Source organism: Vanellus vanellus (assembly GCF_965231255.1).
Source record: "Vanellus vanellus genome assembly, chromosome: 5".
NCBI classification, from domain to species: Eukaryota; Metazoa; Chordata; class Aves; order Charadriiformes; family Charadriidae; genus Vanellus; species Vanellus vanellus.
This window is the reverse complement of record NC_138910.1, coordinates 35,791,297-35,935,475: the sequence shown is the minus strand read 5'-3', so window position 1 is coordinate 35,935,475 and position 144,179 is coordinate 35,791,297. Positions and strand designations below refer to the sequence as shown.

Genomic DNA, 144,179 nt, shown 5'->3' with positions numbered 1-144,179 from the left:
ATAAGAGTGGAGTAGAGGGGCAGAATGACCTCCTGTGACCTGCTGGCCACACTTCTTTTGATGCAGCCCAGGATATGGTTGGCCTTCTGGGCTGCGATCGCACACTGCTGGCTCATGTTGAGCTTCTCATCAATCAGCACCCCCAGGTCCTTCTCCTCAGGGCTGCTCTCCAGCCATTCCCCATCGAGCCTGTATTTGTGCTTGGGATTACCCCGACCTAGATGTAAGACCTTATACTTAGCCTTGTTGAACTGCATGTGGTTGGCTTGGGCCCACCTCTCCAGCCTGTCCAGGTCCCTCTGGATGGCATCCCTCCCCTTCAGCATGTCTACTTTACCAAACAGCTTGGTATCATCGGCAAAGTTGCTGAGGGTGCACTCGACCCCACTGTCCATGTCTCTGACAAAGATGTTGAACAGTAGAGGTCCCAGTACCGACCCCTGAGGAACGCCACTCATCACTGCTCTCCACTTGGACATCGACCTGTTGACTGCAACTCTTTGAGTGTGACCATCCAGCCAGTTCTTTATCCACTGAGTGGTCCATTTGTCAAATCTATGTCTCTTCAATTTACAGACCAGGATATCATGTGGGACATGATAGGTTTATAGGTTTGCTTTATAGGTTTGCTTCATTTTATAGCATGCATAAACAAACTTGAACAGGACCACTTGGTTTAAAAATCTAAGCAGAGAGAGTCCTTAATAATAAATATTTCTTCTAGCCTTGGACTTTTGGACTTGGGAAATATATTAATGTGCTGGTAGTAAATATATAATGTGGTTTAGCTTTCTGCCAATGTTTTTAGTTTCCCAGCTGTTTCTAAATGTTTGGTTCAACATATAACTATGTGAACACATCAAACGTAAACTAGTCTTTTTAACGCAGTATATTATGTTGCCTTGTTTCTGAGTTGTATTTCAGCTTGAATAGTATAATTTCAATACTGAGAAAGCAGGATACCAAAATAGACAATACTGACCAATTATCCAGGTATTTAGAAAACTCTAGTTAATTTTGTAAAGACGAATTAATCCAAAAATCTTATCTTATCTTAATAAGAGATATAATTTATTACCTTGGAAAATCCATTCTTTCAGAAGGATTCAGAAGGATGAAAAACACTGCTGAAGTATATCAGATTATTCATGGCCCATAGGGGAACTGTGCACTACAGAAAAGCATGTGTCTCCTTTCACTAGGAAGGCTTTCCATTACAGGAACAGGATTGAGAGTAACACATGGATGCCTACAGGACCCTAAAAACCTCTGCTTCCTGCTACTCTGCATCCTTTTTCAATAAACTGTTGACAAGATGAGGCAAAATCATGTTTGCTCCCCCTTTTTGTACTCACATAGAAAAACTGCAATCTCTTTCAAGTGATTTTCTTTTGGAAGACTGCAGCTTTTTGGTGGTAACTTAAAAACTCCTGTTTCGTTTGGTTTTTACTGTCACTTCTTCATTAATGCACAGGTTGTAGTGATAAAACCATGCAAATTTCTTCTAAGTTAACCGTATTTAAATAATTTCTGTACCTATCCAGTCCATGAAGCCTGGGAGGTGCCATCCTGGTGGTGGCCTCATGGGGGTTTCTCAGGTCTCTCATGCAGGGGTCTCTCAGTTTCCCAACCCTGCACTGCCCAGAACAGAGGAGTTCCTTGGGTTGTGGCTCTCCCAAAGGAACCATGGTAGATAGTAAATGAAGAAAAGCTAAAAGCAGCAGATCGCTGTTGAGAGTCCATTGGAGCTCAGCATAAAACAAATTGTGGATGTCTTTATGGAAAGGCAAGAATTCCCAAACACTTGTATTAAGGTCCTGGGGGAAGGCAAAGAAGCTGGCAACAGTACAAAAAAATACATTGGGTTGTGTGACTCCTCTTTGTGTAGGTCATGGGGATGATGATGATGAAGATGAGTTATCTATCCATGTCCCATCAAGGAGTGATTCATATTTTCTAGATATTTTTCCCTATCTTCTGTATGTTACATTTGAGAGGAGTAATTCTTCCAGAATTAAAGTGCATTCTGTCCTAAAAACAAGTGTCCACCTGCAGAGGTCATTCTGGAATAGCCCTTTGGTAATGTTTTATTCTGAAGGAGCGTTTGCAATTTGTTGTCTCAACAAGTATCACTAAATCTCTGCTTTTAGTAAGCCACTTGCGACAATGTTCTTGAAGCGGTAGGGCTTTTTTTATCACTTGATAGTTTTTAGCTCTAGAGATGGAAATTGAATTTCCAATTGAATATAGGATAGTAATCACTTGGTGACAAACAGCTTCAGAAAAATGGACAGATTGTAAAATGTTTGGCGCTCCATGTTATGAGATTAGGTGTCGACAGCATTCCTTTGGGGTGATGTGAAGTCTCGCAGAAAACACCCTGGCAGGTTTTTATCTAAATCACAAAGGAGCACTTGGAGACAGTGAAAATCCCGGGGGAATATTTGCTGGTATGCTCAGAGTAAAGGTATTGCTTCAAAGTGAAGTACTGGGCTTGCCCCAGTCGTGACTTAGTTCAGGTTACTTGATTTGAAATTGGACTTCCACAGATGGGGTCCTCATTGCATGCCGATATATTGGCCCTACAGGATGGGTACGCTATTGTAAACTATATTGATGTGGAGGGAGGAGAAAAAAAAACAAATTAAAAAAAAAAAAAAAAAGGAAATTTTTTAGACAGGGTATTGCAGTTTCCTGCTGCTCTTGGAGCCAATTCACCTTCTGGAATAGTACTTCCAAAAGCAAACATTGTATTTCCATTATTGGTGTATCCTCACTGAAATGCTTAAGATATTCTAAGTTTCTCATTCAAGTCTATGGTCAGGAATTTCTTTTTTCTCAAAGGCATCCAGTGATGTAGGATCCTTCTGCTATAGCGGTGCGTACATTCAGTAGGGAACCTAAGTCAAGGAGTATAGAGCTAGTCAAAGCTAGTGAATCTTAAATGTGCTGTAAAGTGCACATTAAAAGTTGGAAAACTTATTTAATTTATATTTCTTTAGAATTTTCATCACTTTGTGGTATTATGAAGTTATATTGCATATCATGTGGTATTGCAGATGTGTTCCTAAGATATTTAAGTCACCGTGCTGTATTTTACAACTTCTTTGCTCTGGGATTTTCACATATGTGCACATAACTACTGTCATGCAGGCTTTAAGAGCTGTATGCCTTTCTTGATGTTTTTTTTTTTAATGCATTCTGGAAGGATGATTTTTTTTATTCTCTGTCCTCCAGTGTCTTGAAGATAAGAAAACTCACTCATATTCGAGTTTTGCTGACGCTGCTTAAATGTTCTCAAATCTGTTCACAGTAACTTTTCTCAATCTTCCTTTATGTTGCTTCTTCATCTTTCCATGTACCAATGGGAATGGGAATATTTTGGGATGTAGTTAATTAGGATAAAATCTTCTCTATACACAAATAATTTCTTTAGTTTTAGGAGTGGTTTCTGACTTGCGTGTTGCAGGGCAGAAGGAGAGACAGTTATCCTGGGAAACCTATTGAGTGTATCGCCAGAAACTGCAGGAAGATGAGAGGCTGTTTGTGTCCCCCCAGAGTGTCACAGTCACCCAAAAAAGTCAAGTCTGGAGCATGTATTAGCTATTAACCTACCTTTCACCGTCCTATGGTCATGATAGTTTCAAAGGTTATATGAGTTAATTGTGAAGGTAGACTTGTGAATAGTTTTGTTTTGAAAGTTAGCTGGGAATCAAAGTGTGAATTAGAGTAACACAAATGATGCTGCTTCTAATTTTTTAATGCTACTGACAGGGTTAAGAACCACTACCATAGCCAGAGGTACATTTCCAGACCTCAGCATGTGGTGCAGGGTGTTCTCATAAGAGGAATGGAAAATCTTCAATAAGACTATTTCAGTGACTGTGCTGTTGCTAGAGGATTGTCATAATTTCATTGTGAAATCTTCAGTTGGAAAGAGAAGCTCTTTTATGCTGCACTTTTTCATTAAGATTATTTTCATTAGTGCCATCTTGTGATGACGATACATATTTGTATCTACATGACACGTTTAGAAAGGATGGACTTTCTATATAAGTAATTTACAAATATTCTATATATGAATCAAAACCTAGGTATCTCATGGTTTTAGTTTTCAACAGGGAAGTTGTTAGATTAAATGCTGGTAAAGATAATAATACTGTTAAGCCATTTATGAAATATTTGAAATTGCATCTCTGTTTCTCTGTGCAGTACTTCATGTGGCTCTGCTGTCACTGGTACAAATCATGAAGTCTGCTTTTATCGTCTGGCAACAGTCCAGAGGTTTTTGAACAGTGGCACAGAAGATAATGGGTATCTCTTTGGTCAGAGTGCATGTGTAACCCTGTGGTAATGGGAGTTCCCGCTCACGATGATCTGAAAAATATATCCTTGAAATATGCAACTAGTTATGTTTATGATTAAGGAGTAATCGTCCTACTATATGATATACAGGTTGTGTGCCAGTGTAAGTTGTGAGTGACTAATACACATTATGAACATTTTCTTACAATACTTATTTCAACTCCAAGATGACTCTTTCTAAATTTTTTTATTTGCATAGCACCATTCGGGGTTAATAGGAATGCGATTTCATTGTTTGTCCATTCTTAGAGCAAGCCCTGCACTGATGAGTGAGGCTGTGTATTCGCTGAGAAAAATCTTCTGTAGTTCTCACGGTTTGCTCGGTCAACAATCTCAGAATAGGGTCACTTACTGCATTTAACAACACAAGAGTAAAACCCACAGAATTTTGCACTCTAAGAATAATTTAAAATAAATTATAGTCTGCTCTGTGTTGAACTCTTAAGCAGGAAAGAGACTATGAAATGATGCTGCAGTTGGAGTTTCATGCGAAAGCCACTTCCCCACCCAGAGGTTTATGTGCAATCAGACTTCCATTTGATCCCAAATATGTGAAATACAAAAAAAAATATTAAAAATATCCTACTAGAAATTGCAGCTTTGAACAGCCAAATTGCATGATTTTACTGACAGCAAGAACGAGTGAAATTTCATTTTTTTGGTAACAGGTGTACTTTAGTCAAATGAAAGCTGGGTAAGAACCGGTATACAAAAATCTCAAACCAGAAATCCTGGTTTCCGAATAGCCGGTCAAATAAATGTGTGTTTTCATCCAATTGCCTGTGTAGCTTTCTACAATTGCCTGTGTAGCTTTTCCAATTGCCTGTGTAGCTTTTTTGGTATTCCCAACTACATTGCTGGGATGAAATACATTTATTCTTAGAAATCTCTGTAGTGTGCTAAAGCAAGCCACCATAATGGCAATATTATCTTACATTCTTTCCACGTGTATAGAATAAAAATTACTTGAGTATTTTAGCACAACTGAAATCTGGAATTGAATACTTTAATCTCACTTATGAAATAGCGGTCATGAAATTCAGAGTCCAGTCTGTGATTTTGTCATTCAGTCCAAGGGGGTTTTATTCATTGTTTTATTGTTTGCCTAAATATGACCATCTGGACAGACAAAAGAAAGAATCTTTCTGTGACTTTTTTTTTTTTTTTTAAATAATAATGCCAATAACTCTTCCAGTTATTCATACTGGCCAAGCATTATTGGAAAAGGTCAAATATTATGAAAAATAAATATATTAAAAATCATTAAATAACATAATTAGACTGAAAAAAATTCACTGGAAGAGTTTCAAATTTTTTTTTTTGAAAAAAAAAAAAAAAATTTGCAAAACATTCTTTACTGTCTGAAGCCCATGCAACCCACAGAGTAGGGGGCTTTTTGGAAGTCTCATGACCTGGACCACCGATAAATGGTGAGAAAAGACTTAAAAATCAGCTGGAACAGAGGATGAAAATACTGTTCTTTGTTCTACCTGGTGAACGAGTCTATACCATTCCCTCCTTGCCCCACGTAATATATAATTACTTATTCCACATTAGGTAGTAGTGCTTTAGTAGAATTATCTCATAGCCTGAGAGTGCATTCATCCAGGAGAAAAGAAACACAGAATTTAGAAGGCTTCCCATATGTTTAAAAAAACCAAACCCACGCACACAAAACAAACAGCAGCAGCAGCAACAAAACCACAAAAAACCCAACCAAACCACAAAACCCAAAACCAACAGCAGCACAACACAGTTAGGTAAAAGGGAAGGAGGACCAAAAGAATTTTGTGTTATGTAGCTGTACCTTTGTAGGACAGATTTGGTGTTAGGGATAACAAGACTTAAGCAGTTGTGCATCCCAACACAGAAATGTAGATGCTTGTGAGTTAAACTTAACTACCTGAAATGTCTTTTTTGAATTTACTCTTTAAATGTTGTCAGGTTGCCAAGGTCTGGGTTGGAAAGGGGATTTTCAGGGATGTTGTTTGGAAAATATTAATCCACTGTATCCCTCTTCTGTAACTTACAGTAGAGAGAGAATATTAATGCCAGGAGACTTTTGAAGGTGCTGATCTATGAATGTGTCACCTTCTCAATTCTCAGAGGAAAAATTACCAAGTTACTTATTCTCCAAAAGATCATCCTGTTCGAAATAGTATCTGCTAGGTTTTAGAGGAACAATAATTTTCGGTGTAAGATGGAGATCGGTTATCTCATTAATTTATTATACTTTTTTCATGTGACCTTCTGGATATTATCTGCAGGATATTTGAAAACTTACATTTTTGTATAGAATGTCTTACTCTGTTGAATACAAGAAGTTTAAAGCCAGATGCCTCAGCACAGTAGGAGGACCAGTGGAACAGGGGCTTCTCAGATCCAGTAAACACACCTTTTTCTGGCAATTGAAGGTGTCTGACTCTTATTTCCATATTAATGCCACACAACCTTGATTTTTTGCCAGTTTCACAACCTTTCAGGAAAGCAAGTATTGGTGAAGCTGTGCTTTGCTTTGGTTTTTGGTGTGGGGTTTGTTTTGTTTTGTTTTGTTTTCTTTTGTTACAATAAGTATTCGGCTTTTCTAGAAGAAAATTGGCCTTGGCTATGGGTGTCTACATATCGTCAGTAACTCTGGAAACATTTATTGAAATTCTGTTAAGTGGAGTAGTGGATCTAATGTTAGTATGATTACACACCAAATGTGAAATAAAAGGTCTGATAGTGGTAAAGGTTGTAGAGACAATACAGTGAAGTGCAGGAGGTACTCTCACAAAATGACAACTGTCTGATTTGGCTTTCTGTTAGTGTCATGTCATACTTGCATGAATGGCTGCAAACTGCTCTAGACATGAAAACTTGATGGTTTGGCTAAAAAAAGGGTCATTCTTGAAATAATTCATGAGGATGGGGCCAAACTCTTTTCAGTGGTGCCCGGCGACACAACAAGGGGCAATAGGCACAAACCAGAATGCAGGAAATTCCATCTGAACATAACGAAAAACGTCTTTACTTTGAGGGTGACAGAGCACTGCCACAGGCTGCCCAGAGAGGTTGTGGAGTCTCCTCCTCTGGAGATATTCAAAACCCACCTGAATGCATTCCTGTGCAACCTGCTCTAGGTGAACCTGCTTTGGCAGGGGGCTTGGACTAGATGATCTCCAAAAGTCCCTTCCAACCCTTACCATTCTGGGATTCTGTGAATCCGCTTTGACCTTATCTGTTTCTATTTCAGTTTTCCAGCTTCATGCTTGTTTCAGTTTGTTTAGCACTCTTGAACAGGTGAAGCACATAGAAAACAATACTCTGAAAGAAAAGGCTTTAAATTATTTCACTGACTTGAAACATCAGTTCTGCCTCTTTGAGTTTGCAGAAAGGACCCAGAAATGTTGCAGCTGAGGGAACACCTGTCAAAATATCGAGTTAACTTTTTTATTACGTGGTTATGTTCTTTTCTGCTGTCCACACTGATAGTAGTAACTCTTATCTAATAGAAATATCCCTTTCTGCACACCAGGCGGGACCATTCCTGTGTTGTGCAGAGGTTGTCCTTGGGGATCAGTGAGTTCTCCTGGGCCCCTTCACCTTTCAGGGCAGCATTCCACCATGATCCCACCTGTTGACTGCTGAAACAAGCCATAAGCCCAGGGCTGCTGTCCTGTTATTTTGCCTGCCTCGTGTCCCTTGCCCTACCGTCTCATAGTCGCTACAACAGTTACCCTCAGTCACTGCATTCCTGCCCAGGTGTGAGTAGCAGAGTCAACGGAAAGCCTCTTTCATGCAGCCCATCCCACACCTGTCTCCAACATCCTCCAGAAATCTCTAGGATTAACAGTCCCTATGTTAACCTGTGACCATGAAGTTTCATCTAGCTCTTTAAAGGCGGCTTCCTCATTTCTTGATGAGATGTTCCATAACAGACACCCGCTATGATGTCTCCTTTGTTGGGAGACATCTCTTTGATCTCAATGGCTCTGCAAATACTTTGAGAATCCTAGTTCCTCCTGCGTGTTTCCCACTACATATGATGTTGTGTGTGGGCACTGGAGATGGACCTGATGGTTTTGCAGCTTGCTTGGGGGCAGTACTACCTCTCCGTCTATGTGTAGTTCCCCTATTCCTCCCCTCACTATGGGCTTGGACTCCACCCCCAAATAACCTGTTTAAAACTCTGCTCACTGGTTTGCAAACCTGTTGGCAAAGATGCTCTTGGCCACTTTGTCAGATAGATCCCTCCCCAGCAGTGTTGACCGTCAAAGAGGGTCCTGTCATCACAGAAACCAAAGCCCTGCCTGCAGCCAGCCATGCAGCCAGCTGCTGAGCCTCAGGAATAGCAAAGGAGGCATTTACAGCACTCTTGCTACTTCTCCCTGTCAGAAGAGAGCCACCTTCTACCTATATAAGCCTCATATGAACGCAATTGCCTTTAGCTGTTTAAATGAAACTTTAATCCTTTTTTTAATAAACCGTGTATAAGTTGGTGTCACTTGTAGAAACATGCAGAAACTATGTAGGTACAGTATGTTATGGGGAAGTCAGGTCCTTGTCTGCACGTGGTGGCACATTTGGGAGTGAAGCTGGCTTTTAAGACCTGGCTTCCTTGCTGCTAAAGTACTAACCACGTTGTCTTGCCTTTGGTATGTGCCTTACACAACAGGGATAGTTTTGTCTCTCTGTGGAAGAGCGGAAAGAACAAACTGTGATGCTTGTGATGTGTTAGATCAGCCCAAGCTGATTCAACCCCACCAGCTCTAGCAAGAGAAGCTCAAGTGCTCGGTCCTGGTCAGCCAACTTTTTGCTGCTGCATCTCAACTATTGCTCTCCCACCAAGTAGGTTATGCTTAGCTCAGATATGTCTATGTAGTCTGTAACTGCATTTCTACTTACAAGATGCTTTAACTTTTTATTGTGAAAATACAGTATCAGGTACCGTTAGAAGAGCTCAGTCTCAACTGACACAGCATCCTGCCCTTCCTGTCATCGTAATGGGCAGGATCTAATATGGATAACTTACAAATTGTGGTATAAGCAAGCTGTGGGTGTACTGGAGACGTTGGTGTTTGCTGTAAACTGGTGGAGAAGGTGTTGCTAAATCTCTGAGCGAGATCCATGGCAACGCTGCCAGGGAACAATTGGCTTCTGAACCAGAATTAGGGTCCGTGGGAGCGGATCTGGAAAAGCCTTGTGAAGGCTGCATGGCCAAAACCGAGTAATCGCATTTTGTTCTAACTAAGCTCCTTCTTAATCAGTCTCGAGAGAAATTTGTGGAACCAATTTTTGGTTCTTTTTCAACTAAAGATCTGAAGTTTAGCCATATCTAATCCAAACAACAGATACCGAGGACTGCATTATGCCTTCTGTAGGCATAATTTCTTTTGAGATCCACTCAAAAAAACAGAAAAAAAGAAAGAGGACTGTCATATATGATTATGTGATAGTAACAATTAGTACAGATCTAGTCAAATGAGATCTTATACAATTGAGGTGGGAGATTTAAAGAAGTGGGCAGTCATGGACAGCTACAGATCTCTGAAGCGTTTCATAAAGGCCAGTGGTCTTAACATGAGTACACAGATGAAATTAAGGTAACAGGAGTGTCACTGTCACCAGAAGAAAAAGGTGGTAAAAGGCACGGGTCTGTGTAGGATCTGTTACTAGACCAATACCTTGCTGCCTAAAATTGTGCTCCAGAATAAGAACCAGTAAAAAGCAATTCACTATTGCTCATTATGTATGGTGACAGAATATGTAAGTAAAAAGTCACTAGTAAATATCTTGTTCACCAATGGTTATGATAGAAAATGTCTTTTACTGAAAAATACCTCCCCCCCGCACCCTCTGCAATGGTCCTAAGACTGCTATTTTTAAACATAAATAAGTAAATGAATCCCTTCAGAAGTTTTTAAAATGGATAAAGCACTAAAAAGCTAGGGGCTTTTCTGAATACTTTTTTCCCTGGAATCTGAAAATTTCTATGGACTTTTTAAACTTTACTATGAATGTTTTCATGAACAAAGAAGGAACTTAAAAAACCCAAACAAACTACAAGGAAAAAGATAGTTTTCATAGCAGATAAATTTGTTTAGAAGAAACCTAAGATGATAGTAAGCCCAAAGGTGACTATAATTTTGTGGTAGTTAGAGCTTGAGTCTAGATCTGCATTGGTTGAAAAGGAAAGTTGAGACAGTTGTTTGGGAACAAGGACAAGATGCTCTTAGAAATCAGAAGAGAAATCTGTGAGGATGCTTTAATAATGTTTCCAGTTGTGATAAGATATCGGAAATCTGAAATAAAAAGACATCAGTACAAAAGAGTAGATTAATAGATGAGTAAGCCAGAAGTTATACATAAAAGCTAACAAAATAAAGGTGAGACAAGTAGAATGAGAATATTTCAGACACACTATGGTGACCTCAAAAGAGAGCATTTGGGGCAGCTGCATTTTCTGTCTCCCTAGGAAAATAGCATCACTAGAAAGGCAACGTTCTGTCTGAATGGGTGCCAGGTAACAACTTCCTCTGGAGAGGAAAAAAACAACACACCAAAAACAGATTAAAAAAACTTTGATTAGTTTGATTTATTGAGGTTTTTTGGCAACTGTTGATATATAGAGTTGTGAGGACTCAAACCCATGACATCTGACTGCATCTGAGTGTATAAAATTCTGGTGCTGTGGCTGTATGTTTTGATGTGACTTAAGAATAATGCTGCTGCACTAGGGGAAAGCCCAATTTTAATGTGTTCTCAGAATAATTCCTGTCTAGAAGGAAAATACTCAATTATGATAAAGTTATGCTGCTGTTATTGGAGTAACCCATGCTCTTTGGTACCTGTGGGTATACGGTGATTGTAACTGGAATCCTATGGGATTTTGTTATGGTTTGAGAAACGCATAACAATTTATTGTCGTTTAGACAATCATTCTATCACCCGATAACCCCTCCCCACCAGGAAAAGGAAATCAGGGAAAAAACAAGGAAACCCAGGAGTTGAAGTATAAACAGATTTAATAGAGTAAGATTAAATAATTAACATTAATAGCACTAAAGAACCAATATTGATCCTGGTACCCATACAGAATATGCAAAGATTATACTCAGCCAATTCTATCGGTAGGAAGCTGTGCACTCCCAGCAGTGGACAGCAAATGTCAGACACCGCGAGCGCTACGGCTTTGGGACAAAGGGAAGGGCTCAGGGGTCCAGCGCTGGGGCACGAAGTTCTCAGGATGGCAGCCATCAAGCGAGAGAGAACTTCGCAGAAAACATTCTAATTTATAGTGAATGTGACGTTGACGGTATGAAATGACCCTCTTGGCAGCTTGGGTCAAGCACTCGGGTCTTGCTCCTCCTCATCCCTGTACCTGGCAAGCTCGAAAACGCTGAGACCTTGAAACCTACATACCATAGCTGGCTATAAGGTAAATATTTTCACAAATTCAGACACCAGAGTCTTCTAAAAGTGCAGTCTTCCCATGTATTAGAGGAGAAATTAGTCCTGTGTTGCTCAAACCCGGACAGATTTGTTGTTCTACACGGTGACGGGTGAGAAATGCAACTGAACAGAAGCCTCGGGCCAACTGGTGATGTGAAGATTTGGCGTATTGTGGTAGGTGTCACCTATAGCAGCGAAGCAACAGGCTTTTTTGCCCCCGGACTAGCACCTAGGCCGTGCTATCCCACATGACAGCCTCATACAGTAGGCAGCTGAGCTCAGCCTGAAGGCATGTGTTTGACGTGCCTCCCGCTCCTCCGCTGCTGCGGCCACCTGGCGCCGCGCGCGCGGCGAAGCTGCAACCTGATGCTATAATGCGTGACAGCCAGGTGTTCAGTTTTGCTGTTTCATATGTCAGCCTTACCAAACTTGATGAATAACAACATGAAAAATGATGACAAAAATCCTCGCGAGAGAGCGGAGTGCTGTTTGACTGAAATCAGAATAAACCTCTCATTCAAAGGCGCAGATGCTGAAGCATAAAGAAAGTCTTTGCTCTGCAGGCTGTTGTGTATGATGCTTAAGAAAGAGCCTTGTTTCAGAGTGCTTTATGGCACGTGAATTTACAGTGCTGTCTCCCTAATGCTATTGCTTGGTTGGGAAGGTAATTGCTCCTCTCTTAGGTGAAAAACTAACGAGGAAAGGAAAAATTTTGACTGTGTTTCTGCAGAAAGAGTTCATGAATTGAATAATCTTAACTGCAAGCTATTAGCCAAGTCATCAGCAATTATATTTTGGATTGTTACATATTCAGATTATGATGCAACAGATAATGATTAAGTTAGATTTGCTTTAAAACATCTTTTAATCTTGGCAAAGAACAAACCTTTCCAGTTTAAGCATTCTTATGGTAGAGGAAGTCAAAGTTTAGCAAATGCCTCCAGTATCATCCTGGATTTGGGAAGATAAAATCTTTCTTGCTGTCTTGGTTACGTGCCATCAAATTATTTAACTCCTTTAAATTGCAATTCTTTCTATTTTGCTCAGTTCCTTGAAATACGTAGAAGCAGACTGTCCTTTGCACGCCACTAGTTTACAATAAGCATGTTACACTTTACAAACTGCCTTTTCCAAGTTTTGTGGAAGCTGTCTACCAAGTAATGCCTCCGTCATGCTTTACAGCATACTCTTCCCACACCATCATAATTTTTCAAGGCTTTTGTTAATTTTACTGGTGAAACAAGGAACATAAGGTGTATTTCCTCCCCAAAATGAGCCTTATTATGCTTTCCTGCCTAACCAGATCTCACCCAAAGGTCCTACAGCATTCGTCGGGAGTAACGGGAAAGACAATGCTGGGACAAGGCTTGTCCCTCTGCCTTTCCACAGGTAGGATTCATTCGAGCTGAATCCTTTGAGCTCTTGAAGATGGATTGGCTTTACTTTTACAGACTCAAGGTAGCATGATAAATATAATGGAAAAGCAACAGGTTTGAAATTAAAGTTGCTTATTGACTTGTAAGTGAAAGACGTTTCTATAGGGGGAAAAGGTAACAGCTTTTAGGGTCACTGGTTACTTTGGATACATAATTAGATTCAGAGCGCAAATAGCCTCTAAGTTAGGAACCAATGCTCCACAAGTTGACTTGTGGACACTAAGTAATTTTGTTTTCTCTGGAAACTACTATTTTGAAAGCATGCTTAGTGTGAATTATGTCCACTTCTGAAGAAAAGGAACAGCCTTTCCTGCAACCTCAGAAAGCTTTAACAGCTGAGGCCGATGAAAGTCAGCCAGATTTACACCCAAAATGCTGTAAAGCTCATTGCTGATCTTGTCACCTCATCTACAGAGGGGTTCAAAGCTTATTGTCATCTATACTGCTGGAGTACTGAAAAACAGACAGCAGAATATCCACTGTAATAGTTCTTCATACCTCATACTGTCCAGCTATCAATGAGCCTTATTCTGCTTTATTTATCAATACACCCAGTAATTAATTGCAGTAGTTTACTGTTGAATGAACTGTACGTTTGCAATTCTCCATTGCTTTTTTTTTTCCACAAGATTGTTTCAGCAGATGCTGGCACTATCACTTATTTTGTGATTATTTAGAAATAGCCAAGAGTGAACAGAGCTGTACTTCTTGCCTCTTCAAATTCAGAAGTTGGCCTGTAGCCCTAACTTCTTCCTTCCTTTGGATCACGTCAGGGTTTTTATAAACTAAACATAAGAGACAATCAGTGCCTTAGTGTTTCCAGAGCTTGTTAACATCTTATTTTTATGGATTCAAACATGCTACACATGCATTTCAAGGGAGAGATATGGTCTTAGTGCTTGCAGGGGAAGATTGCATAGAGAAGCAGATGCGGTTCCATTAGTAAATTACTGGGTGGTTCTTTGCCACGTGTCTTGGTATTAAATCAATGTATAGATAAATACTTGTGAACTTAAGAGACATGCTGTTGCTGTGGGTGATGTTGTTGGGATGAAGCTAAAGTGCAAGCACACAGCTAACTTGGATCATTTAAAGTGGGTAACTAAGGTTCTTCATGACATTTTTTCTGAATTACAGAGGTACAGTGTTATTTTGAAATAAACCTGTCCCTTAAGTTTAGTGCTGTCTGTAACGGATCTCTTAAATTTAGTCAATAATAATTAAAAAATTTATAAGTGGAGGTGAGATCATTTGGTTAAGTTTGTCCAGTACTTCACATTATAATACCCTGCTTTGTCTTGCTGTAACTTTAACAGAATGTAACTGCCTGGACCGAACTGTCCGAGCCTAGTCTCAGGCTGATTTCTTTTTTAAGACATGTAGCCAAAAGAGCTCATTCGCATCCAAGAATGAGTCAATTCAATAATCTCCCTGATTAAAAAAGAAACCACCCAAAAAAAACCTACAAAAAAATCCAAAACACTAATGAACAACCACAAAACCCAAACCTAGACTCTACAGAATTAAGGAGAAGCTACCTATAACTGTGAATGGATTTGGCCTTTAGTTGTTCCTTTGAAATCTGCTCATAACCAGCAACACAGTACATCTGTGAAAAATTGCCGTTCACATATGCTTAGTGGTGATGACGACTCCTGTGTCAGCTGTTAAATTCCCCAAAGGCCCCATTTGAGCATAATGCAAGATTCCCCCCCAAACCGCAGCTTTCAGCAGCAGCAGGGCGTGTTGGATCTGGTTAACGAGCAGGAGGGCAATACTGCTGGGGAAGGGGGGGCGTTCCTTCCCCCCACAAAAGGGGCGGTGGGGCAGAGCCTGGAGTGTGCTGTGAGCTGGGGATGGACATGGTTTGGGGTGGGGTGGCATGGGACGGAAGATGCTGTGAAAAATGGGAGGGGAAGCGCCACTTCGATGACAGTGTACTGGAACGTGGGGTGAGAGGTAGGGGTAGAACAGCGCTGGCAAAGAGACTGTCTGGTGTTGGGAGGGGGGGAACCGGGTGGTAGAGCCAAGAGGAAGTTCTGAAGCAAAATTGGGACGAGGGACTGTCCTGTTGAAGGTGTGCACGCACATCTCGGGGCACTTGAACGCTGCCTTGAAAGTTGGATTTTGCCTGTGTTGTTCCTATGGGGTTTCTAAGATGCCAGGGAAGGAAATGAGGCTGTTTCTGTCTCAGAAATTATCCGTCATTGCCTATTTTTTCTGGGTACACAACAGTGAGATCTGAGTGATACACAAAACACTCATGGATGCTGCTGAAGTCTCTAGGACCTGAGCCTTGGAAATATAAGGATGTAACAATAAGAGCAGAACGAATCATTGACATCTCAAGTTGATTGCCAATAAACACATTAATTATGAATCATTTGGCAGCTAAAATCAACAAGACCAAAGCCCAGTGCGTGTTCCTTGAGTAGCCACTTGTGTGTAAGGTCAATATTCAAAACTTGGGAGCCAGGACTACTCTACGATAATTTCAAGTTTGGCCAAATATGAAGGGCACATAGTACGTAAAATTTCCATGGAATAAAATTTATCTGAATGTCAAGATGGAATGCTGTTTGGAGTGGAAACTTTTGGGAAGTCATATTATTTCTTTTCCCATTTTTGGTTTATTTATGTTTTCACTGATAGCAGCAAAAAAAATTCCACCACTTGTGCACCACATTTGTGCAGGGTACGGTTATTACTAGGCAGCCAATTATGTCACTCATATGGGGGTAACTGATTTTGCATTAGCTTTAGTTTAGCTATCGGGGTAAAAGTAATCATGCAGGTGTTGTAACAGGACTTTGGTGCAGAGTGGGGATATATTTTGTTGGTTATCAACTCTGGAATCCATGCTGCTGCATCTCTGCGGCTGTTGCTGTATGAACTGCCCCGGTTAAAGCTAGTGAAGGTCTAACTACACGGTATACAATAGAAGTTCATTTGAAGTCTCTGAACGGTTTAAGAGGCTTTTGGTATGCCTCGTGCTGAGAGATGCTATTCATAGTTCATATGAGCAGGATGGGACTATCTGGTGCCTGAATGTCACGAGTTAAAAGTCAAAGGGCAAAAACGTCAAGCTCCCTTAAAGCCAGTGGAAGTTTTGCTGTTAACTTTAACAAAGCTAGTTTTTCTCCCTTAATTCTGTAAGCTTGATTTTTGGAGGGGAAGGAATTGAGTTGCTCTTTTACTTCCTGTGGCTTCACCAAGACTCCGCATTCTAAGCGGTTTTAAATTATCTTTTATTTTCTCTGATTGTGTTTTGTGGGAAACTAAATTGAAAGTGTATTTAAGGGCCCCAGAGACCTGCTCTGATGAACTCCATCAGGAGAAGCCGAACATCTGCTTGATGCTCGGACACAGCTTTAGCAGAACTCCTAATCGTTCAAAAGAAATTGTAGAAAATCTGTTTGCTGTTAAGTTTCAAACCTCATCACTCAAACTTTAAATTTTAATGTCCTTACATACAAATAAAAAGAAAGTAGAAAACACAATACAAAATAATTATCACTTGGGCAGAAAATATATAAAAGAAGAAGGGAAAGAAAATCAAGCAGTTTTTTGCAGTTTTAGGGTGGTTTTACACAAAGGAAAATTCAAAACTGAATTCTGGAATATAAGAAAATGTGTATCATACTAACATGAAGATGTTTTAACACTGATTGTGTTGTCTTAACAAACACCTGTTTTATCAGTTGTATTTCACATGTGAAATGAAATGGACTTTATCGTAAATAGATTTTTTTTTAATTTCAATGAACAATTTTTTACCATAAGGAAAATGCACAGAATTTGTGTGGGGATCCATGTATTATGTTTACTCAAATAAAGATAATACTTTGCCACAAACTTTTAAATATAATAAAATGCATTTAATAGCAATCTTTTGTGGTATCATCATTATTTATGGACATAACATTCAAAGTACAGAAACTAAGTTGTGGATCAAAATGATCATAAAAACAGTAACCCAAAGAACCTTATAAACATGTCAACACCCATCATTTATCACAGATGGCTCATACCAATGTAAAAAACATATAAAATGTAGTATAATTCTCAACATAAGGTTTACTTTGTTGCATTGTTCCTACATATTATTTGTGTTAAAATCCAGGAAATTATATTATGAAGAGAATATTGGTTTTGTTTATTAAACCAAAGTACAGGTTAAAGTCATTCTTTTCTTGCGCTGAACATATACCAACAGTGATTAAAAAATAAACATTTATTTACAAAATATTGATGCATACATATTACACAAGTCAGTTATATCAAAGTGGTTTTTTAAACAATATCTGTAGCAACCAACTATTTGCATTGGTTTATCATAGTGCAAATGGTAATGTTGCAAAGGCAGGTTATAATGTGGGATTATGATTTTAATGCTAGCTTTCTCTGCTGCCTTTTGTTTTACTACATCTAGAAAACTATTCCCTTTCATTTAAAAAACATCTATTTCTTGCGAATGTTGAATAGTGTACCTGAGGATAGGGCGAAATCGTTATTATTCTAAATTCTTTCACTTAGATAACTGTCTCTCGATTTACTCAGCCTGCTTACGTAGCACCATTGCCATTGATTACTAACATACTAATGAGGAAAAGGAATGGAAACACGCTAAATACACTATGCCATCCCTAATTTCAGGATTTGTCCATTTATGTGGAATTTCATCTGATACATTTCACAATTCTGCACTATATATTCAAGTGTTTAAGGATGATTCTGGTGCTTTGTGTAGTGATGTCTATGTTACCGGTATATATTTTCCTGTAAATACAATATTAAGTGAAGCTGTGAAGAAATGGACTTAAAAGCCCGCTCCTTCCCTTCTCAGATGAGAAGGAGCTTGCTTTTGATAACCAGCCTGTATTGAAACCTGCATATAAATTTGCGTCTGAATGACTGAATATTGATTCCCTCACAATGTAAGAACTTCATGTATTAAATCCGCTGATTTTGATTGTAGCTTTTCTTTTTCACTGGCTCAAAGCCAGCCGTTAGGTAACTAGATCGTCCTTTAGTTCACGTTCTGTAGCTGGTGCTGCACTAAATCTGTACAATAGCCTATCATACAGCGTATAGGATGTCGGCAATGCCTAGCGTACGTAACTTCACAGTTTCAAAGACTGGTAAGGGGGAATAACTTTTTTTTTCTTTCTCTCTCTCTCTGTAGCTTCCACGATTTATGAAGCGGTGAATCTCACGACGATCTCATGAGCATCCGCAGCGATCTACAACCATGGCCGGTATCTTGCCGTATATTATTTGTTCTTTCCCGTTGAAGTACAGCATGTTTATGGGAGACATCTTGGTGGGCGTGCAGCAAGGGCCTGCCGAACCTCGGGGGTTTGCTTGGTGTACGAGGTGAGTGTGTGGATATTTTTGTAAAAATACAAATTCGCATTCTCCGGAGCAGTAATTGGCTTTGTATCTTTTAGGTGCGATAATCCAGTCCCATCCGAAAGCTTCGAAATCCACTGTCAGCGGGTAGCGACAACATCGGGATTCTGTCGAGTGCTCGTCGCAGTCAAGGCCAAAATCTCTGCGGGACCGTTTCGGGGTGTCTGTGACTCTGACCTCTAAAAATGGGTTCTGTGAGGAGAGGAGAAGGAATCAGAAGCATTACTGAGGTAAACCTAAGTTTGGTAAAAACATGCAAACACTTAATATCTCAGACAGATTTATCAAATTAATATCCTCAAATAATTTTTGAAAACAATACTTTGTCCTCTTGCAGATTTCTGCTGCAGTTGATCTCTGTTCAAGGGGTATTCCTCTTTTTTATGCTGAGGACCAGCATTTCCCTGCTGTTTCTCTATAAAGAGCTTTAATTTCTCAGTGTCTCCTTCTGAAATCACCATCCTCTGCTAGCACCATTTCTGTTAACTGCTAAAAGGTTTCAGATATTTGGAGGATGCTGGATTTTTACTTTTGATGTGGGGTTTTGTTTGTTTGTTTTAAACCCCATAATACGAGCTACTTCTTTTTTTTTTTTCCTATTGAAAAACTTCCAAAAGGAAGCTAAGAACTCCAAAAATTTTTGAAAGGCAGGACCGACTGGTGTTGGTCTCCCTTTTGTGAGTCCTTCTGAAATTCCCTCGTATTCATTTCAGGCTTTCTGGATACCAAGGAAAGCTTCTTGTCTAAACCAAGGAGGAGAAAAATCACTCCATAATTGCTGTCATTCTTGAATGACTGCAATGGCAGTGGAAAGGAGTGTTTCACCTGCTGATACAGGTTACTTGTACTTCACAGCTTTCCCCTTTGCCAGAGGGCTGAATTTGCCGTACTGAATCTGGAGGAGCAGCTAATATTTTGACTCCTGAAAGAGCCCTGTGGCCAGGAATGTACTTTTGGCAGATCTCTAAGCCACATGCTTCCTAGCGAAGGTGAGTTTCCACAGTCACCAACTGAGAATAGAAAGAAATTACAACCTTCGCAATCACAAGTTTGAAAAAGTTCCCAAAGTTTCCTCCCTTCCACTCACTGGTTTCAGCCCCATGTGCCAGTTTGGCACTTAATGGGCTGTCCCATGAAGGAAGACCGTTCCTTGAGAGTAAATAGCAGCCCAGCTAACTTTGTTACACGGGTTTGTCCCTTCCAAGATACCCGCCTTTATGGCTGCAAGTTGTCCAGCTGCTGGAGATGCTCCTCCCAAAGGTAAATGTTACGGGGAGGGACTTGGTGAGAGGAGCATCCCTGTACTAGGAGCTGCCGGAGAAAGAGGAGCTGGAGAGAAATTTCCTCTCCCACTATCAGGCGTGCATCTAACCCTCCCCTGCTACTGAATGGGTTTGTTTTTACAGATGATGATAACCATGGGTTATCCACATGTGTGAAAATACAGTGTTGGGTATTTGAATGGACGAAGGTGGTGAGGACGTTCCTTATCATGATATCCAGCTGGCCTGTTTCAAGTACGGGAGCTCCACATCTATACTGGATCTGCAATTAAGATATCACAGCATTTTTCCTTTCAATTCTTTTAACGGCATTATACTGCTATGAAGTCAAACATGACATAGCTACATAAATATGGTTGGACTCGATGATCTTAAAGGTCTTTTCCAACACAGACAATTCTGTGATTCTATGATCTACAGATTGATCTACTGCATACAAGTAAAATTAAAATAATATTCTTCATGCTTTATTCAGAAGGAGGTATTTCTTGGTTGTGATTGTTTCAGCTGTGATAAGTTCAGGAATTTTTACAGATTGTAGAGGATTAGTGATTTGCAGAAACAAATAATGAGGAAAATGCTGTAGCTTAACTGGTAAACTTCAAATTTAATTTGTTCATCTATACTTACAGAAAGAAACCAGCTAATTATTTGGTGCTCTTTCCCATCATTATGACCCATTTATTGTATCAAGCAGAATTTCTCTATTCAAACATTTTGAGTAGGTGGAATGATGCATTCTATCACATTATCACTCTATCACATGCACTCTATCTACTGAAACATACACAACCTTATGAAGAAGATCTGTTCTCACATTTATAAACATAGAGAATTATTGCTGTTGTTAACAGAAAATATATGCATACAGAATAGGGAGAAACTCCCTCACAGTTTGAATGCAAAAAACTTTCTCAGCACTATTGGAGGCAGCTTTCCTATCAATGAAATAATCCAACGTCTATTCTTTTTAGCTTTACTGCTTATTAAACAGTATTTGCTCTCAAATTTGAAAACAAGGTTACTTTTGATAGTACCATCCATCAATAATTATGAAAACATTTTCCAGTTAATGCTTCTCAACATCTTACTGAAGTACTGCAATTTGTCTCAATTAGGGAAACGGAGGCACAGGAATGCTATTGATTTTGACATGATCAGGGAGCAAAGAACAAAAGATTTGCCTGTAAAGAACTTGTATCTTCCACTCCCTAAACAATGCTTCCATTTTATCCTTAAAACCCAACTTATATGCTTTCCAATAAAATGCAAGATATTTAAATGGGATTCTTCTACTTACCAATCCATCTTCACCTGGTCCTGGGAACGTTACAGCAAGATCCCGTCCATTCTCATCAAAAGCTTTTATTTCGATGCCTAAATTGGATTCAGGCTGTTTGAGCCAATTTTGCAACACTGTCTTCACATCAATACTCTGCCAAATACCAGTGCCCGGGTTCATGTCAAGTTTCAAAGATCGAATTCCAGTATATCTTGTACCGTCTTTCATGGGTTTAATAAGTCTCAGGATCTGCACAAACACTGTTGTAGGTTTTTGGACTTGCCTCAAGTATATCCACAATTGTGCCTTTACTACTTTGTTATATTGTATTTTAGAGCTAAACTTAAAGAAGCAACATTTTGGTTTTCCCTCCATTTGTACAAGAAAATCAGCTATAAATGAACGGAAAGAACAGATTACTGAACAGGGAACAAAAAGAAATACGCATATATAAACCCCATTATTTTTTTTCCAGACCATGTAGGAAGTGTTACAATATGTTATAACCAGTATCAGTAACAACGTAGATTTAACTTAGTTCATTTTCTGTGGTTTATGCTCTACAGCAAATTTAATGGATGTCTACAAAATCATTATGCTATCACCTAAAAGTAACATCGTGTGACAAAGAACAGATGATCGTTTTGTAAACAGGCTAAAATGAGGTTGGGCTAATCATTTTCTAAATAATTCTAGTTGGTGCTTTGTGTTCCATAGGCTAAGCAGAGCGGAGGTGGGCTCAGGCTGAAACTCGGAAATGATGGGCAACCACGAGAAGATGCACGCTGTGGAGGACCTTTGTGGTCCTCAGCGTGCTCTGGGCTCTGACCAGTGGTACCACTGCTGTGGGCTGACCTGTATAGCTGCAAAATAGCCTCTTTCCCAAACAAAAACTATCTGGGGTGAGGGCACAGCCTATTCCACTTCAGAGTGACTACTACCAACTCACTTCTGTTAGTCACCTGCTGAGGACCTTCATAAAGCGGGCAGAATAGCAACTTTGCATAAGCTGACTCAATATGTATGTGGTGATCCGACTATTTCTAATTTACTAAATAGCCTTAGTGTGCTACACATCGTACAAACAGAGGCAGCCATGGGCAGTCTACATGAACACTTTAATTTCTATTCTCGATGGAAAAACAAATACTTAAGAGTATTAATCTAAGGATCATTTTGTTTTCTTTTCATTTGAACAATATTATAGGAAAGTCACGTGCAGCACTGCGTTCCTCCTTCCTGTAGACTACGATGCAGCTGTCATACCTAGTCATGGCAATATCTTTCCATGCCAGGATAAAATGGGTAATACTAATCTTAAATGGTGCAGGGCTTTGACATTCATAAATCTCACCACTTAAGATACCTGTCTCTTTAGTGCATTTAAAATAGTTCAAGGGCTTTTTATAAAAAGCAGGAAATGAACTCAGATCAATGAAGTACAATGACTTTTCTTCAGTCATTGTAATTATATAACAGTTTAATTAAAAATAGTTATAAAGCCTTGGACATAATAGGCTGGAATAAAACTGCTGGCAGACCTCAATTTTGTGATAAGGCTGCAGTAATATATTGCTATCAAGTACACATCTTATTAATAAGTTAAAAAATTTTGCAGATAAAGTTACTTTTTCATCGATGCGTACATTTTTAGCTGGCTAGAGCAGCTGATATATTATTCTCACATGTGTATTGTAACGATATCTGTAACTGCTAACATGCCTTATATGTCCTGTCATCTTTTTCCTTTTTGACATCATATTCGTAAGTGTTATTTAAAAAAGCAGCTGCCATAGCCAAATACTTTAGCTGATGAAGAACATAAGATACTATAGTATTAGCCGTGCAAAAGATACTTGATAGGAGCCATAGCAGATGTTTAGCACTCAGAAGATAACTCAGAATCTGCTCATTCAGTAAATGCCTTCATTCTTCCTTGGCACGACTACTGGGGCTGACTGCTATAGCATGGACATTTTAACATTTAAATCTGTTACACACATATTTGCTTTAAATATATAGTTTTAACTCAGAGGTAGGTGGTGCTAGTTTATGGGATCAGCAAAGAAGCAAGAATTTAACTCTCTACTTGCACTGCAAGTGCATGTTGCAGTTAGGCAGGTCTAGTGCTCTAAGCTGTATTTCTGCTGATTTCTCTTGCTTCTAAAAATACTGGCCAGTGAAACCTCCCTCGGAAAAATATAGTTATCTCATTATCTGCACTTGTACTTTATATTTGTGATAGGAAATGCCCTGAGTACTGCAGATAACGAAGTCAACTAAACTGCAGATCTCCCTTTGCTTCCTAAGGCAATGGGCAATTCCCGAGCGCTACAGGGCATACGCGTTATAAGGAGCCAAAAACCGAACAGTAAAACAAAGGATCACACCACGGTCATCTGAACCTGGCTCGAATTCTTTAGAAATAACGCTCTCCTCCCTCCCTCTAGCAGACTTCAGCCAGCAGCCTGTTGGGAGAGCCCGAGGAGGAGTTGCGTGGCTCTACAGCAGGGAGACAACTCTCTCGGAGGGGCGGTGGGAGGTGAAAGCAGCGGGGTTACTTACACTCCGTAGGCATTGTGATAATCGTTTCGGTGGTGGCATGATAGTCATCGTCTTCCAAAGAGCCATCGCTACTGTCGTCTCTCTGGACGTCATACTGATCAATCAGTTCCTGTAGTGGAGGAGCTTTGGGTAAAAGTTGTTTAATAACATCCCTGCTAATGTTAGGAGCTTGTTCCAGGCGCAGTTTGCTGAGGATTTGAATTTTTATGGCTTCTATTCTGGAAGATTTTGTATTCTGTCTCCACGTACAAGCATTGCACAGTCCATCTTTTTCAGCGTTCTCTGTGGGCTGACTACTGTCATCAAGAGCCACCGGATCAACTGAAATCAGCATGAACAGGTAAATATAAACATAGATCGCTAGCTTTTGCATGATCTCACATTCACTGCAGCTTTTTTCCTTTTTTTTTTTTTTCTTTTTTTTTTTCCCCCCCCTCCCCTTTTCCCTTGTCCTTTTAGTACTAAACAGATCCGTGAAAGCAAATGCAATCTGAGAGACAGCTTGCCACACTGGTGTACCTTATATATTCCAAGGGGGCTTTTTATACTCCAACTTTGATTAGGCTCATGTCGTCAAACCCGACGATTGGTTGCTGTCCCAACAATGAATCTGGCTGTCAGAGGGTAAAGCCCTGTCGATCACAAGTCACTAGACAGCATTTAGTTACAGCCAAGGGTGAACTGATTTATCTGGGTGCTTCAGAGAGGATATGGCTTCGCATATTGAAAGGATATATTTCCAAGTATTGTGGGCAGCAGTACTGAAAGACAGCACTGGCATTCTTAAATGTATACCAACAATGTACTTGTACTATGAATCAAGACAGACGTCTCTCTAAACTTGCTTTAGGCTTTTGCCAGTTTTTTTGACTTGAAAGTTTATGCTATTTAAAAGAAAATCCCAGGGGATTACTGTAAGCAGGCAGGGAAAAAATACTTTAGAAATGCGTTGCAAACAGTGCTAACTTATGTTGTTCAACAGCTAAAATATATTAAGCAGTTCATATTTCAGAAAACCTTAATGGGTTTTCCTGCTAGGTTCTAGCTGAAGCAGTAATAAAGATTTTGTGCATATATGACTCTCTGTAAGTGCATATTTTATCTGTTTGTCCCTTTAGTAGATATCAAAATCAACAGAACAAATCCCTTACTGAATTAACAGTCAATTACGAAAAATGAGTCTGTCCCCTCTTCATACTGTCACTAGGTCAGCAGAATCCTGGCTGTAAATTAAATATTGAGAGATCCTTAGTAGCAAAGGTATTTTTAAGGAATATCGTTAGCTACTCAGTCTAATATTGTACAGAAACAATAAAGCTTGCTTTTTCCATTACTAGTGAAAGTATTAAAAGAGTTAAAACATTTAAATCTGTGCTGTGAGCATATCTTCTTTTTCCATGTCATCTTTTATTAGTTCAAAATGTCTCTGTATTATGCCAATTTAAGTGATACCTTTCTGAGCTTTCTTTTGCTTTCTACTCAAATATTTGTAAGTTCTCTGTACACATTACCGTTTTAATATGCTTTCTGCATAAGACAGATACATGGCTTATAAAAATGCATGGCTTACGGCTTATAAAAAATCTTACAGCAATGTAGTTCACATTCGATGTACCCTTAGCAAGAATTTTGGAATTCATGCTTAGTTGGGGAGGTGGAGGGGGCCTGGGGGGTTACTGTTCAGCATAGGCTGTATATTACAGCAAGAAGAAATCCTGGAATTTTTATATGTTGTGTATATTTGGAATCTGTGTATTATAGCAAACAAATCCTGGTATTTCTTTCAATATGCCAAAGTTTGCCTATCTAAGTTAGGACTGAATTGTCAGTTTCTCACTGAGTTTCTCTTCTTTTTCCATTCCAAGCACTTAAAAATGTGGCAAACGGGTTTTTTTTTTTTGCATGTGTTCATTTAGAAAAAATGCTGGTATATAGAAAGATGTGGGACAGAACTTTCAAAGAGCTTTTTTCTGCCTGGTCATTCATATTATTTTGTATCACCTCTCCAGGGTGCGCAAATTCACTGCATAGCAAAGAACTGAGCCTAATATTCGGCTCATGACCAGTGACGTAAATCATGAGCATTCAATTGAAATTGATTGTCCTACCCTGGTGTAAGGTTGATGCAAGCGATAGATGTATCATTCTCGCACTTTCCAGGCCTATGGCTTTAGGGTCAGACCCTGGTATTCTGATTTCAGCCAAAATTCATGTTTAAAGCAAGCAGTTGGAGAACTTAGCTCCTGAGAATTTGCTTTTTATGCAAGATACCAGTGCAGCTACTCTCAACATGTGGTTCACGGGAACTAGAAGTCAGGATAGATCTGAGTTTGCAGCCGAGACTGCCTGCCATGCCTATAACATATTTTAAACAGTTTCTTAGTGCATTTCAAGTGCTGGAAAAGTATTTTTATGGAAGATGCATAGGATGATTCACAGTAAGAATCTTTTTGAAAAGCACTGATGCTGTTGGTGGATTTTTGGGTTGGTTTTTTTTTTCATTTGTTTGTTTACTATTATGACAGTGATTTTCATAATAAAACTATTTTTTATTGTTTTGTTTTTATTTTAAACGAGAATGACTTAACCAGTTGGGTATAAAAGGGAATCTACACCCAAGTGGAAACCTTGACAGGTACCAGGTTTCACACCAGAAACAGTTTTAAAGAGAACAATAATCCATCGATAAACAGGTGGAAATAACGAAGCAGTCATTAATATTAGAGTAATTAAATGCTCTGGCAGACTGTGGCTATAAGCCACTCATGTTGGAGAGGGGACAAGAGAAATGCTCAGCAAAAGCGATGCCTCCAGCACCGTGACTCCTCTTTGAATGTGCTCTGCAGCAGCTTGCCCAGTGGCCACACTGGTACCTGGCCTTCTTATTCAAGGTCTTTCCACTCTGCCTGTGGCTCATCATGAGCATGCAGAACTTCACATTTGGGTTGTTTTTTTTTTTTCCCAGTAGTCTGCAATGATTCCATTGATCTGCAAAAAAGGGCCCCTTTAGCATTTGGTTATGACTGCAGGACCAAAGTCCTGTCTTGTATGCCTGAAAGCCCAGTGAGCTCTGAGCAAGAGCTTGCTCTCAGCCACCAAGGTGACACATGGTGGCAAACAGATCTTACTGAGCACCGTGCCTCTGCTCACTGTTCAGGAGAGGCAGGAGGCAGCAATAGCAGCTGGAGTGGTGGCATAGGGACTACCCACCAAGGATGAAAAAAGTGCTCCAGAATTCACCAGCAGCTGCATAACCAAGAGCAGTATTTTTCCAGGATTTCCCTCATAAAATGCACTTATCCACATACTCTGAATAACTCTAGGCTGTCGGTAGAATACCTTTCTCTTCATCTTTTGTTGTTGCTGGCTTTTTCTTTTTAATGAGACTGCAAGAATTTGGAAGAGAGCTTAAACAGTTGCACTTGATCAGGAGCTATTGAAGGATCTAATTTCTTTAATAATACTAACAATAATACAATATGCAATTTGGTTTTCATTCTGACTTTCATTGTAGTGTTTTTGGAAAGTGATGACTACAACAGTAGGTGACAGAGGTGAGAAAAGTAAATGATAAAGCGACCGGGTAAAAGTCGTTCCAAAAACTTATTTGGCAAAAAATAATTTAAACAACAACAAAAAACCAACACATTGCCACCAGCAAAACTAAAGAAGAGTTAAAAATGAAATGCATATCTTACTGAACTTTATGGCATTTTAATATTATCTTTGGGATTTGTGTCATTCTACCCGCCGTGCCTGCCAATAGTGAATAGTACTCCCAATCCTGGCTATTCAAAGATCATGGCTCAGGCCCCCAAGATCAAGCAAAGTAAGAATGTTCCTTTCTAAAGGAAAGGAACTGTCTACCTGTCAACTTCTCTTCTCCTTTCCCCCTTCCACCAGGAGCTTTTGTACTCATTGGAAAACCTAAAAGAAAAAAAAAAAAAGAAAAAAGGAAAAAAAAAACCAAACCCACCCCCAACAAATTTGACCCATATAGAGGTTTCAAAGACACTGTGTTACTGTGAGTTTTATGGAAAAACAGTGACTGTGTAGAGGAAAAGGAGATTACTAATGCCCTCCCTGAGGAGAAGGCAAACGGAGCCCAACCATTACCCATCCTTTTTGGCAGCCTCTAATTACCCAATCAGCTTGTGCTTCTTCGTCATTAGTCAGCATGCTGATAGCTCTGGACCATCTACAGCGTGGTCATCCCTTGCTGGGCCAGCAACCCAGAAAAAATAGATATGGAGCAGGATGGGGTTTGAGCTTGTTTTGGAGGTGGACCAAGTAGACATGGAAGGGAACCAGGATGTTTCTGAGAAAAGGGAGAGTTACGGGAGTATGGAGGAGCTGCTGTCATGGCAGGGAAGGAGAGGGACATGGGTTATAACCCTGCCAGAAATCAGACGACTTCATGCTGTTGTAGGCTAGATTGCCAAACACTTCCCTACAGCCTGCAGGAACAGAAATTCACTCTTCTTTTTTCTGTTGCTTAAATTAAATGGAATAGTTCCCATAATTGCTCACCTCTGATGGTAGAACTTAAAGAAAAAATCAGGTGTTGTGAAACGCCCTGTAAATCTGTGAATGCTGTTTACATTGATGTCAAGTCCCACCTCTGAACCAGCTGGCTTCTCCCCCTGGTTTGTCTTATAAGGAAGATATAATATTCCTCCTGATCCGCAGAGGAAGATACTCTTTGAGTCACCTTTTCTCTCACTTTTGTCATCACAAAGCCTGATTTCTAGAATAGCATATTGAAATGGATAGAAAATTCCATTTTAAATACTTTTGGACCAGATTCATCTCTCACTTAGCTGCAATAAGGTGGGAATAATGTTTGTGAAGTACTTTTGGTTGGAACAGTTAAATTTGAATACAAAAATTCACACATATAATTAAATGCAATCGCGTTAGGATGTTTTAAGTGCTTAACTATGAGCCTACCTGTCTTATCTTACCAGGTGCTTGCTCTTAGCCACCTGAATTGCAAGATAAATGCATTACTTTGAACCTCAAAGCAGATACAAGGTCATGTCTGTAAAACACAGAGAAAAATCTTGCAATAACAAAAAGCCTATGAAAACACCATCCCAATCACATTATGTAAACTAAAGCTGCAGCTACTATAAGGCAAAAGTAAACTTATTACCAGGAACTAAAACATGAAAGCCGTAATTAGTATGAACTCTTGCTCTGTAACAAATGCCCTGAAACAGTTTGTCCTCTGCTATACATTTGGTTTTTTCCTACAAAAGTAGTCACGTGTAACCTTCTAAACATTGTGCGAGATCAGCTACTGGAATTCAACTTTATTTCTTTATTTTGATGGTAGGGACATTTCATTCCTTCGACTTACCAAAAAAAAGAAATAAGTTCATCTTGTTTTCACCAGTTTTGAGTTCCAGGTACCGGAGAGCGTATTTGACGTAGGAGAAGAGCATGCACGGGGCAGGGTATGGATGCCCTGGTACCCGGGCATCTGGGTGTGGGTTATGCTGCATCTCCTCCTCAACCCCTGTTCTCAGGTTGTTTTCCCAGGAAAAGCACGATGTTCAGGGATTTGGGATTTTGAGTGGTCTCCCCCAAGGTGTACTTGGGTCTGTGTCTGCAGTTTGAGTACCAGGGCATAACATCACTCTGGTGGATGATTTCCGCGACTCAGGAGCTATGGGAGACAGTAGTGAGTCCTACCTGCTAAGGGGTTTCTTGCAAGCCACGGTATGTAAGCATGCAATGGCTAAAATGGGAGAAACAGGTAAAACTGGTGGCAAGTTTGCTTGGTGCTGTGGCAATTTCAGCCCTTGCTGCACCTCTTAGCTTACCCAAGAGATGCTGTTGAATGTAGGCTTCAGGGCAGTCATATGGGGTCCCCTTCAGCTTCTGATTTGTTCTTGCCCTTCTAGTCTTCTCTTTCCTGCCTACAGCTTTTGTGCTGCCATGCATAACTGTACCAAACTGGGCCAAACTGTACAACTGGGCCAAAAATGACCCATCACTTTTTTCTCTCCTACATATCCCAGTACTTGTTAATTCATGTTGTTCCAGAACCCACCAGATACACTAATGGAAATGAACTTTAGGAACAGACAGGGAAATATATTCCCATTAGGCTCATTATAAACATTTAAGGAAGGATGCAATTATAGTAAAAGCTGCTAGTTTTCTGAGTTCTTTTGCATTCAGTATTTTATTCTGCAGCCTTCACTATGGCCTCTAATTACCGATCTTATAATAAATCCTTATAGAAGAGCCCTGTTAAGTAGCTGTGTAATTCTAAAGGCTTTACCCTTGCTACAGGATGCTATCTTTTCATTAGTTGTTGCTTTTATGCTTTTACCCAGAATTTCTGAGATTCATCCTGACATTCATCTTCAATGTCTTTTCAAATAGCTGCACCAGCTGCTGCATCACTGATGGGAAACCTTGAATTCCTCTCAGGAGCTGCTCCTCTACTTGGAGAGGTTGCACGTCTGCGTTTGCACAATCAAAGTGCTTGAAATACCAAAATACTTCATCTTGGTATTACCAGCTACAAGAATTCTTGTATTTTCTCTAAGGCACGACTCTTTGCAGGGGATTTTCGGGCCCGGAGGTCTGTGATTTGGTGTGAGTGGCCTGTCCTCTGCTGGGTTGTTCGGGAACGGCATCCGCTGGGAAACGGGCCACAGTGCTTAAGAGTCTTTTCCTTTTTCCTCCTTTTTTTTTTTTTTTTTTTTTTTTTTTTAACTACGCAATGGGTTAAAAGCTAACAGATATTCTTGACAAAACTATAAAAAAAAGCAGTTTTGCAAAATGCAGTGAATTTGACTCTGCTTAATCTTGCCCAGTGCCATAATGGACTGAATTAATCAACTTTTTTGATCAGAAGATAGCTATATGTGGGATAGATTTGGCTGCCCATCTCAAACTCTCTCTTTGCTGCCCTCCCTGTGGCCTGCCTGCCTCCTTCGCTTTGGTCCCACTCCATGGTTTTGCTTCTACTGACTATAGATACGGGCTGAATGGGAACTATCTATAACACCTGGTACCCACTTACCGATTTTAGGAAGCATTTTTTCACTGAAAGGGTTATTAAACATTGGAATAAGCTGCCCAGAGAGGTGGTGGATTCACCATCCCTGGAGGTGTTTAAGAAAAGGGTAGATGAGGTGCTTAGGGACATGGTTTAGAAGTGGTGGTGTTTTTATCAGGGTAGGTTAATGGTTGGACTTGATGATCTTAAAGGTCCCTTCCAACCTCACTGATTCTATGATTCTATGATAAGCGATAAGTAAAATCACAGCAATGTAATGATATACAGGGGTAAGAATAGCTTTGTTTTTTTCTTCCTCTTCTGATTTTTATAAGCAGAGGACCTGGTTTTGAAATGAAGTCTTCTAAAACTCAGCATTTGGGGCAGTGAATTTGTAAATACATGGAATTCTGATGGTTAAAATAAAACCGGTTTGCTGGGATTGCAAGCCCGGCACATCGTTCCAGCTGTGTGCATCTGCAGTGGCAACGCATTTGCTGAACTCCTTTTTAGGTGGGACATAATCAGTCCCGCTGTAATGCGTCTGATAATAATATAGTGTAATTATTTCACAATGAAATAGATATTCAAAATGTACAGCAGTGTTCTCTCCTGGTTGCTGCCGTACCTACCAGGATCGGCCAGCCGTGCTCATACCGCGCATTGATTTCTGCATGTACTGCAAAGGTGTTAGTCTTAGGTTCTTATATATAGTGTTTAGATCCACATTTAAGCGTTATAAACACAAATATTTCAAAAGTCAAAAGAGCTCCAGGGGTTGTAAGACATTTCTTGTAAATACTCTAAATATTGTCTACTACGTATAAGCGTAAGAATTTTTAGTTGCGCTAAATTATTTAGATGTTTTTAGGAATCTACTTTAAACCTGAAACAAAAAGGAAGATTACATTTCAGACTGAGAGCGGCAGATTGTTTAAAATACATTCCGAGAGAAAGGGAGGCAACGAGAAATGTAACAGTATGATTTTGCCCATGAAACTTCTTTCAAAAATATTCAGTAATGAAAACCCCGTAAAGAGCAGTAATATCAACCTTTTCCTTTGCAAGCTGCTAGTTTATACCTCATAGTGACACAGAACTGGGGGGAGGGGGCTGTTAATGATTTTTCCTGCTTACAAAGCATATTTAGGAAGACATGGATCACAATTCTTGCCCAAAGGTGTGCACTTTAGTTGATCTCCTGTCGTTGCTCCAAACAAGCAGAAAGACTAAGATGAAATCATGGTACAGCTTCTCCTTTCCTTTCTGCCACGTGCTGATCTATGGTCAGGTTTAGACAGGCTAATTTGAGGCAAGAGCCTCTATGATGGAACAGAAAGCGGTGCTAACATTTTCAAAGGAATTAAAGAACGATATTCTGATCCGTAGTCATCCAAGAAGGCCTTTGAATCTGGCCCATTCATCACCAAAGTTGTTTAATTGACAGCTTAGAATTAGTTTACCTGATTTAACACTGCTGTTAAAAATGCTGGTAATGTAAATTCTCAAAAAATCCTGTGGAAAAAAACCACAAACAAGTAATTTTTGATGATAAAATCTAACATACTAAAGCTTTCAAAATCGTTTAATAACAAAAGTGTATAATGGCAAAAAGCAGGCACAAAAGGATGTAGCTTCTGATGAAGCTGCTTCTATTGAAGTAAGACCCCAAAGAATCAGGTGGTATCTGTAAATAACCCTGTACAAAATAATGCAGAGACACAGAATCGCATCAGCTGCTTTAGGGTTTTAGAAGACAAAGAGCAGATCAGAGACTGAGTAAAATTTCTTGATGATTTTGATTCTCCTTTGGAGGAGAAGAACATAAATGATAAGTTTTGTAATAAATGAGGTACCTTTGGAGGATTTTCACAGAGGTAGTGCAACTGTTCAAAGGTGTTGGGGCATCCAAGAGAAGAAGCAGCACAGATTTTACTCCCTTTCCTTTCTTGTGTCTTTCTTTATTTGTTGTTTGCTCCCTGTCGATGTAGTAAATATGTTTTGTATTTATGAGCTCCATTATGAAGCATCACAGAAGAGCATCAGCTGAAGGAAAGCAGCCTATACTGGCTGAAGCATTAGCTTTGCTGCCCTTTCCTCTTGGGGAATTGTCTCTGGCTCCTTTAGCAGACGCTTCCAATTCCTCACAATTTAAAGGCTGATGTTTTAAAAAATTTACAAGTTTGGTTTTGGTTTCGTTTTTTTTTCTTGGGACTAGCACGCTTTTCTCTCCCATCAGCCTGCTAATTGGCAGCATCAGCCAACTAGTTGATGAGAAACAAGGATAAACCACAAAGGAATCGACTGTTTGGGGTTTTTTTTTACCTTCAGCAACAGACTTTCAAACTCCCTCTATCATTCTGCAGATATATAAAACCACTTAGGAGTTAACTCTTCATAATCTTGTAGCAAAGAGCCTGACTATCACTGTATCAATGGATATATGCCCTAGACGCATGGAAATGACGTAAAGCTTTTATATTCTTTATTGATTATGCAAATAATTCAACAGATGCTTGCAAAACGTAATTCACGTAATAGCTCGGGAATATGACAGTGGACATTGCTTCAGAGTTTAGTTTTAAGGTGTACTGGCATAACATTAGCTGGAATAGGCATGCTCCTATTAATCAAATTAGTGAGTAGGTCTGGAAGAGGTAATAGAAAAAATATGCCTATGATGCCCGGATTAATAGATATAGATTTATTTGTATGCTACTGACTTTGTGATAACTGCACAAAGCATTTTTTTATGTCGGGTGAACTTTGTACCAGGATATTTTGAGTACACAAATCTGAGGGACTTCAAGTAACTCACAACTGTTCCCGAAGTTTTAACAAGGAAAAGATTCTCTTGCTGCATACAAAAGCCAAACTTATGATCAATTAAAACTGTAATAGTTTGACGAAACCTTTAAGGCTTTCTACAGCATATTGATTAAAATAGATGGATGATGCAATTAGGAATGCAATATGAAATGGAAATAAAATTGGCTATATGAAATTACTTTGTTATACTTTCTACAAATTATCAAAGTAGCTCAACATTAAGAAATTGCAGCATTTTGTCATTTTGTCCGAAGCCTCTGGAACAAAGGAAAATTAATTAATAACTACTGAATTTGCAGTTGGCTGCTTTGCTAATTCTAAAGTTTGATTGATGTAAACTAATGACTTATATCAATAACTCTGAAAAGCCGTGTGGTAAATTTTAGTATCCCAGTAATAACTTGTTAGATAGAAATTGCTGGACTAGATCCTAAACTGTGTTAAAATACTATGTATGTATGTAGTTGTAGGATTTGTGTGTACGTATATATATATGTGTATATATATAGGTTTTAATTGGACATTCAGCAAAAAGAGCAGGTTCTCTGCTCAAAAGTTTGCTCAGTTTTTCTTTCACTGGTTGGCTTAATAAAAGAGATTGTCTTTCTGTATATCTCTTCCCTCATGTCAGTCAATCAGGCATTAGCTAGGAGGACCATAATGTCACTAAATACTTTCCAGAATTGTGCTACATAATGAAGGGTATACATTTCTCCTAAGAAATAAGGTCTATCAAAATAACAAGAAGGAATTACTTATTTCAGCACGTATCTGGAATTGGATAAAATTTTTATCTGTCATTTATATAGGGAGAATGTTGTACTTCGAAATGCTAATTATTTAGTGACAGGCACATCTTCTTGCACTTTCAGGCTAAGATTTGGTGTCAGCTGATATTGATATAAATTAATCATAAATCAAATTTACAGCTCATTATCTGAGCGTTACTGTATAGGGTTAAATTTAGTTTTCTGTTTCAGCTGTTCAGCACTACTAAAGTGTAATAAAAAGAGGAGAACTGACAGCCAATTTTGTCGCCTCTACTGTGAGCGATATGGAAGGCACAAACAAGCACATTACAATGGAAAAGATGTTATTTGTGTTATGATGCTCCGTGTTTCAAGAAGCTCTTTGGGCTAACACAGCTTGAGGCCATTCAGAGCGAAACAGGACAATGCAGCAAGTGCAAACTCATAGGAACACTTTATAATACCAGCAACTACCGCTGAATTTAATTTAATTTAATTTAATTTTGGCACAGAATTTAATTTTTATTTTCTAGAGAGAATCTAATCAAAAAGTGTTTTTCAGTATAATGGTGTCATCCGCGGTTTGTAGACAGTGAGGGAGTCACCACCATCTGTAATTTCTCCGTGTGACTAGGTGTGATGTGTGTTCTTCTCAGATAGATTATATAGGATAAGAGTCCTATAATGCTCTGAATCTTTGCAATGTTTACAGAGAGGGCATCGCTTCCCGAAAAATAGCCATCTTTCTAAGCTGATGCGTTAGAGCCAGTTGTTGGGGTATAGCTGCTCTTTGAGAACCGGTATTAATATGCCGTTCCTGCAAGAAGTCCATCATGCTTTATGAGCCTCTTTCTTCTCGAAGGAGTGCTTTTGCCGTGCACAGTATATAACTCGCAGTAAACCTTTTCCATATACCCTCTCTGTTAGGAAGGTAACTTCAAGGCATTGGTCACCAGCACCAAAGCGTGACTGGATGGATGGTTGTGCTGGAAGGAAGGGCAACAGCACACTTACTAGAAACACACTGAAGGATCTCCTGCACAAGAAGGAACAACTGCTTTAGGGTCATAGTGGCCTGGCCAAACTTTTCCTCTTTCCATACAGAAAAAGAAAAATCAGCCGACGGTACGGGGGTGTTTCTTCACTTCAGCTTTCTCACAGCGTGGTCCCTGTGGAGTCATTCGTTCAATATAAAAGCAGACAACACGAGAACACCCAACGCAAGCAGTCCTAATCACAGGAATTTGTGGAGGGTGAGGAGAGACTGACAGGCAGCCTGCAGGTCCCTGCTCTCTGCAGTCATAGCTACTGAGCACGGGAACGGCGGCTCCTCCCAGCCACAGATTGTGGTGATGGTAAACACATACTTCTCAATCTTCCAGCAATGGACTGAGCTTGAAGTGTGTTATTTCAGTTTTAATTTGGGGGGAGGTCAGATTCCCTCTTGGGACAAGCTACCTATCCGAGTTTTGTTGCCTTGGGAGCAACTTTCCTCACCTTTTTTTCTTCCCCAGAAGTACAAGCGGGTACCAGAGGCAGGGGAAGGGTGAGGAACTGGAACCAGCTTGCCCAAATGCACCGGCGCTGCCTCGTTTCAGCTGGTGTTGAAGGTTGGTTTTGAAACATGGCTAAAGAACTGAATCGGTTTTATCTTATCTACACTGGTTCATTTGCCTCCCACAGCAAAATTGAAATATCTGTCGCAGTTAGCGTCCAGATACGCTGTTCCCAAATTTCCGTAGCGGCAGCAGCAGCCATTATAAAACAGAGTTGTTTTGAGGGTTTGGTTTGGGGTTTTTCTGCAAAACCTCTTTTGGCATTCTACAAATGATCAGAGGAAGCGCAGGTGTTTTAAGAGGACCGCAATAAAACACAAATCTCTTTAACAAGTGGTGATCAATAAGAAAGCTAATGAGGCTCGGGACAATTCTTGTGAATGTCAGAGGAGTCACACACTCCTCCAGAGCAGGTTTTGCATCCATATGACAAAATCAGTCAGGACCCAAGAATTCAGGTTGTTTTCATTGCGATTCAAACAAGCCTGGTAAGCTTTCTCTGCTTTTGTGAAGATATAATGCAAATGTCTCTTAAATATCTAATTTTTGACTCTCAGGGTTATATTCTTGGATCTAATTCAGCCATTCAGTGTCCTAAGCATTAACATTCAGTTAATTTATATTTCTGTGCTTACTAATAGCTAGTTCCTTAATAGCTATGGGCATCTTTTTCATCACATTCACATCACATTCACATGGTTATACCCACAGGCGTACAGGGAAACGTGGCTACATGGAATGCAAACTGCTGCTTGAATCCCTGTTCCCCCTCTTGTCTTTCTGTTTTCTCCTCTACTTTTCACTGGTTTCTTTTGTTTTCCGGTGAAACTCATTAAGCTGCGTGTTCTGTGAAACATGTGCTTTTCTGTTTTCTGCTGTTTAATTAATAATCGACCAATTTTGGTTGAGGCTGTGAAATCAGAGATAACATGCACGTATTTAACATATAACCAGGTCCTTCAAGTCTGCTGTAAAATTCATTTTCTTTACCAAAGTCATAGGCACTAGGAAATTGTATAATCCTCGGAAAATCTCAGTAAGCCCTCAAAATGATCTGCCACCTCACAGCTCTCCACCTTGAGCTCTGCTAAGGACTGGTTTCAGCGTCAAAGCATGAGATCAAAAATCCTTTCCAAACTTTAAGGTGTGTTTTACGGTAAGTCTAGGTGTTCTGGACCCATTATAGTGGTAGCATCTGCTGTGGGCTGATTATATTTTAAGTAAAGAGATTTCTCGTTTTATAACGGTGGAATTTCCTTTCCTTTCCATTATATGGTCTATTGTACTTTTTCTATGAGAAATAGAAAACAGCAATTTCTTATCTGCCTCCTCTGTTCCATGCATAACTGTAGATAATTTATCATGTTGTTTCTTTTCTATAGTAACTAGCTCTGCTTTTTCAATATATAACTTTTTTCCCCTTCTCTAGGGTTACTCCATGAGGAGTTTGTTTCTCTTCAGATGGAGTAATCAACAATATTCTGCAAATGTCAACACTGTGTCAGTCAAGGTAACACATTGATTATACCGCTGTAGATAAACTATAGTTGTCTTATATTTAGCCATTCTGCACAATGGTATTTGGAAGTTACAAAAAACCATGTCGAACAGAAGTTTTTAATTGAGCTATTCACAGTGGCATTCTCTTTAAATAATAACTTTTTTTTTAAAAGGATAATAAACATAAAGCCCTTTAAGCTTTGCAAATAATTCAGTTCTTCCTTCTCGCTGGCTGTGTATTCAGTAATCCCAACTGAACAGTTTGGTCTATACATCTGTTTGACTGGAAGGCAGAATGTGAAATTATTTTTCCCGAAGCATTTCCAGTTTAGCTATAGTCAAACCTTATGAGAAGTGCGGCTCTTAAAAGCAATGCCAAATTGTTCCACTTTGGGTGGTTCTGGTTACTTCCATGCCATGGATGTTTCTTGCATCTAAAAAGAAATTTGCACAGGTTAAATTTGCCTAAACAAGTTATTAAGGTTTTTAAAATCATGTAATTGTTTGCACTTGAGTTTACTGGGGTGATAATTGCAATACTAAATACTTTTATCAGTGACATCCCTTAAATGTAATTTAACAGTGAACAAGAACCCAAAATTTCTCACATAGATTTTGATTTTCTGTATGAGATCTTAAATCTACCTTTCCTTTCAAGGGAAAAGAAAAAGCTAACATTATTTTTACTAGTACCCAGTGGTGTAGTATAGAGCCAGTGTATACACCACCACCTATGATACTGGCTGCTGCGTAGCTGAGCATTCAAGAACTAAGCTAGAATAAACTTACTTTCATATACGTGAGTGTAGGAGCAGCAGAAGTATATTTACAGAAAAAGAGAAGGAAAAAAAAAAGGTTTCAGAGCTTAAACAAACAGACTTTTGTTCACTTTACTAACACACAGTGATGACTTTGAGAAGTGGCTGAGAATCTTCCAAAATGTCTTTCCATGACTGCCGTAGCACTGAGTCTCTGGGGTCTTGATTTTGGGGATGAGGGTAGGGTATGGCTACTATTGCAGTGCAATAATCATCCACATGCAAATATTTTTAACACCATGAAATCCACTGCGGGGGGAGAAAGCACAATATCTTCTAGTTTTGTTCTGGGGAGAACAAGGAAGCTGTATCAATATCCAAAGAGATGCAAATATTTTTTGACAAAATTCTTTATTCATGCCTATAATTCTGACAGGGACAAATGCAGAGATTTTATAGCATGAAGTGGCTTTCTTCTTTCCGAGGACAAAATAACAGTGCTAACTTTGAAACATAATAAAGATTCAAAAAAGTCACGGTGCTGGTTGAAGAGACCAAATCCTGTGTGCAATTCCATTCTCTAACAAGCACACACACAAAGCCATGAGTAAATGCTAATAAAACCTGGCAAAATATCACTAAAGACAAAAATATTCCAAATGCAGTGTTATCGAAATCCTTTGAAACGGAATTAAAAGATCACGTGGACTTCCAAAGGCTGTGTGGATCAAGCCCTAAGAGAAGTCAATGCTTGACTTTAAGTTCCAGTGGCCTTTGCCCTTTTGCATCAAGCAGGAGCTTCTTCCAAAAATAATTTCCTGAATGCAAATGACCTCTTATAGCACTTATTACTTGGGGTATAATGTTCGAAGCAGAAGTGAACCTTAAATTAGTTGAAGAACACACATGAAATTTGCAAGTTCTAATAATAGTGAAGCAAGTCTTCCATATGTTGTTATAAATTTCAGTCTGAGATGATTAACGTGGCTCACAGGCTACTCTTGTAAGATGATAGAAGAGATATTTTTGCTGCCTCTTCTGAGAGGGCTAATGTTTCAAAATTATTTCCAAACAAGCATCATCCAAGTGAGAGATGCTTCTCATTTTTTTCCTCACCTTAATAAAAAGGTGATGAACACTCTTCTTAACTCTGTCATTATATGAACATCAAACAAATATCATGACAGTATGATGTGATAACACTGTGTATGTGACAGCCATGAAATAATATGTCATATTTGCTGATACAAGTTATTAATTTATTGTTGTTGTCATTATGTTTGAAATAGAGTGTTCGTATTGTAAGTGTGCAGGGAATCTCAGAAATAAATCCAACAGATCCCTCTTCGTTCAAAGTTATTTGTACTTACAGTAGGATTCTATCTAGCATATTTTAAATCAATTCTGTCAAAAGGCTTTAGAAAAAAAATATCTTACAAGCTCCTTTAGTCATTAAAATCACGCCAATAGTAAATGGGGTAGCAAGTTGTTTACAGCCACAAACAAATTGTAGTGGCCTGAGATTTCTCTTTTGGCACAGAAAAACACGACTGGCAAAGCTCAAAGGATCAGTTTAGGCAATGAAGAAAGTTTATTTGGTTTTAAGATCTTAAAACTTGGGTCTTGGCTCCACTGAAATCATCGATAATTCTGTGACTCACTTCAGCAAATATGAATTCATCTCTTCATTATATGAAATCTTGCTCTAAGGAGTGACTATGACAAGCTGAAGGGGCGATTTTCTGGTTCTGTTTTTCACATTGTTTGGGTGACCTTGGACAAATCAATTTAGTATTTCCCATCCAATACCAAGAGCAGTAAAAGGACTAACTGTTAAATGGAGACCTTATTCTTTCTATGTGCAAGTCACAAAAAATATTGACAAACACAGCAATTTTTGTAGCAGCATTACAGCATCAACCTAATTTTACAGGTACGGGTGTCATAAACAAGTTTCCTTAGTTCTCATAACAATTCAGTTCGGGTAAACTTAATGGAACTTTATTGATAAGTAAAAATTTCCAAAATGCCAGGAGAAGCCAGTCTGTGCTTAGGGACATGGTTTAGTGGTGGTTTTGGCAGCATTAGGTTGATGGTTGGACTCGATGATCTTAAAGGTCCCTTCCAACCTAGGCGATTCTATGATTCTATGATGCCAGCAGCCACCTGCCTGCCCGGCTGCTGGGCATGCCTGCACCCCACAAAGCAATTCTGTGTTGCGACGCTGGAGCCAACTCCAAATGAGTTGACACATCCCTACTGTCAGTCCAACACAGGGCCATACAGCACAATATAATTAGGTGAGCCCAGTGCTATACTGCAGCTCGTTCAGAGCCAGCTCGGATCTCTCTGCACAGCCCTTCGCTGCACGCACGCATTAAGCCTACACGTTTTCCAAGCTTCCCTACCCATTCCCCCCTCATTGTCCCTCATTTCCCCACTGTTAAAAAGTATATATAATTTTCCACTTGGAGGCTATGTACGATGTCCCAAGGTGCTGCCCTGATGAGACGCCTGTAAGCGTACCGGCAGCGGGGAAGGAGATGGCGAGTGGTACAGGTTGCAGACATTAAGCAGTTATTTAATTACTGATAGTATGTGATGCTGTTCATAGATGAGACAGATAGACAAAAATACTAAATATTCTCGTTTGGCTGAGACTATTCACCCTGATTCAATCCTCTCTGATTCAGAAGAACTGAGGCTTGAAATGTGTTTCTGTCTGCGTGTACTATTGACGCTCGCGGAAAAGAATTTGTCAGACCGCCTGTGTTTGTGAGCTCGTGGCCGAGCCACTGAACGACTCCTTTAGTTCACTAAATGCAGGCTTGTTTTGGAGCTAAGTGACACAAGTTTTGCTGTGGAAATTGCATCCAGTTGTTGGCCTCTCATCACAGAGTCTGTATTTGACTAAATTTTTCCAGCTAGTAAGATGTCATGCCGCGTACAAGTAGGATCTTGAACTTTGAACAGTGCGAACTGAACAATGTTTAATTCAGACATCAAAAAGCAGGCTCGGGGGCGAGGGGAAGGAAGGAGAACCAGAAGGAGAGTGAAAAGTTACTTGAGTTAGTAGGAGTGAATTTCCAATATTAAGCTGTACGGTTGTTGGCAGACCACCTGGGATAGGGTGGCCTTGCTAGATTTTTGGTGGTACGTTTCTCTCTCTGAGATTATATTGCCATTCCTATATTAACTACTTCATCCAATCAGAAAACTTAACCATATAACGCTGTGCTGAAACTAAGTGCAAGACAGCTCTTAGATTTATGAGCTATTGGAGCATCATAGGTTTCTTGTGTACACAACCACATATATATATGTGTGTGCAAAACTATGTATCTGTGCTGGTTACCTTGTTGAAACGTGGGACTACATCTCAAACTGATATGATACAGGATGTCTGATGCTTCTTGAAAAATGTGCTTTACAAGAGCCAAAGGCTGAGCCAGGTAGGTTAAATTCTCATATACTACTTCATGACATTTTTCTCGTGTACTTTTCTGCTCAGAGATCAAAGGCAGCATCAGTTAATACCAAGTGAGATGTGCAGTTTTGTAAGCCAAAGCTTACTGGAAATTGGAGATTGGAACTACCCCATCAAACTTCCAGTGGCAAAATCTGTAGATTTGGGGTTTTTTTGGCAGGCCCCTATAGACTTGATTTTGCCTATTATTTTTTTTTCCAGTCTAAACCCTATTTGTAGGCCAGTGCTTGAGCATCACCTCTCAGTGCATTTTGGCAGTGTACTTGTGGACGTTATTTTTTGCCGTAGCATCTGACTTTCCCTTAGCTCAAGCCCCAGCTTAGCACAGCAGCCCCTGCCAGTCCCAAACCTACAAGTGTACCCACCGCCTGTCCAAGGTGAACCCAAGATCCCAATTAACACTGACCATTAAACCTCGGTCTTAATCCTGGCTGTATCCTGTCCCACAGCTTATTCCACAAACCCTTTCCTAGTTCAATCATATGCTAGTAGCATACCAGCTCAGTGTTTATTCTTTTTAGCAGTAACTGGTCGTAATGGATTAGTTAGAATTGTGCGTGTTATCAGATCAAGTATTTTGAGTCTTTTCAGTCATAAAAACTTTTCTACGTGCAATCAAAATTAGCTTTTATTCAAAGCTCCGCCTTAATGAAATAAATGTGTAGCAAGCTTCTGCTAATTCAGTCATTCAACTAAAATATTCTTCCTGCTGCTATATTTATGGTAGGAACAGATATCATAAAACTAACTCGAAACTGGAAAAACTGAGACTTGAAAGCAGATCTATAGATGGTCATAGATTTCACTGTGTACAAGAGCTCCGAGTTTAAGATTAGGCAGCTGAAAACCTCTTGATACAGTGGAAAAAGATATCAAATACTGGATAGCAGCTCAGATAAGATGAGATAATGACATCATTTGGGTATTAGATAATATCTTTAGGTATCAAAGTATTTATTTTGTGAGGTAATCATGATGACAGTTCTTTGTCAGTAAATTAGACTTCTGAAAATGAATTTCAAATTTATCTTCTCATTTCGGTGACAGTTGAAGTGATTTGTGACTTTATAAAGGAATGTATTTGATATTTGTGCTGCAAAAAGTGATGTTGGTATATGAGAGAAAGTACATAGGGTTTGACCTCGGCCAGCAAGGCGATTTAGGGAGATGAAACAGTCTTCAGCAGCAATAGCTCTGATTCAGTCACCCATAAATCTCCCTGAGGGATGCATATCCTCAGCATCCGTATCCTTCAGTCCCCTGTCTTTTCCCTAATGTAGCCTCTGAGGGCGTCTCCACCCCAGCGCCTTTTTAAGGCATCTTCTGGCTCTTTTCTTATTTGAAAATCCATTTGCTCTGTGCTCAAAAGGAGCCGTTTTTTCTGCCCATTTCATCAGACTGCACCGCAGGGTGAGTCTTTGGTGGTCTCCCCATGGGCTGCCCGTGCTGGGCAGGCAGCTGAACAACGAATGAAATAAAAGAGATCCCTTAAAGGGAGGGGGGACACATTCCTCCTCTCCAGGAAAACTGAGAGAAGTGGGCCAGGCTCTTAAAATAGCAAGAGACATTACAACGGCTCTCGTGGCAACAAGAGGTCCACCCTTTCACCAGCTTGTCTGTATGGCTTAATTTCTCAAGTTTGAGAAACCGATCTCCTAGGCAAAGGTGGGTTTGGGACTACAGGTTTGGTTTCCTAGTACTACAAGGACTCGGAAAAACTCTCCATTTCATACTCATAAAGCATCTTCAGCCTTGTCTGGAAAAACACATAAAGAGCACGTTTCAGGGAACATATTAGTTCGGGGTGGGGGCAGCTGATTTACCCTGAACAGAGCTGGGACGAACTAATGTGATGGGTTGACCCCGGTCAACAGCCAAACACCCACCAGGCTGCTCACGCCCTCCCCTCTCCTGCTGGGCCTGGAGAAAAGAGAAGGAAGGCAGGGAGGCTCCTGGATGGAGATAAAGCCAGTTTAGCAGGTGAAGCCAAAGCTAGGTGAGCAAGTGAAGCAGCGGAGGAGTTTATTCGCCTCTTCCCAGTGGCAGACAGATGTTCAGCTGCTTCCCGGGAAGGAGGACTTCAGCACGCACAGCCATTGGGTGCTTGGGAAGGCCAACGCCATAACATCCCCCCGTTTCCTCCTCCTTTTTCTGAACTTGTCTTGCTGAGCACAACATCCCAGGGTACGGGATATGCCTTTGGCCAGCTCAGGTCAGCTCTCCCGGTCGTGTCCCTCCAAACCTACTCGCTGTGGGGGCAGAGTGGGAAAGAGAGAGCGCCTTGATGCTGTACAACCACTGCTCAGCAATAGCCAAAATGCTGGTGAGTCATCAACACTGTCCTAGCCACCAAATCCAAACTGTGGCACCCTGCGGGCCGCTACGGAGAAAGTTAACTCCATCCCCACCAGACCCAGGACAAATACAAAGCCTGTTCCTCTTCTTTCATATTTGTTAACCCTTTTTAGTTGTTGCTCGTAATGATGGTGATCTCAGTGTGAAAATTTGAAGGTAGAGGTGCTGGTACACCATTCCTCTGAAACACATTACGTCATGTGAAGTACATTAATGTCCACAGATGTTACAAGACTGGGAGGAGCAGGGTCTGAGCGCGACACTGCTCTGCTGATCCATGGCTTAGTCTGCAGCGACGTGTGTCTTTATCTCCACTTAGAAGCAATTTCCTATTTAATATTTTATTTTAGTATCTTTTGGTTTGGGAAGCCTGGGAGTGATTTTCATTTTGGAAAAGGGAATGTTATGAGAAGATGAGCTCCTTAAATTCCTGTTATTTTCCTGCAATATTTCTCCTTGTGTGGCAATTTTTGTACAGCTACTGCTTTGCTCAGGGCTCTTTTTGGTGTGTCAGTGACCACATTCAATGTGATTTGCTTTTTTACCAGATAATATCTGACTATGGCAAAGCTATAATTTCCAGTTTAGAAAGAAGATGGCGTTGTTTGCAGCCTCATGTCGCAGGGAAGCCTGACGTGACGTCTTGCAGTGCACGTCCCAAAGTTTGAGTTTATTCTAGGAGAAATCTAAATGTAAAAGATTTACCCGCGTTCTGTCTGTCCGGCTTCTCAGCTGACTGTAATCCTGGTGGGTGGCTTTTCAGTCCGCAAATCTCTTCTGATCCTCTTTGCAATATTCTAATGCCTCAGGTTTGGTTAATCCCCTCGCTGTGCTGCTGCCTGGTGTTTTCAGGGCTGCGGTTTGCATGTCCTCCCGTGCTTTGTGTTTTACTATTGTTAGATATTGATAAAAAAAATAAAAAAAAAAAAAGAAAAGAGGACTTGCATATAAATTAGGAATATTTCTCTGGCTGCCATATTGCCTTATTAGCAAAAACGTAAATAATATTTGGTATTTACTGTTTTCCTGGTTTATGTTTTCTAGTACTGCGCCCGGGGTGGGGAGGGTGTCTGTTCACAAGGAGGTAAGTGTGTGAGTGCAGAGGCTGTGTGCGAACCCCACCTGAGCTGCTGCCGGGCAGTGGGATGGCTGAAGCCATGTGTCCACGTTGCCTCTCGTGGACAGCTTATGTTGCGACTCGCTGCTAACCTTCTGCCAAACACGACCTCCAGTTTCGTATCTAGACCGAGGCAAAAGGTATAGCTGCCTCTTTCCCAAAGCTCCTGGGAAGTTTTTATTGCTGCTGGTTTGGTTTTCCTTCAGGATGAATGTGCAAGTGCTGCTTTGGTGATTCAGTGCTTCTGTGGGTACACCACAGAAGAAGCTCACCAAGATGAGCCATAGACTTGAGGCCAGTGTTTACAATTCCCCGGGGAACACGGTTTACCCCTCTGTTAGCACATAGCCTGCGTCAGCCCTCACCACCAGCGGGTCTTCGTTAGCTGAAATGGTCAACCTCCTCCCACTGGAAGAAATTCCGCTATTCTGGAAAACTGTCATCTCGAGAGAGTGAGTTAATACTCAGAATTGTTTTTAAAGATTTCTTGGCTGCTTCTGAATTCCTCGGGTGTCTTTGCTGTGCCTTTACTCAGAGGCAGTGACTACACTGCCTTTGGGGAGCGGGGGTAATTCGGAGAGTCCCAGCGGGTCAGCACCACTCCCTGTTGTAGGGGGCACAACCTGAAAAGCCCCGAGAGCATGAGAAAAGCATTAGGCTTTTATAACACAACAATATTTGAGCTTTAGAGCAACCAGGGAGAATCCACCGAGGTGAAACTACTTCATGTCAGTCACCAAATACTTACATGAGTCCTGAATTTTTAGTAATTCGGGTTTTTTAGCTTAAAAACAATTTTTCTTTTAGTTACACTTCTAGACCATATGGCGCATATAAAATGAGGCTTTACGTTACAAAGGTATCTCAGTTTTTGGAAGGAAGGAAGGAAAGATACACTTGTGTCTGGTGTGACTAATAATCCAAATGTCAATTAAACCCATTCTTTCTCTTACAGAATTAATGTTCTGTATGGTGGCTTTCCTTCAGGCCTGAAGTCCTTTCCCTTTATGCCCTTAGGCCATGGTCCTGCTTCTACCTCACTACATATAGGCTACAATGAAAGCGTCTTTTTCTACTGTAACAGCACTACCAAAGATGGAACCTGTGTCCGAGAGCTATGTTTTTCAGTATTTAATATTTACTGTGTCTTAGCAGTGTTTCATGATAAATCTGCTAAACATAGGTGTAAGATGGGAGACGTACAAAACTGATGGGGAGTGGACAAGAGGAGATTTATTACAACACGCATCAGGTTGCTGACTAAAACGCAGAAATAAGGACAGCATTTTCAGGCCTTGCCTTGCAGAAAGCAGAGGACAAAAGCTTCCTCGGGCTCTTGCTGAGTTAATGTTTTCTTGTAAACCTTGTCTTCTCCGTTCTACAAAAAACACCAACATATTTTCTTAACTGAGTCCTTTTACCAGAATTTCAATGAGACGCTGTGTGATATAAGTTCTTGACAATATTACAGGTTTTATCAAACAACCAAGATGCATTTTGTGAATTAACTTTTGTTATAAGGATTCCTAAAATTGCCCAAATAGGCTTCCACTACCAACTTTCTATTAATTTCTAGATTAATGGCTACCACCCATTGAAAGAAAAGAATCCAACAAGTATTACACTCAATTGGCTAAAGAATTGTGCTGTACAGAAATGTGTAATTTATTTTATAACCCCTCTTCTGGTTTCTTCTTCTTTATCACTGATAAGTATAGTTGTTATATAGGAGAAAATAATTAATACCTACACATTACATCTCATTTTATTTGGGCAAAGTGCCTTTGTAGTGTAACGTATTGTCGTAATTAACTTTTTTTGCGCATTTGTAAGTATCTAGACAAGTTCTAATTAAATAATGTTGTTTCTTCACAGAAAAGTTGGCAAACGTGGTGGCTTAAATAGTTCCAAATGTTTTCGCACAGGTATTGGTGACTGGATGCAATGAATTACGGCAACTCAGCCCCTATCTCAAACACAGCAGTACACCCTGAAGTGTAAGTACCTGAGTAAAACTGAGCACACGTCCTTCAAGTTCTGCTGCTAAATGGGGTATCTCACCCATTTTTTGGAAAAAAAAAAAACCAAACAGGCCTTTCTCCAAATATCTCTTTGCGATCGTGATGAAGACTGATGATAATAGTGAGCTGTTCTCACATAGTGCTGGGGATTCATTAATGTGTCGGAAGTTCAGTGAATATACTGATGGTTCGTCTTGTTTTTCTCCTTTGAGCTATAGCAGTATATGCACATTCAAGTAACAAACAAAAAAAAAGAATAAAATTAATAGCAACGGGTTAAACATTGTATTTTAAATATTCAGGATATCTTCATACACGAAAGTGGATTTAGGGCCTGCATTTATATTCTCCACTTAAAAGCTATCAAACCCTTTTTTGAGAGCAGGAGGATGAGATGTTCCAAAAATAATCGTGATCTAGAAATCAATGTTGTGCCCTAAGGTTTGGAGCAAATGTGCAGTCGCCACTGTCATGTACTTTTTGTAGTAACAGAGTTGAAAACTAGGGCAGCCCTGAGTGATTTTTGTGGCCTGTGCTTGGGCGTACTCTAATCGTACTTGCCCTCGCTTTTAATCAACGTGGCTGCAGACATAAAGGAAATATTTTAAGAAAATATAAGCTCCAAGAAAAGGCTTTGGTAAATCTCAGTTGTGCGCAGAATGCAAGAGCAATGTATAATGAGACAAGAATTAGGTAAAAAAGAAAGGAAAAAAATTATAGCTGAGGAAAGGAACATCTTTCCCATCAACAAAGTTCTTTAAAATAGAGCATTTATTTAAAAGGCCTATAAAGCTGGTTATTGCAGTGAAGTAGACCTACTTTGCATGATGGTTTTGATTTTGAAAGTCTACCAAAGCACCTTATTGCAAGGCGGTCAGAGCACGTCGGGTAAAAAAACTTTAAGGCTTTTGGATTATTAGGAGATTTTAGTTGATGAAATAACTTTGGGGGTTTTTAGCTCTTCAGACTCTGTATTGATGCTTTTCAGGCTGCGTAACATTTTCCAACCCATACTGTTAGTGGATTACTGCACGTATAAATAGATTTTGTAAAGTACCACGTGACTGTGGGCATGCTGGGGGGGAGCTACCGGGGCAGAGAATACTTGTCCTTCTGGCTTCCCTTCTTTAACTCTTCAACTGAATTAGAAACATGTGCCTCAATAAAGCCCTCCCTAATACAGGTGTGTGCGTGTATAAGAAAGCTGGAGAGGGACTTTTTACAAGGGCATGTAGTGATAGGAGGAGGGGTAACTACTTCAAACTGGAGTAGGGTAGGTTTAGATGAGATATCAGGAAGAAATTTTTCACTCTGAGGGTGGTGAGGCGCTGGAACAGGTTGCCCAGAGAAGCTGTGGATGCCCCATCCCTGGAAGTGTTCAAGGCCAGGCTGGAGGGGGCTTTGAGCAACCTGGTCTAGTGGGAGGTGTCCCTGCCCATGCCAGGGGGGTTAGAATAGATGATCTTTAAGGTCCCTTCCAACCTAAACCATTCTATCATTCTGTGTATGTTAAAAAAAAAAAAAAATTAAGAAATGGAGCAAGTATGAAGTGGTTCAGCCAGTAACTGATGACTAGGGGCTGAGTTGGCAGTTGGATTTAGACAGATCCAATCCTCCTCCGTGGAGTTTCGTAGCCCGTTCTGAATGCCACCCTTGGAAAAAGTCATTAAAAGTTTTCTATGTGGTACAGAGGTTGGTAAGTGACAAATTTTACACCAAAAGTAGTAGGTTAGCAATTTCTTACCAAAGTTCCTCTGAAACTTCAGCATAGCTATCATCTAGTCTGGCAGCCGGTTACCGTTCCAGCAATGCCAATACCAACACCATTCTGTAACTTCCATGGCTCGGTTCGCACCATTTTCCTCCCGTTGCAAGTGTATTCATGCTGCATGCAGCTTATTATCGGAAAGTGCTTGTATCGCTCTGGGCACATCCAAGCGGTTGTCCCCTGCCGGGGTGAACACGTGCACGCAGAGCAGGGCAGGCCAAGCGTTTAGAGAATTCGGAGTATTTTATAGGAAGATCTAGCAAACTCTAATAAGTAAATAACTAATAAAAACAGATAATAATATAAATATCAGATCTTGTGACAACAAAAATGTCAAACTTTTGGTTCAAAATTATTTCTTCTGGGAGGAGAGTGCCTTCCTTACCCCTGTAGGAAAGTGCTTTCAGCCACTCAAATGGGAGAGGGGTGTAAGAGGCAGCACAATCCGGGAAAATGAGTCCCAGGAAAAGCTTTGGTGCTTGTGTGCTCCCAAACCAGTCCGTGCGCAGTGAGAGACAGGGTACCCTGGGGACCCACAGCCCCGCTCTCTGGGTGGCTGCTGCACCTCTGAGGCCTCCATTTGGGACTGGGGTACCTCAGATTTGGGCATTGGGGGTTTTCGACATCACAGTACCTGCGTGCGGCCCCAGCCTTCCATGCTGAAATGCTTTATGAGCTAAATATTTCATAGGCTGCCTGGTCTCTGCCTGGTGGTAGTCATTTCAAATGGATGCTCTGCGTTTAGAAAGACTGACTGCTTTGCTTGTGCCAGATGTAATAAGCTGTCTTGCATACTCCACAGCTAATAAAATATTAAATATATTTTGGCACCCAGAAATGAATACCAGCTTGAAATTCTCATCACATGTGTCTCCCTCTCCTCAACTCCCTGTCGTGTCCCCCCCCCCCCCCCACTTTATGCTGAAGTGCTGCTGCTCAGACTAAACGGGTCGTTGTCGGGCCGTCACACTGGGAGGTGAGGGGTGCACAAGTGCCATACAGTTATTAGCTGTTGGCACTTAACGAAGTGATCAAATCGGATGCTGCTGATGTACTCGCAGCCTGTGCTGCACAGAGGAAGGCAGCCTGTGAAACGTCTGCCCCACGTCTCAAAGTCACTCGATGGGAACGGCACTCGCTTAAGAGTGGAGCCTTGCGTTAGAAACCAGGCTAGAATTAAAAAAGAGCACAGTGCTCGTAAACCACTGTAGACGATTCATAATTTAGTTATGAAATTCTTATTTAAAAACTGTTTGTATATAGTTTAAAAAATCACTGTCGTAGTAATACCACTGTGTTAATGCAAGGCAACCATGCCTTTCCTGTACCCCGTCTTTGTTTTAATTCTCAGGGCCGTGATTTTATTTGATTTGCTCCTCCACCCACCCAGAGGAGAACTAAAACAGTCATAAAAACATCTGACCAAAATCTACCCAGGTCAGCGGGTCCCGAGTCATAGCTCCTTGAAATCAAAGGATATAGTGTCACTGGCTTTAATAGGCTTTGGGTCAAGCTCCTAAAACCCACTCCTGCAAACACTTGCATACATGTACTTAGCTCCCAAGGGGATTAACGCTGCCTGGGGGAGCTCATCGCTTAAAAATCACAGGTGTTGAGGAACTGGAGCCGATGCCGGTACCTGAGGTTGCCAGCCCTGGGAACCTCAAATGCCTGTGGTGGGGAGGGTCCAGCTTTGCCCCTCTTATGGTTTGAGAGAGCCATAACAATTTATCATCGTTTAGACAATCATTCTATCACCTGATAACCCCTCCCCACCAGGGAAAGGGAATCAGGAAAAACAAGGAAACCCAAGAGTTGAAGTATAAACAGATTTAATAGAGTAAGATTAGATAATTAACATTAATAGCACTAAAGAACGAATATTGATCCCGATACCCATACAGAATATGCAAAGATTATACTCAGCCAATTCTATTGGTAGGAAGCTGTGCACTCCCAGCAGTGGACAGCAAATGTGGGACACTGCGAGCGCTACGGCTTCGGGAGGAAGGGAAGGCCTCAGGGGTCCGGCATCAGGGCACGAAGTTCTCAGGATGGCAGCCATCAAGGGAGACGGAGAACTTCTCAGCAAACTCTCTAATTTATATTGAATGTGACATTGATGGTATGAAATAACCCTGTTGGCCAGCTTGGGTCAAGTGCCTGGGTCTCGCTCCTCCTCATCCCCGCACCCGGCGAGCTCGAAAACACTGAGATCTTGAAACCCACACACTATAGCTGGCTGTAAAGTAAGTATTTTCACAAATTCAGACACCAGAGTCTTCTAAAAGTGCAATCTTCCCAAGTATTAGGAGAGAAACTAGTCCTGTGTTGCTCAAACCAGGACAGCCCCCCACCCTTTGCACTCCAGCCCCAGAAACTCTTTCTTCGGTCTCTAAGGGCAGCGTGGTTCCTGTTAGCGCGTAGGTGAAATGATGCAGCAAACGCGCAGCACGTACAAACCCCGCGCACGCTTGTCAGCTAAGTGCTTCCTCCGGGCCCCAAAGGCAGTAATTAGTAAAATATGTTTGGGTTTTTTTTTTTCAATTCACGCTCACGATGGACTGTTTGCAAGTAACGAGTGTGATATTGCCCGCTGTTGTCGAATGGTCACAACAGCTGTAGGCGGCGATCCTTTCACACAAGCAGCTGGATGGTGCGCGGGGGCAGCTGCCCGCTGCCTGCCCCACAGCGCTCGGGGCTGGGGAGGAGGGCTCGGGGTTTGCCAGCCACGGAGGGACGCGGTGTGCGTGTTTCCATGCCTGCCTAGCCCCTGGCTCTCCTGCACAGCCCCTCTGGGACCAGATAACAGCAGCGCGATGGACTCGCTGTGACCCAGCAGCTACATTTATAACAGCATTTTTCTTGACTAATATTACCAGTGTAGTGTTTTCGTTGGCTTTGGTAACGTTGCAGTAAATTCCGTGGCTGGCGGATGCCTGATTGGAATCACAGAATGGTGTAGGTCAGAAGGGACCTTAAAGATCATCTATTCCAACCCCCCTGCCACAGGCAGCCCCATCCAGCCTGGCCTTGAACACCTCCAGGGATGGGGCATCCACAGCTTCCCTGGGCAACCTGTGCCAGTGCCTCACCACCCCCACAGTGAAAAATTTCTTCTCAATATTTAATCTAAATCTACCCTCTTCCAGTTTGAAGCTATTCCCCCTTGTCCTGTCACTACATGTCCTTGTAAAAAGTCCCTCTCCAGCCTTCTTGTAAGCCCACTTCAGATACTGGAAAGCTGCTCTAAGGTGTCCCTGGAGCCTTCTCTTCTCCAGGCTGAACGACCCCAACTCTCTCAGCCTGTCCTCATACAAAATACATTAGAAACCTACTTGACAATAAAACTGTTGCCTAAATACATAGGAAGACTCAGCCACAGGTCATTGAAGGTGAGTGCTGCCTCCGTCAAGGGGCTCGAGACCACTGCCTTTGAGCCTGCTGCTGCAGGAGAAACCAGGGCCCAGCGTGAGCCTCGTGTCTTGAAGCACAGAGCCGGTCACCGCTGCCACCGGGAGACCGCTGCCACATCCTGGGGTGCTGGTGGCCAGGCACAAGCTGCTCCCGGAGGCGCCCCATGCCCGAGGTGCACCCTCGTGTGCCTTGCAGTGGCTTTGATGTTACGGCGCCCCAAAGGCGGGAGGCATCCTTTATCCGAGATGTCTGTCCACAGCCTCTCTTGGGAAATATTTTTTCATTTTTAGCATCGCTTTTGTTTTAGTAGAATTAAAGGTGTTAGTTTAGTTTGCTCCACTAATTCATTCCGGAAGCTTTCCTTTAGGGTGGGGGGCATTTCTCAAAAAAGCTTTGGTACAATTACTAATTTTCTGTTGTTGCACATGATTTGATACTGCCCGACGGGCTACAAAATAGGTGGAAACATCCCCCAGGCCTCACCCCGGGCCTTTCCCACAGTTTTCCTCACGTCAGTATTCACCAGCACTGAATCATTCCCTGTTCCACGGCACGGCGCTGGTTTGTCCCAGGGCTTAAGCGAACATAAGCTTTTATACGGTAACCTCGTCCTTTAGAAACAAAACGCTTCCCCTCGTTTAAAAGAAGGAGAAGCCAATGACAGGCGATTTTCCTGGCTGGGTGATCTTTCCCCCCCACCTTTTTTGGTTTGTTTTTGTTGTTGTTGTTGTTGTTCCTTCCCCCTCCCTTTTTTCCTTTTCTTTTTCCCCTTTTTCTTTCCCCCCTCTTTCCTTTTTTTTTTGTTCCTCCCTGTTTTTATTTTCCCTTTTTTTCCCTTTTTCCTTCCCCCATTTTTTCCTTTTTTTCCTTCCCCCTCCCTTTTTTCTTTTTATTTTCCCTTTTTTCCTTACCATTTTTTTGTTCCTTCCCCCTCCCTTTATTTTTTCTTTTTTCCCTTCTTTGCCTTCCCTCTGTCTTTTTGTTCCTTCTCCTCCCTTTTTTCTTTTTATTTTTTTCCCCTTTTTTCCTCCCCCCCCATTTTTACCTTTTTTTTGTTCCTTTCCCCTCCCTTTTTCTTTTTATTTTCCCTTTTTCCCTTTTTTTCCTTCCCCCATTCTTACCTGTTTTTTGTTCCCTTCCCCTCCCTTTTTTCTTTCTATTTTTCCTTTTTTTTCTTTTTTTCTCCCCCCTTTTTCCTTTTTTCATTCCCTTTCCCCCTCTTTTTCCTTTTTTTCTTTTTTTTTTCTTTTATTTTCCTTTTTTTCTCCCTTTTTTCCTTTTGTTTTCCCTCCGCCCCCCCCCTTTTTTTTTTTTTCTTTTTAAATTGAAATCGCAGGCCCCATCCCGCCGCTGAGGCACGTTGGCCCCCGCTGCCACCGGCCCTGCCGGGAGCGGGGGAAGGCCCCGGGGGAGGATGTGTGTGTGTAAGGCCCGGGGGGAGGCGCGGTGCGGCAGGTGCCGCCGCTGCGGCGGGGCGCGGGGCGGGGCGGCAGGTTGGGGCGGCGGCGCCGCCGAAGGGCACGGCGGGGCGGCGGCACCTCCCTCCCTCCCTCCCTCCCTCCCTCCCACCCCGCCCCGCCGCCGCCTCCCCGCCCCGGCGGTGCCGCGGGGAGGGCGGAGAGCGCCCAGCGGAGCGGAGCGGCGCGGCGTGAGTGGCGGCGGTGGCGGGTTGGGGCCCCCCTCCCTTCCCCTGCCCTCCCCTCCCCTCCCCGGCCGGTACCTGTGCGAGCGCCGCCGGGCCGGGCCGGCTGCCCGCTGCCTCGGCGGGTGGGGGGTGGCCCGGGAGGTCCCCGCAGGGGCGGCGGGTGCTCGGTGGCGAAGGGGGTCGGCGGCGCCGTCGGTGCGGCCGCTGCGGGGCGGAGGCGGGGCGGTGTCTTGGCCGGGAGCGCCCGGCCCGGCCCGGCCCGGTGAGGAGGGGGCCCCGCCGTGGCGGCTGCGGCGGGGGGCGCTTGCGGGAGGTTTCCCCCGAGTGGTGCCAGCATGGACTTTGATGGTGGTTCTGCATCTCTGTCGTTCAGGAAGAGGAACCCGAAGGACGCGGCGTTGGTGGGACGAGGGCCTGATCCTGCGGGCGCCGGTGGAGGAAGGAGCAGCTCTCTTCAGGAGTTTCTCCTCCACGGACGGAGGAGCGCTGGCGGGGTCGCCACCACAACATGATCTTTGCACTTAAACCACCTCCACCGCTCTGGTATGTCAGGCGGGTTTCTTGCTGGCATCTTAACTTGCTTAGGACCTGCTTGGAGGACGGGGGTAGCCTGGTGCGGTGTTGGATGTGCTGTGTCCAACCACCCACACCATGATGGTATGTCAGGTGGGTTTCTTGGTGGCATCTTCTCTTGCTTAGGACCTACCAGGAGGACAGGGGTAGCCTGGCGCAGTGTTGCGGGAGGGGTGGGCTGTGTCCCCTTGTGACCCATGGGGTGAGCAGTGGCCGTGGGCATGGTCAACTTATGGGGCAGAGGAGAGGAGAGGAGAGGAAGAAGAGCTGGACTTTGAGGTGGGGTTCTTCAGGACAGGCGGCGGTGATGTCTTACTCCTCCCATCATCTCCCAGTGAGGTTGCTAGAAACGAAGTCCTCAAAACTGAGCAACACGGAGGCACTGCTCCAGTTGGGCACCCCTGGGATTGCCTGGGAAGAGGTAGTAAGGTGTCAAGCGACGTGAGCAGTGGAGAGTGGGAAGGTAAATGGTGTGGCTGCTTCTCTGTGAGCTGCGTTCCTGCTGTGCGGAAGACATGAGCGAGGGTTTCTCCTCTGCCCCTGCTCTGCCACGAGTACCTTTTCCATGTTTCAGCCCAAACCTGCGCAGGGGAGGTCGCCTTGACCGGTAAAGGTAAAAGGAGAGTTACCTTTCACATTGTGAAATACAGGTTTAGTAGCGTAAGATGAGCCATGGCAGAAATTGTAAAACATTTAGAAACATCTCATGCTTTCTCATAGTTCAGGGAGTAGGCGTCCAAATTAGGTTTCTAAATATAGTAATTAAAAAAAAAAATACAGGGATTTATACTATAGTCTTAACAAAGTGGCATTTTTAACCTGTAAGTGCATACAAATTAGCTTTCTTCTGAACATTATGTTCTGCTGAGAAAAATCTGTATGTAAAACTGCTTTGGTTCGTGCGTGTCCCACAAGGGCTTGGGCAGAGCCTGGCCACACTCGTGTCTCCGGGGACGAGGTGGTTCCGTGGGCAGTGTCCTGGAGGGGAGAGCCAGCGGTGGCGCTGCCAGGCAAGCGTGGGTCATGACCGCCTCGCCTGGCTGCCGGCAAACCCTGCGCGTGAAGGAAGCAGCTCCGTCAGAAGTAGAAGCTGGCAGGTTAGGAGCGGTGAAATTCACGGAAACAAATACTGGGGGAGAGCCGTGAGACAGAGTGATTTTTTTTTTTTGATTTTTTTTTTTTTTTTTAAGGCTGACACAGTTCTCTATTGCAATTCTGGGCAGCTTTCGTATAGCTGGAGAATCTGGTCATTAGTTCCTCATTTTGTTCTCTTACTCCTTGGCTGATTTCTGCCAACTGTTAGTAATGTGGTTGTGATTTTGGAATGTGGGGCTGTGTTTTCCTGCGTGTTCCTGTGTGAGACGTGGAAAAATGGGTCTTCTGTTGCTTTCCCAGTCCCCAGTTTTATAATTGGCTTCTGTATATGGAGATTAAAGAACAGAACAGGGTTGTGCACTGCTTTTCTTGTACTCTTCTCTGGTTGATCTTGGGCAGATCCTGGCCATCTCCTTCCTTCTGACTTCCCATTTGTGTTAATCCAGTGGGACCTTTGCCTTGGTGAGGGCATCACAAGGCAAACCGATGTACCTCGTTCGTACCTTATGATCTGCAGCTCCGTATGTTCGTAGTGGAATCTTGTGACGGATACTACAATAAAGGCACGACCCTGTCAGACTGAGATACTGATCCACTGTTTTACCTGCTGCTGCTCATCACTTCTCGCTGGCAGGATCCCCAGGCTGGGCAGCAGCCAGGGACAACAGAAGGAGGGGCTTTCTTGCTTGTAAAGATTTGTGCATCCCCGTTTGTCATCTGCAGCGATCTGTCTTTGGCTGGCACCTGTGGAGGACAGTAATATACTTTATAAAAAAGGCTGGGTCCTAAGTTTTAGCGTAAGTAGCTTGATGTTTTAATGTATTCCTGAAGATGGGCTGTTAATAGGTAGGCTGTGACTCCACGATTGACTTACTGGGATGGAAGTTCTGTGCTCTATATAGGAAAATACCAGTTTCTGCTCTAGTTCCTTCAAAACAGCATCACAGCACGGTGATAAACCAACAGGCTTCTTCATTTCAACCCAGTGCCGTGTAACCTTGGCGTGGGACTCAGCTGGTCTCTTTGACAATGGCAGTACCAGTGGTACGGTACACCTTGCATTTTGCCAGCTGTGGGGAAAGTGCTTGTAGGCATCTTCTCCAGGCTATAGATTTGCAGCTAATGCATACAGGGGATGGGCTGATAATCATTAACAACTGCAGGCTTTGCTGAAAGATGTGTTGAACCAGTATCTTTCCATGTTACGCAGGCCAAGGAAACGGCTACACGTTTGTGTTACAAACTTCATGTTCGTTTGTTATGTTTTATCTCTGTTCGCTCGCCAGTTCTGAGCATTATTTTATATTTGGATCTAGGTTCTTAGAGGGTTTCAGATTCCCTCCATGACCATTATCTTCTCCTTCCTCTGAACCAAGGCATTTCTCTACAATTTCTGTGGTTGAGTTCCTTCAGTTTTGGCTAAACTTCCTGTAGACAGACCTTCTAAGAAGCTCTGCGTCTTCTTCATGCCTTTCCTGCTACAACCTCGCTCTGAGGCCTCGCTTGCTAAGGAAACTCTGTTGGTCCACTCCTAGTCATCCAAAAAACAGGCTTTCCTAAACATTAGGCATCCTGCTCTTGTTTGTGTGAGGGCACGTTAAGTTAATGACTCTTCCCTTGTCCATGGTCTGGCAGAGTCTACTGAGAAACATCTGCTTGCCTGTATTCTGAGACATTGGGGGGAATAAACCACCAGGCATTAAAAAAGCGGAATTAATACATTGTATATATTTTCGCCAAAATAATAGTATGTACGATTGCTTGGACAAGCAGCTAAGTTAAACAAGAGCAGAACTGGTGAGAAGTTCTCCGCATCCTCCTCCTCCTCCCCTCTTGCCTTCAGGCTGCTCTCCCAGCTGCATGCAATTCTGGTAAATGAACCGCTGTACTGGAAGGAGGAGGGAGGATTTGGGGGCAGACTGACTGGGTACAGTTTTACTTTCATTAAATCGGACAGCCACCAAGCACGTGATGTTCTTTACTTTTAACAAGAATCGTTTCCTGGATGAAAACAAACCTTATGGCTGTACCTACTGGCATTACCAGTATTGGGATTTTCACCTGAAGTTTCCTTGCTGTACTTCACCTTTGCATGCTACATCAACTATCCTTTTATTGAAAAGCCTTTTAAAGTAATCTTGAGGTTGTGCCTGATTCTGAGAAGTGTGCGTGTTGTTTCCCAGTCAGTTACAAACTGGCATAGAAGCCTGCAAAAGTTTTATCAATTCGGGCCATAGCTGGGGGGGTGAAAGCCCAAGCCTTTGAAATTCCAGTGCGTACCCTGAGACAGATAACCAGGAGACTTTCATTTACATGCTAATCCTGCACAGCAGTTGTTTTCGGTTCCTGCATCCGGCCCTTTCCTGCATCTGTAGCTCTTATCTCTTGTCAGCAGTAAGCAAGGAGAGGGAGAGGACAAGAGGGGAGAGGGAGAGGATGGCCCTGCGAGGAATGAGGGCTTCATTTTTGCTCTTTGTTGCCTGAGTTGTTTTGGGGTATTTAGGTATTGTGGTGATTGTCTGAGGTAGCTGGATCTTGGGAATTTTGCTTGTCTTAACTCTAGCTTTTTAAAACTTCCTTTTCCTATGGTTAGAAGGAGACTTTATTATAAACGTTACTCCAGTGTAGCTGCTCTGTAACATCCAGCAGAAAACTGGATGTTAAGGAGAGGCAGAAATAGAAAACTGGTGGATTGGACCGCTTTGAGAGCCCCTGCCTGGGGCTGCTCTGTACAGGGAGCCTCTGCGTCCTGCAGCGACGGAGGCGATGCTGTGCACTAAGTGAATGATTCATCCCTCTACCATTTATGTGCCGTTGCTCTGTTCAAAACTGCAGAGTATACATAAGCATAATATCATGTATCCTCCTGAATAACATCCCACCTTGTTAGGGAGAGGCAAGGCAGACGTAGGATGTTCTGGGTTTCTGTTTCTCTCCATTATTAGATGGAGAACGTAAATATTTAACGCGATTAGGTGCAGTTCAGAGGTCTGGATGCCTAAATGCTGTTTGGTTTACCTCTGCTGGTACATCAGTTGGGTAATCTGCATTGAGTTTGAGTATCTTTGTTACAAAGAATAATGTTTATTGTTTCCATGACTGTGACAGCACTGTGATTATCTGACTATTCTCCCTATTCTCCCTGTGCGCTTGGATGATGAAGGTCCAGTTCTCAGCAGAAGCTGTGAGAGGGAGAAGGGAAAACGGAGGGAGAACTTAACCTTAGGCAAAAGATGGGGTGCTCCAGATGCTTGTGTATTACCTTTACCATATCCTTGCTGAAATTGTCCTTAACTGGACTTGCTGTGGAAGGAGGTCGGCATCCTGCATGTAGTACGGGAGTCACTTGCCCAAGCAGTGGCCCCTCTGCATGCCCGGGACTAGGTGCTGTATATAAATTGTTGCAGCCTGCCATTCAACCTAATTTCTTAAGTGCTGTATCATCCTTTTACCTTTGGCAAAGTCAAATACTGTGGGTGAACAGGCAAACAGACTTCTGCAAGGCCAGCACGACAGATTCATCTAACTTTGTGATAATATGTAACTTTGACATCTTCAGGAGTGCTAAGTTTTATTTATTGGTTCCCTTTGCAGAGCCCCAGTCGTGAAGCTGTCTGTGCTGTGCTGGGGACAAGAGGGACAACTTGCTAAAAGAGGACGCGTTTTTGGTAAGTAGCATACTGAGATGCTTTTGTCGATACAGAGGAAAAAACTAAAAGCCTCCCTCGCTGGAGGAGGGTTATAAGGAGTCATAATTGAATGTAAAAGTTTGGAAAGTGAGGAGCCTGGCTCTGGCATAGCAGATATTACTCACTGTGTTCAATTGGGCAAAGCTGCACTAAGCTATTTTGAAAAGTATGACTTACTGATTTTTAATTCGGTGACTGCTATAACAGAAAATATTATAGAAAGCGATCCCTTGTATTATAGCATTGAACTTCAAGGAGGTTTTTTTTCAAAGGTCTTATGGCTGGAAACCATTTAAATGGTAGCAGGAGCTTATTTGCCTGTGATAGCTAGAGGTGTTGCTTAACAGCAAAACTCTTGCTCTTATGCCTGTCTTCATCATATTCCAGAGAGGCAGGCGAAACTCTTATTTTTTGATAGCTTGCATTTATCCTTTTGTAATTATTTCTTATTGATGGTTTCAATACCCTAAAAAGTCTTGTTTATCTAAATAAAACTGCAGTTATGCTACTAATGCTTTCCCCCCCCCGTATTTTATATTGTATAATAGTGAATTGCAGGCATCTGTTTACCATTGTTTTGTTTCCTTCAGTGGTTAGAAATGAACTTATCTTGGCAGGAAACACTTAGCAAGACTGGCAAAGAGACTGCTTAGCCCTCTCATGCAAGGTGAGTTCAGCTATGTGGTATGACTCCCTCAATATTTTCTCTCTCCTTCTATTACCACAGGGCACAGGTGTAGTAAATAACATAATAGGTGAAATAACACCTGAAATCATCCTCGGGATCTTCCAGTGTCAGGGATATGGAATAGAATCAATTGTTTGCAGGACTCTTCTTAAAATAATACACAGTGTCTATAGTATTGAAGTTAAATGAGGTATTTAATAGCATATTGACTATATGTCCACTGAAATTGAGCACAACTATGAACCTGAATTTTTCAGATGAATTAAATCAACGTTTCACTTAACGGTAAAATGGGAATTTAAAAAGAGAAGATATGTTAAGGTTTGTGATGGGGCTGCTTTAACTCCTGGTTGACAGCGTAATGGAGCAGCCTGCAGCTCCCTAACCTCTGCCTGCAGCTAAGCACAGCAGCTTGTCACGTGGGGAACTGCATCTGCAGAGGCTTTGGCCTCAGCCTCGAACCGTCTATGCAGTGGTTTCTGAGGCGCAACTGGCAACAGATGAGAGCTTGGACACTGAAAGAAACAGACTCCTATCAGACAACTTTGCCTTGTGCAGTTACTGAATGGAACATCGTGCTGGGAGTAAAATGAGCTGCTTTTGTTTTTTCCCCTCTGAGGGTGTGCGCATTGTGAGGAAAGCTAGAGATGTTAAAATCCCTGTCAGAACTTAACACTCTGGAGATGAGTTAGGCGGAGAGGATCTAAACAATGCTTCACCATGCATGTGCAAGCAATGGTTGTCAGAAAAACAAGAAAGCAGTCAGAAGATTGAGGGCAGCTTCATTTGTGATCGTTTATGTGCCAACAATTATTAACTCAAGCAGAGCAGGCGAACTATAAAACTTACTGCAGCAACTTGGAAAGTACCGCACTCTGTAAATAAGGAAATGAGCAACAGTCAAGAATTTAAACTAGGGTCGATAACCTTGCTTTTAAGCTCAACTAGTAATCAATTTGGAACAATTTAGTTGTCTTGCATGCCTTGCTGTCTAGAAGTTTTATAGCCCACCCTTTCCTCTGTGTAGGAGAGGCAGAAAAATATTTGATTTAGCTCAAGTGACAAGGCAGAGGTAAGAAGGTGGGGACAGAGGTAAGTCCTGCAGAGGAAGATGCTGACCTATGCAATTTCTCCCTACCTGCCTTAGGAGGTGTTTGTCCTCCCTCTACTCACATTCCCTCCTTCTTTCTGCTAGACGCAAACTCATCTGCTGGCGTCCCCTAACAGAAGAGAGAAGGAAATCACCAGTTGTAGGGCGAAAACATGTTAAAACAATGATAAAAAACTGACTAAAGTTGGCTACCATTTAACAGGCCTCCTTTAAAAAGCACAAAAGAGGGATAAGGCATAAAAGAATATGGCTCCAATCTTAGATAAAAAATCCAAATCTGAATAGTCGTTAAATAAAGTGTCAGGGATGAAACTCTGACAAAACATGTTGTTATATCAGCTGTGGCATAGAGCATGTGTATGGTTGGGCAATCTGAGGTTTAAATCTACAATATTTACAGTTCTGACTAAGCCTAGGGAGGACACAATATCTAATCTAAAACTTCTGATTGTCACCAGTAGTGTAGTGAGAAGGGATTAGACGGTCTACCTGTGTACCTCCCAGCGCAGGTTGTGTATTACCTTGCCTGGATAAAGACTGCAGCTTTCAGGTATCAGCAATGCTGGGTTATAGATGCTAGTAGTGATTCTTTGCCATATTAGATACTTCGAGCTACGTATTTGTCCAGAAGAGCAAGTGGGCATTGTTTTTATTAATGTTTTATTAGTAGTAAATATTGAAATCAGACATGCACAAGATATTACTGTTAGAAAGTGTTGAATTATTCAGATGTCTGGATTGCTTTCAGACATCTGCTTGACCTCTGGTCTATAAGCATGTTCTGTAAGCGTTTTAAGTTTCATCAATGTATGCAGTTGATAGACATGGGTATAAAGCTCATGGGTTTTTTATAAAACTCCATAGGGATAAATGTAGTTTCTTGTGCAGTGAAGGGACTTCTTCCTTTTACTCATTTAATAACAAGTTATTACAATAAAAATCTCACTGATGGCTTAGCTAGCAGCAGGTTTTATGTTAACTGTACTGCCTACAGTGGCACATGCTGCAGCATGTCATTACGCACAGAAGAAACTTACCGAATTTTATAAAAGTGATTTACAAACATTTCTCTAAAACACTGAAATGTTCTGATACAAACCCGAAGGTATGAAAACGTGTACGTACTTCATGGCTTCAGAAGCCCTTCAGGTCTGACTTTCTGCCAGGAACGCCAACCGCTGCTTCTGTGTGCTGGCACTTCAGTCCTACAAACTGTTTTCTAAACAGGTCGTGATGTTTTTATGAAGGAGCAGAAAGAGGAGAGAAGCTTGTCACTGTGAACCTGGTTCTCCTGAGTCAGCTGCTGGACTGGGGAAGTCCCATCCTACCTGTGAAGCACTATTTGCTGCAAATGGGATTGATTTCCTCTGCAAATATTTGCCCCGTGATCAGGTTACTGGATTGGAGCCCCTATTTCCCCCCCGTATATAAAGCAAATAAATAAGGCTTACCATCTTTGCCATGATGATGTTTTCGAAGGCTATTTACAAAAAAATCTTTAACTTTGGCTGACCTTAGTACAACATCATCGGGTGAAGCTGTAGGGAACAGTTGGTTTCTGTGCAGCACAGTCTTTATTTTGGCTGGCAGTCTATTAACTCCGATAAGTGGGTAAGTTCATGCCAAGCAAAGTCAGGCATATCATGAGATTTTGCTTTGCCTGTGTAGAGGAAGTAGCCTGAGAAAAAGCTTTGCAGGCCAGTTAACAAAAGAAACATACACCAGAATTTGGGGCTGACCAATTCTGATTCTTGAGGAGTTTGACAAAAGGACCTTGTCAGGTGTTTTGTTCCTCGCTCTCCCTTCTCTAGATCTAGAGTTGTCCCGCTTTAGTAAGAATGATGCTCTAGCTCTGTTGGACCCGCCTTGAACACATCTGTCCGCTGCTGCTTTCCTTAACCTCTCAAGGGAAAAAACAAAAAGCAGCTCTTGCTTCTCATGAATACCTGCTTGTGGCTGCACGCTCAAGCCTCCTCGAGCAACAGCAGAATGACACTGAGAATTAGCGTCACTCCTGCCCAAAGGATGTACCACAGCCACGACACAAAGCTCTTGTTAGGCAGTGGTTGTGCGGTGCTTCTGTGGGGTGTTTGGGGGTTTTATTTTTATTTTCTTTATTGGCAGCAGCCACTGGAGTTAAACAGTATTTGTTTAGAGATTCAGGGAAATGGCACTGCATTGTCAGTTTGGGAGAAACAGTTTTGTTGTTTTATTTTTTTCCTAAGACCTTTACATTCCTAGATGGCTTACATCACATACTGGGGATTGCATTCAAAGGTAGCTTGAATTCAGGTCAAGCTTTGCCTGCTTGTAGTAGAGGGATGTTACTGATAAAAACATTTTACACACAACACGCAGAGATTTATTGAAGTTGCTTCTACAAGCGCCTATAGTGAATTTAGCTTTCCTTTGAGCTCACTGAGAATGGCAAACTATTTATTGCATTTATATGAAACACTGTTTTGACAGATTTCTTCAGAAGTAAAGAAGCAAAAAAGGAGACGCTCTGTTCTTTCAAAATAACTGGAACCACTGGCAAGAAGCGGCAACACTGTGCATCAAACAAGGAAACCATTTCCAGGTTATCAAAACATGCTGTTGAACTGAATTTTGCGGCTGTGTTTTCAAATGTACCATGGGATGCATCAAATCCAAGAATGCCTTTCCAGGTTCAAATGCTATCCAGGATGAACGGATCGGGGAAGGTAATGAAGGATGCACAGGGGAGAAGTCGTCACTGATAGCGGTGAAGGTGGATGAGAAGGGTCCATCAAGCACTATAGTGCTAGACTATGCACACCGTCTCTCCCGTGAGATTCTTGATCAGGCGGTGAAACAGTGGGCAGTGACTGAAAGCAAATATAGTGACATCCCTTATATTGAAAGCGATGTGCCCTGAGCCCTGACTGGCAAGGACTGTCTTCACAGCAGGTGTCCTGTCTGCTAAGCAGTTTGTATTCGGTACGCATGCAAATAAAGTTAAAATCAGCTGGGATTTGAGCATACTGCCACGACACAAGTGTGTTTGCAAGGAGAGGCTGACAAAATTTGCCTTTTGATCTATATTGCTAAGAAACCAATTGGATTACAGTAGAAACTATTAATCAAGTGTCATTTGTTATCAGCCGTATGTTGCGTATATTCTGTCTTTGTATGTGTTGAATGTGATCAGAAATCTGTTAAAAAAAGAGGATGAGAAGAATGTGGCTGCCCTGCAACTGGACAAGCTCTGCCATGGAGGCCCCAGAGATACTTAAGAACAAAGTGTGGATTATTTTTATGTACTGCATAAAAAATCACTGGCCTGTTTGTAGGTGAAAAGAGAAGAACTCTCTATGCTTTGTAAATTTGTCCATATTTTGCTGAAGTGAAACCAAGGTCTACATGTAGCAAAGGTAACTGCTGTCATAAATTTTACTTTGATTCTTTGACCTGACTAAATCTGTAAGCCACAAAATAATGAAGGCGATAAGCATTTTATAAAACCAGGGAACCATACGGATTATGATACTATTCAACGTCCATTCTTAAGTGAACCAGTGAGAAACATTAGTGTTGATAAGCAGTGCGTTATAATTAACAGATGCTCTGGATTCTGTAAACGCATGAAGGCTAGTCTCTAAAATCCTGCAGTAAGATAGTTTAATTACATCTGATCACGGTGTTCAGCCAAAGCTGTTCAGGTTTGGGGGTTTTGTTTTTTATTTCTTTGGTGGTCGGGTGCTGGCTTTTGGGGGTTTTGTTTTGTTTTTTTACTGTAACCCAGATAGGTGTGCAAAAACTACTGATGCTAACTAGTGACATGAACCTTCAAAGGTGTAACAGTGTTTTAGGACTATGTATTTCATGGGAACTATGGCTGCATTACACTAAAATTTCACTTTAAAGTTACACCCTCGGGACAGTACACTTTCCTTAGGCTCTGTAGGCTCATCGTGTACCTGTTGGTAAAACTGCATACGGCGATGCAGATATGAGCTACAGAAACCTAAAGCCTGACCACTGCACTGAATTAGCGAATAAGCCTTAGGCCCAAAGCTCAAGGGCTATGTTCTTTACCGATTTTACCAAGCTTGCATCCACACACTGCCCCCTGCTTCTCCAGGAATTGCAGCCTGACCAACTGTGCTCATAACTAGCATTTGAGAGATCAAGAAATGGATGAATTAATCATAGTCATCTTTAAGCTACAGTTTTGCTGACATGTTTATACAAAGTGAATGCCTTGTAGAAGCTTGGGGTTTTAGCACCTGTTTATTCCTTTTTCTATTATGGCCAGTTTAAAAGACACAGGTTATTTTCTTAAATCAAAGTGCTTTCCATTTTATGTTTTTGTTTTATAGAAAAATGCTTTCCATACTGGCAAAAACTGTTACTATTTTTAAAAGGTACACATAGTTCTAGTAACTGATCTGAAGCATGATTTTTTCCAGCCATGGTAAGGAAGCAGAAAGAGGACTGTGCAAATTGTTATTTTTAGCTTATTCTCAAACATAGACAGTCTATGAATTGAGCTGGTTTGCAAACTTTGTGTCACAAACTTAGTTATTTGTAATTCACCTGTATGGAGAAGTGGTTGCATGAAGAGTAAATGGTGAAAAATACTTTTTTGTAACACAGCACAAGACTGACGTTAATTCATACTGACCAGAGCCTGCTAGTAAGACTGTTCTCAGGCTTTTGCTGAAAAAGGGAAAAAATGGCTTCTTTGAAGCCATATGTAAAGCAGGACGAAGATATTATTGCCCATTTAAATTCTACAGCGAACAGTGATGTTCCTTGAAGCTCTAAAGCATGTAGAACATTAAATCATACCACACCTTCACTCTATCTAAAAAAACTCCATGCCATATACTAGGATGAATTAAAAAGCAAAACCAAAGCACTGATCAGATCAGTACCTATTAATTGGACATTGCTTAACCACAGTATTAAAAAATATTCCTATTCCTATTATAGCTAAAGTAAAGCTTTATTACAAAAAAGAACAGTCTTTCTGCAACATTAGTCTTGGCATAAGAATGTTAACACTCCTAAAGACAGTAATGAAAAAAAAAAAGGGGGGGGGGGAAGACCCCAAACTCTATAGACATTATTTGCCAGACAGGTGAATAGCAGATATAAAACTGCCCTCACTTCAGGGGTGAATTTAGGTATCTCTGTCTTGACCCTTGTACCTTGGTGGCTGCCATGGGGTGCTGCAGTGCACGCTGTTGCGTGCGTGTCTCAAATCCTTTCTTTGGATGTAGCCTTTGCATCTGCCATTCTTCTGGAGTCAGAGCATCAGATGCGCTTTTGAAAGCAGCTTCTCCTTCGGCAGGCTGCCACTGCATCACACTGAGCTTCCTTTTGGAGTACTTGCAGTGTGGGACAGCTGCACTGCTTGCTCGGAGAGCCACCCGTAACACGACAGCGACTGAATCGCCCGCTGCTTATGTCCAAACAGTCACTTACCTGCAACCACAAAGCCTGTCTTCCCTTATTAATGCTTGAAATTACAGCAGCTTCAATATGGCCTGAAGTGCAATTCCAGCTGGTTTATGACGCTTTCTATGACACTGGCACTTCAGGGAAAGCACGTGTCAAATGGGAAGTATGCAAACTTGCAAGCAAGCTTACAAACAACAGGGAGAGAGCTTTGCACCAGGAAAATAATCTCTTTGACAAGATGCTCTCCTTAATAAATAAAGCACTTACCCTTAATTAAAAAAAAAAAAAAGAAAGAAAAATCTGTTCAATACTACAATCTGGTGAGAGACTGAAGATCTCATTCCAGAGTTCTGATGTATTTTTAATAGGCACAATAGTAATACATAATAATGATAAAAAATAAAAAACTTCTTTACCTAAATAAAATTACATCTGTTTGTTTATCATTAGATTACTCTGTGCTATAGTCTTATAAAGCCACTTACAGTGGCTTTCCAGCTAAGTTACCACTGATTCTTTGACTTGATTTTGTGTGATTAAGGCACTCCACTGTGGAACTGGCATACTCCGCAAAACCATTTACTTCTATTTAGGAGTTAAAAATACATTTGCTTTATATTTTCTCCAGGAAACAAAAGTATAGTCTGAGTGGGTACTATGTGACTGACTTGGTATTCTAATAATGGTTCAAAACACATTGACTGCAGCACAACTTTGTAAAAGCGACATTTCTGTAGTAATACACATCAGTATTCCCAAATAAAACGCACTACAATATATTTTTACAATATTTTTGTGGAAAATACTTTCTTGTGGACCAAATAAAATTAAACTTACCATCTGCTTCTGACTCTTATTTGATAAAAACGCACATATTGGACAGGGTCCTGTTACCATGAGTTCGGGGTAATTCCCGTTCACATAAATTTTGGAAGCAATTGAACATGCAAGTCAAAGTTCATTGACTTAGAAGTATACTCTGGCTAAAATGTTCTAAGTCCTTTTCAGTCAGAGAAGGCATGATCCCTACTCCCTGGGATGACTGTGTTTTTCATTAAATATAGTCACTGAAGGAGCTGGCGAAGTGCTCACCAGGCCACTTTGCATCATTTATAAGCACTCCTGGATAACTGGGGAGGTCCCAGCTGACTGGAAGTTGGCAAATGTGACATCCATCCACAAGAAGGGCCAGAAGGAGGATTCAGGGAACTACAGGCCAGTCAGTCTGACATTGGTGCTTGGGAAGGTCATGGAACAGATCATCCTCAGTGCCATTACACGGCACATGCAGGAGAATAGGGTGATCAGGCCCATTCAGCATGGGTTTGTGAAAGGCAGGTCATGCCTGATAAACCTGATCTCCTGCTACGATAAGGTGACCCGCTTAGTGGATGAGGGAAAAGCTGTGGATGTTATCTACCTGGATTTTTGCAAAGGTTTTGACACTGTTTCCCACAGCATTCTCCTGGAGAAACTGGCTGCTCATGGCCTGGACAGGTGTACTCTTCGCTGGGTAAAAAACTGGCTGGATGGCCATGCCCAGAGAGTGGTGGTGAATGGAGTTAAATCCAGTTGGTGTCCAGTCACAAGTGGTGTCTCTGAGGGCTTGGTGCTAGGGCCCGTTCTCTTTAATATCTTTATTAATGATCCGGATGAGGGGATCAAATGCACCCTCAGTAAGTTTGCAGATGACACTAAACTAGGCGGGTGTGCTGATCTTGAGGGTAGGAAGGCTCTGCAGGGGGATCTGGACAGACTGGACCGATGGGCTGAGGCCAATGGTATGAGGTTCAACAAGGCCAAGTGCCAGGTCCTGCACTTGGGTCAAAACAACCCAATGCAGCACTACAGGATTGGGGTGGACTGGCTTGAAAGCTGCCCAGAGGAAAAGGACCTGGGGGTGTTGGTGGACAGCCGGCTGAATATGAGCCAGCAGTGTGCCCAGGTGGCCAAGAAGGCCAACACCATCCTGGCCTGTATCAGGAATAGTGTGGTGACCAGGACTAGGGAAGTGATCATCCCCCTGTACTCGGCACTGGTGAGGCCCTACCTCGAGTACTGCATTCAGTTTTGGGCCCCTCACTACAAGAAGGACATTGAGGTGTTGGAGCGTGTCCAGAGAAGGGCTACAAAGCTGGTGAGGGGTCTCGAGGACAAATCTTATGAGGAGCGACTGAGGGAACTGGGGTTGTTTAGCCTGGAGGAGGCTGAGGGGAGACCTTATCACCCTCTACAACTACCTGAAAGGAGGTTGTAGAGAGGCGGGGGTTGACCTCTTCTCCCTGGTGACAAGTGATAGGACGAGAGGAAATGGGTTTAAGTTATGTCAGGGGAGGTTTAGATTGAATATTAGGAAATGCTTTTTCACTGAAAGGGTTATTAAACATTGGAATAGGCTGCCCAGGGAGGTGGTGGATTCACCATCCCTGGAGGTGTTTAAAAAAAGGGTAGATGTGGTACTTAGGGACATGGTTTAGAAGTGGTTTTTGTCAGGGTAGGTTACTGGTTGGACTTGATGATCTTAAAGGTCCCTTCCAACCTCAGCAATTCTATGATTCTGTGATTCTATGCTCCTTTTGTACAAAAATAATGGAATGAACCAATTTAAAAAAATAACTAAAAAATAGCCATTGTTTAAGAATCTAAAATATAAAATTTTTTAAAAATGAGGGGGGGACACTTACATTTCTTACAGAACCAGTGTGAAGTAGAAATTCAAGTCATTTTCAGAAGTTACCCTAAAGATATTAAATGAAATATCTCAACTCTTTTGAAAATAAATTCAGGGACTGTCTCATAACAAATATGTACATGGTAACATTAACTGGCAGCTTAAATTTTAACAACTTTATCTTAAATATTCTAGTGACAAAGCAAGGTGCCATTTTTTCTTTATTTTGCTCTCCATTTTGCTCACCTCTAATTCTTTGAAAGTCACTCTAGTAGTTCACCTTGATGCCTGAATTTCCTGGACTTTGTTTCCAGGCAACAGCTTCTAGGAAGGAAGGAGCCTTAAGCCAGTGCAGAGCATTACTGTCGGTACGAAAAACTGCCCAATGTTGAAAATTCCATAATAGTTCTGCCGTAGCTCTGACTTTTTGATTCCCCAGTGCTGATTACTGACTACGTCACTCAAACAAAAGTTTTCTTCCTTTAGTCTAAGTGGTTCATCTTCAGAGAAGTCAAAATTTGTATTTGTGAACTGGCTATAACTGTAGAAACAAGTAAGAAGAGATCCTGATATATGATTATATTAACCATAAAAAAGCATGCATTCTTAATGTTGAAGAAAGATTAGCAGCTACGTGTTGCATACACAATAGAAAAATTAATTTTACCTCCCAAAAAGATTATACTTTTAGCAAGGGGCTCTGGTTATGTCGTATGACTTCAAATATTACTAGTATCAGAACCCAGCAACCTTTAATGGACATAGGATGAGGGTTTTTTGATGTATATTTAAATTTTGATCCCAACAAAAATATTTTTTAGGATATGTTGTGTTAAAAAACTACACAATCCATGCAGCAGCAGATATTTCATGTTTCCCCCTATTTGTTACCTTCAGTACGTATTCCTGTGTTCCCCCTACTTTTCACAAATTTTCCATCCAGCAGACAGGGCGTTCATGGGCACAAGCAAACGGAAGCCCAGACTAGCTGGCATAGATAAAAATCCGGCCACTTGCAGTATTAGGGCCAGGCTGACAGCTATCACTAAAATCATTAGACAATCACAAGCATCAACAGGAAATGTGCTGCTTAGTGCTCAGAGGAAGGTCTGAGACAGTTATTTCTTCACCCCTGTAAGACCAGGAAAAAATAGCAATTTTTGAAATAATGAAAAAACTAATGATGCAGTTCAGTCAAACTTAATGGCATTTTAAAAAATTGGGTTTACAAGCAAACAGAAGTGTGCTCTAGGCTCTGGCAATATTTTGACATTTGAAATAATGTCTACATCACATAGCGAGACTGAGTACTGACCAACTGTTAAATCAATAGAACAATTTCTTGCTCTCAGACTAATAATGTGTCAGTCTGACCTTTTATTTAAAAGGCTACTTAACACCATGGATTTTAGCATGTTTTGGACTTTCCTTTGTAGCTCTGACTGTTTTAAAGCTTTAAGTATATTTTATTTTCATTGTTTAAAGAAGAATCTGAGGCACAATCCCAATTTAACAGATCAGTGACAGAGCCAAGAACACAAAGGTCTCCTTGCTTATTAGATCACCTCGTAACTATGTTGTCTCCCCCAGAGGTTCCTCCTAAACTAAGAGTTGATGCAAAAAAATAAATGTTAATCATTGTGTAAAGCAGTAAAAATAACAATTTGCCTTGAAGCAATTTTTCTCCTTATTAACCAGAGATACGATTATTTTGTCATTAAGGCAGCGTAACAAAAGAGAATTTTCCTGATTGCAAAAAAAAAAAATAGACTTAAACTCTCAGGCTAACTAAAAGAGTCTTGTCAAACTTTATCATACTACTATTAATTTTTATATCATAAAATTAAGCAGATGTATAAGATGTCAATAGGCTTGATCTTTACAACTTGAGATCGTTGTTTCCCAATGGCTTAAAACAATCGTCCACAAATTCATCACTGACTTCTTCTAAAGCAGCTGGCTTCCATCTGGGGGATTGGTCTTTGTCAATCAGCACTGTCAGGTGGAGAATAAAAACACAAAAGTTACTTGTAAACTTTCTCTAAGATGACTTCAGGTTGCATCAAGACAGTCAAATACAGTTACTAAATGGGGGAGGAAAATCAATACGCTCTGGAGAAGACACAGTTGTTGTAACATAGATATTTCTACTGTAATAAAAATTCCTGAGTTGTCACCTGTCTAGAGACATATCTGGGAGCTGCCTGATGATACAAGGAACAGTGGATTACATCAGAAGTAGCCCAAGCTTTGAAGGAATAGACTTGAAACTAATTTCAAGTTAGACCTTTCTGCTTTCTGTTAGACCTACTACTCTTGTCCGTCTTCTGCTTTTTCATGTGAAACTGGGAACAGTATTCGTGATGATGCTTTTGGACAAGGGCTTTCATATTTCTGTGCAAAATCTGACTCTTTGTAGAGTATAGGAAATGACTCAAAGTAAGTGTTAAATGCCCAAAGCTAATTTAAGCACATCATATAAACTAATAATGAAATAACTAACAAAGAAAGAGTAAAGCAGAAGCAGAGTATCTTTGTGGGAAAATCAAGGACACTTATTTGTAAATACTGACAGATACTGCAGACCTATGTAGATTTAACTGTGAAGATTTGTACAATCTTTATGCTGTAGGTTGGGAAATACACATCACTGAAGATAAAATCATCAGTAAATAAATAGCATGTAAAAGTATAACAAGAAAATATCAATTCTCAAAAAGTATTCCTTGTATCACAGGAATGTTGAAAGCATATCAGCAAGAACAGCTGCACCAGCAAAGAATAATAAGACAAGAGAGAGCTTATTTGTGTGTAAAGATGAACAATATGAATGGAATTCCTGAGAGTCCTTCCGAGCACATTTCTCGCTCCAAGAAAACCCATAAAGGTGCTATTCAAACTGTGAATTTTTTATAATTTATAAAAAGAACTGCTATAGTAACTGAGGCTCTCCAGGATGCACTGACTAGCTAACATCCCTCCTCAACACACATTCCCTTCAGGTGTGTGATATCAGCACCTGATTTGGAGATGCACTTGTGTCCTCGGAGAACTCCTGACCAACACAGCCCTCAGCATATAAGGGAGGAGGCAGCATCTCTCAAGTTCCTCTGCTGAGACTAGAGTTTGTTTAATCCTTCCTTCCTTCCTTCCTTCCTTCCTTCCTTCTTTCTGACAAAGACTTCAGAGTAGGATGGTTCTAAAGGCATGTGGACAGAAGACACTCACAGAGACTAGATATTTTCAAGAATAACAACTGGGTTTTTTGGTAAGTTGTCATGTCTTTCTAAGCAGAGTTCATTCTTGGTGACTAAACTAGAACTATCCAGGATAAGAAATGTGCAAAGGAGTTGAATTTTAAGTTCAGTAGAAAGAATGCCCACCTAAAGATTGTGTCTTATCAAAAGAATCATAGAATCATAGGGTTGGAAGGGACCTCTGGAGATCATCTAGTCCAACCCCCCTGCCAGAGCAGGGACACCTCAGAGCAGGCTGCACAGGAATGCATCCAGGTGGGTTTTGAATGTCTCAAGAGATGGAGACTCCACCACCTCCCTGGGCAGTCTGTTCCAGTGCTCTACCACCCTCAAGGTAAAGAAGTTCCTCCTCACGTTTAGGTGGAACTTACTATACTCAAGTTTGTGCCTGTTACCTCTTGTCTTGTCACTGGGCACCACCGAAAAGAGCCTGGCCCCATCCTCCTGGCGCCCACCCTTTAAGTATTTATAAGCATGGATGAGGTCCCCCCTCAACCGTCTTTTTTCCAGACTAAAGAGACCCAATTCCCTCAGTCTTTCTTCATAAGAGAGGTGTTCCAGTCCCCTAATCATCTTGGTAGCCCTATGATGAAGCCGTGAAGACAGGCAGTATGGCAGTTTGTGGTAAAAAATGTGACTTGGAATCTTATTTTTAACTTTTCCCTCTATAACCAACACTTGGAAAATGCCTAGAAAATAAATACCATTCAAATGACAACTGCACTAATTAATATTTCTGTAGCTGAAGATATACAGGCATCACAACTCTTTATTTGCATCTCCAAAAAGAAAGGAGAATCAGAGCCCTGCATCCATTTACCTGTAAATACAGGGATAAGGACTCCTTGGATACAAATAAACATTAGTTTTTAAAATAAACCCATTATAGAGCTAGAAGCCGCAATTCCACAGAGAGTAGAATCCATGTCGGCAATTCTTCAGAAGAAATGTGCTGTAAAAGAGTGATTTTTACTAGGTTGTTCAACTGGGTAATGTATTGAAAAGTTATGATCCTACAAGGTAATTTTAAACATTGTGATGCAAAGCCATTGGTTGGTTTGGGTCAAAATACATAATTGTCCCAAATCAACTATATTTATTCCATCAGAGTAATACCTGTCTAATGATTTTCTTCAGCTTTAGTTGAAGTTCACAATCTGGCCAAAATTAACTGTTATCCACAAAGGACAATACTGACTAAATTTGGTTTGAACTGGGGGGGGGAAAGTCCATGTGTATACTACTACAACTTCAACTCTGCAATGCGGTAGTAATTGCTGGTAATTCTCCGCTCTATGGCACTACTGTGTAATAAAGTTAATATTTCTGTTTGGATCTGTCACCCATTTTACTCTGGTGGATAAACTGAATGATCATAATGGTCTCTCCAATGAAATCTTTAATCTTGTATGAGTTAAAATATTTGTCTTCTAATAGCATAGTGAGAATATTCATTTCTGCATTAACTTCTGTATATTTTGTGTTTCTCTAGCTTAAGATATCAATCACTACGAGAATGGAACAAAAATTCTGAAGACTTCTAAGGTAGGCTAAGGGAAGTTCACTAAGATAAAAGTAACTGAACATAGACATTGTGTTAAGGGTATGTTCTTGTGTTTTTTACCTTTTTAAAAATAATAAAAAAAAAATCCATCCCCCCTCTGTTCAGGAGCAGTGATTTTACCAGACTTCAGTTAGTGTTCTATTGCTTAGCTTCATTCAGTACAGTCAAAACTAGTATTTCTAAGCACCTGAAATTCTGTTATTGCAATGAAATCTCTCTACCTACTTGCTGACTGCAGGGGGTTTGTGTGCCCAGGGTAAGGCTCACAGCTGCCAGCACTGCGGGAGAGAGGGCAGAAGCCATACAGAAATAAGATCTTTGCAGGATCAGCAATACATGGAAGGCCTTTACAATTCCAGTTGAAGTGTATATTCCTGCACAAATAGTTAGGAGGCTAATTTAACAGATTTTTGTCCCCTCCGGCTGCTGAGATTGTAGTTTACCTGGATGTGTTTGAGCACAGACTCCAAAAATGACCGCTTTCCTTATGCAGTAAGAATTAAAACCCAAATGCTTGGAAATTACCCAAAGCTATGCATTTCTTAGTTTATGTATTATTCTATAAATCAAGGTGAAAATGGATACCTAAAGTGTTCAAAGACCACATTCACCATTATATGGGAAAATGTTGGTGAAATATGATGAAACGTGATCTGTGTGTTTTATGCTTTAAAGGTTTTGGCTTTTCTTTACTAGCTTCAGTCACAAGAACCATAAATGGGGAAGACTGTTGCCAGTAGATTTTCAGTCTGGCTAAAAGAAAAATGAAATTTTGACCTTAGGTCAAAGCAGGTTTAAAAAGCTTTTAAACAAACTACTTCCCTAGCATGCCTATTAAAATTATGGTTTGAAGCAGATAAAAGCTGTCATTAAAACCTGACCAATGGCCGTTACTGCTGAAAAACAATCTTCAAAAACTAAAATCTGATTACTATATCTTTACTTTGTGGTAGATCCTCTTGTGGTAGACAGGGTCAACAGCTGGCTCTTAAATGCTTGGAATGTAATGTTTTAATAAAGAAAAAGCTAGTACTTAAACTAACATTTTTATAATTTTCATTTGTATTCCCAATGGTTGATCCCATGAAGTACTTAATAGTCTTGCTTCGTATTAAAAAAGATGCTCAGCACATTGTTGGATAATGATTTTTATGAGATTAGACCCAATGCCAGGATGATTTTGAGTGAGATTCTGCACCACTCTTAAACAATAGAAACAATTTTAAGAAGACAAATGGGAGAACAAGAGCAAAAGTGCTTCAAGAACAAATTATTATTCTTAGCAATCCCCTCAGAGCAGCTGGATCTCTGGCATGGGGTTGTTTTTTTTTTTTTCTTCCCCTGATATTGTTAAGCCTTTGCTACATCATCCTATGTAAAATAGAAGCTTCCCAACTGCTATTCTTGCAGCTTCTTTCTTTACAAACAGTTTGTATAATTTACTGGCCATACTGACAAGTGATTTGCTTTTGTGCTCTGCCGCATCCCCAGATGGTTTAATGACCTTGTGCATTACAAGTGAGAATTTGGTTTGGTGTTCATCTGACTCTCAGACTTCGAGTTTGTCCCTTCTTGAATAACTACATTTCAGCAGTTTATAGAGTGATTTAGAATATATCCTAGGAATATTCTTTTAAAGATATCTTTGTCCCCTTTACACAATGAAAAACGTGTACTTCTCAACGTGTGTGGTAAACTCTTCAAAGGAGTGCTAAAGATTAATTAATTAAAATCAGAATCTTTTTCCATGCTGTACAAAAAAAACCTTTGCATCTCTCACCCTAGGCTATCTTTAATACAATATTACTAATAGTGAACACTCAAAGAAATATCCACTACTCAAGTGGATTTTAAACTACTTTATAAAGACAGATCTAAAAAATGAGGAGGAGGTGATAATACATACTCAAGTATGTAAATGTGTGAATTACAAGCCAGGTTCCCTCAACCCCGAAGTGTTATTCATCCAAATGTTTTGTACTGTAAGCTCCTTGGAAAAGGAAATGCCTCTGCTTTGTTTCATCTTGTGCTGAATAGTACATAAATAATTACTACAGTTTCTAACAGATGTGACATTGGGTTTGACAAACTGCATAGTGAATCAGCAGTAGAATCAAGGACAGAATCTAAGCCTGTCCCCTAGATGAACTTGCTGAGCTGTTTCTCTACTTTTACCTCTACGTATTTTGACCAATGCCTTAAAATGCTGAATTATTTAATATTAAGTTTACAAATATAGTTTTTTAATAGCAAGACACCTCTATACAGAGATATTTTAGGCATAGGTCAAAGCAGTCTCTGTTGCAACAATTTTCTATGCAAAAAAAAGTTCTTGACTTCGAGTCTTAAACCATCTTATATCTGACTGAACCAGCTATGTGGCAACACAAAGTCTGGACACACAAACGGTACACATAGCTACTCATTACTATCAGCATTAAATATATTTTTAACTTTCCCAATGAACTGGTGAAACCTTTTCATGGTGCTGTGTTACCAGGTGGATAAATAACACTAGGAAACTGAGATTACACAAAGGAAACAACATGGGTGTTACACTTTGGAACAAATAATACATTTTGGCATACAAGAGTCCAATAAGCAAAAACTGTAGCGAGCTGGAGAGTGTTCTCTGGGCTGTTGCTGCATGTACTTTTCTTAACCTCCAGAGAAGCAACACAACAGTGAGTTTGCATGTTATTAAGTTTGAGAAATACTTCTGGTGTTCATGCTTACCTGCACGAACCCCTTCATAGAAGTCATGGCCTCTCTGAAAGACAAAAAAACAAGTTGTAACATGACAGATTCTATTTATCCCATATTTCCCTATCCCACATCTGCTTGAAATGCAAGTTCTCAAGATTCAGTTAAATCCCACTTGCACTGTTCTTATCTAGTCCTACTTTTTCTTTACTTATTAAAGAGCTCTATATCCTCTTGCTTAAATGTAGCCACAACTCTTAAAATCAGTCTGTTGAACTGTAGTTGATGAGCCAACTTTTATGCACTGCAAGCCCTCTCACTGTGTTACATCTCATAGATTCTTTTTTTGCATGATGGGGGATAAGGTGTGTAGGATCTGAAATTCTTCAGAGAAAGGCCAGTCTTCGGGAATTGTGATGCATTCTGCATACTTGAAATACTTTGCAGTTAAATGGAATCCTGGAAACTTCCAGTTTGTTTGGTTGTTTTTTTTTTTTTTTTTTATAAAGGTAACCAAAACATTTAAATCCCTAAATATGCTTCACTAGCAATGGAGCAACAATACTAGTTTCAGAAAAGATACGGCAAGGATACCGTCAGGCACTACAACATATCAGAATTAGATACATTTTCACTCACTTTTTTTTAAAAGCATTTACTTTAACTATCACAAATCATTTAATCAGATACATAAAAATCATATTTTAAAATGTGACAAGACTAATGGTAAGGATGCCATGGGGAAGTTTTATGAGGAATTCGTTCAGATAATTCAGTTAGCAACTCTGTTCTACTGAAAGGATCACTTCCTCCTATGTTCTCCAAGTACTCAGCCCTTACTACAAATTGTACTAAAATCTCTTGTTTTCTTTAATAAATTCATCACAGCACTCCTGAAAGGCAGTGATATGCAACTACTCCTATCCAGCTGATGGGAACTGAGGCACTGAGAGTTAAGTAATTTAAACGGGTAATCTGTTCAAGAACGACAGTTTCAAAATAATGGTTCAAATACAAAACTTTCTATATTGTAACATTATCATGGTTTTCTTAACAAAAGCCCTGAATCATTCTCATCTGACCATCATGAATGTAGTCTCCTTAGAGTTGCATATAAATATGTAGAACTGGAAAAAAAAAAAGTGACAGCCTAACAAACACAAAGAAGATACTGAAAAAAAAAAAAACCCTATAAATTTTGAGCCCGTGATGTAATCTATATAAAACTTAAGTCTCTGACAGACTTGCTACCCCTCCATGGCTGGAAAGAGACAAAGGGCTCAGCTGCTTGCTTACCATGCACGCTTGGCTCAGTCTGTATTCCATTGTGAGTACGTCTTGTAAACTCATGGAAGCGCCTTCTCTGAGCTGTCTGAGAGTCATCTTTAAGGATGTAGGTGACATCTTACTAATAGTCTGGGGAAGACATTAACAACTGTTTTTATTCGCTTCAATTTAGACACCTTTGTAAGTCTGTCTTTTTTGCATTTTAAACTTTGCTAAGTAAATGATGGCACTCTTCTCCCTGAGCTCCCTTAAGTGATACCTATTCCTTCTGCTCCCTCCCACCATGCTGTCATACAAAGGAACTTACTTGCAAAAACTTTTATCAGCAAGATCTCCGGGAAGTATACCATCACTTGTGGAAAGCCTAGAACTCCTAAGGTCACATCATTTATTATCAAATTACTACTAGCTAGAGAATCTACTGCAGCTTGAAAGCCATTTCCAAACAGATTCTTTGGAGAAGTGAAGGCGAGCGTTACAAGCAATTATATTCCATTTTTTAATACAAATATGTAGTCTGAATTGCTCTTAGATGTTACTGATATTGTAGCTGATACTACTATTGTACCACATTTAGACTTTATTTAGTACAATGGTCAGAGTAGTAAAGTAATAATAGTGAGATTAGCCACAAACTTTAAGTAGTTGCTTTATGATCATCTGCAAAAACTAGACAATATACTAAGAAAAAAATTGTGGAAAAAAATATTAAAAGAAATCAAACATAAATGCTTTGTATTTGTCCAGGCTTCTTGTCTGGGATCAACAGATACTGCAGCAATTTAGCCCTACATTGCTCTGCTGATGGGAAGCCTGGAGGTCTTGCCTTCCTTCTTCTGACAGAGCTACAGGCTATAAATATTATGCAACAAACAGGATCTGTTTTAGGCACACAAACAAATGCTGTAAATCTGGCTCTCACGATTATCCTTCAATTAACAGCATGCCAGTAAACAGTAGGGGGAGGTGGGGAGAAAGACAAAAACCTAGTTAAGAAAACAGAACTGAGAGCTTTCAGGGTTGCGGGGGAAAGGAGCTAAATCATATTGTTGCTGATCTTTGTTTCCTTACTCTAAACAAGACTCTTCTTCCTCTGTAAACCCAACTAAAAGCTCTGTATTATTCACAGTACGATAGATGTTTCCTGTTAATTAGGACATTTTTACCACTACTGAAAAGCAGCAGATGGTAAGATTTGCCTCTTTACATTATTTTCATTGCAGACATTAGACTCCTTACCCACAGACTGAAATGGCAGGTTTCCAGTCATCAACATAAACGTTTTTTCTGGCTCCCAATTACTCTTCATCCCTCTCCAGACACCAGCTGATACAGCAGTGACCCATTTTGCCTAGTTAAGCTGGAAAACATGCAATTGCTATACAAGCAGGAGGCTGTGCAATTGTACCTTAAAAGCACTGATTCTGTCATTCTATTATTTGCACGTTGACCACTCACTTGAGAGAGAAGCTGGTTTAGAAAGAACTAATGCTGGCTCAAACTGTCAACATTTCCTAAGTTCTGGTAAAGCCCTCTAACTACGAGCTACCTTTCAGCAGATAAAGAAACCAGCTATACCTCTAATTATATCACTATGTAGGTCTCGGATGGATAGCAATTCTTAACCGGACCCCTTATTTCCCGCTTTCAAATACTTAAAGGGAGGATGCCAGAGGGATGGGAGGAGTCTTTTTTCAGTGGTGCCCATTGATAGGACGAGGGGTAATGGGCACAAGCTTGAACACAGGAAGTTCCATCTTAACATGAGGAGGAACTTCTTCACTTTGAGGGTAGTGGAGCACTGGAACAGGCTGCCCAGAGAGGTGGTGGAGTCTCCCACTCTGGAGACATTCAAAACCCGCCTGGACGCTGTCCTGTGCAACCTGTTGTAGGTGACCCTGCTCTCGCAGGGGGGTTGGACTAGATGATCTCCAGAGGTCCCTTCCAACCCTGACTATTCTGTGATTCTGTAATGTGCTCTTGCTGGTTTTACCTTTGAAACGGACCTTTTCTCCTTTGAGTTTCACATTCTGTCATCTAGATTAGAAAGTCTTTGCTCAGACCAGGTTAAATGGTATGCACAGTGCAACCAGATGGTTCCCTAGGTGAAATGGTAATGGCATGTTCTTTCTGGTCAAAGAAAGCACTGAAATGGGGAAGATCTGAAAACAGCACGTAACTAGTCTAGTGCATCCAGCAGCTGCCTTATCTTGGCATATCAATGAGGTTGAAGGTGGAGGAGGCACCGCTATAAATGAAGCTGAAGGAAGAGGAACAAGGAAAGAAAATGGGTAGGTGTAATAGCAGAAAAATGAGTCACCAGTGTATCTATAAATAAGTTTTCTGTACAAAAAGGAGGAGGGGATCAGTGCTAGGGAACAAGCCTGAAAAGGAGACAGGATAGGCTGAAGTGTGGAGTACTAAAATACAAAGAAGTCTTCATAGAAGTAGTTGACATATCTTTCAGTATCTTTGAGACCATCCTGATTTCAACGTAATGATTCTGAAAGCTACAAGCTGAATTTGAAATAGACCCGAATTCTAATAAGAAACTGTCAGAAGGTGACAGAATTAAGCGGCACTGACTCAGTGGAGTCCCTTACAAAAGTAACAGCTGGAACAGTGGCTGCCTCTGATTTGTTTCCAAGGCCCATTTAAATTTCTGACCTGAGCTGCTTAGGGTCCTTGAGGGAGGCTTTCTTCACGTTAAAACAAGCAAAAAAACCCAAACCTTCCAGAGGTCCAGTGTATTACTTCCCTTGCAATAGATGAAGACACCCATCACTTACTTTCTGAGATACCAAAGCATTTGTATGCTTTGCAGAGAATGGCTCTGGATGAGCTTTGACAAAATATAAACACCTAGCCAAAGCATCACAGGAAAGCTGCTTAAGGACAGGTATATCACTTTTTTACTGGTCTGTTAACAGTTTCAGAATGCATCCCAGCCTGACCAGTAGATCTGGACAAGGTGTCTTGTAATTCTTAGCCTCTGCAGTGTTCTTCACAATATACTGGAATTCGTTCAGTAACAATGAAGGCTATTAAATCATGAAGCATCAGTGCTCAGAAGGTGCAATGTCCTGCCAGAAAAAGCTATAAGAAAGCATCATGTGAAAGCCAAGTCGAGCATCAGATGCTTTTCAGGTTTTGATCCCACATGCTTACTTCATCCAATTAGAAGTGGTATTTCTGTCACTCAGATTAAAGCTTTTTGTCTCATGTAAATCCTGAAAACAATGTAATGCTATAAAGTAAAAGGTTTTAAAAAATATTCTAGTATGAGTTCAAAAAGTGTGTTAGTACTCTTGCTTTCTACCTATTTGTAACTGGATTCAAAATGTGATTTAAATCATGAAGCCATTCTCAACAGAATTTTAACACTTTTACATTTATTCACACAAACCACTTTAGTATCAGATATATGAAAGCCTGCTACGCAGACATGTTTTGAAAGTAAAAAGCAGAAGTACTGTAGATTGAACAGAACAGGATACCTAGTATAGCATGGCTCACAGCATGCTTGGTTTATAACAGAACTAGTAGTTCCATTTTATTAACACTAAAAGGTATCCACATCCAAGGTGTGGCTGTAGCAAGGTGTACCTCCAAGTTAGGGTATTTGTATTAGACTTTCAGTTAGAGCTTATTCCATAAGCTTACTAATACATATCATAATAAATACACAGAGGAAACAAAGAAAATAAGCATACGCATTGCTGTTACTGAATCCTTTACAGTTTCTGTATTTATCATTTGAATGTGCTGTTGTTCCTGTACCTGGACACTAAAGTGAAACTTTGGTTTCACAAAGTGACAGGAAACTATCATCTAGGGACAAACTCTTTGTACTGTGACACTACTGATCAGGAAAATGACTTGCTTCGCACAAGTCAGGAAACTGCTATCGAGGATAATGTCTGATAATCTCAGACTGTCATGGTTTTGCTACGTGTTCCTGCTTTAACCAGTTCTTTGAACTCTTCTCGTCCAAGCAATGTGACAGCAGGCCAATGCTCTGTCTGCAGGTGATATAAATTGCTCAACTGCCAGGATGCAAGCTACCATTCTTCCTCCAGCTACAATTAAGTTTAATTACAATTCTGCTTCCCTAGTAAAACAAAACCTCCAGTTTAACTGGCAAGCATTTCCTGGAGAAAGACAGATTTATATCTGAATCCTTTTTAACTTTTTTTCCCCCTACAAATGTATTTTCCTTCGGTTTTATGGATCTTTCACAGAAGAGATTAGGTATCTGATCCTACAACCTTCCTTAATCCTACTGCTTAGCACAGAATGTGTTCTGTTAGAAACCGGTCCGAAACTTCTGTACTTGTTCACACTAATAAGCCTTGCACCTGCTAGAGAATGTTGGCGGAGGGTGTTTTTCCCACAAATTTCTGTATGGACAGAAGCAACTCATTAGAAGCAACATAGTGTCATCTCTTGAACAGAACAGACAATTTTTCAGGAACTTCTGTCAACTCCGAGGACAGTCATTCACTTACTAATCATATGAAAGAACAAAGTTGCTATAAAGTCCTATTAAAGATATGAAATAAGAAAACTGAAGAAGCAACAAAAGATCTATTTTTTTTGTTCAGGTATTTAAAAAAATAATCAGTTACACAAAATCATAACTTTGAAGTAGACAACATAGTTTTAAATTCTAAATTAAAAATATGAAACAAATTTACAAATTTAGGGGAGATCTGAGTTATGAGGCTGCAGATGAGGGAAGCAAGTCAAGCAGGTTTGGGTAACTAGAGCAAATGTGGCAGAACAAACTATCTAGTTAATAAAGTCCAGTAACAAAGTGTTTCCAGACTCCTTGCATCTTCTGTAGTAAAATTGTATTTTGAAAAAAGCACCCTTTAAAAGCTATATGCTATTTTAAAAAGTTCCACTAGGTCTGATTATGTTTTAAAATGCCATAAAATTGTATGAAATTAACTTAGGAAAAGCTATATGCAAATAATTCTTGATTGTTTTCAACCTCTACTGAAACTAATCAATATAATATTCCTGCAGAATTATACTAAACTTTATAAAATCTACAAGTAAAGTACTGCCTTGTAACTCAATACTATAAAGAAATACAAGCCAGCAAAAATGGCTGCTACTAACATGCTATCAAACTGTCTCAACAGACCTTAATATAACTACTTTCCCTACCATCTCTAACATACGGAAAAAGTAAAAAACTGAATCGTACAGCCTGTATAGTTTGGGGGAAAAACATAATGGGAGCCTGTGGCAGAATTCAGGCCTACAAACACATAAAATGATTATTCTGACACTAGCTCATCTGACTACTTTATTCAATGAAACTTGAATAAAAGTTGTGAAAAAAAAATAGCTTTCCCTTTCACTCAATTTTGCTTTTGAAATACATATACTAAATTTCTTGCAATGTACTAGGCGTACTGGTTGACACAAAGATAATTTTACAACTTTCTCAAAAATTGTTTGAGAGTTCCAGTGACAAAATGTTAAATCTTGAATTAAAAACTAAAACCAAAAATGTGTCTGTATATCTGGGACAGGATGCCTAATGTTAATGATGCTATGGTATAAAATAATATTCCTTCTGCTCCAATGAATGTCCAAAGATTTTATTACAAGAGCAGGATTTCTTCTGTGATCTGTAACCAAAGTTAAAACAAAGCTTTTGTTGGAGAAATGCTTGTGTTCTATCCAATTGTAAGTAATATTTTAATAGCTTCAAGACAAACTTTTACAAGGCACCTAAATACAGATACTTCAAAGGAAAAAGAGAAAATACACACATTACTTATTCATTTATAAGTTGCTTTTGAGGCTGAAGTCTGTATTAAGTGTGTAATATTGCTGTACATTTTGTTTGAGTAATGACTATATCTAACATTCAGAAATGCATTAAAAAGATAAAAAAAAAAACCCTTTGTGATAACAAATTGCTTGCTGTTTTCCCAAATGAGATATCTGGAATGGAAGAAAATGAACAACGTTGTTCTGGCACTGTTTTATTCCAACCCTTGGCAATAAATGAGAAGCTATAAAAGGAACCTTTGTCACCAACAACCCCCGATCATGGGGAGGGAAAGGGAGTCCAGATTTTTTACAAAATTACAATTTTATGCAACATATGATGGTATTCACATTGTCTGGTTTTACAGAGGAATATTCTTGTCTGAGTATAACTATTGACAGTCCCGCAGGACTATATGTGAGAACCTGAGGATCTCAGCCCAATGTCCTACTGGTGTTATGTAGTATTAGTTATGCTAATAAGGTGACTAAACTCTGCCCCATAATAAGAAAGTACAGAACCAGACTTAAATTTCTAACAAAAATAATATAGAAGACATTACCTCTAGCTGCTTAATGGCAAAAGGAGAACCATCTTGCTTTAATTTTTTAACAATTTCTTCCATACTATTTGGTGAAAAAAGACTAAAAGGAAAAAAGAATAATAAATGAATGAACTACTTCAGCCTTCCTCTTCCCCATAAAGTGCTAGTAACACAGAAATTAGAAACTGAATGTAACAGCTGATATGTTTTTTCTTAGCAATGTGTTATTTGTTGTTCAGTTTTAAGTAACTTGGGCATCTCCTCTTCCTTTACAAATATCTAGCATTTCAATAAACCTCACTTACAAACTCTGATATTTATCCAGAAACTTTAATTACTACTATCAGTCTTATCTGTGTTTTTATAACACATCAAATCTTTAGCTGTCAGCTCCATTCTATTGGTTTGGCGTCAACATCTTTAATGTCTATACTTAGTTACTGCCATCCTTCTTCAAGAGTTTTAGCTGCTTCTTATAGAATCATAGAGTGGTTTAGGTTGGAAGGGACCTTAAAGATCATCTAGTTCCAACCCCCCTGCGACGGGCAGGAACACCTCCCACTGACCTGGGTATTCAAAGCTCCATCCAACCTGGCTTTGAATACTCCCAGGGATTGGGCCTCCACAACTTCTCTGGGCAACCTGTTACAGTGCCTCACCACCCTCTCAGTGAAAAATTTCTTCCTGATACCTATTCTAAATCTTCCCTCTTCCAGTTTGAAGCCATTCCCCCTCATTCTATCACTATAGTCCCTGATGAGAGCGCCTCCCCATCTTTCCCATACGCTCCCTTCAGACACTGGAAGGCCACAATAAGGTCTCCCCAGACCCTTCTCTTCTCCAGGCTGAACAACCCCAACTCTCTCAGCCTGTCCTCATAGGAGAGGTGCTCCAGATGTCTATTCACAAGAGTGGAGTAGAGGGGCAGAATCATCTCCCTTGACCTGCTGGGCACACTTTTGATACAGCCCAGGATACAGTTGGCCTTCTGGGCTGCAAGCGCACGTTGCCAGCCCATGTTGCATCTTTGTGGCCCTCCTCTGGACCCGCTCCAACAGGTCCATGATCTCATTTATCACTCCCACTTATTTCTCCTTCCCTTTCTGATACACAGAAGTTCCAAACGATCATAGAAATGGTCTTATACCAATAAGCAAAAATATGCTACATAACATTTCCCGTCCAACTGAGCAATTACTCTCACAAATCCCCATCCAATTTTTATAGAAAATGTTAATTTGAATGTGCCATAGGGTAGTTGCTTAACATAATGGTGTATGTATCAGGCAAATGTGCTCAAGTATTTAATATATGGATGAGTGAAATATTTAATACGCTTCAGATAAAGCTCCCCAAAGACAAAAAAGTTTAAATTACTAACTTGAATGTCATTTTTATCACCTTATCTGTGGAACACTGATACTGTTACTGGATTTAACTTCATGTTCTCTATCTAAAAAAGAAGAAAAAAGAAGAAAGTGCTGAATACCTGTTAATCTTCTCCATATGTTCATCAAGTACAAACTCCTTCTCTTGATCAATTTTGCTCTATTTAAAAAACAAATACATATTTTACTTGGTTATTCCAGACTGAAAAGATTATCAGTACTGAAAAATTTCAATGACTTGTGTTACAGAAATATCATGTTATAAATGAACATTAATATTCATAAGACACTGACATTTTTAATGAATTACAATTTTCAGTGTGTATAAATGAACTTGTCACTTTATCTTGTGAATGTTAAAAATGTCACTTCATAATGCAGTGCTTGCTCTGAGCTATTATTCATGCATATTCGACTGGGTGGTTATCTTGTACACAAGTAATCGTGATTATTCTATTGACATATTCCTATTAAATACACTAAGGAAGCCAGAATAGATAAATCTACTAAAAAACCCAAGAATGTTCTAAAAAAAACCCCAAACTTGATTTTTAAAAAAAAATATACAGAAGTATATATGTGTGTTTTTTAAAAAATGCATTTCTCTTCCTTATATTTTCTCTGTCATTTTACAAAATTTTATTTAGAAAACTAAAAGTGAAAGATATGTTGGCCTTATTTGGAAGGGCCGTCAAATGTTTCAGATCTTCTGGCATTAAGGGGTTTAGGACATAAGCAGATGTTTCGGTAACAGCAGCTGAAGCTGAGAAATGTTCCCTGTCATTTCAGCTCTGATACCTAAAAATACATAGCTTCCTTTTCTATTCAGTGACATCTTGTATAGCAGTATGCTGCAATATATAATCACTCCTATTTCATAGATTTCTATTTTGTCAAAATAATCAGTACTGCTATGAAAACTGGCTTATCCCATTTATTTTTCTAATTAATCTTTATTTATGAACTTAGTAATCCCAAAACAGAAATAACAAAAGTAGACACTGCTCATTTTAAAGCCAAACAACTGGGGAGTAGTACTCAGACTGACTGAATACGTTAAATCCTGATTCGACTCCAGAAGTTTCATCATTTGAAATAAAATTACAATGCATACCAAAACAGCTAAAATAGCCACCAAATAAACTGATTGTAAAGCCAAATCCTTTTATTTTCATGCCCGTTGTTACATGAGGCTAATACAAATACTAGTCATGTATTATCAATACAGTTACATTTATCTCCAAAATCACAACAGAAAACTATGGGTTTGTCCATTGGCAAAACAGCACCTTTCTTCCCCTGAAAATATTGCTTTAAGACCTCAGATGCTTTCCCCACAACATATCTGCAATCTGCTAATACTTATCCTATTGATAACTGCTGTGTTTATTCGCAGTCTTTCAATTACCTCAAGGTTGCAAACATATAAAATATTTGAGAAATTAAAGGAACAACTTGAGCCTTCAAATTCAGGGTTCAAATCTGGACCGCAGATGGTCTCCATCAAAGTAACAGTAAAATTTACATCAAATGCATCAAGCCAGCAAAATATTTCTTCAGGTCAATAAAGAGAAAGTTTCTGGGATGGAAATATAACATCCACTTCCAAGTGAGCAGCGCAGAAATTAATAACTGGCACTGTAACTATAACTGCAGCCTCTGGACTAGGCCAGTAGTATTACTCCTGTTGTTTGTGTTTGTCAGAATCCCTGAATTTCAGACTAATGCCCCAGATTGCACTTGCCATCATGTAGAACTCCCTTTTTGCTAGTGGCTATCTATTTTGCCTTCTGCAAAGTGTGTTAGAAATCCAAAAATAACAGGTAAAAAATTAAGCAGCAGTATATTTTCTGCATGATCATGCTACTGACTGGAAACTTACATACACACATAGAAATTCCACAATAGGAATTTGAGGGTTATCTAAAGTGAATAAACAGTGAAGAAAGACTTTTAAATTTTAATTTTGACCAATGTAGCCCTTAGTGCTACAAATTAGTATTTTACAGAGTGCAAAGAGTTCGGAAACACATTATTTTTAACCTTAAAACAAATGATCAGTAGCATGGATAAAAAAGAATTTGTTTTCACATATATTTAACAATTCTGCTTGATTTCAGTAACTCATCAGATTACCTTCACGTGGTAAGAGTTCAATAAGTCTGCAATATTTTCTGTTGAAGGAGATTTCAGTGCTATCAGGTCTTTCTCTAAGGCAGGTATCTATCAAAAATAAGATTTATCAACAAGTAAATAAAACAAAATGTACTTCTTGGATTGTTACTGCTATGGTCATAGTACTATAGAGTATATATGTATATAAATTTTCGGACAGATCTTGAAAGAGGTACCAAGTAAACAATACAAGGAGCCAGAGTTCACTTTTCAGTGTTGAACCATCTGGATTTAATTATGTCTGCAGTGACCAGCAAAGAACTCTGCTTCCCAAGCAGACCCCCCATGCAGTGCTACAGCTGCAGCAGGCAAAGCCAGCCTACAACACTCCAAGAGGAAAGAACAGGAGCCTGGGAACCATGCTATGCTCAACATTGCATCTAACCAGCTCCACAATGCCACTCGTGGGTCTTTTCACCGAGAAGGAAAGCAAGTCATTGTTTCTCCTTCACTTCTGTCTGTGCAAGTTACAGGACCGTTATGACTCTGACTTTATCAAATATACTAATTTTTACACTTTCTTACAGCCACTGTAAGAAACAAATAGGATATTTGTTAAGGAGACTGATAAAGTACACATTCATGGGGTGTCACCTAGATTTAAAACTTTGCAGTTGTATAAGTAATCTCTAATTTCAGGTACAGTTGTCTAAATTGCACAATTTTTCAAGCAACTTCAATTGTGCTCTGTAAATCATGCCCTTCAACAGCAGAACCATGAAGACAGCAACATTTGCTCCCTCTTCCAAACAAAGCTGTTACTAGCTGGCAAGTGTTATAATGACAGCTTGACAGTATCTTACGATCCCCATTCACAGTGCACGGCCAGCTAATATAATTGTGCCTCTGCATACACTCAAGTTGGTAGAAGTATATTGGTGTGCTACACAACTCAAATTTGTAATTATGGTTGTAGGCTGCGCCCTTGCTAGCACTGGTTAGCAGCTTACCTTTTCAGATTCTACAAAATGTGTCGCGATGCCAGCTTTTAGTACATCTCTTCCTTTCAGCCTAAATCCTGTTAGTGCAAGGTAATAGCCAATCTTTCCCGACAGTCTTGGCAAGAAATATCCTCCACCTACATCAGGAAAAAGGCCTGTAATAAACAAAAACAAAACAAAAACATGAAGGGAAAAGAACTTGTCCTAATCATGCACGTAACTTAGTATCTATTTCTTCTTGTCTCAGTTTCATCTCCCTGGCTTAGGCATAGCTTTCTTGCCTGTTTCTCCTTGACTTGGTTTGACGTTTCTTTGTCATCAAAACCCTTCCTAAAAGCAACTTTTGAACACCTTCCAAACTGTATCCTTTTCACTGGCACATAATTTACAAACATACACCAGACAATAGTGTTCATTCTATTTGCCAACACCTTGAGACATTTTTAGATGCCTGAAGAATCAAGCATGCTCTCAGCAAAAACCAGAATTGATACAAAGAATTGTGAAATAATTTGTGCAAACTCAAACTGGATGCTGCTCTTGCTCTGAAATCTTTTATTACAAAAAAAATCAAACAATGAAGAAGTGGCTCTTGCATAGCTAAGTTTGAACAAATTTGGGGGCTGAGAATTTGTTAATAGATCAACAGTATTGTCAGGGTCTTCCTGAAGGTGGAGGCACGAGATGCTGACCTAATACCTAGCTCTTTGACAGGACTATGACTAACCTGCAATTTAAAAAATTATAAAACTTTACAGTTTAGTGACTGTCATGCTTATTTTTTTTAAATCTACAGAGTAGGGTAATTTTTAAAAATTCAAAGCTGTGAATAAAATTTAAAATACTTCAAAAAGTTGTAATTGAAAAATATGTAACTACTTTTATCACAATTTAAATATTTAAAATCATCACTTTGTCAATATCTACCTTGCTCTGTCATATATATTTATCACCTACCAAATAAATTCAAACACTTTTTGTAACTTTTAGCATACTTAAACTTAAGAAAACTTAAGCATAGCTGTATCAATCTCAGAAATCAAAATGAAAAGAAGCAGTGTCCAGTTACTGCTTCGAAATAATCACCAATGGTGCATCCATGAAACTGAAAGTCTTTTGAAGAAACTAAAGGTATGGTGGTGTTTTTTCCACATTGAGAGAATAAATGAAATATGAAAATAAATGAAAAAGAATACAAATGAGCAGTAAGAAACTCAGAAAACACTTGCCAAAGCACAGATATTAACTGGGAAGATTAAGATGCACATAAGGAGTTTAAACGGTATTCTGGTAGAAGGTGGTAATTTTTCACTCACAAGTAATTGCTTTCAGTCACAAGAGTCAATGTATGTATTATAGAAAGACCCCATTACAGGTTATTTTAAGATGTGGGAAATTAGTGGTCCCTGAATATTCCTCCCCCTTGGATAGAATCAAGGGGAGGTTTCTTTCTGGTAGCTTCTCTTCATTGTTTTCCTTTTCTCAATAATCTTTATACAGTTCATCACTGCCCTATGCTCTCATCCATCTCTCAGCTTCTCCTCTGGTTTCCTCTTGGTCCTCCCTTAGTTCTGCTGCATTTACTACATCACTGTAACTGTAGTATTCTATTCCCGTTCCCACTGATGTGCATGTTGCCCTTAACTATTTATTCCTCATCCCACAGGCTACTGAGACATACAGCTCTTCTCCTAAAATGCTAAATGTCTTGTTGCACCCTTTAAAAGCCCTAAACTGTATTAACCCAAATTCATCACTTTATTTTTCATCTCTACTCACATTCTGAATAGTCTACTCTGCATTTTACCTTCTCAGTTTGAGCCATCATATCTATAAAGTTGATGCCAAGACTGTCATTTTGTTTTATGTTTCCATTCATCTGTCTCCCCTTGATTATCCTACTACTGCAAAACAAAATCCCTCATTTCAAAATGAAGCTGCTTTTATAAATGCCCTCCAAAGCAAAAAGTCAATTCCATCCACCAGGACCGCAACAGTAACAATCTTTTCTTCTTTGCTGTAATGAAAATGCCTATGCTATGCTGAAGTACTGTTCTCCACATGCTCTAGTAAGTTCCAGAGGGAAAGCCATCTTCCTATTGGGATCTATAGGGCCCTTCCACATAGCCATACACAGGGAAAGTAGTTCTAAATAAACTGTTAACTTGATTAGCTTAAATTGCTTTAGAGGTGAACAAAACTAAACTGAATTAAGGTTTCTTTAATTATTAAGGAATTTACAAACAAGATTAGTGAAGGTGTAACTAATCCACTTTAAACTTACTTGCATAAACAAAGTCCACTATAGCCTCTACTGTATCCTTTTCAAGGTCCCTGTCTTCCTTTCTTATACTTTTACTCCTTTTGTCCCTGTTCTACATATTCCTCTTAATTCTCTCAACAATGCTTCCCATGTGTTTCTGCTTGCCACTGGGTTTATCTTAACTTATTGCATATACTTTTTTCCCACTTTTGATAGCATTCTCCAATTATTTCTCAAATCCCTACTTAAAGAAGAGAAGAACTGAATGTCTGCTGGGCTGACCAGGCTAAAAGCCTATGCTTGTAATGCTGACTTGCAGTTTGTGCTCTGAGACAGATGCAACACGCTTCACTGTAATCCCAATTGTGAAACTCTGCAGTTGCCAAACATAAGACAAAGGCAGCTCTACTACATTCCTACCTTATCTTGCAGAGGTGGTTTGAGATTTATTAGTAAATGACTTATAGAAAGCAAAAAGTTAGATGGATGTACAAGAAAGTGTCCACTATTATTATAGCATCACCTTAAAGCCTACCTCTTAAGATATACTTTCATCTTTTGTTCTCCTCACCAGTGGTTTTTCCACACCCTCCTACATCTAAGCTGCTTCCAGTCCTTTATCTTATCTATGTTAGTTTCAAACTCCTACAACCTAGAACTGCCTTTTACTTCTATTTGCAAAGTGGCATATCTATCTATATCCTTTTATTTATGGTGTTGTATAAATGCAGAGTAATCGTGTGAAAATGTAGCATCTGAATGGACGCTTTGTTTTTATTTCTCAGAAAAGGTGTAATGCCTACTGAAATAAATGAACATATGAAAAAGTCAATTAATACACTATCTAGACAGCTAGATGTTTTAAACATAGACCACAGAGATCAAAATAGCTAAGCCCTTAAATCCAAACAGATTTCAGTGGGTTTACTTCTGATTGATCCTAAAAGGGTTTTAATTACTTTCTTTCCTTAGCAAGTTCTAAGCTTTTCCTTTATATGTCTTCACAGTCTGTTTTTGTTTAAGTAAGTCCTTGTCAACACAAGAAATGCATGTAAGGTACACCGTTTTTGTTAATATAAAACTACTCATACCTTTACTTTTGAAGAAGAAAGTAAAGAAGGTATATTTATTATTAGAATAATTTTATATGCCATAGAACTTCTCTGTTTAGTTTTTTTAAAAAAAGTTTCCTTCAAATAGTTTTCTCGTACAAAAAGTGATTATGAAGTTCAAGATTTTAGCAAATTCATGTTGTATTAATGCTTGAGCTATTTAGTTTACTAAGTTTTCCTTCAGCAGAGAAAAATATTTGGAGGGCTGCAATAGTTTTTCTCATCCCAAATTTACTTGTTCAGAAAAAATACGTGACATTTATCAGCTAGCAGGAATTGCTCAAATATTTTTTAAGGAATTAAAATGATAATCAGCTTGTTTATATTCAGGGGATTTATTATGTTTTATTTGACTTGACGCTCACAGCTTATGTAATATTTTAAGAATTTCAGAATAAGTCTTGTGAAATGTTTGATACAAGCTGGACAGCAATAAACAATATATAGTATATGTAAGACATCTTTAAAAACATGAAAAATGCTAGACCTTTTATGCATTACTAACAGAGGGCACTACAAGAATCCAAGCGTTAGCTAAGTGTGCGTTTTAACTTTAGTTGTAATGACATTATTGTACTTAAAATATTCTCAACAAAAGCACCGTATTATAACTTTTATTCTCTTTTCAGAACTGCGTCCTGATTTTTTTTTACATGATTTCTTAGTTTTAACATTATATAACCGTTTGGAATTTTTTTTAAGAAAATAACGGTCACTATTCCTTACAACTAATTCTTTGAGGTGAAACTAAGATTGAACCTAATAGCACGTCTGGTGCCATTTAAGATGTTTAACCACCAGATAAGGTTCTGTATTCTGAATAAACGTGTTCAACAGAGCCACATATTACAGATTAGCCTCATTCTCCTGCTTGATGACATAAAGACAAGAACAATTGCAATCATCCTTCAGGTGCCTTGCCTTGGAAAGATGTAGAAGATATAAACTTTGCAGGAGAGAAATGCAGGTTAGGTTATATGTTTTGAGCACTCTTCATAAACGTTCTTGGTAAGCAGGGAGAAGGGACTTGAACATTGATGCAAGCATTAACGGAGTATATATGCCAGACATTAATAGGTTCAATGTGGATACCCTGTCGGTGCCAGGATTTTCTTGAAGGGATACGTGAATGATTTCACAGAAGGGTTCGTTTTAATCTGACTGACTCTTCTTGAGCCATACCACCATCTTCATATAGCTCTGAGACACAACATTGTCTTTTGTACATCTCAGAGTTGACAAAGAAGCTGTAGGATCAAACATTAGAAAACACAAGGTACATATTGCTACTTAAAAAAAAAAAAAGACGACACTGTGATCTTGCCTGCACACAATCTGTACATGACTGTAATGGGTCTACACCAATAATCTACAAGAAAAGCTGGAATTTCAAAATCTGTATCACTAACATTGCAGATCAGCTTGTAGTACAGCCAGTTTGACTCATACTGAGTTCCAAATGTAAAGCTGACATATTTGCACTGGGATCTTCAGACTTTATCTGCCTACATCTGTTGCAAAGACTTAGTTCCTCAGATCTGCTTCCATTTTTATAAAATTGTATCCTGACAGAGTTTGTGTCAGTCTAGACAGTAAACCCCAGGTTAAGGACCTCAATGATCAACCTCCCAGAATACACATAAGTTTCTATTAATTTAATAGAAAATATTTTCCATATATGGTCATCTCCAATTCCTTTCTCAAATTCTTTCATTACTGCCACTGCTTTCAGTCAAAGACATTTCATCCTGATTACACAAACAGGGAAACTTTAAACACTAATAATCTGTTAAAATACTTACCTATTGCTGTTTCTGGCATTGCGAAAAGTGTCTTTTCTGTAGCAACTCGGAAATGTCCATGGACTGAGAGGCCAACTCCCTGTGCATACAGCACAAGCAAAGGACACAGTTATAAAATTACTGGTAAAAATAATCATAACCATAATGCCATGTAAAACACCTCTTGCTTTGCTCAACAATTAGATAATATTTGATTTGCTATACACATCTCAACAAAATACTAAAAGGCCTTTTATGTTTCAAACACTATTAAAGCATCATATTACCTTCATGATTTGGCTGAAGTAGCATACTGTGCTTTAAAAGATTGATGAGTCATACAGATTAACTTCAAAAACCCCTGAGTGACAGCAACAGAAACAAGTGACCGCATTTTCTCCATTAGACTACTAAGGGAGTTGACATCCTTTTGCTAATGTTACCCCATCTGTAATCTTTGCACATACTTCAAACCACCAACAAATATTTATCTTCAGTCCAAACAAAATGAATTTAATGTAGATAAATGTTCAAGAGGCAAACTGACAAATTTAAAGAAAAATGGTTATTTTACAAAGTTACTATTATTTGGTAATAATATTTAAAGTAATCCAAGAATATTTGGATTACTGGGCACAACCTCAACATATGGGTTAAGGAGTCTCACTTCTCAAAGCTTACCTACGTGATATGTGTCAATAAAAATGTGTGTTAGATACTACCTGGAGATCAAACCCTCCACTGAATATTTCACAAGAAGTTTCTTCATACAAATATTTTCTCTCCTGCTTTCCACTGTTTCAGCTTACTTCCTTTCCTTGCTGTTAAATTTCCCTTTGCTTAGTCCTTCTATCCATCCAATTTTTCTATTAAAACTATGTTAAATAACATTGGCCAAAAGTCAGTGTCTAACAAAGATGTAATACATTTTTGAGTAACATTTCTAATTGTTTAGATACTACAAAAATGTCACTTTATCCAACTAAGGCTACTAGTCTTCACAAACATCTTGACAGTATTTCATGTTTCCCATTAAAAACAAGTGGGGTTAGTTGGGTGATACTTGCTTGGACCAGCATTGTATATTTGATAGGCTTTTAAGGAGAGAGTAGAACATAGTAGAACATCTTTTCATTTTGCTTACCTACAGAGATCTTTGGGTGAGTTTTACATTAAAATTTCAAAAAGTTATCTCAGTTTAATAAAAAATACCATGCATTTCCTCACACCACTTTCAGGCATTCTTCCCTGGCCTCTCTTACAATTCTGCCTACCAAGAAATTAATTGTCACTGGTTATTCTATTAGGGTGACACGTTACTAAAATTCTGAAATATCTTCAAGGGTTTTTTTTCCATAAAATGAATATCTGCCAGTCTTGGGTTTTAATATAGAAGTATGAAGCTTTTAAGATTCCAGTCTAATTTCCTAAGATAAGGACACTTAAGGTAACTGGTTATCATACTTGATTTTATATCCAGAGACTAAGCCAAATCTATACACACGAAGTACTGCTGTTTCAAGGAGGCAAATGAGATTTGAGCAAATACCTGAATCTTATTTGCACAGGGTACCAGGGTACAATCCTTCATTTGTCTTTCAACCCTTTTACTTGAGGACTGGTCAGAGGCTGTAGACCTCATCTAAGCAGTAGCAAGGGCACTGGCCCTGTATTTAGTTCTCTCGCAAATGCAAAGCTACATGTAAAGCTACATTTACTCCCAGAACAGCTCTAGAACTCTTAAATGAAATGGAAATGTGAATTCATCACTTCCAACTTTTGTTTTTATATCATAACAGCATATTTTCACAGCATTTGTTAAAGCCTGCTGTTATTTTTAAGCATGTTCAGCAATAATTATGACCTTTTTATAAAGATAATGTAATAAAAAAAATCATGCCCATTTTGCTCTTTCTAATGCTAAAATTAATTTTTTCTAATCCCATATCTAAGAATACAAATACTATCTATTATAAACCATTTTTTCTGGCTTATTTGCTAGACAATCAGAAGTTTGTATAAGGACTTAAATTTTCAGCTTGGGTATTAAGTAACAAAGACTAAAGTGTGAACTCCCTGAAGAGAGCTTCTCTTCCAAGTTTGTTCTTTTTTATAGTAATAAAAATAACTGCAGAGTTTTAATAATAAAAAGTTGAAAGAGGTAATTTTCTTTTGAAAGAAGTAATTAAATCAGATTTCACTTTCTCAAGTGCTTAAACCATAATTGGATTTGGTTTCTAGATAGCCTCCCAGTTTTGTAGTATAGATACGAGTTTAATTTCAGATGTATATTTAAAAGACTAAAACTATATTTTCTTCTTATCCATTATAAAGAAAATGGTGCAAATATGCCCTTACTTCTTTGACGATCATTTCTAAATAACCCAACATTAAGATAAAATTAGGAGAGAAAAATGAGTTAATGCTTTGAGGGTACAAACCCCAGTAATTACTAAATTACACTTGTGATTGTATGCTTTTGTATGTTTATTTGCAACTTCCCAAATGGTTATTTTAACACATTCAATGTATGTGTTTAACCTTCTCCATCTAATACAGAGGACAGATTCTTGTTAGTTTAATAGTATACTGTATAAAGAACAAACTCTTCCAGTCAGAAGTGTAAATGCATTCCTCCTCCGTTTCTGGATTTTGTAATTATTTTTTTTTAAATTTAACTGAAATCTTACACAGTTAGAGTCCCACCTAGGAGGCCTTCACATGATTAAATTATCTGCAGTTGGGCTGTGTTCACCAAATAGTCACAGTATCACAGTATCACAGTATGCTAGGGATTGGAAGGGACCTCAAAAGATCATCTAGTCCAATCCCCCTGTCGGAGCAGGAACACCTAGATGAGGTTGCACAGGGAGGCGTCCAGGCGAGTTTTGAATGTCTCCAGAGAAGGAGACTCCACAACCTCCCTGGGCAGCCTGTTCCAGTGCTCTGTCACCCTCACTGAGAAGAAGTTTCTTCTCAAATTTAAGTGGAACCTCTTGTGTTCCAGCTTGAATCCATTACCCCTTGTCCTATCATTGGTTGCTACTGAGAAGAGCCTGGCTCCATCCTCATGACATTCCCCCTTTATATATTTATAAACGCTAATAAGATCACCCCTCAGTCTCCTCTTCTCCAAACTAAAGAGACCCAGCTCCCTCAGTCTTTCCTCATAAGGGAGATGCTCCACTCCCTTAATAATCTTAGTTGCCCTAAGTCCCAGCATTTACAAATGCAAGTCTTGATGCTAAAACGTCTTTATTAAAATACACTAAATCCTGCACTGTCAGAGTACTACCTGTCATGATCTTAAAATACATGCTCAAGCTAATGTCTTCTGTCGGACTTTTCCAAGATAATAGAGTCCTATGGTGAATCAGGCTTGTTTTTTAATCCAGATAGTTTATCTTAACACTGGCATGAATTTTTTTTTTGCACTGACAGCTGACTGTTTGAATTTTGTAAAGGATACTTAAAGAATGAGACTAGAAGTTAAGGAGTAGAGAAATCAACAAGCAATCAATTTAATCAATCTTTCTGTAGGTTTTTTTATATAAATTAATGAAAAACATAGGTAAAAGGAGAAATGCTGGTCTGACACTGTATTACTGGAGATAGGTTGGCTATCAAGGTGTTTGATTACAAATTATAGATTTATTACTATACAGTTATTAAGATACTAATCTTAAAAACAGCGTGTTAAGATTCAACTATTAGACTCGGCGCACCTCAAGGAGGCACATAATATAGGCAGTTTGGTCTGAACTCCTCAACAAGCTTCTGAAAAAGCCAGTAGACTATCTACATTTTGCTTCCCATATACATTATTTCCTAGTCAATACCATATTTCAAAAGTAATTATGTGACTGTTTATAGAAAATTTATCATTGATTTCCATTTTTTTCTCATGATGAATACAGAACCTTACTAAAAGTATTTTTCTAATGAAAAACAAGGTGCACGTTACTGATATATGGAGAAATAGAATACAGCTACTATAAATCTTAAAAGTTAAGTTGTAGCCAGAAGGCTGTATCATCTTATATTGAGAATGACCCACATTAGTAAGTCAGAGAACTCATCACATCTAGGGAAGTTATTAAGAAATTGAGGGCCACAACAGAGAAGTGTGCAGAGCAAAATAAATATGCCCTTCCTGAATGACATACATAAACATCTGTTCATATGCAGAAAAGTAGATCACACTTGCCTATTTACCTGTCTATTTACTAATAACCTAACTCAGACTGTAAAGGAATCACTGCCTAGGAAAGCATAAGCAGCAGAATAAAAGAAATACAAACAGAAAAGGCCTTCAGGAATGTTGCTAGTGTCATCTTCACCATGCTGATAAAGAACTTTTAGCTGTTCAAGCAAACAATGTTATGATAATACCAATATTACTACTGTCTGCAGAGACAGTCCTGTGTAACAGTTCACATCCAATGATTACACTCATTTTTAACTGCATGAGAATACAGTTCCTGGTAGGGCTAGAACCACAAAAGAACTGCGGCAATCAACAAACTGAGCATAACACAACAAAGGGCCAATATATCTGAGTACAGATGTGTAAAAATAGCCAAGGTGCAGCAAAAATGTTTTCAAAAGCATTAGTCGGCAAAGTAAGTGAGCAGAATTGATTCAGGAAGCAGTAGGAGCTTATAGCTATGTTAGATCAAAAATCAGTGAGGTAAGAGCAATACCCCCTGCATCCAGACACAGCAAATCTTGAACTGAATCAAAATTAATCTTCGTTCATCATTAATGTTATGGACCACTCCAAAGAGTATAATCCATTTTTATCTGTAGATACTAACAGACAAGATGACTTAGTGAACCAGCACAATGCAGCATAACAGATCAATCTAGACTAAGAACATCACTTTCTTTGGTTGATGACATATAAATCAACTCTATACAAGTATTAAAAAAATGATTAAAAAACAGTGCTTTTTGTGAACTTTTCAATTGTTTAGTGTGATATTTTAAAAGATAAAATATTAATGTAGTATAATTTAAATATAAAATATTAATTTCCACATACTGATTATGTATTAGAGATTCTCAGTCCAAATTCCTGCAGACATACAGAAGCACGAGCTGACTGGAGATAGATTATCTGTAATAATAGCTGATGTTTCAGTCTTGTTCTCCTGACCCCTAATTATTTAAACAAATTTGATACAACTACATTAACAGTAATAATTTAGGTCAGGTTCTTCTTACAGTGCAACTTGGAAAAGAAAATACATAGGCCATTCTGTGCACCAGTGCTGCTACAATGAGTGTCCTTTATCAACAGAATTTAGATTGAATTTTTAAAAGCCCTGGTTTGATTTTTCTACCACCAGCCAAAACTTATCAACATTCTCAAACCATTTTTATTGGGGTAGTTATCTGCAATAGCCATATTTTTTTCCCCTGTGTAATCTGCAGGCACTGATCCAGTCTTCTGATGGTGAGCACCCATACTAGTGTTGTGGTCCCACCTGGAAGACCATACAGAAGCTGCGGTGGCAGTTAAGCACATGCCTCTGCAGCAGGGACCAAGTGCCTGCAGTTTCATGGCCTCCCTTTCCATGTACGTTGCCTCCTCCAAGGCAAAAAGCAGCAGGTTGAACAGTTTGATCTCATGGTCCAGTCTGGCCTACAGACATTGCAGCTTGACAACCATGATGCAAACATAAAAACTTCTACAAAGAATTCCTTCTGATTACTCAGAATTTTCTGAAATAACTTATTTCCAGAATTCAGAATGTTTTCTTTGTTTCTTTTTCACTACTGTGTATTGGTTTCTAAGACTTACATTTAATAAGCCTACAAAACATCCTGGCATCAAGAGTCAGCTATGTCTCTTAAAAAAACCTCTTTCATGTCAGAGGATGCAAAACTTTTTATGGACACAAGACTTCTGCTGCAACAGAAAGAAAAGAGAAGATGTAAGAAGACTTAGATCTCAAAAGCCTACAGCAAAAGTAATTAACTATTAGCCAGTGAAACTTTTTCTAGTGTTAAATTTGAAAGCATTCTTTTTTCCTCAGTGGTGTTCCCCAGTGTTTCCCTATACATAACTGGCCATGTATGTTCAGAAAAAGATAGTTTGGTTTTTTTACTATTTCTAAAATTCTGAAAGACAAGCTCTGTCTCTTTGTCCCTCTGTATCACCTAAAAATGTACCTACTGCAAGAAAACCGTATCTCCAACTCACCACATCTTAATGTCTGCAGGCAAGCAGGAGGGAACTCGTTTCAGCCACTTGCATCAACGCATAACTAAGCTTTTTGGTTTTATCTTAAAACTGGAGAAACACTTCTTGTTCTTAAAGGCAGACATATGCAACAGAATTTGATTTAAACAAGGGCACAGTTATTTGGGATCGCAGAAGTGAATTGAGAAGATTTTGTAATGATGTTCTATTTCTCAGGAAAAAAGTGCTTAGAAAGTCTAAGACAGATTAACACTAACTCAAGGAGAAAATGAGCATTCAAATTCTTCTAGAAATGAGAAAAAAATAGAAATATGAAAGGACGGAGAAGCAGGCAAAGATAATTCTCTTCAGAACTTTTTTTCCTTGATCTATAATAAAGGGAAAGAGAGGGAAATAAAGAGATAACTCTTAATATGAGACTAGGCAACTACATGAAGGCCTAGAACTAGAGAAAATAGTGGAACTTTTAGCAAGAAAGAGTCTGGTCTTAAATGGAAAGAACAAATCAGTGCAGAAGCCTGCAAAAATCTCTGCAATGACAAGTCAACAGTGCAGGGGTAGGAAAGCTTTCCATGAAGCCACAAATAAAGCCTCCTTTAAAAATACACATATTTCAGAAAAAAAATAATAAACTGGAAAGTACAGCTTAAAACTTCAACTTTAGTCTCAGAGTAGACAAGTAATGTTTACTCTATGATGTGATCTATATGTCATTACATTGCACAGGAATGCAAACACTTCTGTAATTGTAAAATACTAAGTGCAGTACAACTGTATAATAATAACATCTGTACAAGGTACATTCAGGAAGTCTGCCTTTCTTTTCTGGGTGTAAAATAGTGGCATCCAGTCCTTCTCATAGTGTACATTAAACAAACATTGTAGAGCTGGGAGAAGGAGGAGAGAGGAGTTTTACTTACTGCACCAGTACTGACCCGTAATTTAAAATACCTGCTTTCAAGACAGTGCCTTATGAGAAGCCCTTTGGGGAATAACATCACATGTAAATCTTTGGATACGCAGCGGTTATTTTTTGTTGTCAAGAGCTGCTGATATTATAGTCCGATTAGCTACAAAATGAAGTGTACCATTTGTCCCTAGGATCACACGCAGGAGCTTAGCAGGCAGACCAACATGCCAGATGGTAAATATACTGTAATATCAGCAAAGAGCAAATACTTTCTTAGTATTGCCTCAGCATTGTTCTCAACATCCTATATTACAAAAGCTAAGTGGTACCCAAGTCAATCTCACAAAGATTTGTTTCAAAGCACAACAAATAACTACTTGCAAAATCTGTATTCTATTTTACAGTAAAAGCTGCCTTCAGCTTTGAAGCATTGGCAACAAAACAGGCCACAAGCTTCTATGTTGTACACATCCATCAGTTTCCAGAGGGAGGGGGAGAGAGGGAGAGGAAGAGAGAGAATCTGAAAGCAGCTTATCTAGGTTTAGTATGACAATTACTTTTACTTCAGGGCAGATTTTAGAGCATAAATTAAAACAAAACCAAAGATGTTCAAGTTTCAGAGCATGATGACTGACAAGAGGCATTACATATTTATAAAAAGGAAGAAAAAGAAGAATCAGGAGAAGTCCCAAGAAGCATTGACATTTCTAAGTTCCAGTTTCCTAGCTGTAAAAAAGTGCTAAAGGGGTTAATCATGTCCACTACAGTATAGAAGTGCTGTGCTATGTAAAAAAATATTTTTTAATGAACTTTTATATGCTGCAGTTAGTCACCCAAAGTGCATGGTATGTATATATGTATATTAATAAGTAATAAGCAGAATTTCTATAGTTTGCAAAAAAAATTTGTACCACATATTAAACAACAAATGAATAGCTGTTTGTTCTGGGAGCAATACCACCCATGCACTTCATGAATGTACGTTCCTCTTATTAAAAATTGTATCACAAGTGGGTAAAAAATATGAGATTTTACAGATATGGTCAATTCTAATTTTTCCTAGCTTTTTTTTTTTTAATTTAGCCTCAAATGCTGCTGTCTACAGCTCTGTATAAAACCTATATGCACACAACTTATATGAATACAACCTTAAAGCAAATACATAAATAAAACAGATGGCAAGCCATATTTCAACGTAGAAGAAAACGGGGACGCCTCCCCATCGTATTTTATATGCCCAAGGAATATCAGAAGACACCTAACTCAAAGTTAAACATTTATGTAGCAGCTGCAATTATTGCATCATATTTGTCTGACTTCTTTTTCTGCAGATGCTTTATTAACAGCTCATAGTTCAAGTGAGATCATGATGAAGTAAAACAAGTCACTTGTCTTTACACTTCCAACCTTCCTCTTTCAGTCTTCAGTCACTTCAGCTAAACATATTGAAATGCCAATATTCAGTGATTTACAAGATTTTAACTTTGGTTTTAGATACAGACTCACAACATTTATTTAAATTCTTTTTTATGGAAAAGAACAGGCAAACATCAAGTGTTAGGTTCACAATGATTTTCTTTAATTAGTCTGCAAGAAAAGATAGACAGCAATTCCAGGCAACTTGCTCAGAAGGAAAGACTCTGCATAGATGTCCATACCCACAAATGGCACAGAGAGCAAGGGCAGAACCTTGTCTCCTACTTTTACATCACCAGGAACTGGTTTTGGTAGTGGGCAGATTCAGGCTGTGGCCACTGAATCTTTGAGATGTTCCTTCCCTTTCCTTCTCCCATCTACTGCAGCAGCCCAGCTAGTTGTAATTCAGAGGCTAATTTGTGAAGCTGGGGAATAAATAATTTTATTTGTGGTTTTTATCTGCAGCAGTAACAAAGGTGTGTTTCTCCTTATGCTGCTTTGGTTCTGACTACAGAACATCAGGCAACCAAAAACTAAATAATTGCATTGTACAAATACATAATTTAAATTCAACACTTTTAAAAACATATTTTGGAAGAAACAAGGAAAAAAATGTTATTTGTAGATGTATGCCAGAAATGTTACATATATGTTGGTAGTGAAAGGAACATTCCTAAAGAGTTACAGCCACACAGTCTGGATAAAAATGGCACAGGATAAGAACTGCTCAACTCCAGCTCCTTTGTGTACTGGAATTCTGTTGACTAAAATGTATAACATACAAGCTGCTTATGACATCACTACCAATTTACTTGATAAGAAATATTAAAGTAATAAGAATTGTTGACCAAATCCTGCTAAAGTATAAGTTTAGATGTTTGTAAGTATATTGGTAGAATCCCCATGGTACCTGTAGTAAGCCGCTAACAACGTTCAAGATAATATCGTATTAACTTAGCTGTTGCGAAGTGTTCGCTAGAAACTACATTTCTAGTCTATGCAGAGGTTACAATTACGTTTTCTATGGAACAAATACCTAGACATTTTTCAGAGGTTTATAGCAACCACGAACTCAGTAGAAATAATAATGCAATGTTGTTGCAAAAAGAACTACTTAAGGTATCACACTACAGCTGAGTCTCTACCAGCAGGCACCAAAGGGCTGAAGTGTACCCACTCAGCCTAGATTCAATCCACATGGGAAGCCTAATAAGATTGATGCGGTAAAGCTATAAAAGGCAATGCCACCTGATATAGCACTCAGGTTTCTTGAAGGAAAAAATGACTACTGTTTTTTTTTTTTCTTTGTAGTCTTTGAGGAAAAGGGTAGCTCCACAAGACTGACTCTTTGACAAACAAGTTCTGTTCAAGGAAGAACATTTAAAAATTGGTAAAAGGTAAGTGATAAGAAACATACTGGAATGGAAGTTTATGTTATGCAAGGAGGAAAGAGGTAAGAGTAAAAGCTTTAAGAATAACTAGAAGTGGTGGCCTCCTAGCACCCGATGCTTTGAGAAGCTGCTATTTACATGGACTATTTGTGACATGGCATCTCTGTAATATTTGGAGGATAATTATTCTGCTCTACTTGGTGCTGATGAATCCTCCAGCTGAAATTTTGTCTGGTCTCTGGTAATGAACTGTAAAGTACACAAATTGGAAAGATTCCAGAGGATTGCAAGAAAGCCAAGAGACTTAATCTATAGTAAAGGCTGAATAACTATCCTTATCCCTATTAAAGAGAGATTGCTAGGAGCAAGGAATGCAAGTATCTCAAAATGTTCTTAGAGAGCTATGACTAAGACAGGAATATATTGATTACACATACTAAAGACTTAAATTAGACACTAAAGAATCTTAACTTGAAAGAATACTTAAGCACTTGGGTGGGATATCTAGAAAAAAACAGAATTCCTGTTGTTGGAGAGTTCTGAATGAGTTAGGTGAAAATCTGCAATCATCTCACTATATTTATATATTTACTTTGAGTACGTAAGAATAATCCTGAGGCTCCTCTCAGCTCTATAGTTATATATAGTCAAAAGCTTAACATATTTGACATTACTACCTAAGTGACTAACAGACTCAAACAGTTCTTTAAAAAATTCTACTCTCTGTCACGCTAAAGATAGTCTATGTAAGTAACTTAGATGTAGACTCTCTATTTAAGAAAAAGACCTTGCCTAAAAAAAACTATACTGCTAGGTGTGTTGACAAAACTAATGCAAAGCCACTCATGAACCCAAAGACCCAATTAACAGGTTATCTTCTCATACTCCCAGTCTACCTGAAGTCTTTCTCTACTGAGGAGAGAATAAAGCAGCCAGTTCTGTCCTGCTATTGCTCTCACAAACTGAGGCCTAGAATCTGAGGGAACTGGGGATGGAAATAAGGTTGGGTGACCTTTAACTCTTAAAATTGTAAGCTATTTTAAAGTTCCAACTTCCTACTATTCTCCTTAAACATGAAGATTAAAAATAAGATTCTCGCAATAACTCAAAGCACAGGGCTTTGCAAAGGATTTAAGAGAGCTGGCAACTCTACGAAACTCAATTTCTGTACTGAAAATGTTGCACATAACCATGAGTTAAAATCTACTTGCTTTCTCATCCTATAACTCGAAACATTAATTGTTAAAGCAAGAAGTGTAACATAATGGTATAACCTTTATAAATCTGTAACTTGCTAAAATAAACTTAGCAAATATACTGTGTAAGAGGTCAGACTAAAGGATTAAATCCTATATATAATTGTCCAAAGACAAGAATTCCTATGTTTGGGCAAGTCTTTATCATCAGTAAAAAAAAGAAATATTTTGGGGCCTATTTTTTCCTTATTAATAATTAAACACATACGCATTCAATTAGACAGTAAGCCTGAGACAGCAGCAAATTGCTTTTCAATAAGCACAAAATTCAACTGTGAAACTGATTGCCACAGGCCTTTCTGAAGACCAAGTCTACTTAATGTCAAAAAATACTAGATGAATAGAGGTGAGTGTGATTACTGATGATTATTTAGCATCGTGGTTCTGAAATAAAGCCTAGGTCAGGAAGCTTCTAAATCATGCATGCTCTAGAATATGATACTAAGGAAGAGGGCACTTTGTACACACTGTCACAGATTCCTCCCTAAACTAAAAACAATGGCCTTTGCTCCTGAAAATGATGTGTTTCTGCTTTGGCAATATGCCACTGAAGTTTTAAGTATGCTTTACATAAAAATAGGCCAGTGACCTGGACTACATTCATTCACTTCCGAAGTCTATGCCCTGTATTTTTTTTTTCTGTCAAATATTCACCTCAAATTCTAAGACAAATCCTCCAAAAGCCACTACTAAAATCTGTCCAGTGTACTTTATTTGGCTCTGAAACAGTTTTAATATACATTTTCATTAATCCTTCTAGTCTGTTAGGGTATCTGACACAGTAACATGTTTTGTGCCAAAGCCCTATTTAGAATCATAGATTTAGACTGAGCTTATAAAGCACACTTCTATTCATCTCCAAAAAACTCAGGAAAAGATTGGGACTTTTCTAGAACCAAGAAGCCCAAACTTAGGACCTCATCTACAGAAGATAATATTTAAAAAAAAAAAAAAAAACAAACCAACAGTTTAAATACTCTGCATTTCTTGTCTACGCTTCAGGTATTTCATTTCAAGGAAATAAAAATCTATGGATAAAAGTCAACTAAAATAATCTGAATAGTAGTTTTCAGCAACATGAGAGTATGTGTCCAGTGTTCCCTTCAACACTATACACCCTTTAGCAGTAAAGGTGGTATGTATAACTTGTTTCACTATTTTTTAGTAACATGCAGTCATCTTCGCTTCATCAAACATACTTCTCACTTGAACTTACTGCTCTGAATAAGTACAAAAAGATACATTTATATTGAATATCAATTTTTGATGAATTCCAGTATAGACAAGAAGGTGCAGAAAACAAGCTCCACAGCCCCATCTGTTGGCTAATTAAGTTCTCAAGAAAGCCATCTACCAGCCTCTAGCCAACAATGTTGAAGTGGAACAAGTTCTTTTTTTTTATTTGGTACAATTCCAAGTTTTACCATCACAAATCTATGATATCAGTGCATCAGTAGCAACTTTTACTACCTAAGCACATAATAACGGAGTTTCTAATACACTTGTGTGATCTTTAATTTATTTTACATTAGAACAACAGAGCACTCCATGCACATAGTGCTGCATTTTTAAGCAAGGTTGAGATTGACTTGCTTGCATTTACATTTATAGATAAATGGTTTATCGTGAAATTGCAGTGTTTAAGAGGTGTCCCTTGATTTTTAAGCCCAGGCTAAAGCCACTTGCTTCTAAAGCCAAGGGCTTGAATGTAATTATTTATTTTTTTTAAAAAGGCACTTATGTATTTTGCAAGTGACAAATGTTTCTAGCTCCCACTGACTTGTAGGGACTAAGATAGCCAGATCTTGAGCATATGAAACGTGACCTGATTGTGTTAAAAACATAGAACCTAGCACCCCAGTGATTTAAAACAAATCATCTAATTATACTGTAAGTAGAATAACTCCTTCATACAAATGCAGTTCTAGTAATTACAGTAGGACGGAGTACTTCATACAGCAAGCCGAACAAGATCACACTATGACCATAACAAGTTCAAGGGCTGTTCTAGAGGTTTTAATCTATAAAAACCCACTGTAGAGAACCTATTTGTACCACAACAGAAAACAGCTGCTGCAAGCCTTAAGCTTGATTAAGATCAGTTGTGATGGGGCTCCCAGTGCTGAAAATGGTGAGAGAAGAGGGAGGGGGAAAGATGGGAGCTAATGCACTTTTCCTGTGTAAGCACTGATCCATTTAGAGGGATCAAAACAAATCTTACAGGTGGTTGAAAGGAAAAGCATAGAAAGTGACTCTAACACAAAACACATACACAAAAACTAATCAGTGTTGAGAAATACTACTGTTGACCTCCTTTGTTAAATTATCAGGAGATAATTCCGTGTAGTGCCAATGTTTGGAATTATGTTAATGAAAACGTGCACTCCTGTAGGAAGGACATTATGTCAGAGTAAACTGCAGCTGTATGAACAAGTGCAAATTAACAGCACTCAACATTAAAAAAAAGTTTTAAAGTTATCTGGACCTGCCTGCTTGTTCTGCTAAGTTGCGTACCTCCTCAATCAAAATCTAGTCCCCTAACCCCAAATAAAGGTAACTGCTACCAGTATCATCAAATTGAGGATAAGCCAATAAGTTGTCATTCAAACTCTAATGGCAGTTAAACTCTATCAAGATCCCACTGAAACCTGGGTATCCTATACTAAAATTTGGGTATCCAACTAAAATTTCAGACTAACTGCTGAGTTTTAAAAGCTCTTTAAAAGAAAGGGAACTAATAAAGAATCTTAGTAATGCCAGTTCATCTGACTCCATTATGCTCTTTTCAGTCCAAAAAATACTTTCCTGTCAAAGGATGAAATTCTATTCCTGCTTAGGCCAGAACTGTAATGAGCAATCTATAGAAGCTCTAAAAAGACACTGGCTGCTGGGCAATTTTGCTTTTTCACAACTAACCATGCTATTATTCAAAACTCCATAAAATAAATGGACTCCCTATCCCTTATCCACAAATCTTCAGGTCTCTTATGTTCAATAAAAAAATCTTTTTCTGCAAGAAGAGCTGCAAGACTAGTTCTCTTTATGCTGGAAACAATTTACATATACAAGATTGGGTGTGGGGTGGAAAGGCTATCTAGCTGAGATCTTTGCGATTTGGTAGCAGAGAAGCAAAAGGGAAGAGAGCTATTGTGTGTTGAGATCACAAGCTGAAAAGACCACAACCAAAATAGACAAAATGAAATGTGTAAGGAAAGATGGAAAGGGAATAGTCATGACAGGTGATGGACAATGTAATGTTTCACTTGCATCCTTTGACAAATTTAATCTAAATAGACTGTACAACCATATCATACTCAAGTGCAAGAAAACAATATAAATTTAAGTGACAATACGGCAGACAGACTTCACTGTCAAACTCATTGTTCAAAATAACTTAAGATTATTGTATTCTACTCCCTGCTATGGTGCAAATACATCCAACAGATGTCAAACTGAAAAGAATAGCATTTAACATGTACAAAGCATGGTATTGCCCTTTTAACTACCTACTTGTGGTGTTTAAAGCCAATAATTGCTGAAATAATTATTAGCACTGAGTATAACTGGCAATGTGATGGAGTCTTCTCCATGTTGCTTTAGTGATAAGGTGTGGCCTTGCAGGGGTGGAGGGGAATCCGGATTTTACAACTCATGTTTTAGGAGTACTGAAGAGGTGAAAAAGTAGATGCATTTCCAGATTATTTGTTGGAAAAATACAGAACTCATGAATGTCTGTTAAAGTATAACTTAGAATGATATTTTCCCAATTTTTCAAAGACTTGTTCTTTAATTGTATTTTTCTATAGTGCTAATGTTTAACACACTTTGAGTGGAACACTTTTCTCAGCTCTTGTATGATCTACAAACTCACACTTCAGTACTCTAAAAACTTTTGTGATGGGTGTTTCCTACAGGAAAACAGTGACGGGATTTTTCTCTTTTTCTCAAGGCAATCACCAGGTCCTCAGAGAAAGCAGTTGCACCAGCTATCAAAGAACAGCAGAAGCACCAGAAGAGCAGCAACCTACCCTGACAAGTAAGAGACAAAAGTTCAGATTACGATGCTTGTTCGTGAATTGAAATGTTTGAAGTGTCATGTGTGCAATTCATTCAACTCAATTACAGAATATTACATTACTTTAAAACAAGCTATATCAGATATCATACCAAGGTACTTAACTTACCCCTCCCATTGTAATGCCATCAATAAGTGCCACATATGGCTTCTTGCAAGTGCCTGTAAGAAATGTAAAAAAAAAAAAATAATTGTGCATTTTTTTCAAAAGAGTGGACCTGTGACTAACTGTATACGTGACACATTTCCCCATGTCTTACTTCAGCAAAAGCAAATAAATGGTAAATTAAACAGTAAAATATCAACTTTAAATGAAGTTACTTAATTTCATTCTTAAGCAATGGAAAGAAACACCAGTTACTGATGTAATGCATTCTGAGTGTTGTAAGAGAACATTACACAACCATCAAATGTCAGATTGTTTGCTGTGTGAATACCTGACAACTTAGCTACCTCTGGCTATTATAAATAGCCTTGCAGGATGTTGGGACACAATAGTTTCCCTTTTACCCCCTCTCACAGTCTGGATTAACAGTGCAGAGTGTGTATCAGCCCTCCAGTACTTTACTAAAAAGCCAGATGCATTGGTAGGTTTCAGCCAAAATGTGACTATAAACTACTGCAATGCAAACATGTTCTGTCTTGCCAACTCTGTTGCATACTACAACCCTGAATGCGGCACAGGCGGGTCAAGATGATAACGTCCTAAAGTACCACAGTTTTATCCATCAACTTTATCTGTTGGGCCTTTAGGAGGAGTAAAACTAAAGACCTCATGCTTTCAATTACCATTCATGGATACATTCAGAATTTCACTGGGAATGAAACTGCTGCCTCATATTCAGTGTTTTCAAGTCAGACTTAAAGTTCAGTCAGATTGTTGATACGGGTATCCGCTAAAACCATGTTGCTAGCTTTTCTGCAGCAACTACAGATCCTTGTTTAAAAAAAGAACTATTTTAAAAGGCAGTTCAATCCTCCAAATTATTAGTTAGAAAATATAACAGAATTGCATTAACTTTGTTCTTACATGAACATATAAGCTAATGCTTGGGCTCTAGATGCTAGTCTTTGTGCTAAATTTCTATAGAAGCATGCCTTTCCAATAGCAAATGCTGTGAAAGCAGCTCCTCTGTATTTTTAAGTTGTAAAATATAATATATAAATAAATCTTTTTGGCAGAAATCTTAGTCTTAAAGGAATACAATCATACCAAAGTTATCAAAAATCTAGGTTTTGTAATTACATGCATTATAGACATAGAACACCTTAATAATTTAAAAAAAAACCCAAACTTTTAAAGTATGTACCCTTGCAATATTTGAGTAGACTAGTGAGTTGGAAGGGACCTACAATGATCATCTAGTCCAACTGCTGTGGTAATACTAGTTTTTCCCTAAGTACCTGAAACTTAAACTATTTTTCTTGACGAAGACAAGAAAGGTACATGAGAAACATGCTAAAACTGGAAATTCTATCAAATGAAGTAAAAACAACTTTTCAGAAACTAGTCTTACCCTAATAACTCTATGCTCTTCTGTTGACCTAAGTTGATATGCAACATACTCGCCTCTCCTCCTGTATTGACTAACACTGGATACAATGCTTAAAAACTCAAACTGTATTCAATAAAAGTATGTCTGGAGAAGTTTTTTCTCACCAAAACATTACACTCTTGACTTTTACCCTAAAGAATTAATATCTTTTATCCCAGTAAACCTTACCCAGTGTCTATGCTATTAGTTATTTTAAGACCACAAACTCCTAGGTTCTTTGCAATAAACTAAGGCAGTTAAGTCCTAGCTTGAGTATTCATTTATGCAGTTTATTTAAATGGAAAGCTTTAACATAATTTGATCTTCTGCTTTCTGACTGAGTATTAATGATTTTTCCATGCATCTATTTTTATCTCGGGTCTTCTTTGAAGCAGACCAGTGATACTCAGTACAAAACTGCACTGTTTACATCTAAGACTTAATTCAGCCATAGCAGAAATATAACTAACAAGAACAATGGGATGGGATAAGGTAGCTATCATAATAGCTTAAACAAAAGAAACAAATTCTGCATGCAAGTTATAAAACCAAGATATGTTAGACTACTGGTATTGAATTTGGTAAAAAAAAAATAAAAAAAATACTACTTCTATTATGTTATCACAGTCTTTTATAGATTAGAAAAGAGTGAAAGTGAATTTACATTCAAAGCCGCTATTAGGAAAACTGTACTGCTTCAGAATTTGCTATTAAACATACCAATGGCATTGTTCAAGATATATTCTTCTCTGAAGAAATCTTGTGCCAGTCTATCTCCAGCTTTTCCTGCATCTGTGATGGCTTAAAAGAAACAAAAATTCTAAAGATAACTATAAGTTTAACAAAAAATACAAGTAAAAAAATTAATACTGCATAATAAGTTTTTTTTTTCCTACAGCAATGAAACAGCAACTTAATCCTGCTTTATTTTATTTGACAAAATTTGCTCAAACTTAAATAGGAACACAAAGTTTCAAATTTGAGTCAATTCTAATATGCTGGAGACACTGCCACATACTCGTAAGAACGCAGTCCGTTTTCTATGCTAGGGAACCCCTCTTAATGTCTGGTAGTCTTGTTTGTGATATTTTGTATCTATATATATAGAACAGTTACTTAAAACTGATTATATTGAAGACTGAATACTAAAAATGAGAAGCCAATTAGAGTAGGACACAATTTAACAATAACCCATGCTGCTTGTTTACCTACAATTTAAAACAATGCCTAATTTTCACAGTTTGGAGACTTCCTACAGTTCATAGTTACAAAATAATCACACATACATTGATTATCATTGTCAGCTCTGTATCTAGTCACCTCAAACATCAGACACAAATTATCCAATAGTAACAGAGCTACCTATTAGGATCCAATTTTTACTGTTTTATACAATGTTCTGAAAGCTGTCTCCTGACAAATAAATAGCATCTGCACATCAAGGTGTCATAAGAAGTCAGCACAACTAATCTTTCTTACTGTTGTGTAGCAAGCCTTTGTTTACCTTATTCATAGTAAATAAAGGAAATCAACAAAAAGTAGTAACTGGAAAGATATTTCAAATGTTTAAGTGACTATAGTCCTTACCTCTGATGTCACCCCCAGCACAAAATGCTTTTCCTCCAGTTCCCTTGATAATTATTAGAAAAGTTTCAGGATCTTGCTCCCATGTCTAAAAAGACATAAATGTTTCCACGTAAGACTAAAGTCTGTGCAAAAAAATGCTTTCTCTGTATACTGTCTGTAATTCTTATCTTGCTTTTTCAAAAAGCAAATCAAGCCATACTTAAAATAGCTTGTCTTAAACTGAAGTTTGAGAGCTAGATGTCTTTCTGCCACTCCTGTGTCCTATTCAACCCTGACATCAGACATCAGCAGAGCTGTCATGTATATTTCAGCAAAACACCTATGCAGAGCTCCCAACGTCTTGAAGAAAGGTAGCGCTCCCTAAAACAGTGCCAAACCTAAATCTCAATGTGAACACAATGCTGGGGCAGAAAGTTAGGAATATGGAAGATATAATAACAATGTTTCAGGCCAAATCATGAAAGTTGTGTAAATCTAAGATGCATGGCAAAGAAAAACAGCATTTAATTTGTTGATGGATTTTGTCAACCTGACTGCAATCAATAGACTAGACCAAATCAATTTTCGCACAGATGTTTTGCCAGCTACAAAGACCATGGTTTTGAATTTCGTTTTTTTTTTTTTTCTGAATTAAACACTGGTACAAGACTTCAGCAGTGGTGCAACAATATTGAGAACAAGATGCCTTTTGTGGGACTTTTTCCCCCTCTTAAACTATGCTTATATATCCCTTATTTAAGTAAGTGTACCCAGATAAAAGAAAGACAAGACATTTCTGTATAACATCAACTGTACTTAAAATTATGCCACCTTTTAAGGTTGTGCTTCAAATAAAGCCTGGTACTCAGCACTACAAATTAAGTATTTCTTTCTTTAAATATTCAAAGAATGCATAAATTTGCAACACAACTGTCTACCAAAATACCAAAAGGCGGATAACTATGCAATGAATACTGGTATCTAATAAGTTTGACTTTGTGCATATGATAAATAACATGATTAAATTTAAAAAGACCATTTGCATACTTAAAATTTCACACTACTTCACTAGCTTGTAGAAACAGTGCCTGTAAAAGCATAAGGAAGTTCTTTAAGGAATGACACTAACAGCAGCTTGCTTCCTAATGATTTGTATCTTCTATTTCGGCCACGCAGCCTCCCCACAAAACATGCACCCAATCAAGAGGCAACACCACTGTATAGCTTGGAATTCATGCATGCTGACTGACCAGCTTTGGCTGTTGCCAGAAGGAACATATAAATGCCAAACACTGCTTGCTTTTAATTCAGTTCTGGTTTTAATATGGGTGTCTCTATCCAATGCTAAATTTAACTTTGTCTGACTGCTTGTTTTTTTGACATGTCTTCTCCTCTTTCTAACTTGCTTGAAACTGTTCTTTCCCATCCTATAAATCTGAGCTTATGGGCCAATGCACTCACACAGACTTTAATTCTTCAAATCAGTACACTAAGTGTCAGACTGAATTTTAAAATTGGTTTTGGATAACATATGTATAGTGGATGGGTAGAAGTGAAGCTACTAACCTTTATTTGTGGATAAATTTGTCGGATCATAGAAAGATTTAGCGCATTGAGAGCCTTGGGTCTATTCAAAGTTATTATTCCTGCACCTCCTCTCTTTTCCAACAACACTTCAGCTGTCGAATCTGTATGCTTAGACATCTTCTGTACATGTAAAAACAAATAAAGCAAATGTGATCAGTCAGATACCTTGAATAACATACATACAAGAGTGTTTATGGAAATATATTCTCAAAACGCACTATTTAAGATCATAAAACATGCATTTTGGAATTGTATGCTCAGGCTTTCCCACTGTACTTTAAGATTTATTTGCATTTCTTAAACAGTTCTTTTGAAACCACTTTACGTTTCAGTCCTTCAGAGTAGTAAATCTCACAAGTTTTTGAGCCAGACACTGTTTGATAATGACATTTGAGTTCATTTAAAAAAAAAACACACTACACTACAAAACACAAAACCATGGTTCTTTAAGACTGATATTCTGAAAATACCCGCAAGAATTATAACAATGACAGTTCCATATGTCCCTACTGGCAGTTTGACATTGCAAAACCAAATGTACACATTGCTTTTGTCTGTAAGTAACTTCCAACAGTAGAGAACAAACAATTAAATTATTTTTACAATTGGTTTCAAACTCGCAGTGGAATGATATGTAAGGAATATATGGAAGCTAACACAGAAACTAACTGTAAAAGTAGGTAGGCCAAAATAATTAAGCTTTAATTTACACTACAATAAAAACTTGTAACAAAGTGCTCAAAGAAGTGGACAATGTTATGCCTGAGTAATAAACAATGGCATTCATAACCATTGTGAGCAAACACATTAGAAGTCGCATGTGCTGTCTGTCTCAGGGTACTTGAGTCCTAAAAGCTTCCAACTCAGTCAAATGAGATGCTGTTCTTACCAAATGTTGTAATATTACTTGTAGTCTGTTGAATGGTTTCAGCCTGAAAAAGAAATATTAAAAAGACAGCTAAACCCATAAACCAGCTACACAATCCCCAAATATATGACTGCTGAGTTAAAAAGCTTTTTCAGAAAAATTTCTGAACACAATTGTTTTACATTCTCCTTTTCAAAATCAAGTAAAATCAGAGTATAACTTTGATATCAAAACAGTTGGAAACTTCTTTGCTTACTAGTAAATAGGTAGCAGATACCAATGCCAACTACTAATGTTTTCGATGTGTTCAAGTTAGAAGGTGAACCTGGAAATAATAAGACAAAGAGTTTGGGGGATATGTTTGGTACATAGCAGTTTATGTCTTTTAAACATTTATAGCTCTTTTCCTGATGTTTAAATGCTAGCATTTTTAAGAAAATGGTCATGTCAAAAACTTTTGCGTTTCCAAAGCTTCCATGACACCAAACCTGCCCTCATGTCCTTGTGTGTTTGCACATTTACGTAGGGTTTATGTTAACAGCTGGAACAATGCTTGTGCCTCCGTTGCTGACCGGAGATACCCGTGCTGGGACATTCTGTGAACCTGTTACTCAATTTAAGTAATGAGGCTGTTATTTATTAATTGCCTCCATATTCTACTGAGGAAGACAGTTAAGCATTCACTGGACTTCAGACACCAGGCTTTTGCCAGCATTAACGAACTGCTTTATCTTCCAGCTTACTCAAGAGCACAAAACACAGCCAATTAATGCGTTACATTCGAATGTCACAGAACCCTGGGCTACTTTTTACGCACACGCTCATTTTAGAATGGGAAGGTTAACCTAGGCCTGGCTAATCTAGGCCTAAATTCTGTTTTATGCCTTTTCAGGGGGGTTTACAATCCCCGGCTGTAGAGGCCTTCCCTGCCACAAGGCACCGCCGAGCTGCGGGGCCGCCGCCATTTAAAGCCCTTCAGCTGTGGCGGGGGGGTGGGGGGGTGTTACGGGAGGAGCTATGCCGCGCCTCAGGGACGCCACCGCCGCTATTCCCGTTACCTGGGCAGCGGCCTCAGCACCCGAGCCGCCATGGCGGCAGCCGGCGCGGTCGATCGTCGTCATCGGGTGAAGCGGGACGGCCCGTGGGGTAGGGCGCATGCGTGTGGGGGTGGGGAAGCGGTCGTTCGAGCGGGAGGGTTGCGTTCTCTTCACCCTTCCCGGGGTAAACGGGTGGCTCTGAGGGGCAGCCGCCCGCCGCCGCCCCCCCGCCGCCGGCCCTCCCGCCCTCACGTACGTGAGGGCGGGAGGGCCGGCGGCGGGGGTGGGGGGAGCCCGGAGGCGGGCGGCCCACCCGCTCCCCCCTTGAGGAGCCCTTTTCCAGTCAGCGTAGCGACTGACAAAAGGCGCTTCCTTACTTTGACAGGATTTGGGATGAATCTGGGCTGCTCCCCGTCCTGGATTAGGCCGGGAGGTGGGAGGACACGAGGTGAGGCGGGCTCTTCCGTGGGTGAGGTGAACGATGCCCTGTGTAGCAATTAACATCAACTACGGCTGTTGCTGCCTGAGCTGGGGAAAGAAGTCTTGCCAAATTACCTTCAGAGGCGACCTTTGTGGGCTGAAACTGCATTTTTCATAGAATGGTTTAGGTTGGAAGGGATCTTGAAGATCATAGAGTTCCAACCCCACTGCCATGGGCAGGGACACCTCCCACCAGACCAGGTTGCTCAAAGCCCCATCCAACCTGGCCTTAAACACCTCCAGGGATGGGGCCTTCACAACTTCTCTGGGCCACCTGTTCCTCAGAGTGAAAAATTTCTTCCTAATATCTAATCTAAATCTACCCTCTCCCAGTTTGAAGCCATTCCCCCTTGTCTTATCACTACATGCCCTTGTAAAAAGTCCCTCCCCATCTTTCCTGTTGGCCCCCCTTAGGTACTGGAAGGCTGCTATAAGGTCTCCCCAGAGCCTTCTCTTCTCCAGGCGGAACAATCCTAGCTCTCTCAGTCTGTCATCATAGGAGAAGTGCTCCAGCCCTCTGATCATCATAGAATCATTTTTAACAATGTGTTGTTTTCAGCAGCAAAACCGGTTTCTGAATTTCTGACCTCCCTGTTTCTCCTCATCCTTTTATGCTAGCTGCCACACCCGTGCTGCCTTCTTAGCTACTGACACACACAAGACTAGTGAGCTGGGATTAAAGAGCTGCTCTAAGGTAGCATCCCACCAAAAACTGGTTATCCTAGAAGGTAAATAGAGGGATTAAGCAGCTAACGTGGTTACTGCCCTGAAGGCAACTAGGGACAGAACTGTGACCTCAAAGATGGCATGTGTTCAGCGTAAATAGAATCAGAAATTGCCACCAGCAAAACTGCCATTTTTTTAAAAAGAGAAAATTAAGGCATTTGACAATTTATGGACATCATAGTAGGAGTCCATAATATTAAATTCACTTTTATTTCAGACTGTTTTAGGCTGACACGTACCAGCACGAGACTGATATGGAAAAGTGTGATGAACCATGGAGTAAATGACAATACAGTGCATTGGGTAGAAATGTAGCTTTATCATCTCTCAATGTAGCAAGTTCTTCGCACTGGCTGTCTTGATTCACATTCATATTAAAAAAAAAAAAAGTAAAAAAATCTTAAAACCTTGTAGCAAAATTATTTTTCTGTAACAAAAAAATCCCAGCTCTTGGAAGCACTTCTAGAGAAGTCCCCAGAGGGCAACCTTGCTCTTCATTTCAAGAAATGATTCAGCCCCTGCTTATAGCAGTGTTATCTGTATTGGCATTTCCGTTGCAGTAACTCTCAGGGTATATTAAATTTGGTTGTAAAAAATCTTAATCAAACTAAATGGGCACAAAAAAAGATACAGAACATTTTTGTATTATGCAGTCTCAGTTTTGAGTCTTATACACTGTGAACAAAAAATAACTGAGAACAGGACATGAGGTGCTTTTGCAGGCATTGGGAGACTGCCTACTGTGAACTAATTAATTGCAGAATTCATTAGGCAAACCAGACCATTTGAACTTTTACCTACAGATTATATGATCATCAAAGATGAAGTCTATTAGTGTAATCTTGAGTATATACAGCCCTATATGCTGTTTTACAGCAAGTACCGTGCAATTAAATCTAAAGTCTAAATGACACCAAATTATCACAGTTGCCAAATCTGAACCCTTACGTATATTTATAGTTTTTAAATTACTTTTGAGGATGAGATAACTCTGCATCTCTTATCCAGGTATAACCAAAGTATGATGAGTTTGATAAGCAGATAACATTTTTTTACTTCATATCCTATATCTGAAAGTCCATACATTTCACAAACAAATATGAAGAGAACCTTTCTGTAGGGTAATCTTTTTGTTAGTGTCACTGTGGAAATGAAGAAATCAGTGTGTGGAAGCTAACCTTGGGTAAGAGCAGGTGGAGGCTGTTTGAAACCCCTGGAAATAATAAATTCCACCTGCACATGTTGCACATGGGCAAGCCTGTGATCAGGACATGATTACATAGGATGTCTGCTTCTAGAGTCCAAAATAGAAGTCAGTGGTCTGATTCATCTTTTACTTATGCTGATTTTAATCTGTTCCCCCATCTATTCCACCACCACCCCAAACTTCAGTATAAATAATGGCGTAGACCCTTTCTTTGTTGTCTTCCAGCTGTATGTCTAATTTAGAACAAGAGTGGGGCTTGCTCGTTTGTAAACAATGAAGTAAGAGCAAGTATTGTCTTGCAACAGCTACTGATTTCTTCCCACAGTGCTGACAATGAATTTATGCTTAATGTTTAAATTCTTTCCCTTTTTTTTTTTTTTAATTTGTTTCAAGAAGAAGGGATGGTGGCAGAAGAGCCATCTTCCTTGAGCCTAGCATTCTACTTCATTTTAAAACGTGCTGGTGATGGCTTGAATTTACCTATAGTTTGGGAGGGGGAGAGGGGGGCGGGGGTAGGTGTTAGAAAATCACAATTTTCTCACAGCCAGCCATTTAGTGACTGAAAGCCAGTCCAAAAAATAATTCATATATCATCCTGGTTTTTAATAGACCTTTTGCACACTCCATTTTCTGCAGAGTGGAATATCAAAGTGAAAGTGTTTTCTAAAAAGTAAATAAAATACTTCTATAAGTAGAAATAGGAAAAAGAGTGAAAATAATTGAGTTCTATGAGAACAAGCAGAATGAGATGACCTTTCACCTGGCAGTTTATAGATGATACTACTCTTAGCAAAGAGGGCTGCAGGAGACTGGCTATACTAGGGGTGAGCAGCACCCCTAGTAACCAAGCCAGGAACTCAGGGGGTACGATTGCAATAGCCAGAAGGATAGGCAGGTTGTAATTCCTCCCCTTGGAGAAATTTCCTGGCAGCATGTTCAGCAGGTTTGGAAAGAGAAAACAAATTGCAGACCGTAGGAGGACTTTAGACTTGAGCAGATGTTTTTGGGTTTTGTTTCTTTTCCAGAACAACATATAACTTGAGGATGTGGGAGCTCTTGCTCCCAAGGATTCCAAGAGCAACTCAGCTGTGTTCTGTATGCCACCTATATACCCCTAATTAATCATTAATTTGTACTTCTCACTTACTTGCCTCTGAGAGCAACCAGCATAGTTCACCAAGACCAGATAATAAATGGTACAAGTACTTCATCATGTCCCGTGTTCCTGCATCCAGGCTTGCTATACATTTGATCTTTTCTTCTGCTGGCCGAACAGCTAGCATCTAATTTCTCTATGTGTGGGTAGCAAGTGCATCCTTACAGTGTCTGAAGGTAAGGAAAAATGAGTCTGTGAAGGCTTGAGGAATAGAATGGGAAAATTTCCAGTTCATCCTTGCTAACTGGTTATTACTGTACTGACAAGCAATCCTCAAATTGTTTTTTCTTTGTCCAGTCTCAGTTGACAATATTCTAAAACACCACCACAGATGACACAGGTTCAAATTTTCTTGCTCCAACATAGACACCCAGTACTGACCCAGTGGAGGGTCATCCATTGATGTCGGTGAGACAAGAAGTAGACTTAAAATAAGTGGAAAACCAATCTGTTTCTCCACTTTCTAACAACAGGGCAGGTCAGCGAAGGACTGAAATGCAGGAACCACGTATGTAATATGGAGAACCAAATTTTTGCTTTTGTCTGTAAGGTGAGCAATCCCACGGGAACAGAGTGCCTTCCCCAGGGCTTTTAGTCAGAGACTTTTCAAATAATGCATCCATATAACATCTGAAATTGTAGATTTGGGATGAGGGCACAGCTAACGGCATGCAGTAGTGAATTTCTCCAGTAACAAGAAAGTGTGTGAGAGGGAGAAAAAAGAACAACTTTTTTAATTTTTGCCTTTTCTTTGTTTGTTTGTTTTTTTTTTTCCCTCCACTAGTTAATTTCCATCTTATCAGTGGGGAACTAGAAATGTTTGGAAAAGGATGAAAGCAAATCCATAATGAAACTGTGTGAGTGAAGTAGTTTCCATTTTCTTTTGGCCTCAGAGGGCACTGGGGAAAGTGTGGGGGTGGCTGGGTGCTGCTGCAGATGCTGCTGTGTCGATGAGGCTGGGAGAGAGGTCCCAGGCAAGGTCCATCCACCAGTGGGTTCCTTGCCTCCCACCATCTTGGCTTAGACAAACCACTCACGCTGCATCCACCCTGCCAGTACTCCCTAGGTTAGACAGGACCCTGGGCAAACACCCTCCTACATTTTTCTTCCCTGCTGCCACAAGCAATCTGTCACTCCCCCCCACCAACCACCCTCCACCTACGTACAAAACCGTACAAAACCGTAACTGTAAGGAACGCCCGCTTCCCTTCCCCCTTCCTCTTTCCCTCTTCCCTCCCCACGGGTCTGTTCTTCGTGGGTGAAAAATGCAGTCTTCCTAGAGATCTGGTCACCCCTGAATTTGGCTTTGAGACCCGAGCTGTTTGATACCTTTTTAGGACCACAGCTTGGAAAGCTCTGCTTGCAGATCTATTGTGTTAGTTTTTCATTTGCATATAATTGCACATGTGCAGGTGGGAAGGGGCTATTTGCTTCCCACTTGCTTTGATATGCCTCCCCTCCTAAGAGGACTGCTTCCTTCCCTTCCTGCTCTCAGCCTCCCACGCATCCAGCAATGAGAAATGCTGCAGAAAACTGACCAGCTCCCAACCCGCCCACCTGAGGAGGAGGAGCACTAGCAGCAGCAGCAGCAGCAGCACATTTCTCTCTCAGCTTTTTAAACACAGTTAAAAAGAGCTGTAGTGTGGGTGGAAATAGCTGTAGGGAGTGTGTGTGGGAATGGGGCCAGAGGAAAGTGAATTTTCTGTTGGTAGGACAGTTACTTCTAGTGGACCAAAAAAATTCCCCAAGGATATCTTACTGCTGAAGGTGTCTTTGGGTGTATAATCAGTTCTTAAGGTTGAGTTTCCCAGGTCTGGAAAGAATGAAACTGAGTTTCTTTTTCCCTGGTAGTGCAAGTGATGGTACAGTGGCCGCCAGCACTTCTCGCTCAGGGAAGCTTGCCTAGAAGACTTAAGGAGTCTCCTTAGCAAATGATATTTGTATTGCATCCTGTTGTGTCATCACGTCTCTTGTTCTGCTCACGATGTATGTGCTTGATTCTGTGAGAGTCAGAGCTGCCTGTATGTAGGAAGAGAAAAAGGCATGTGGTTTTCACAGTGTGGATCTGTATTTCAAAATACCATCCCTGTTGGACCTCTTGAAATAGCACCATCCCAGAATATCAGTTAATTCAAGATTTACTCTAAATTTGTGCTTCTATAAGGAATTGAATTCAAGCTTATTTATGTTAACAGGATGTTATTTGAGGTGCTTTGCTTCTATTACATGAATATAGCAATGAAACTAGTATAGAAGAACAGAACTTGTAAGACTAGTGGTATAGAGTACAAAGTGGTACTGTTGTTTCTTAAGAAATATCTCTGATAGACTCCGAGAACCAAGGGTACAGGACGGCTTTCAGGTTCTGACTTGGTTTGACTTAGCTATCGGGAATACAGGTTATACAATATATAATCCTAATCAAATTTGTCCTAACATGAGTTAGTTATATGCATTCTTCTCAATCCAAAACTCTACCCACAAATTTATTTTGACTAGATTTCTCACCAGCATCAGATTTACCATATATATTACTGATGCAGAATCTTATATCAGGATGTGGTCTGTAATGATTCAAAGAGACGCAATAACAGCCAATTAATAAAATTTGACTCTCAAAGCATAAGAGATTTTTTTAAAGAAATATTGCATAGGGCATGTAATTTTCTCCTAGTGAGTAGAATCTTCAAACCTGATATTTGAGTGGTTTTAGCCCTGTGAAGTAACTTTCTTCATGGAAAAGGAGCGCACACTGGAATGCGAATCCTGTCACACGGCAACTTACCTTCCAGTCAAGACATAGCAGTTTGTCAGACCCATTTCACAGACTGGGACTGCACAGACACAATGCAGTAGGGAGCTGGGATCTCTTGACTTCAGTGCCTCCCCGCCTGCCAGCCTATCTCATAGCTCTGGAGATTTTACCCTAGAGTAGGAATGAAAAATGTAGGCACAATTCCGTACACTGATCAGCTTGGAAACAAAGGAAGTTATGAATAAGCCTAATTAACACATTTGCATGTGACACAACAGACGGATCAGCTGATGGACTTATGTTAGGAAGAGCTAGAGCAGTATCAATGGAGATGTCACTTTAATGGAACTAATTATCCTGATGTTTTAAAAGTCTTATTTCTGAATGGTGGTTAATATTTTAAATATATCCTTATAACCTTCCACTGAATCTTATGTAACTCATAATTATAATCTTCTGGAATTGCATACCGACCCTGAAGAGGAACAATATTCCAAATAATAAGTTCATGTCACTTGACTGATTTACTTTAAAACATTGCAGTATTTCCTTTGTCAGTAGCATTTTGAAGCACTATTGGCCTGCTTGTAATTCTGTGTCGCATTTAGCATTGGTTCAGTTAACTTTAAAGGTAGTGCTTTTCATTATTTTATATCAATGAATCTACATCAGATTTTTAAATGCAGATTATATGCTTATCTTGCCAACTACTGTTAGCCTGAAATTTTCCTCATATGATCTATTGTGGTGGAATGATATTATTCAAGAAGCAGTAAAAAAAAATAATCTCAGACATTTAGAATCATTAAACATCTATTTTAGGAGCTCAGTCTTGTATGTAACATTCCTGTTGGCCTCTCTGTTTTATCTGTTATTCAGCTGGAATGTCACACGCTTTCGTCTTGAACCATCTGGTACCAACCATTCCTTCCTGGGGGTCATAGTGCATGCCTAGTTACCTCATTTTGTTTCAGTCAAAATCATAGTGAATTAAGCACAAAAGCATTTGATGCTAATTAGTACCTTTCTGATAGTCCAGGGATTTGATGAAGACAGAGAGCACCTCAGATGTTTATTTTCAGAATTTGTTGCTCTAAATTAAAGTAAGGCTCTTCAGCAGGGCAGTTTGGCTGACAGCGTGACAGTCAGTATCTTATTAAATGGATGTGTGTGTATTCAACTCTTTCCACATTCCTCATCTGACACCTCACGCAGGTATTAATTTTCACTTGAAAAGATCTACATTTGATTTAAAAAATAAATATTAAGAATATTTTTCAAAAGTTTTTTCTATTTTATTTAATTCTGGAGTACAACTAAAACTGTTTATAAAATAATGCCTTTGAAGAACATTCCCTAGGGAAAGACATCTCATTTAATGCCACAAATGATGCAAAGGACAGCAGAGCAGATTGGAGAATTTAAAAATGAGGGGGAAAAAATAGATCAGCAGAAAAAACAGAGGCCTTTAAGCTATTAAAAAATAAGCATATATCTTTCATTGCTGCAGATATATTCTGTTTGTAAGTATAAATTACCAACCTCGAATTTGGGGTAATTGTGAGCAAATGCTAGGTTCAATGCAACTCAGTTTCCAGAACTGTGTATAATTATTAACCTGGTGGAAAGGATGTGTAGCAAGTCAGAAGGGAAAGTGTGTGTTTGGTTGGTTGGTTTTCAAAAAGAAGTATGGTCAGCCTGGATCATAAACAAATTTGCAATGGCAGTAACAGGGACAGAGTACTTGGTTCCTGGAGCCCTCGGTCAGTGGATAGACCCGCCCAGGGATATACTGCTCGGTGAAGAAAGACAGTGGCAGGGCACAATATAGATCTAAGTTGTTCACAAGGAAATATGTAGTCTCTGGTACCATTAGTTCCGCACTGTAATCTCAATCTTCCATCTGCCCTGTGGATTTCATGATGCCACTGGTTCTCCTGTCCAGACGTGGGCAGTCCCTCCTTCTCTCTTGCTCCCTCTCTCTGTCTCTACGATAGCAGGCTGGGACAGAGGTTCACGCTGCTAAAAGCAGTATACGGAAATATATAATTATTTCAGAAATAACATGCAACTCAGTATGATTTAGTCATACTTTGACACACCTCTGTCTGCCAAGAAAAATGCAGGCACTACCTTATAGAACTGTTGCTAAAAGCACTTCTTCAGGCTCTAGGAGTGAGAAGATGCTTTATTGTATGGTTAACTGCAGGAGTTAACAGCAGGGTTTCAATCTGGGACCTGCCAAGATATTAAAGCACTCAAATCTGTTGCTTGAATTAAAGGCTGTGCTTCTGCCTAGGAGACGTAGCACCATGTAGTATTAGCCTGGGACATTATTTTGTAAATTTAAGACACTTTGAAAAGCGATTTTATTGACATTTGTAGACTAAAAAAAAAAAAAAAAAAAAAGAAGAGGAGAAAGTTCTGGCCAGCACCTAGAAGAAACATCTTTTGTGTGTTTTATGCTAAAGTTAAACATTTTTCTAAGAAAACAGAGACTTTGTTTAAAAAAAATAAATAAAAAAAAACATTTTCAACCTGAAATGTTAATGGAAATCTTCCCCACCACCACCCCCCCCATGACTGAGCAGGAGAATAATGAAACACATTTGGACTGTGCATTCCTTCTCCTGTGCCACCACTAGCATCCCTGTAGCTTTTGCAAGCCTTTTGTAATATTCACCATTAACCAGTTTCTTACTAGAATTTTGCAAGTACAGCTGTCTGTCATCTTAATTACAATAGTACCATACAGTTTTCAACGTACTTTAAATAGTCAGAAGAAGCAGACATTGAAAGGAAGTTTGTAGCTTTTTCACTATTCTGCTTTAGTTTCCATTTCTGTAAAGAGAGTAACCTTTACCATCTCATTGTAATAATATCAACATTAACTTTATGGCCGAAACAATAAGATGCTATACACTGGTGATAACAAATCGCATCTTGTCGGTGCACAAAAGATAGCTCCTATTATTGAGCTAAAGCGTAAGTATAGTTTATCTATATGTTTGCAGTGTGTATACAAGAAAATGCCACATAGCACACTGACCCAGGATTATGGGATCCAGAGGAAGAGGATTCAGATACCACATGCTTTGAATTTCTGTGTTGCTTTACAAATCAACATATGGAATATATTTTCCAGTTCTTTAAAAAATAAAAGAAAACCTGTTCTGTAAACTGTTATAAACAAATATCCAACCAGGGTCTTCTGTGTATGTTAGAAGGGATGCATGCTTTTTCTTTCTAAACAAATAATCTGACCACTGCTTCACATGCAAGCCTGTAATGCTGCCATCTATCAGCTGTTACCCAGCTCTACAGAAGGAAAGGAAGATTTTTTTAGCACAGAACAAATCCATGCCATATTAAAATGCACTCACTCAACCACACTCCTTTCCTCTGGAGTATTTAAATTATCTTTTATTCTGGGGAAATTTCCTGCCTGTCTAAGAATTTCCCACCTTCTTCACTTTTTATGTAAAAAAGCCCAATATTTACAGAAGTAAAAAAACCCAAATCCTGTCAGGTGTTCCCGTGTGCAATTTCAGGAGGTTTGTAGGGTATTTGCACAAGCAGTCAGCTCTCTGTTTCTCAGTAATTCATTTGCTTTTGTTAGTTATTCACAATAAGCAGTCATAATGCTGGTAGATAACATAATGACTCACTACAAAATGACTCCAACAATGGATTGTGACTTTGTCATTGCATAATAACAACCAGAAGCAGATCTCTCAGTAATATGTGGAGTTATTTCTAGAAGGTGAAGGAAAACATCCTTCCTAGAAAATGTCACTTCAACTTAAATACCTGGAAGCTTTTTTTTGCCAAAGATTTTGGTGACCCATGCTGTGAAACCTTCACTTTTTCTGTCTAGAAAGGATAACTGTTTGCAGATCTGCGTTAATCTGTCGAACATGTACCAATGTGGGCAGTATTTACCTATCTCATAAAAAAAATGTAGCTCAGCCATGTTTTTAAAATCTTTCAGCTCAGTAAAATAGCTAAATGAAAGTTCAACTCTGTAGTTGAAACTGTAGTTCAGTTCAGTTCACTTTCTGTCTCCATTTCCCAGATAGGCCTGAGTTAATTAGTAGCCAGCCTTCCAATACCTGTTTCCTGCTTTTGAGCCTTTTGTGTGTAAACCATGGATATTGGTTCAGCCACTGTTATTGCGAGGAGATCATCCCCCACCCAGCTCAGAGTCCACAGATTTACCAGTTTTGTTTAGCTAATAAAGCTAAAGGTGGGTAAGATAAGACAGGTTTTGTAAACCAATTACTGCATTCTATTGATACTGTATTTACTTAAAATTTGGTGCTGTTGGGTCAAAATTTAAGATATATTGCAGTTTGAGGTCTTTAAAATTTTTCTTCAGTATTACTATTTGGAATGGTAGTTGATGCTTAAATTACTAATTTAGAAAGTAAAAGAGAGATGTACAAGATAGACAGGTAACCTATGTGTCATGTACATTTATGTCCATACTCATTTTCATTTTTGCCAATGGAAATTATAAATAACCCAGTTTACTGCAGAATTTTCAAGATTAGAACTCTTCCTTCCGAGAGTGCTGTCCGAAGGGTTTTTAGGCATCAGGAGGGCTGATACTCAATTGCCCTCCATAGTGTTTAGGATAATTATTTATCTTTTTTATTTCACTACAACCTGAATAATAAAAAAACCCTACATATCAAAGCTGATGGCATATGCACTCTTTGTAGTGATATTATTCCACATGAATGCTACAAAGAAAGAAGGAACCGAGACCTTAGGCTTTCCTTAACATTCCCTGTTGTTGCTGCTACCAGTGGCCAAGGCTGTGGAAGACACAAGGAACATCCGACTACTGCTTTTGTGACTTAGATATGACTGATGTCAAGAAGGAGCCAGCCACTGATACCTTGTTATGGCTTCACCTTCTGTGACTCGTATAATGATGCAGCAGCACTAGTAGGAAATGCTACTGGTTTAAGTACATTTGAATGACTCTGCAGAATGGGAAAAATGCCTTCCTAACTCAGTACATCTATAAGCTATTGTTTAAGGCAAAGCATGAGGGTTAGTACCACTTCTTACATGGTGGTCTAGGGAACCCGAGGGTCCATGAAACCATCAGTGGCCTGAAGGTGATCTGCAAAACAAATCTAGAGTTTACTCAAAACACTTAATTCTAAGTATGCACAATACGTTGGAAAATTGAAGGGAAAATAAACTGTGGTACAAAATGTTTGAGAACTATTGATTTATTGTTATTCTAATCTTTTTTTAATTGTTCCCCAGAAGATTACAGCTCTTAGAAACAAAAAGACATAAAACCAACCATGCTGAGTCAGACTGAACAACTGTCTCCCAAAACATGCCCCAAGGAGCTGCATAGGGAAAAGTAAGAACAGGGCAAACATGGCTCACACTCTATTTTCAGCTCAGGGGACTCCTGAGTTGGATGTGGTGGCATTCTTTTTTTTTTCTTTTACTGTTTAGTAACCTGGAGATTTCTCTTCCATGTGTTTGTCCAGCCTCCCCTGGAACTTGACAAAATTTTAGCATCCGCAGTATCTTTGCAATCTCTGGACACGTCTCCTACTAGCTTCATTTGAGGTGCCCTAATCCATGTATGAGAAGAAAAAGTAAATTTACCTGCTTTCTCCAATTCATGACTTTGTAAATCTGCTATATCTCTGATAAGTTGCCTCTTTTCCTGACTAGGCTACTCAGCTGTTCCAGGCGGAGAAGTCATTCCAAACTTTTGAGCATCCTTCGCTGAATCTTTTCCAACTCTAATGTATTCTTTTTGAAACGAGGAGACCATACTGCTTTTTTTTCCCTGTAATTCATATGGGATCCATGTCTGAATGTCTCTCTGTGTGAAAAAAAAAAAAAAGTCCATATATTATGCTAAAATAGAATTCTTTCTACTTCGCAATTGGTTTAGCACTTACAAACTTTCTTTTTTCTTTCCCCCCTCATAAGTACTTCACCGGTTTTGAACCTTCTGGTAATAAACAGTTAACAGTACATTGTAGCAATATAAGAAATCCTCAGGGAGCTAGGCTGTACATCCTAAAAGCAGATAAAATTGTCCAACCCTGCAGGCAACAGACCTTTTCTCAACTATTTATAGAACAGGAGCAAGAGAGGGGAAAGAAGAAAAGGAATTAGTAAATTACTTTTAAAAGCATAGGTATTTAGAATTCATAGTTGATGTGCTGATTTAGGAAGTCATGAGATATGGCATAGGAAAAAAAGGTAAGAAATTTTAATACTGTTAAATAGACAAAGACTCATTTTCTGGTTTTGTCACCTTCCTGTGTTTTTTTTCTTTTCCCACCCAACTGTTTCAAAGGCATATCCTTACAATGATGCATCAATTTTCTGTCTGCTTGAGGTTTAGAAATAGCTGAGCTGTTATAAATAGATCACAATCTGCAACAGACAAAGAGAATGGAAATATTGTAAAAGGTTAGCTGAAAAATTTAGACGTGGATTGAGATTTCAGATGCCTCCAAGAGTGGAAGTACTCAGTTTGAAATGCTTTATTAACCGCAGCAGAGGAACCCATGCTCCTTGTGCAGCAGTGGAGAACTGCCAGGTGGAATCACGTGGCACTTTTGGTCACAGTGCCAAGCAGAGAATGACGTCCAGCCCTGTCTCTGGGAGCCCACAGGTCAATGATGTGAGAAGAAGGCACCTTGCCGTTTCTTACTGCGAGGCTAAAACACAAGAGACGATTACTCTAATACTATAAAGCCACTAAAACAGAAAGTGTAACTTTTACACCGTAATTTTTCTGGCGGTTCTTGAATTGGAAGCGTTCATCAAGTTTGCTCCCTTTTTCGACTTTGCCTCCAAAACGCCTTAACTTTAGTGGAAGTGTCTTAGCATATGGTTGACACCTTGTCCTTGTCCAACAAGGCAGTGAAAAAATCAAGACTGGGGAACAGTCTAATATCTTTTTGTTTCTATTTGAGTACTCCGTTTATAAGGTCATTTAGATCCTGCTGACGTTTCCAAACAGACTTTGGGAGAACAAGTAAGTTGTCCTGCGCTGAAACCTGATACCTGGGAGTGGTATTATTCCTCCCATCATATACCTACAGCCGAGGTCCATTTTTTTGCCTTCCAACTATCTAATTCTGTTAGAGCAACTGTGAGAAAGATGATTTGGTGACTGTGGGTAAAATAAGACATTAAATGGAAGGGACAAACTTACTCTACAATGTGTTTATTTTGAGGAGAAGCTGCTTCCTGAAACCAGGCTGGGTTTCACAGTAGCTATATCATGGCAACTAGCTTGACATAAGCTATACGTTCTCAATCTTTGCCAAATACGATGTCATACTGCTAATGTGGGACCTGGTCTTTGCTTGAAGCGTGTCTCCAGTTGTCCTTGATTTTAACAGAAATTTAGGCCAATACACAATGCAGAATCAGGTTCTTCAAACCTAAATTAACATTCTGTTGAAAACTAAACATATGTTGTTTTTTTTTCACTGTCAACAATTTAGTTTCCAGGTTTGGAAAAGAAACATTTCTGGGGAGGAATCCAATGAATTTATTAATGAGCGGGGTAAGTATGGAACTATTAATATCTTCTGAAATTTTGTTTGTCTTATTTTTATCTTCAACTTCAGACTCTGAAATAAACAGATGTTCTGAAGCTTTCCACTGAGAATATTAGAGTATGCTAAGTCCTATCTTAAATATATTGTGTTTATTGAGATATTGTAGGAAACAGGTGAATAGCCATGTACAGTATTTCCAAAACAATTTGTACCATTACATGAAGTCTTTATTTCACATTGCACTGATTGCCCTGAAAAGAAAACATCTCAAACATTTCTTATATGTTATTAATGATTTTTATTTCCAGACAGAAATCTGAATTCAAAAAAGGAAACATTACTTTATTCTCTAATATTATCAGATAACATTAAAGCTGCTATTACTATTCTGTGCTGTGACTGACAACATTCCCATCCTAGACATATTTTAGAGTGCTTCTATTTCTCTAAAAATGTTCCATTATTTCACAATCATTTTTGATCAGAGATACTGCTTTTAATCTCAGTGTAATTGAAGTCTATGGCAATCCTCCTACTGACACTTAAGTACTAAGGTCCGTTGTTCTTCATTGTGAGAAATATCATCTTGAGAATTTGAGAAGGGCATCAGTAAATTGCTCATTGTTTGCACACTTTGGGGAGGGAGGACTGTATGAAATTCACCTTGAAACTGAATTCAACTACCAGTATTGCTTGAATGTTGTCATATTAACCAAGAAGTTAAAACAGATTAACCAATCAGTTATTCTGGAGGTCCTGAGATGAAATACAAAATAAAAAAGATCAGTCTGCTTTCTGGAGAGAGGCTAGATGGCTTGGCTAACACTGTGACTCCCTTTTGCATGAAAAGTGACATTTACTGCTCCTATTTATAATGAGGCAAATTCAGCCCTAGAGAGAGTTGATGCGAGGCTTCTGATGTCAGCAGTTAGCCTTAGCCCGAGTTTGGTGCAATGTGTCCCTCAGTACAAAAGATTGCTTCACAGCTCGTGTCACTCAGGTAGTTTTCATCAAAAATCACATTTGCATGTGCTAAGTAAAAATGTCTGCCTTGCTCTTAATTTTGGTTTCACAGAATCACAGAATGGTCAGGGTTGGAAGGGACCTCTGGAGATCATCTAGTCCAACCCCCCTGCCCGAACAGGGTCACCTACAGCAAGTTGCACAGGACGGCGTCCAGGCGGGTTCTGAACGTCTCCAGAGTGGGAGACTCCACAACCTCTCTGGGCAGCCTGTTCCAATGCTCTGCCACCCTCAATGTAAGGAAGTTCCTCCTCATGTTAAGATGGAACTTCCTATATTCAAGTTTTTGCCCGTTGCCTCTTGTGCTAGGTTTACAAAGCTACATTGTAGAAGCCCTGAATTTAATTGGGGAGATCAGATAATATGACTGTGCTTGTACCTGATTAAAAAAAAAAAATCAGTTTATTTTAAAAATGCTTTGAGCTGTCACCATTTTTTTGAGCCATATAAACGGTAAGACCTAGTCCTTGGCTTAAAGGAGAAAAATATATAATGTGGTGTAAAATCAGAAGTAACTCTCTTGAATAATCTTTCAACATGTTGAATACTGAACCTCAATTAAAATGTCATAGAATCATAGAATTTTTTAGGTTGGAAAAGACCCTTCAGATCATCAGGTCCAACCATTAACCTAGCACTGCCAAGTCCACCACTAAACAATGTCCCTCTTTTGAATACCTCCAGGGATGGTGACTCCACCACTTCCCTGGGCAGCCTGTGCCAATGCGCTTGACAACCCTTTCTGTGAAGAAATTTTTCCTAATATCCCTGTTTTGGCCAGGGAATATTCTGCTGTTCAGTGGTATTGTATTCCTTTAAAAGCTATTCTCAGAAACCTAATTTAGCCAAAAGCTGAGAACTCAAATTCCCATTGACCTCAAGTCATTGACTAGTAATTAGGAAAACAGGGATACCTGACCCTATATCCATTTTTTTGCAGATGTAAAGGACAATGACAGAAAATATTTTCTTGCTTGAATGCCAGCATTTCCTAAACCCCTTGCTCTCAGAAGGGATAGAAGGAACTGCCTAGGGATCAGAAAGAACTGGTCAGTTTGCTGTCCCTTGGTCATATACCTGCAGTTATTAAAAACATGTTAGGCTCAATAGTTATTTAGTACGCTCAGAATACAGTGTAGAAGGCCTACAGTTGTTTTACTGAAGCTAAGTGTGGAAGCAAAGACCCATCCTGCCAGGACATAGTGGGCAGAGAAGGTGGGTGTACATGTCCTATTTTTAACTATTCTGTCTACCCTAGTCATTTTGCATTTTTATTTTAACATTGCTAGCTTTTATTTAGGATAAAATGCACATGCATGCCTTTGTTTAAGTTTTGGAAGTTTGGTCTTTTCTGGGGACCCCGCTATAAGAGAAGGCCTAAGCAGATCCATCTCAAAGCTCTGGCCAGTTAAGCTTCCCTCCCTCCGTGAAGACAGGCCAATGCAGAATTCATGCCAGGTTCAGTGGCTAAATTGCATAAATTGTCTCTGTTCCTGCCTGGACTACAGAGTCAGCGGGGCTTTGCATGCTCTCCAATCTGTCGCAGTGGAGCTTATGACAGGATCAAAGTCATGGTGGTTTTGCACATACTCAATGGCATCAATGTTAGCAGCAGCCCAACCTAAACAATTTGCTCTGTGGACAGCAAAATTAATGAAGCTTGATTTCCTCTGGGTTTGTGTATTATGCTTTTACAACCTGCTCCCTTGTCTCCACCACTTTAAAAGCCTCAGTTGTCCCTTCTCCCTTTCCTCCAGTTCCTTGATCTATTCCCTCACCTGACCCCCCCATTCTTCACAGGGTAACTTCACTGCTGCTCAGGTATGAACCATGATTCATGGGCCAAATGGGAACCTGTATGGAGTTGATGCTGTGGGCTTTCCTCCCGTGGAGGGCACTGTCTTGCCTGCCTTTCCTTTGCCAGCCACTAATGTTCACACAACCCTGTAGGAATTTAATATTTGTGAGACTGTCACCGCACATCAAATTTGATACCTGCCAGTGGGTTCCAAGTTTCTTGGGGTGCGGAAAGGCTGACTACTGTATAAGTAGATACCATGCAAACACAAATCTAATTTTGATGGAGAAGAAAAAAAAAAGGCCTATCCAGTAGGAAAAAGTACGTATACATACACAAAGTAAACATAGTCACAGTGAACACAATTTCTGTAACTAGTATTTGCTTTTGCACATTGCTTTGCCTTCTCTTTGCTAATGAACAAAATACTTCTAAACGTGTTAGATTAAAAATCAGAGGAAGAGAATCCTCTGCTTCCTGCCAAACCAGACAGACCACTGCTATGCGGTCTTACTGGCTGTGAATATTTTGTCCTCACTTACCATTAACACTGCTTGCAGCTGTGTATGATTTGCTGATTCACTGGATGACTATTTCTCAGTTCCTCTGGGATTTTTCTCTTACTGGTAATATAGTCGCTTTTAGTCTTTGAAACAGTAGGAAAAAGCCACTTGGTTCCTCATAATGACTTAACTTCTTCCCAAATTTACAGTGGGGTACGTACAAACTGGTGTGTTATGATGAACTTCCTAAAGAGCAAGAAATGAATGACATAATTGCCTTCATGCAGTGCCTCTCTTAGTGAAGGACTGACTAAAAAAGTAGTTTTGTTCATGTTATGCAAAATATATTAAAGGTCTGATGGAAATTAAAGCTTTTCTGTTGTCTTCGTTGTACTCTGGAGCAAGTCCTAGCAGCACAAATCTCACCTTCAACTTATCTTTCTAACCTGACTGATGTAAATGATTTTTTTTTTTTGGCTCAGAGTTAAAAGCTGCTGAAGGACAGCAGAATATTTTGTGTCAACCAGAAATTCTTGACTTCAAAGTACAGCTCTAGCTTATGAAAGAAACCGAGTTTTTCTGTACATTAAAATTTAAGCTCCTAGAAACCATTTCCGTAAGATGGGGCTCAGATACTTTACCTTTACCATTACTGGAAAATATCAGAAGTGCACAACGCATATATCATACATATAACATACCAGATGTTTTCCCATGAAAGTTTTGTGTGCTGTGCTATATTTGCTTTATTTTTCCTCTAACCTAAGGAACGAGTCACTGAGTCAGCTGACACCACTGAGTCCTCTCGAAGCAAAATCTACTGTGGTTAGCAATGTGCGGTTCCAGAAGGTATTTGTATGTGATTTTGTTTATTTTACTTTTAAAAGGTAACTGCTTTGCTTTAAATTTTCAGTTTATTTGAGGCTTTCTTTTAGACATTAAATTTGGTGGGTTGGTTTTTAAGCAGTGAGGCATTTGTAACTATTTTTGGCAAGTCTCACCATGATATATGGTAAAGTGGTATAGGACACATAAATTTAAATCTTTTATAAAGTGACATATGCATTGAACCAAAACCCCACAGAAATGCACAGGCATTCTTTCCATTTCATGGACAAGTTTAACCCAGGTGTGGGTTTATAGTACAGAGTTTATCATATGGCATGTATATGTATGAATTATTTATTTTATAAAGTATTATTTCTGAATATTCTAATATCCAGTGCTCAGGTACATATGCGTTAATATCACTCTACCTACCAGCTAAGAGAAAAAGATTGTTGTTTGGTAGTTTCTCCATATAGTGGATTTTACTGTGATTCGGAGTTTGATCCAGAGGTCTGAAAAAAAAGATCTTTCAATTTATTCCAATCAATTTTACACATGATTCAGCTTATTATTTTCTATAATGTTTTATACTAGCAAGTGTTTTAATAGAAAACTTTGTACTTTAAGTAGCTTACAACTACATTTCCATTTCTCTGAACGCTGCTTTGGATAGAAATACATAGTCCTTTGTGATAAAAATACATTAGGACAGTTTGTGTGCAGTGCAGCAGTTTCTCCATTTTTGCTAATCCTCATTTTTGTAGCTGAAAGAACAGAGTAAGAACTGTCTGAGCAAGTGTAATAATTTCTAACAGACTGTAATCCAGATCTTTACACAGAGCTTCACTGAAAGAAATAACCATGCAGAGCCCTATTATGTTCCGTTCCGCTCGTGCTGGAGTAGCCTGTCAGATTGGAATCATACTGTTCAACGCTAAGGCTTTTTGCCACGCTTACCTTATGATGCTTACCAAATGGAGGCAGTGGACCCTATTTTGAGCTCTGTGACCAAAACTCAGTCGGTACTGGATTGGGCTTTTAAACTCAGTAAGAAACCATTTATATGGTTTATCTATTTTTATGTACATATATATGAAGAAAACATTGTAAATTACTCTGTATTGGTCATATTCTGTATTCTGGTCATCAGATGTAACTTCTTGTTCATGTACCAGGTGATGGAACACACTGCAAAGAAATGTTACACATTTTGTCTTAATTCCCCCATCCAGAGAGCAATTTTTTTTTAGGAAATATCCCTGGCATTTCAGGAACCGAGTAGAAGGAAGGGGGATGATCAGGGTGGAACTCCTCAAAGACACCAGGTCCAAGAAAAGGTAATACAAGCAAAGCTGCAGCGGACGGTCACATTCTTAGCGTGTAGTGGTGAGAGTCCCCGAGTTTGCAATGGTGAGTTACCAGAGTTTAGGGAAAGATGGCTTTTATGGTTCCAGTAAATGTAGTCTGCGACTACAAAGATCAGCTTTCCCTTTTCAGTTCACAATGACTGGAAATGACTTGAAATACATGTTCTCCCTAAAAGCATTTGTAGTAACTTGCCAAAAATTCTCCATCAAGATTAAATAATTTTGTTTGCAGCTGACATCTGGTTTATTACAGCAATATTTTGTAATAAAACCCCACTGTATGAGCTGGTAGTTGTCTGTCGCTGAATTCTGCAAGATTACAGGAGGCCTTGCGCTCCTGGTCTTGCCAGACATGGTTTCTCTCTGTGGTTAATCAGCTGTGGGGGAGATTCTTAAAGATGAAGGGTTTGCAAATCCTTCCAGAGACAGATGATAAACAAGCCTTCTCCTGCCCCAGGTCATCTCCCCTACAAAATTCAGCTTTTGTCTCCAGCCTCCTTCAGGAGAGACCTTTACTGTAGTGGCCGGCAAGCTTTTAATCAGATGGTGTCCTCAACAGCCTTCGTATCCACGTACAGTTCACACCCCATCGGTATGTTAGCATGGCAGGGGAACAACCTTGAGAGGGCATTGCCTTCCATGGGGGCGGGTGCCCCTTTCACTCCGGTGAGGACTCAAATTAAATGGGTCCAACACCCATGGTGGCCCCTGGTCCTCTCTGTCTGCCTCAATTATGCAAAAACTTGTCATTTTCTTTCAGTTTCTTCACTTGGGCAAAATAATGCTTTTTTTTTTTTTTTTTTTTTTTTTTTTTTGGTAAACTTGAGGAAAGGGGGATCTCCCTCAGAAAAAGGAGGTACTGTGGTATCCCAGTTAAGGTTGCCTGCAGTCTGCTAGCTGTCCTGGGCAGAAACTGCCTGTGCAGTGCTGCTGGGGAGGGGTGGCCGGTGGAGCCCACGTGCTTGGTTGACTCTGCTTGGACTGTGGCCCAGCCTGAGCTCTTGTACAGAACACCATCACCGGGGCACTCGGGCTTCATCCTCCAACAACTTCGCTGCCTCCTGTTGAGTTCAGGGCTGGGAAACACCCCAGATCTCGGGCTGGCCTTTCGCTTTCTTGTCTCGATTGTTCCCCTTCTTCAGCCCAACACCGCTGACCTTTTGGTAGCGCATCGCGGTTCAGCTGTTGCTGGGGTCGCTACCCGCCCTGCCGGGGCTCTTCTGCCGCCATCGCTACTGCGGGGGGGGGGGGGGGGGGGGGGAGGAAGAAGTTTATGATGTTGTTGTTTTAAGCATTTACGTAATTTTATTCGTGTATAATTCTGGAAACAATATTACAGAAGGGATGATGCCAGTGGCTGCAGAAGGCACTACAGGTAATAATTTAATTCTTTATGCTGCAATACCTGTTTGGAACTCCTGAGGAGCAGGAAGTGCTACGAACGTTGAGTTATTTGGTGCTTTAGGGTCCACGAACGCTCCCCAAACGCTACTTCTAAACCAGACGTCCGGCCCGTGGCCCCGCCTGCCCTCCGCTCGCCGGCCGGGCACGGACGGCCCGGGGGACCGGGGAGGCGGCGCCGGGCCGGGGCGGGTGCGCGGTGTCTCCCCCCCGCCCCGCGGCGGGGGGCGGCTCCGTCCCTCCCCGCAGCGCCCCTGCGCGGCGGCGGCGGCGGCGGCGCGGCGCGGCCCGGCCGGGGGGGGGGCGGGAGAGGGTGCGCGGAGCCGCCGCCCCGCAGCAGCCGCGGCGGCAGGAGGCGGCGGCGGCGGGAGGGGGCTGCGATGCTCCCGGCTGAGCGCCCCCCCGGAGCCGCCCCCGGGCGAGGTGAGTCAGCGCGGCCCCGCGGTGCGCGGGGGGCCGGGCCGGCAGCCAGGCCCGCGGCAGGCCGCCCGGCTGGGTGCCGTCCGCCGTCGCCTCTCCCCCCAGCCTGCGCTCCGGTGGGCCCGGCCGCGGGCCGGCGGGTACCGACCCGGGGGTCGGTGCGGCGCCGCGGGGCCGCCGGCGGGCCGGCTGTGGCGCACCCTGCCGCTGCCGGTGGGAGCTGGGCAGCCGGGTGAAGGCCGGTCCCTCCCGGCCGCTGAGCCGGTACCGGCTCCCGCTCCCTCCTCACCGGGGGCGCCGGGCCTTGTCCCCGCAGGATGCCGCCGTTGGGCCCTTGCCTCAGGCTTTCCCTTCCCTCCTCAACGGCTGCTCCGTTCTGCTTTTCCTTCTGGGAGGTGTTCGCTGCCTGCGCCGTGGTGCAGCCGATCGGCTGCTCCTCAGCTGAGCCGGGGGGTCGCCTGCGTGCCCGGGGGTGGCTCTTGTGGAGGACCCCCTGATATTAATTGTGGCCAAGGGGGTGACCTCGTTAGGGTACCGGCCCTCATCTACAGAAGCTCAGCGTTGTGGCTGAAGCGGAAGCCCTGTAGGTGCGACGGAGACATCCAAGGCCAAAAACTGCCCCGTCCCCTCCCGCCTGGCCACCGACGACGGTGGTGCCGGGGTCCCCAGAGGTGGCCGCTGGCTGGGCCGTGTCCCAAGGGAACTCCGGCACGGCCGTCCCCGCGCTTGTCCCTGCCACCAGCGACCAGGCGTGCTGTTATGTGTGGCTTTCGCTCGGCTTCTGAGCCCTGAAATCCTTAAAATGTGATGATTTTTAGTGAGCAGGTTGTCAGCTGCTCCTGTGTTTATTACAACAAGCGTAGGGATAGGTGCTTGTTTAAGGAATCGGTGCCATAGGTGTTACGTATGCCTGTTACATCCTGTTAGATGGAGTTTAAAACCCGTATTTGGCCAGCAGCTCTGAAGTTTTTACAGCAGACTCTTTTAAAATGTTGTGTTAATGAAAAATGCAGTGTTGAAGAGCAATAAATTTGGAGTTTAGGGGAGAGGAGCATGGCTGTCTGAACACAACACTGAAGGATTTCAGTAAAAACTCACCCAAACCATTACTTTATTAAGATATATAGGGTCTCGTTGTCTGCTGTATTTAGTGTCCAAGGGAAAAGATTGCAAAATGCTAGTTTTCTAATTTGGTTATTTTTTTTATTTGTTTCCCTGGGTATAAATAGTGAACAAAGGTGACATTTATTTTATCGTTTATATTCTCTGAAGACCCACTGGGGAATGAGGGAAAAGAAGACAGTCCTCTTTTTAAGGATGGTTTTTGTGATAGCGGTCATAAACCCAGTAAAAATCCTCAGCAGGTTTAAAAGAGGGAAAAAAAAAAATGCAAACAGGTGGAGTGAGAATACGAGAGCAAAAGCTGATGTGATGTGAGGGAGCTGCGGTTGATCACTCATGTTGCTGGTGCCAGGGCGTAGTTTAAACACAACCTAAAATTCATCTTGATCTTCAGCTACAGCACGATGGGCTTGAGTTTATATAGCAGCGCAGGAGAGCATGAACTGGTGACGTGACCTGCTGGTCGGATATCTCCTGGCAGGCCTCTCTGTTTTGAAAGAAGCCACTGCTCTGGCAGCTGCCGCACTGGGTGGTGCAGCCGGGGTGCCCGCATCCCTCCCCGGCACTGGGACCGGCTGTGCCGGCGGAGTACCGCGGCTGTGACTCGGTGCACTTGCCTGGTCTGTAGTTGGAGGCACACTTGTTATTTGCCGCCGTTAATGATGTGTAGACCTTGGCAGTGGAGCTGTGTAGTGGGTAAATTAAAAACAGGTTAAAAAAATTGGTGTCTAATACTGGCTAAAACGGATTTTAAAAAAATAGAGTCTACTAGGACATCTTAATTTGCACATATTAAACGGAAAACATGATTGGAGAAAACATGGCAGGAGTCCTGAGATGCGAGTTTAATGTTTTTTCTTTAACAGATGAGGATCTGATAGTGTTCTTGTTAATGTTAATACTAGCACTATTGTATCAACTTAGCAACTTCAGACCTATTATAAAGTGCATTAAACCTATTATAAACCTGATCTTGACATACTTCAGACATGCTGTATTCTCTCAATCTAATTGACTAAATGTGTCAAAGTATGTGGGGTTTTATATGCATATTGAACGAAGCAGAAAAACCTATAGACCAACACATTAAGTAAGTGCATGCCAAGCAACACAAAATAAAGCAATTTTAAGAGTTAAGTGTTTTAGAACGAGGTGGTTTCACTTCATGGAAAGCCTAATTATGGTGGTTAATGTTACAGCACTAATGTCTCGCTTCAGACTCGAAACAAATATATTTCCCAGCACCGAGTTAATTCACTAAATGTGATTTATTCCCGATTTTATAGATTCTTAGTAAGGTGTCCATGCTGGGGCCTCCCAGGAGGACTTCTTACCTTTAGAGAGCAGAGGATGGTGATGAGGGGCGGGTGGGTCAGCCTGTGCCACTTGGTCTGTGTGGTTTGGCAGGGGACAGCCCCTCCAAAGGCTCCGCCTGCAGGTTGGCCTACCTAGGAGAGGTTTGGGAGAGGTGATGCAAGAGTAAATGAAGTCTATGCCCTCCTCTGTCATGATGTAAGTTGTTTGCATAATGTTCTCCTTCTTTTTGGCATAGACGCAGGCAACAGCACCAGGCTCTTCCTTAGGGGTGAAATTTGCTTGGAAATGGAAAACATGGTCTATTATTCATGTTTATTACAGTGATGCCATGTAGGCCTGCTGGATGCAGGGCTTAATTCTGAGAGATGCTGCACAGATGTTGGAGCAGAAAGTCTTTGATCCAAAAGTTCTGTAGTTTTCGATCAATGAGACAAGGGGGGCTGAGGAGGAGATTGTGTGTGTGAGCAGTATGATGGATGCAACTCATTGTGGCAGTTTCACCAGCCGGGTGACGAGTGAGGTGAGTTTTCTTCGGAAAAAGGATAGTTTTTAAATCTACTTCTCTACCACAGACCTGTTCTGAGTCAAATGCTAATTACTGACTTAAAAAAGGTTTATTCAAGAAACATGTTTTCTATTGGCAGATTTAAAAATATTTGTATGAGAACTTCATGTGGCATTTCCTGTGTTTGCTACAAAGTCAGTTTGCTAGTCAGTAAAAGTGTGAAAGGGGAAAAATACGATGTGATGCCATGTTGCTTGGCTTTGATTTATCCACCCAATGCAAACAGCAAGCTATTCTGCTCTGTTCCCACAGCTGCATGTTGCTTGGGAGATTAATTACTGATTCCTGTTTTGAAATTCTACTCTTAGAGTATGTTTTCTGAGACAATCTGAATACAAATCTTCTACAGTGATTTTGCTTGGTATTTAACGGGTTAAGCTGCTCTAGATCATTAGCACTGTCATCTGATCAACTATCCTGGGTTGTTTTTTGTTTGTTTGTTTGTTTACATTCAGTATACATCCAAACCATGATTTTGAGGGTCTGCTTTATAAGTCTTAATTATACTTTAATTCTCAAAGACTTGTGAGTGCAATATTTATGGTGAATTAGACTTCATTTAAAAACAGCAGTACTCCTGCACCCCAAATCTAACTTTCCGTTGGTCTGCAAGTGAAGTTTTAATGCTTTGTGCTGTAAGTGCCATGATACTTTCCCAGAGAGGTTTAGGGATTTGCTACCCCAGTCTGATCTGTTGATTGGTAGTTTTGAGGGTTTTTTCTGAGATACAGGGCAAAGCAGGTGTTTTGGGGTGGTTTTTTCAAGATTTTGGGAAGAGTGATTCCAAAGGGAGAGCTGGGTTTTTAGTATACTATATTATTATTTTCCTTATTATCATTTCCCTTTGTTTTATAGGGAACTTCTTGTAATGTCAGGTTGTTTTGAATAGATTAGCTTTTTATCCTTTCTGATCTTGAAATCCTCTTAATTATTAGGAGAGCCAGAGTAAATAAGGATCGATTTAAGAAATAAAAAAGGCAAGAATGCCAAGAAGATACTTAACTAAATGTAGAATATCCATATCTGCCTCTTTCTAGTTACCTGCCAAAGAGTCTCCTTACAGTCATTAAAATTACCATTGCATTGTCATCACTGAATTCCTTGGGACAAATGGTTTTTCCTTTGTTCCTCAGGTATTTCTCAAAGGCACAAGTCTGCAGGAAAGTAGCTGTTTGTAGAAGATGACTGCATGAAAGACGTGTCGTAGATGTAAGGGTTTGAAAGTGGTTTTTGACTTTTGACTGAACCAGGCAGCAGCAATCTGTATCAGGAAACTTAGAAAAAATAACAGACTCTAGTACTTACATTAAAAAAAAACCAAACCACCTATGTGTGCAAAGCTTGAAGGAAGAAGAGTCTTGTGGTTAACAAGTATATTGTTTATATCTGAAAAGAAGCACATGCGCTTGTGCATAAGCAGGCTTAGAGCCTGAGTGATCTTGCAGAATAATCCCTGGTCTGAGCCAGCCGGGTGGGCTGCAGGCTTCCTGTGCAGCTGTGAGCGAGGCACTTGCACGCCTGGGCCGGTATGATAGCATCATGGGTTGGGGGCAAAATGGGCAGTTCAGTTTTTAATGAAGTCTTCTTCCGTTGTAGTCATGTCAGGGGTGATGAGGGAACAAAGACTTGGTTCCCTGTTCTGAGTTCTGTAGGGGTTTGGAAACAGAAACCTGCGGGAAGACAAAAGCTTGTTTGTCTGTCGGAGGACCAAGGTGCTTTCTTGTGACGTACATCTGCTGTGCTGTCTGCTTGCTTTGCAGGGCTTTCTCAGGGTCTTTGCAGAAGTTTCAATTTGTGTGTTAGAGCTTTTTTGTCTGTTTGTGCCACTTAAGTTTAGGGAAGATAGCTTCCAAACTGTTACTCCTGTTATTCAGAGTGATGTTACTTACCAGTTTGCAACCTCTCTGGTCTCACTTGTCCTGGGTGAACTGATGACACTCAACAGGCCTCTACCAAAACTTCGTGCTCCGTTCTGCCTCGGATGACTTAAAATTTATATTCACACTGAAATCCATTCTGTTTACTCTCTGAACTTGTCTTCCTCACTCCTATTATCTGTTGTTCATTTTAAACTTGCCGGTAGTGCTGTTATCTATCCTCCTACTGTCTTGTGGATTAGAAAAAGTTTTTGTAAAGTGAAGATACAGTATTTTAAGGCCGTGGTTAAAATAACCAGTAGATAACTGGTCTCTTCTCACTTAAAAGTACGTTGGTTTTCCATCTGTTCGATTTGCTGCATGTTCAATCCCTGACTGGCATGTTTTTTTTGTCAGTAGAAGGAAAGCCCTGTAGATTATTAAGTTCTTTGTAGATCTTTTCAGTAACAATACCACTTTGTTGTTTTTTTCATTTTCAGTCATTTATTTTTAGAATTTAAAAAATTGCTAAGTGAAATCACTTTCAAAAACCTGACTCTTAAACAAACTAGTGATCAAAACATTAAAGAATGCCATATGGCTCCTACCAGTCTTGATGCTGTTATATTTCTGAAGAGTATATTCTGTGTTATTAATAATATTCAATGAAACACTCTCAGGGTAGGAAAATATTTACTGAAATTATTATGAAATGCACTTTTCATTGCATTCTTACCCAAGATGTTCTAGTCAAAATACTAGGAGTGGATCTTTTGGATTAATCCTTGCACATAATGGGTTAGAAGAAGATAGATGCTGGGGCAAATATAAGTTATGGAAGGGGAAAGAAGATGCAGCAACTGAAGTGTTCAAAGGTTAGCAGTAGAACAATTTTAATATACCCACTGTTCATACAATGTACAAAATTGAAGGCCCATTCCAATAGAAAAAGGAAACAGAATTTATAAAGTTCAAATACTAATTGCTCTGAAAGCCCTCGGTATAATTTATATGAAATCAGATGGTTCAGAGCTCATATATAGGGATAAGGAAAATAGCTGCATTGTTTAAATCAGAATAGTTTCAATTCATACTTGTAAAGAAGTTGTCCTGATATCCAGTTGATTAAAATGTGAGTTCTATCTTGTCATGTAATGGGGACAGTGGAGGAAATTTATTCTTCAAAATTAAATGCTGTAAAGCATTTACAGCTAGTAAGCAGGTTGCCATAAATAGTTGCGCACGTACTGGTTTTGGTAGGAACAACACGGAAACCTCAGTTACATCCTCTTGACATAAGTGGGGCCCTGCACAAGTTCTGGAGTCTTTGTTGTCAAAGCAAGGCAAGGCATAAAGAAAATAAAAGCACGGATGATGACTGATCTAATTTACTCATTAGGAGGAGTTGTTTTATGGATATAGAAGCCAAAAATGAGCAAATATATGAGCAAAAAACCCTAGAGTCCTTCCAGCTGTCAGGTGGAAGTGGCTGACTGAACCAAAAATTGCAGGAGCTAACTAGACAGCTGCTGGTTTTTGGTTCATGTGGCTTTTGATGGTAGCCAGTAAGAGAAAGAAAATGTGTTTTCACATTTGACTGTCTAACAGCTTAATTAGGACTCTTTCTAATCTTTTGACATTTTAAATACTTTTTTTTTTTTTAAATCAAATTGTCTCTGAAAAAAATGGAGGGGAAAAAAACCCAGTCTGTCTGTATGTGCTGGCATCGTTTTGATTAACTTCTGACCTTGAGTACACGAATACTTAAGGTTCCAAAATTTTTATGCAACCTTGTCTCCCTAAGTGAAACCAGAGATCCTCGTAGATAGTATCCCATTGAAATGACATTTAAAAGTGAAAAACACACACAAACCTCATGAGTGTTTGGGATTTTAATGATGGTATTTTTAGACTTGTCTGTCACTGAACTGTGTTAAGGTTTAGATTATTTTAATGGACTGTTGTTTTTAGAAGTATCCATGGCCTGTTCTGTCAGCTGTTATGTGTATGTTGGATCAGCAAGAAACAATTAATTTAACATACTTGTGAATGTTAGAGTCTCTTTTCTGTTATTAGCCTTCCATCCATTTGCAAATCCATTATCCATATTTAAATACATTTTGCATTATAATTAAATATTTAAAGGCACCGGATACAGCAATGCATGACTAATTTTAAGGG

The 144,179-nt window shown here is 39.8% G+C and overlaps 3 protein-coding genes across 5 annotated transcripts; 1 reads left to right on the top strand and 2 right to left on the bottom strand.

Annotated features, from left to right (window-relative positions):
• Positions 1-17,127: 17,127 nt before the first annotated feature.
• On the bottom strand, positions 17,128-24,272 carry MSTN (myostatin). The gene is made up of 3 exons (XM_082484194.1): positions 23,778-24,272; positions 21,231-21,604; positions 17,128-18,839 (listed from the first exon to the last, which is right to left on the bottom strand). The coding sequence occupies exons 1-3, from the start codon at positions 24,148-24,150 to the stop codon at positions 18,459-18,461; spliced, it is 1,128 nt and encodes a 375-aa protein (XP_082340320.1). The 5' UTR covers positions 24,151-24,272; the 3' UTR covers positions 17,128-18,458.
• A 21,288-nt stretch (positions 24,273-45,560) lies between these two features.
• Positions 45,561-65,052, top strand: LOC309672698 (small membrane A-kinase anchor protein). 3 transcript variants are annotated; one of them, XM_082484269.1, is made up of 7 exons: positions 45,561-45,598; positions 47,072-47,143; positions 54,371-54,540; positions 54,906-55,033; positions 59,260-59,333; positions 59,945-60,021; positions 63,623-65,052. In XM_082484269.1, exon 7 carries the CDS (start codon positions 63,789-63,791, stop codon positions 64,050-64,052), a length of 264 nt encoding a protein of 87 aa, XP_082340395.1. In that variant the 5' UTR covers positions 45,561-45,598; positions 47,072-47,143; positions 54,371-54,540; positions 54,906-55,033; positions 59,260-59,333; positions 59,945-60,021; positions 63,623-63,788; the 3' UTR covers positions 64,053-65,052. The 3 variants fall into 3 exon arrangements, with proteins under 3 accessions (XP_082340395.1, XP_082340393.1, XP_082340394.1); XM_082484267.1 differs by lacking the exon at positions 54,906-55,033; XM_082484268.1 differs by lacking the exons at positions 45,561-45,598; positions 47,072-47,143; positions 54,906-55,033 and having other exon boundaries at positions 54,322-54,540.
• A 4,216-nt stretch (positions 65,053-69,268) lies between these two features.
• HIBCH (3-hydroxyisobutyryl-CoA hydrolase) lies at positions 69,269-115,983 on the bottom strand. The gene is made up of 14 exons (XM_082483165.1): positions 115,931-115,983; positions 114,894-114,936; positions 113,984-114,124; positions 112,439-112,523; positions 111,572-111,652; positions 109,426-109,478; positions 94,082-94,160; positions 88,914-89,059; positions 87,925-88,011; positions 85,890-85,948; positions 84,419-84,500; positions 78,075-78,194; positions 76,812-76,845; positions 69,269-71,249 (listed from the first exon to the last, which is right to left on the bottom strand). Exons 1-14 carry the CDS (start codon positions 115,960-115,962, stop codon positions 71,134-71,136), a joined length of 1,158 nt encoding a protein of 385 aa, XP_082339291.1. The 5' UTR covers positions 115,963-115,983; the 3' UTR covers positions 69,269-71,133.
• Between the last annotated feature and the right edge of the window lie 28,196 nt (positions 115,984-144,179).

Coding starts and splice junctions, on each gene's coding strand:
- MSTN (XM_082484194.1), bottom strand. CDS start 24,150: ATGCAAAAGCTAGCGATCTATGTTTATATTTACCTGTTCATGCTGATT. Junction 21,605..23,777: donor TATCACAATGCCTACGGAGT/GTAAGTAACCCC, acceptor GTTCATTTATAG/CTGATTTTCTTGTACAAATG. Junction 18,840..21,230: donor GACCAGGTGAAGATGGATTG/GTAAGTAGAAGA, acceptor CTCTCCTCACAG/AACCCATTTTTAGAGGTCAG.
- LOC309672698 (XM_082484267.1), top strand. CDS start 63,789: ATGGGATGCATCAAATCCAAGAATGCCTTTCCAGGTTCAAATGCTATC.
- HIBCH (XM_082483165.1), bottom strand. CDS start 115,962: ATGGCGGCTCGGGTGCTGAGGCCGCTGCCCAG. Junction 112,524..113,983: donor AAATTTATCCACAAATAAAG/GTTAGTAGCTTC, acceptor ATGTCTTTTTAG/ACATGGGAGCAAGATCCTGA. Junction 85,949..87,924: donor TGAACTCTTACCACGTGAAG/GTAATCTGATGA, acceptor TTTTTTAAATAG/AGCAAAATTGATCAAGAGAA.